Genomic DNA, 144179 nt, shown 5'->3' with positions numbered 1-144179 from the left:
ATCTGGACTGATCGGTACACCCGCCTAACGAAAAAGGGCGGTGATGGTGTGAGAAAAGTAAAGGCCCACCGTCGGAGTCCGCATCGGGTAGACAATGGAATCATGGATGAGGCTGCCCAAATCAATCGGCCATCTCTTTGTGATTGCATACACAAGAATAGCCCGATCCGCCTGCACATCAACTGTGTGTAGCACGAGCAAAAGCCATCGGGCAATGAAAGCATACCATAAAGCCGGCTCAAGCTTCAGAAATCGCTCCGAAAATGAGTGAACCGGAGATGATCATGCCACTGTACACCCACATAACACATCTCTCGCAAAATCAAATTATAGTCCGGGTTCGCCTTAAAATTCCTTAAACTGACTATCATCAGCAGCAGGTGTATCTAACAACCTATTCAACGTCTCAGCATCAAACGAAACAAGTATCCCACGGACAAAGGCTTTAGAATCATCTCGGGCTGGGGCATTAGCATAAAATTTCCTAACCACCAGAATAATGGCGGGTTCGGGCACTTTGCAAAATATATTCCATTTATGCTTATTAATCCCCAAAGCAATAAAGTCATTACAATCCAGAGATAAACCACGCTCATCAATTGGATTACGATTGAGTCTAGCGTGTTCATACCTCTCTTGGGCCTCCCGAGAGACGAATCGATTGGAGTGTGCGGCGGATGAATATGAGCTAGCGACGGCAGAGCCGGACGAATGGATTCTTTTGACTGGCATGGTGGTGGTCGGCCAAAATCAGAGGTGGTGAGTGGTGGCGTGGCGGTGAGGAGGGCGAAACAGGAGGATTCTCGATGGCGTGACAGAAATTGGCGGACACCCACTTGGATATTGGCTAGAAACTCCAAATATCTGCAAAATATGGGCAAATTAGACAGGAATTTAGTGAGAATTTGGAGAGTAGGGAATTGGGGATTTAGGGTTTATGGGAGAGAAGAGAGAAAAGGAAGAGTGGAATGGGGAAAAAGAGAGGAATCCCATTTATTTTTCAGTCAGACTCTCTCGCGCGCGCGAGACTGGATCTCGTTGCCTCTGGAATTCTGCGCTGCGCGTGCGCGAGGAGGAGTCTCGCGCGTGCGCGGTCAACTCTGTGCTCCTCTGGATTGATAAGCTGCACGCGCGCAAAGAGGAGACCTTGCGCATGCGCTGTGTAATAAAACAGCAGCTTCCGGCTTGGGTTGCCTCTGGAATTCTGTGTTGCGCGCACGCGAGGAGGAGGATTCTCGCGCGCACACGGTCAACTCTATGCTCCTCTGGATTGATAAGCTGCGCGCGTGCGAAGAGGAGACCTCGCGCATGCGCAGTGTAATAAAACAGCAGCTTCCGACTCTGCCACAGAAAAAACAAAAAAACAATTAAACAAAGAAAAAAGAAAAAAGAAAAAAGAAAAACGAAAAACGAAACCAAAATAAAATAAAACAAAGTAAACTATAAAAATAAATACTGGGTTGCCTCCCAGCCAGCGCTAAATTTATAGTCTATAGCCCGACTGTTCCTCTCTTTCATTAATTTGTCGGGTTATGCAATTCGACAGTGGTCTGTGTTGGATCCACGACATCACCTCGATAGACTTTTATCCTCTACCCATTGACTTTGAATGCTCCTGTTGCAGGACTATAAATTTCTACAGTACCATATGGCATCACTTGCTTGATAGTAAACGGTCCTGACTATCTCGAACGTAGCTTTCCTGGCATGAGCTTCAAACGTGAGTTATATAATAAAACAGTTTGGCCTACCTCGAACTCACGTGAGACGATGTGTTGATCATGCCATTTCTTGGTTTTTTCTTTGTAAATCCTAGCATTCTCATAGGCATCCAACCTAAGCTCCTCAAGCTCATTCAATTGCAATAAATGCTCTTCACATGTATCCTGCACATTAAAATTCAAAAATTTAGTAGCCCATAGTGCTTTGTGCACAAGTTCAACAAGAAGATGACACGCTTTACCATATAACAACCTAAAGGGAGAAGTTCCTATAGGTGTTTTAAAAGCAGTACGATATGCCCATAACATATCATCCAATTTATTCAACCACTCTTTCTTGTTTGAATTCACAGTTTTTTCTAAAATTCTATTTAACTCTCTATTTGAAATATCAACTTGCCCACCTCCTCACAACCTGTCAAAGAAGATGAACAGATTACTGGCAGTTTGCCATTCTTTAATAAATATAAACATTTCAAGTGAGTAGGGAGTGGTTTAAGTTCAAGAGTAAGGGGCTCTTCGATGGATGGCTTCAGTGGTTTTGGAGTATGGTCAAGCTCCCCTATCTTAGTATTGATGAGTCTGTCAAAGGGCAGACTCCAATCCAGATAGCGTGCCACTTCATGAACTTCCTTGCTGACATGCTCCTCATTAGTTGTTCCTGTCAAACATATTTCTAAAGGCTCCACAGACAACTGTTCCTGCAAAGAGCACTTAACCAAATCATCAGTAATATCAATTCTGAAACAATCAAAATTGTCTGCAGGATATCGAAGTCCATGAAAAACATTAAATATCACTTTCTCATCATTCATACCCAAAATTAACTCTCCCTTACGCACATCAATCAAAGCCTTTCCAGTGGCTAAAAACGATCTACCCAAAATAAGAGGTATCTCATGATTCTCTTCCATATCAAGCACAACAAAGTCCACTGGAAATATAAACTTATCTACTTTAATCAACGCATCTTCCACAATCCCCCTTGGATATTTTATGGATATATCAGCTAATTGCAGAGAGATAGTGGTTGGCTTAACCTCACCAATTCCTAGTTTTTCAAAACATGAATAAGGCATAAGGTTAATGCTTGCACCTAAGTCACATAAGGCTTTGTTAAAAAATGACTTCCCAATAGTGCATGGAATTGAAAAGCTACCGGGATCCTTAAGTTTCGGAGGAGTTTATTTGGTAAAATAGCAGAACATTCCTCCGACAACTTCACAGTTTCAAAATCCACAAGTTTTCTTTTGTTAGACAAAATTTCTTTTAAAAATTTTGCATAACTGGGCATTTGAGCCAAAGCATCTGCACACGGAATATTGATATGAAGTTTTTTGAAAATCTCTAGAAATTTTGCAAATTGATTATCCAATTACAGCTGCTTTGCTCTTTGGGGGAAGGGGAGTTTACTCAAATCAATATGATCATTAATAATGGAGTTAGAAGACTTACCTTTATTGCCCGTAGGCGTCGAGTCTGCCTTTTTAGTTGCTTCATCTAGCCCTTGTTCCTTGGTGACTCACTTGCTTCCTCATCCTTAGTATCCTTTTCTGCAGTCTCTACTTGTGATCTAGTCACCGCTAGAATAGAATTGACATCCTTGGTATTCTTCTCAGTATTACTAGGCAACGAAACTGCTGGCCTAGTTGATAGCTGTGTCGCTATCTGACTCATCTGTGTTTCTAACTTCTGCAACATTGCCTCCTGATTCTGTAGACGGGTCTCAGTACCAGCTACATATTTCATCATGATTTCTTCAAAGGAGGGCTTCTTCTCGACTGGATTTGATGTGTTTGCTGTAGGATCTGCAGCTTTCCATGAGAAGTAATCGCTTGCATGTCGGTCTCTCTTACGTAGCAAGGTTGGTACACAGAACTATCATGCCAGACTAAAGGTGCCGCGAACCTCCCAGATTCTTCATCTCCTGAGCAATGACCCAATGCTAGCAAAATGAAAATCGTCAAAAATATTGTTAAGAGCCCTTCGGTGTGAAAACAAAAAAGTTTGTGACGCTGAATTGGACTTCCGATAGATAAGATCAAATCGGAAATCCCTTTTATCTCATACTACTCTCTCGATACATAATCGATTCTTTTGGAAAAAAAAACAATACAAAAATTTTTCATATCGAATTCGAAGTGCCATGCTATTATTACTTAATATTCATATGGCGAAGGCATAGTTATAGTTTCTATTATGATATGAAATTACCGCTTTCACCCCTTTCTCTAAGCCTGGTAGCTAGAAGGCTCTACGCAAAGAAAAAACAATACACATATTGCCAACCCTGTTCCGGCGCTAACCTTAATCCTAGTTACCCTCTAGCATATACTAGAGAACGACATCAGTAATTAACTCTATAAGGGGTCAATAAATGGTAGAGTACTTTTTTTTTTATACGGAATTTCCCTTCTTTGCTTTCTTTCAGTTCCTTGTTCCTTCCCTTGTTGGTTCACTTCACGATCTACAAGCTCTTTCTTTCGGGGATAGGGAATCAGATGTTTGAAGGCCAAATGCCACAAAGATAAGAGGCTGTTCTCTCTTTCCTGAAGCAAGGAACTTCTTGACCAACTGCAATTTGATTGAGTGAGTTGCCTCTCCTCGGGAGAATTTGCTTGCCTTTAGGCATAGCATTAGCAGTCGATTAGTGAGCACTCGGTTAATCATTTTGTGGTAAAGTAAAGAGAAAAACTCCTTCTTTCTATAGCTAACGGAGGCGTGAACAAGAGCTTCTTTCAAAGCTTCTTCGAATGCCTCTACCCGCAATGGCTAATTACTCTTACGAAAGAGGGCATTCGTGAACAATAGGTGCCAGGTTGCGCCTGTGTGATATGACATTGATCCGGGCTTTCCTTTCAGTCGACGTGAGGCACTCTTTCTCTTATATAGGCTATATTGCATACGATTGGGGGCATCCAGCTCTAAAGCGGTAGAACAAAGAAAATATTCTTCTTCACTTCTTCGAGCTTAAAAGCAGCTCCTTTAAAGACATCCATGCCACCCTAAAGTAAGAAGTCCCACTGCTACTATGAATAGTTGCGTTTATTCCGCTAGTCTGCCCTTTACTGAAAGCAGAACCAGCGCTTAAGAAAGAGTAGGAGAAGTTGGCACGTCTTTCACTTGGCTACGAAACTATGCCCCTCTCGAAAGAAAAAGAGATGCTTTCCTCCAATAGCTGAAATAGCTGCGCTTTTTCCTAGTCCGACAACAAGGCATTCTTCAACACTTCAACATAAGTCTAGGAAGATTGTGTCCAGGATCTGGTAATCTAATCTAAGCCTTGCTCTGGTCGGCTCGTATTAGCCTGTGCTTTATTACAGGTAGTCATTCCCCCGTTCCTTTAGTCTTTTCAAGGGTACTTGAATCTTAATTCTTATTATAGATTATATTATGTCTTTCTTTCTGAAGGGCTTGCGGTTCATTACACCAAATTCAGTGAACTATTGACGCTATCGAAAGAGTACCAAATGCTGTTAGGTCCGCTTCGCTTCCCGGCGAAGATTTTGAAAGGATTTCTTAGAGTGCACTATTGATCTCTCGAAGCGTGAATCCCGACAGCGCCATTGCGAACAGCCCCGGGGTGCGCAGCGTGGGGTGGGCATCAGTTGAGCTATTTGACGGAGTAGCTAAAGGGGATCTGAGGACAACTCTTTCCCCTCAGTTACAGGACAGTGGACCGTATTCCTATCTACTTTTTCTCGACCCGCCCTTTCTCTTGCTTGGTTGAATGACATAAGAGAGCAACCTGCCCGAACTAGCCTTTACTCCACACAATGACAGAGAGAACTAGTATCTGACGAAAGTAAATTACTAGAATTCCAAATCTCGTTGGAACAATGTAGGTGCACAGCCCCAATATTTCGTTTTTGTACTGCCCGCGATCGGAAGGAGAATGCTCGGAATGTTAGAATCTTTTCGCGAGATGCTGGCGAATCAACAAGAGCGCCGGCAATCGTTCATTCATTCTCCCTCGAAACTTCGTGCAAGACTCCTATGTACAAAATGAGAGCACAAATAAAAGGAGGAAGTCCTTTAAGAAAGAGAACCATCCCAGGAAATTCCTTTCCCCATCTTCTTCATGCTACGGCTACTAACTTCTCGGCCGAAAAGTTTATGTCTAAATACAGATAGGATTCCATCCATGGGTGCTTTATTTAACTCTATAGTAGCGAAAAGACTGGTGGAATGGATACTGCATAGGGCCCCTGCATGAGTTTACGGTGGGCTCAGTCCATGTATGGGGATGCTCTATACATGTAGAAGTAAGGGATGTGACGATCAGAAACAATGGCTCCATACGGATAGATTTAGGGTTCGGGAGATGTTTTATTCTTGTTTTATAGGCCAGGGAGAGGATAGAATAGGCACGGATAATATTTGTTAATTTCGCTGAAGTTAGATCGGGTAGCGCTCCTCACCCGAGGAGCACCCCCCTTGTTCCTTTAGCTTCAGTTTTTAGCACAGTTGTTTAGTCGCCTTGACTTGAACCCAAGCCCGAACAAGAAAAAACAAAAGCTCCCAAAACCCTACGGGGCGGGCTTGCGCGCGAGTCGAATGACGTAGGTCACAGGAGTGGCTGGGATGGTGGGTTTAGCAAGATACCCTTGTATCAAAGTGGATACGGTTTCCTCTTGTTGGCTCTTGATCTAGTTTCAGATTAGAGTTGAAGCTGTTTGGATGGTTCTTCCATCCAGGATTGTAAGTATTGCTGTAGGGATTGTATTGCTGTCTCCCTTGGTTTCCCATAAAATTCGCCGTATCAACCTCAAATACTTGTTGTTCCTCGGGTTGTTGATCTTGCACTTGATTGGCTGAAGTTGTCTGCATAACTGCCATCTGATGAGTAAGAGCATCGATTTTTGCATTCAGTGCTGTCAGTGCATCGACTTCTAGTACTCCAGTCTTTTTCTCCTACTTAACATCTGGCCATCCAATGTTGCTTTCAACCATATTTCCAATGATTTCTCATGCTTCTGTCGGTGTCTTCCTGAATAAGCTTCCGTTAGCAGCAGCATCCAACATGGATCAAACAGATTGATCTGTCCCATTGTAGAAGGTCTGAGTCTGCTGGCTCTGAGTAAGATTATGTTGAGGACACATCCTCAACATCTTTTTGAATCGAGTCCAAGCCGCATGTAGAGATTCAGCTTCCTTTTGCCTGAATGAGATGATGTCAGAAAATAGTTTTTCCATCTTTGTGGGAGGAAAATACTTGTTCAGAAAAGTCTGAACAAGTTGGTCCCATGTAGTAATTGAACCAGTAGGCAAATCATCTAGCCACTCAACAGCTTCGCCTTGAAGACAGAATGAGAATAACCGCAGTCGCACTACATCAGATGTTACCCCATTAACTTTGAATGTGTCGCAGATCGACAGAAAACGCTCCAGATGAGCGTAGGGGTCTTCCACAGATGTACCCCCAAATCTTGCTTGAAGTTGGATCAGCTGAATAGTAGAGAGTTTCAGCTCAAAATTGTTCGCCTCAACAGCTGAGCGAACTATGCTAGATCCATAACCTTCAACTGGCAGCCTAATCAGATCCCAAACAGTACGGTTGTCCACCATCTCTACCTCGGATTCAGATTCTGACTCTAATTCAAGATTGATTGATTTCTTGGCTTTTCGGATCCTGCTAAGCGTGCGTTCGATCTCTAAATCAAGTGGTAGTAATTCCCGAGATCGAATGCTATGCATGCACAATAAAATGTACCTGAAAATCACCAAGAAATTATAGTCAGAATTTAAGAAAATAAATAATGTCTAATCTCAAGCGAAATAAAAATTCTGATATCAAACAGTCCCCAACAACGGCGCCAAAAACTTGATCGGCTAAATCGGTATGATAAAAATCAACTGGCAAGCGTACCAGGTGAAGTTATAATATAGTGGACAAATGTCCAGATGTCGAACCCACAGGGACTGTATAAATATCAATACCAAAATATAGTTATTCCTACTCAATCTAGACTAATGAATAAAAGTGATTCGGATCTTAAACTAATAATTAAAATTACAAATAAAAATAAATTAACTAAAACGCAACAGGAAAATTTGGATTTAATTTAAATTTGGGAAAACCTCGATCAAGGACTCACGTAGGTACGAGACAATTCATGTAACAAGCAGTCGATCTAAGACATCAAACTTAATCTTAATTCACGGGAATTTTTCTAATTTGTTCAAAGGACTATTTCTAGAACAATCAAACCTATTCAAATTTTGACGGATTAATCTTTCATAATTCTAATCAAATTTGAATGCATGAATAACTGGGAAAATTCAGTTTACACCCAAACCGCATAATGAAAACAAATTCGATTTCTAGTCAGTTTTACACTATGTTGAATATCGAAGTGATCAAAAAATCGAAACCTCCTCTGTCGAATTGGAATCAATTAACATGCTAGCAAATAACTGGCCAGAAATTCACAAGACAAATATATATTCGATAACCAATAAAATAAAATCAAGTCTAAAAATCTCAAATAAACAAATCAAGTTTTCTACATAAATTTTCTGACCCAATCACGTGGCCTTGATCGAAGAAAAACTACTACTCACTAATAAACATAATTAATCAAATAAAGTCTAAAATAATAAAATAGAAAATACGAGAGTAGAAAACTGAAGAATTGTTCAAGCAGCCGCCGTCAGCCTTCGCATGCAAAAATTAAAAGACGAAAGTCTTCAAAAAGATCATCAAACATCTATTTATAGGGTCCGCGCCAATTAGAATCCTCCTTGACCTAGAAATTCTCGAACATCACACACTCCCGACATGCACGCGCGACCTCCCTTCGGGCTTCTCTGGAAATTTCTTTTGCGTGCGCGCGAGGCTGAAGCTCGCCCGCGCGCACCTTGTCTTTGACGTCTCTGGAAATTAACATTGCGAACGCGCGAGAAGGGCTCTCGCGCATGCGCGCCTTGTCCGCACAGTTGGTTCCTAAAAACTCAATTATCCTACAAAATTCAACCAGGAGAGTATAATACATGCACATAAAATAAAACACTAATAAAACACAAGAAAATAAAATAAATGCGTGCGAAATAAATATAAAATGACACAAAATAATGCATACACAACCCACTTATTAACGGGGCTCTTTCAAGTGTTCTTGAATAAGTACTTCACACCCACTAAGATGGCGCAACTATTTTCAGACATTATCTCATTCCGATAGAAAGATGGTGAGTCGCTGCATTCCGCTTGGACACGATTCAAAAAGATGTTGAGGATGTGTCTTCAGCACAACCTAACACAGAGCCAGCAGACTCAAACTTTCTATAATGGAGCCGATCCATCAGTGCGTTCTACGTTGGATGCTGCTGCTAATGGAAGTTTGTTCAGGAAAACTCCTGCAGACGCATGGGAGATCATTGGCAATATGACAAAGAGTAATGTGGGATGACCGGATTTGAAGAAGGAGAGAAAAGATGGAGTTCTTGAAGTCGATGCTTTAATGGCCCTAAATGTGAAGATTGAAACTTTGACACACAAGATGACACTTATGAAAGCAGTGCCAGTTAATCAAGTACAGGGTAATATGCCAGAGGAACAATAGATATTTGAAGTTGATGTAGCAAATTTTGTAGAAAACCAAGGAAGGCAGCCCTACAATTCATACAACAATAATTTCAACCAAGGCTGGCAACCCAAGCAAGAGGAGAAGAAGACGAGTTTTGAGGAGATTATGATGAAATATGTTGCTGGGACCGAAGCAAGGCTGCATAATCAAGAAGCTATGTTGCAAAAGTTGGAGACTCAGATGGCTCATATAGCAACCCAACTTTCGACCAGAGCACCCGGATCACTGCCAAGCAACACTAAACCAAACCCAAGGGATGTTAATGCAATCATGGTCATGACGAGGTCACAAAAGGAGAAGCCGAACATGAAAGAATCCAAGGAGGATACGCGTAGTGCTGAAAACTTCTCGACGACAGGTAAGAAAGGTAAGATTTCAAAATTTGAGGTTAATAAGGATGTTGATATTTATAACCTCCCTTTCCCCCAACGAGCTAAGAAATTATTGTTTGATCGTCATTTTAAAAAGTTTCTTGAAATTTTCAAGGAACTGCATATTAACATACCTTTTGCAGATGTTTTAGCTCAGATGCCGGATTATGCCAGATTTCTAAAAGACTTACTGAAGAATGAAAAGAAGCTAAATGATATGGCGCAAGTCACAATGAAAGAGGAGTGTACTGCGATGCTCTAAAATAAGCTCCCACAAAAATTTAAAGATCTAAGGAGTTTCTCTATACTGTGCAATATTGGTCAATTTTCTTTTGATAATGCATTGTGTGACTTAGGGGCAAGTATCAATTTGATGTCTTATTCACTTGCTAAGAAATTAGGTGTAGGGGTAATTGAACCCACTACCATCTCTCTTAAGCTTGCAGATCGCTCTGTCAAATATCCTAGAGGGGGTAGTGGAGAATGTCTTAGTTAAAGTGGATAAACTAATTTTTCCCGTGGATTTTGTCGTTCTTGATATGGATGAGGATTATGAGGTTCCTATGATTTTAGGGCGTCTGTTTCTTGCTACTAATAGTGTAAGGCCCGAGATTATTTAATTTTAATCCGAGAATATTTAATTTGAGAATTTTTGGAGTTTAGATTTAAATTCTAATATTCTTAAATTTATTTATGATTGTAATTGAATTAAAAATAAGTTTTAAGGGCTAGTTTGCAAATAAGGTGGATTTGAGGGGTTAAAGTGCAAAATCCTTAATTGAGTGGGACACATGGCTTGGATATATGAATCGACGTGTGTGTAGGTGTCTTTGCATTAGATTTACTCACATTTCATCAGCTAAGGAACCGAGACTTCTTCTTCTTCTTCATTGACAATTTGATTTTCAATTTTAGATATCTCAAGATCTGCCCAACCAATTGTCGAACCGGACATAGCGTCGCGATCCTTGCAAGAAGAGCTTCGATTTGATGTAAGTATCTCTTTGATACAACTGGTTTCAAAATTGAGATGATGAAGGACTCAGAATTTGATGCTAGATATGTGTTCTAGAGGTGGTATGTGTTTGATATTCGAAACCGGATCGAAGAACGAATGCCATATGCATTTCTTATGATTTTTCCAGCAGTCATCAATTTCAAAAGCTTTATTTTCCTCTAGTTGTTTGCCAAGCATGATCTATGGAGTTTATTAAGTTGAGGCCGATATCTATGACTATTGATGAATATCAGCAGCGATTCATTGATCTGCTACCTTACATTCCCCATATCAATGAAAGTGATGCGTTCAAGTATGATCTGTTTATGCAAGGACTGAATCAAGATATTTATTCTCAGGTGGTTGTTTTTTATGACCCGACATCATATGAGACTTTGGTTAATCATTGCCGTCAAGTGGAGAACAGCAACAGACAGGCACAACTGATGATGACGGTTCAGCCTAGTGGATTAATTGGGCCTATGGCTCAACCTGTTGTGCAATCAGGTTCTACGTCTTCTTCTACTACCACTTATTTTGGTTCTCGAGGCATGTTCCGATTTAGGAAGAAAAAGAAGAAGAATGACCGTTGTAATCACTGTGGTGGGAAGAATCATATTGCATCATGTCGGAAGGCATCTGGTGCTTGTTTTATTTGCGGCGAGCAAGGGCATCTGCGGAGGGATTGTCCTACTCGTATGGGAGCTGCTAGTGGATTGGGATCACAGGTTGGATCTCAGGCTTCTACTTATCCACGTCAGTCGCCAGCACCACCTAATTCTTCTAGTTTTTGTCCACGTACTCAGGGGTAGGTATTTGCTCTTTATCGGGAGTAGGCTACAAAGAGAAGCGATCGCATGTTGGCAGGTACCTTTTTGTTATGTGGTATTCCTGCACTTGTTTTAATTGATACTAGAGCATCGCATTCCTTTATTTCTAGTCGTTTTGTTAAAAGACATATATTTCCTTATGTATCATTAGACTTGGATTTATTTGTATCTACTCTGCTGGAGAAGAAGGTAGTAACTAAGCATCTAGTGATGGATTACCTTCTAGAGTTTGGGGGTCATGTGTTGTCTGCTAATCTGATGATTCTAGTGATGGCAGATTTTGATTGTATTTTGGGAATAGATATGCTGAATTTGTAGTAGCCCGTATCCGGAACTAATGATTAATGAAATTATTAATCATGGGATCATGTTTAGATTAAGTAAAACAAGATTAAGGAAATTTCAAATGGATTAAGGAATTTCGGAAATGGATCCAGAATACTCAAAAATGGTCCGAGGGGTTCCGGGTCTCAGGAGAGATCGGAGCTTCCGTTGGGAGAACGGAGCTTCCGTTCTGTGTGCAATCGAAAGCACACCGGAAGCAGGACGATCGGAGCTTTTGATAAGCGATCGGAGCTTACGGTCTGCCGTCGGTGACAGGTGTGTGTTTGCATGTAATTGGATTGGCACGTGTCCATCGGAGCTTCCGTTGCACCATCGGAGCTTCCATTGTAGCGAGGGATCGGAGCTTCTGGTATAGGAACAGAGCTTTCGATCGTGCTCTATAAATATGGGATTGCGGGTCTCATTTAGTTGCCAATTTCAAATTCTCTCCTTCGCCCGTGTGGCTCTATTTTAGGGCTTTGGGTACTCTTATTTTAGAGTTGGAGTAGAATATATGTTTTAGTATAGTCAGACAGTGTCTGACATAGTAGCGGGACAGTGCCCGAGTAGCGGAGCTGTGGTCGTAGCTGTGGAGGTGCAGCAGCAGTATTGCCCAAGTGGTTGGGTAGTCGCCATCAGTGGGCTGATGACAGACGCAGGTATAGCTATGGTCTTCTTAAATTATTTAGGAGTATACAATAGATTAGTTTAGACTTTTAGAGCCTAATAAATGATGCATGAGTATTTGCATTGTAGAGTTGACGATATGCTTGGAACCTAGAGTGGGACTGCTAGGACTGCTTGTAGTAAGGTACGTAAGTACTGACTGAGATTGCCAGCGGATATGCATGCTTATATGTTGCATTTATGTGTTTGCATGTTATTGTTATTGTTATGTGGCATGTGCATATCATCTTGCGCCTATACATCTTTTGAGATTATCCAGTTAGGGTTGCTCAGCCCTGTTTGGACGTTTGGATGTCGAGTACCTTTGCGGCCGACGGGCTTAGCCATGTACTGGCATCTAGAGGACTCCGTGGTCCACGTCCGAGTTTCGGAAGTGAGTGGTCATGTGAGCAGTTGGTATACAGCTATCCCAGATATGGATACCCTGTTATTTGCATGCATCATATTCGTATGTTTATCCGTATTTGCGTATTGAGCTTAGAGCTCACGTCCAATCTTTTCTGTGTATCTCGACACCCCATTCGATGGGGCATGTGTAGATGCAGGATTGAGCACCAGGAGCTTGGAGAGGCCAGTGACCCTTGAAGACAGCAAGACTAGTTGTAGGTTTTAATTAAGTTTATTCGATTGGGTTGTATAAATCGAATTTGTTTAACCGTTTGTATTCTGCCGGTCTGTTTTTAGTTAAGTCTTTCGCAGCAATTTATTCAATGCATGCTTAATTATACTCTTAACTCTAATTAGGTAGTGGATCCGGGTAGGGTCGCTACATTTATGGTATCAGAGCTGCATGCAAGATACTTGGGATATAGTATTGAGACTTTGGGTTATCCTTGTAGGATTAATGAGATCATGGAAGAGGTGATGATGCGGCGATTAGATTGCCTGAAGACTATCATCATTGGCAGGAATCTTAAAGATTTGGCTTATGGGATTCCAGCAATACGGACAGGACCGATGGATCATGTCCGAGTTTTCAAGACTTCTACTCATATGGATCCTAGCTTTGGATCGAGTAACGGATGCCAGAGGCAGTGGAAGAGGATTGGTGGGGACTTACTTGATGTTTGCATCTGTACAGTCATTACCATGATGACACTACTCTGAAGATTCTTTGATACAACTGGTTTTGAGCATAAGGTCTTTAAACTCATGCAAAACATGGTTTTGCCGGTATGCATGTATCGATGCGTTTGGTAGACATACGGAAAACTTCATGTTCAAAAGCATGATATGGATACAAGAAGAAAGCTGACGATAGATCGTGAGCAGAATAGGTTGACTGACAGGCACTGATGCAGAGCATAGCTGGTTAGCGAGCACGGATCATTTCTCCGAATGTCTTTGGTCAGGGATACGCTAGCATTGATGCGTGTGTCTATTAGAAGCTTCATGCTCAAAGAACGAAGACAAATGTGATGATTTTAAATACTGTATTTTGTAATTATAAACAGTATTTAAGTTGTAATGAATCATCAGGATTTGGTCGTATCATTTCAAGTTAATGGTTGCAAATTTTCATTGTATTTCGAATACTGTAATTGTATTACATCATATTGTAATAAAGGGAATTGTACATAACTTGAAGTAATAATACGTTTATCCAGAAATTCGTGAATGATTGCAAGTGATGTTGCTAATATTGACATAATTTTAGTTGAGTGGTATTCAACTGTGTTACTCGTAGGGGTTTTGAGTAAGCCGGCTATAACTGTTTGACTTGTGGTTAGTGTAGGCATTTTCCTAGGATTGACATAGTTATTCAGTGAACTAAGTTAGTGCCAGTGATGAAGTGATTCATCTGGAGGCATGGGGAATATTGTTCGGTTTGGACATATGGGTTTTGTTCTAAGATGTTCCCTTAGAACAGTAGTCTGATGACCTTCGTAGGTTGAGAATTGCGATGATGGGATTTCATCAGGAACCAGGTCGATTATATGCCGAGAGTTGTGGACTATGACCATGACTAGATGTGATGGGGCACGATCCTATGTCAGTGTTACTCTGGGAGTCTTTGTACTTTGGAGGTTGTCTGGAAGCCTTCGTGCTTCAGGATCGGCGGTGGAAAGGCTACTCAATCTAGAGTTTTGGTAACAGTCATGATGGGGTATGACCTTGGATTAGATGCCTGGTTAGATATAAGTAGTTTAGATATCGTCTGGCTGTCGTCAGAGATATTGGTTTGGATTTATGCCGTGAGGACCAGTCTTGGAGGAATTTCTTTGACGAGCGTGTACTCTGAGCAGATAGTTTTAGTCTATGGGATACTGTGAGGCCTCGATTCTAATCATCTAATCAGTAATAATCCATACTAAAATCAATGTAAGAATCAAGATGGAAAACAAATAAAAAAATAAAAAAAAATTTATTCAGATGAATAGTGCCCGCTCGATCGTTAGGATTCAACCGATCGAGCGGCCAAAAATTCCAAAGCCACTGTACAAAATTAAAAGGTCCTCCGCTCGATCGGTTAAAACTTACCAATCGAGCAGACATAAAATGTCCAAACTTCTGCCTCGGTACAGGGGTGCTCACTCTATCGGTAATATTCAACCGATCGAGCGAGATGCTATGTACCAAAAAAATTCTGGTTTTTCTTTCTTTCAAATCCAATATCAACTCAATAAATTCGACAATAAGATAAATCTCATTCAACATGATATATAAGTATTCAAATATAAGTTCATACAATCTTCAAAATATATCAAGCATGCATTCCATCTAGTTCGAACTTATACAAAATACAAAAAGGAGTTCGAATACATAAACGAGTCCTAAACATCAAAGCCTCACTTCTATCATCTAAACCACCTAGCCATGCTGCCTCTGACTCGGTCCTGCCCCACCTGTTGCCAAGTAAACATACAAACAAAGACAACAGTCAGATAATCCGGTGAGAATAATATTCCCAGTAAAAGAGACTAGCATACAATATCACATTATCGGTCCTGCCCCACCTGTTGCCAAGTAAACATACAAACAAAGACAACAGTCAGATAATCCGGTGAGAATAATATTCCAAGTAAAAGAGACTAGCATACAATATCACATTATATATCAAAACATGATATATAATCAAATTCCACATATTTCTCAAGTAATTCATTCGACTGCGGAATTAAAATGATATGCATGACTTTAAAACTTCTGAATTATCAGACTCAGATAATCAAAATGCAATTCATCTCTTCTTTTCTTTGGTTGGGATCCCGAGGTTAACATATCCAACAATCACACCGAACTCGTCTTTCAAGGTGGACGAGGTATATTTTAATCCTCTTGACTCCAGAGCATTATAAAGATTTAAACGACACTTGTAGTAATTCGCCTATCAAGGCCACTCAGCTATAATCTCCAGATCGTCTAATTCAAAATGAATAATCAATCGGCTCAATATGAATGCATATGTAATCTCATACATTCAAATATCATTTCAATCCTATATTCAAGTAAGCATTTAAACATGCAATATGTGATTTCTTCTAGGACACTCGAATCGATCCGGATTCGAGTTAATCGTCCTATTCCATTCCAAAGTCGTCTTATACCTTTCTCGATTCGAAGTAGCTTCCAATCTCGATCAAGCTACAATATCAAGAATTTCAATCAAAATCCAATCGAATATCATTCAAACAAAACTATCTTCGAATAAAGAACCATACTATACCGTCTTCAATCCTCCAAAAATCTAAACTCCAAAATCTTCTGAGCCTATCGGCCTTCAATCTGTCTGTAAAGAAGTAGTCAAAGCTCGAGATTAACATACAAATCAATCGAAGACTCGGCTCAACAATTCAAACCGATTGACAATTCAAAACTCAAACCGACGGCATAACGGCTGTATTCTGATCAAACCGGATACACAGACAACAATATATCGAACTAAACAACTCCAAACAACCATAATTCATCAATTTCCATCCAATTCCATCAAATCCCAAAACACCATTTTCGAAATATACTTTCAAAAATCATAACAAATTCAAACGACGCTCTTTTTCAATTCCGTCTGAGAATAAACGATCTATCATAGCTCAAGAGCAACATATCCAAATTTCATTCGATTCTAAAAACATTCAAAAATTGAAGTATACTGGATCGAAAAAAAATTACGGCATAACGGAGCTCTCGTAGCCGTGATCGCGAATATGTCTTCAGAATGAAATTCTATCGGACGGATCAAGCTCGGGGTGAAATCTGAAAGCTTGAGAAATCTTGGAGTCGGCTTCAATGGAGGGAGGAGAGTTGGGGGATGAGGTGGAGTGAAAAGAATTGTCAACCCTTATATAAATATCTAATTAAATCCAAATTACATTTTAGTCCCTGAAAAATCCAAAATTTGCAAAATAGACCTTGATCAAAAACAAATCGTCTCTTGAACTCTGTAATCTCCGATTATCTCAAATAAAGTTAATTAATATAAATTTGGGGCGTTACAGATACTGTTAGACTAGTGGATCTATTCGGTGATTGGATTCTCTTGTGATAGGGGTTATCCAGGAGATGGGTTTGTGAACTGTCTGGGACATTGACTCGGAGAAGAGTGTTTTCCAGCGATGAAAGTTTTTCTCAATAGTGGATTATATCAGATGCTAAGGATTGCACATGACTATTTGAGGCATGAGAGAATCATGACTTATGTCAGTGTACACTTGGTGGTGATTCCAGGTGGGACATCGTGGTAGATTACCTCAGTTTTGATTTGTTGCAGTCTTAGCAAGAGATATAATTATCAGGAGGATGTTCATTGATAAGTAATTGTCTGATTAGGGTCAATACCTTCAGGCAGAGCGAGAGCCACAGTAGATCGACTTGATCGATCAGATTATTCCAACCGGTGCTGAGTTGGGATATAGCGAATCAGGAAGTACTGGGGATAGTACAATAAGTATGGTATGCTTTGATACAGCGATTCAAGTGCATTTAGGGAATTCTTCAGTCGTGAAGGATCTCCAGGAATGCAAAAATTGGGACTTAGGGTTCTGCGGATCATGAAAGTGGTCATAGGTTGACTCTTGTGATCATAGTTCGTTGGTGGCGTCGCTGAGGTTACCAGTGACGGATTTTGGTGTGAGCATTGCTTCATGTTAGCAATGATTGACCAAATTTGCGAAAATGGGATTTAGTGATTGTTCCAAGATGGTCAGTGGACAATTTTTGGGGAACTGTTAGTCGGATTGTTTTGCTTGGGTGCTTCCAGCATAATTCTCAAGAGTTATTCTTGAGAGGCGATTCGACAAGTGCTTATGGATTTCAATGAGCATTAGAACGTTAGCATCAGTTGTTTCATGGGTAAGACAACATCTAAGACTTGTGTTTCTGAGTCTGGCGGGATTTTAGTCGCTGATGTCCCAGTGTGTTCTGATGTGATGTGTCATTAAGAGGTTGAGATAGCGGGATTACCGCTAGTATTTATAGATTTTGTGTGGGATCGAAGTGAACCAGTTTGGTTATCCCAGTTAATGAGCCAAGGATTTTTGTTATCTAGGACAGGATAACCGGAATCGTTTTCTTCGATACTATCTCTAGTGACGAGATAGAGGTAAGTGTTCGACAGACTACTAATGCTGAGGATGGTGTTAGTCCATCTGAGAGTTTCAGCAGGATGGTAGTGTATTTCGAGGCGACAACCTCGAAGAGTGCATTAAGACAAAAAATTGTGTACAATGATGTTGCCACAACTGTGGTTAGTAGACAGAGAGTTGGTCAACTGTTTACTTAGTTGGTGTTCTTTTGAGAACATTCGTCAGCATCGGGCAGAGTAAGTACTGAAGGTACGTACTATGATGCCAGGAATTGTCAGGATTTGGCTGTTATCAGTGGCAGGATGACAAGTGTGATCGAGTAGATGCTATCTATGATAGCGAGATTCGGATCAAGGTTGATTGCAATCAGTATGAGGATTTCAGATGGTTAGAGTGGTGTGCAGCGATGCGATTTCTTTGCGAGATGGTGGCCGGTAGTTGCCATTTCTCTTCGCATAAGGAACTATTTTGGGAATAAATATTTCATCCTTAGTGATAAGGAGTAACTCGGACGAATTATTGGAAAGAGATCTCTAGGATTTGACCGGAAGTTGAATCTGGATCGATTTTTTAGCGCTTTGCGATAACATCGAGGGATGCGATGTTAGCGTTACCAGTGAGATACAATGTGTTGTATCTTGTTTTTTTCTTCTCTCGTTGGGCAGTGATGGAGTTCGTGCGTGTCTAGAGATAGCTGATGACTAGTTACGATCTTAACAAGAGTGTCGTCGCTAATTTTTGTAGTCAAGTGTAAGGTATACACTTGAGGGCCCTATCGGATAATAGAGAGGTTTTGGAATAATAAAGGTGTTGTTATAGTCCTCCAGAACGAGCGATATCAAAGGGCTTACTACGGACGAAGGTATGGTCCGGGAATCTTATTAAGTTTTGGGAGTATCTATTAGCTTAGTTAAGTCTTATAGAACTTATGCAGTGATACGGTGAACTTTTGATTATAGGCTTGGGACCTAGGTCCTACTAGACTCGAACTAGCTTAGAGGTACGTAAATATTGACTGAGATTGCCAGTGAGTATGCATGTTTATATGTTTCATTTACTTGGCATTATTATGTGGCATGATGTATGTTTTACTGTTTTTTATATTCATATATCATGAGCACATACACGTTGAGCCTATACCTTGTTATACCTTAATTATAGAGCCGCTCAGCTCTATACTTGTATATAGTCTATCATTAGGAGTACCGCGATGGCGGGGACATGTATGTCTGATTACTCTGGTGTACTAGACGAGTGTGGATGTACCTAGAGGTTGATCCGTGAGGTTACAACACTCATGTGGCACCTGTATTGAGCATGACTTATCAGATGACCCATTACCAGTCATCACGATTGCATGCATCATATGCATATGCTTACTCATGTTTATGTGATGGGCATTAGTCGCTCACGTCCTAGTTGTTATCTTGGACACCCCATTCCATGGGTCAGGTCGCAGGATGGACAGAGATGAGAGTTCGAGGCAGGACTAGGTGACATGAGCTATCAGTGGATATTTTATACAGTAGGATTCGATATAGCTGTATAATGTTTTGAGACAGTTTGTTTTAAGTTATTTCGATATGGTTGTATCACTTCTGAAGTTAAGCTTTGAACTTTTTGTACTAAGTTGATATGTAAATTATGGGTTATGTTTCCGCACGTTTTACTCTGTTAAGTGTTTATGTATTAATTAAGATTAAAGCATGCTATAGTTGCCAGTTAGTAGGTGATTCAATGAAGGGTCACTACATTGGTAGAGATATAACCTTAGTCAAACAAAATCGAGACATGCTAAAAAGGCAGCCGAAGGAAGATGAAATCCGGAATTGGTACAGCTGATCCTAAGCTCAAAATAAAACAAAACTTTATATGGTGAGAAAACACCAAGAATCAAAGGTAAAATATAAGAAGAAATGGAATAGAAAATTTGTGCAGAAACATCTTACAAGACGGCTTCTATCTAGGTTAAATGACCATAAAAAATAGTGATTCATGATTCAAATCGAAGCTACGGACGTAAGAAAGATAACCCTTCAAACGGATTGAAGTTTTGACATTGGATGAAGGAGATATGAGCCATCTACGACAGTTGCACAAAGAGAGGCGAGATGGAGAGATGAAGATTGAGAAGTGGGAGGAAGAAGAGGTAGGAAATCGTGTGATTGGAGGGGGAAGAAGACAATTGCAGTAGCCCGGCTCCATTTTATAAGATTAATTAAGTAAAAATGGTTAAGCATGGATTAGGAGCTTAATTTGGATTTAATTATACAATTTTTGGAAATTTGACCAAGGTGAGTTCGGGGCGTCTAAACTAGGATCGGAGGGTCCGAACCCTTCGGAGGCATGAACCAAGGATCGGAGGCTACGGACAGATCGGACCGTCCGAACTTAGTTAGTCCATGCAGGTGTGAGGTGTCAAGGTTGATCAGACACATAGAAAGTTCCGAGCTTCCGAAGTCAGGATCGGACCGTCCGAAGTGTGCATGCAGTGACGTGTGATGCATGCAAGGTTCGGACCGTCTGAAGTCCCAGATCGGACCGTCCGAACTCCGCCTATAAATAGGCCATCCGAATTTCAGAATTCTCACACCCTTCACTTTTTTCTCTCGGTCTTAGGGTATTCTAGGTATTTTGGGGTGATTCCAGCCTTCCTATTCTTGGTCCGGAGGTTGGCGAGGCTCTCCAGGGTTGCTGCGGAGAGGTGCCCAAGTTCTGGGGAAGTCGTCATCTGCGGGCTGACGACGGACGCAGGTATAGCTCTGGCTCCTTATAGTAAATAGGGAGTATGCTATAACATAGTTAAGAATTTTATAATAAGATTATAATGCATGAGTACTTTGCATTGTAGTACGGGCAATAGGCTTGGACATAGAGCTGGTCTAGCTTGCCTAGTGTATGAGGTACGGAAGTATTATTGGAGATATCCAAATTGAGTATGCATGTATTATGTGTTTGCATAGATTATGTGATTGAATGTTTTATATGCCTTTATATACAACATGTCATGACTTTATGTTGCATACATGAGTATATTGAACCTTTACCTTAGAGGTATCCTGTAGTAGGGCGCTCACCCTACGAGTTTGTGGATGGTTGGATACATAAGTCTTGTGTCAGGTCACCGCGATGGTTGGACACTTGTACTAGTATCAGGTCACCATTATCCACTGGGTACATGATCCACCTCCTGAGGCGACGGCACAGTTGTATCTGGACACCCTATTCCATGGGGCAGGACTGCGGCTGGATGAGACGAGTGGTTCCAGGAGGGCTTAGGCGATGGATGGCCAACAGGGTTTTTTCTAGGCATTTGTTTATGATGTATTTGGGTTAATACACTGGATTATTCGATATGGTTCTATAACAATATTTAATTATTGTTTAAGATTTTCGCTGTTATTTCTCTGTTTTGTTTTATTAAGTTAAATGCATGTTTAAGCTTCTGTTTAGTAGGTGATCACGGTGCGGGTCACTACAACAATGATGGAGGAGACAAGGAGACAATACAATAAATTGGGGTGGGGTGAGGAGAAATAAATAATTGTACGTTAGGTGGAATGACTACATCAAAACCTAGTCATTCCAAAACGACTCAAACTGGGTTAATACAATTTTCTCCTCTTGATACTAGAAATAAAACCATAGCGATATTATACTCAAAATACTCGTAAAATCGTTCTATACGATATCGTTCATAGGCTAGTCTCGTTTTCTCAGTCCAGAATCAATTCCACCGAGAAAACATTAAACTATCTTTCAAGACATAAAAATATATTAGGCATATATCTAACATCAAATAATTTAAATCATAACTTTATACTTCATAAATAAATTTCATAAAACCATTAAAATTATTTAACACAATAAGTAAAAGTATATTTAAACACATGAAATATCAAATTTTAAATCATTTACACAACACAATAAAATATTTAATTGAGAATAAACTTTAAATCTGTAGTAACCCAGATACCATTTTAAGATAATAATATGTTAAACATGATTAAAGGTTAGTACTTAACCAATTCCGGGGCTTAATCAAGCTTCAGAATTACCAGATGGATCGCTACATCTAAAGGTAGTAGCCAAGTTCCACTTTCCATGCTACGATTTGGCATATAATTTTAAAAGTGGCAAAACATGATTAAGGAGTCCTTATTTGGTAAAAATAAGTGGAAAATCAGCTCTGGAACGTCCGAAAATGGTAGGAAGGGTACCGGGGGTTTCGGACAGTTCGGAGGCACCGAAATGAGTTCGGACCATCCGAACTCAAATACCAAGTTCGGACCATCCGAACCTGGGTTCGGAGGATCCGAACCCAGCACTTAGGAGGCTCCGAACTCCCCCAGACAGCAATGCTAGATGACTAATCCGCGATTTTCGACAAGTGTCGGGCATGCAGGTTCGGAGGGTCCGAACCCCAGTTCGGAGGCTCCGAACTCCGGCATATTTTGCCTATAAATAGGGCCATTCGGACGAGAAATTAGATATAAATCAAGTATTCCGAGTGTTCAGTTTATAGTAAGCGTTATACAGAGGGACCTATCGGTTATAATAGAGGTTCTGGAATAACCAAGGAGTGGTTATAGTCATCCGGGACTAACGACTTCAAAGGGCTATCGATGGACAAAGGTATGGTTCGGGAATCTATTTAAGTTTTGGGAGTACTTATTAGCTTAGTTAAGGCTTATAGAACTTGTGTAGTGATACGGTGAACTTTTGAATATAGGCTTGGAACCTAGGATTCTACTTTACTTGAACTAGCTTAGAGGTACGTACACATTGACTGAGATTGCCAGCGAGTATAAATGTTTATATGTTGCATTTATTTGGCATTATTATATGGAATGATGTATGATTTATCGCTTTCTATACTCATATGTCATGTGCATATACACGTTGAGCCTATACCTTGTTATACCTGATTATAGAGCCGCTCAGCTCTATACTCGATAGTCTGTCACTGAGAGTACCGCGACGGCGGGGGCTGAAAGAGTGGGTGCCCGATGAGCCAACTTGTAGCTAAGGGCTTTGATGACTCTTTGTATAAACAATCTTTTGTTTAATATTATTTACACTTTTATTAATGGCAATTACTTTGTCTTTCTTCATATTGTGATATTGTGATATACTATTGTTGTTTTGATAAAGACCTTGAATATACTATAGTGTATGTAAGATGTGGTAGAACATGGAGATGTCTATCATGAAACACATCTTATAGTCACTGTATATTCTAAACTGTTCCTAGTCGATTGAGCCGTCCGATAATAAGGATAAGGATCGCTCGAGCTTGAGACTAGCATTTGCGATGCAGAGTACCACGTTTCATTGGTAAGGAACATAGAGATGTTCGAAGCATGCAAATGGATATTCATACGATGAATGATCAAACTACCCTATCCGGACTTTCCAAGTGGTTATCACTTATCGAGTGGATATAGTCCGCGGTTTTGGTTGTACACCATTAGTCCTTACTACTTGAGACATCATTGAGACTCTATATGCTAGTACTGTGCTTTGACTCATTTACCGACTCTATTGGGGTCATCAGGTGTCGGGATTGGGTACAGTTACAACACATATAGGAGTCGATGCTTTGTTGTCAAGGATTCACCATATACTTGCGAGTGTGGATATCCTATGCGATCTGAGGAGATATTAGTGTGAAGAATCTCTGGCCAGAGTACATGATGTGATTTAAGAAATGGTTTCTTAGTAGCACATGCGATGTCACTATTTGATCTTCAAGATGCATTGCATAGTTATCGAATCTCGAACGACTCTCGATATACCAATGGTTGTTGATTCGATCGGGATATATGGATGAAGGGACCGTACTGTACGCTAACCAAAATCTACTGGTTCTTGTAGGCACTATCAGTGATACCTAGGGAATCATGGGGCGATGTTGCTAGGCGCTCATACCATGATTCGATGGGCAAGTCGGAAATTGTTGTTTCGAGTCACAAGGAGTTGTGAGCCCACGGCTAGCTGTATCCCTGAACCATTGAGGGTCACACAGTGTAATGGATTTTTAATCCCCGTTGAGATAGTTAAATTTAAAGAGTTAAATTTAATGAACGAAGAAGTTGGACTTCTTATTTAAGAGTAGAGGAGTAAGATTTCCTAAAATGACATAGGGATGGCCATTTTTGGAAATCACTGAATTCGGATTCAGAAAAATTTATCTTGACTTTAAAAGGTGCAGAAATGGTTTCTATGCACATTGGTGAAATCGGTTTATCAATCGGAGTCACGATGAATTTTATATTAATTTCTAAACATGCGGGCTTTGCTTGTCGGGCTTGAACTTATGACTAATGGGTCCTAAGCTGTTAGTGGCCTACTTTATAAATAAGTTATTGCAGTACAGAAATTACACACAACAGGTCACAATTTTCGAAAACCCTAAGTATTTTTCTAAAAGGTGGCCGCCCCCCTCCCTCTCTCTGTTAGAAAAATCCAGCCTGTGATTTTGAATTACAGTCTGGTTTAACGGATCAAATTCGTTAATTCTCTTCGTAGAAACTTCTGATAGATTTTCTAGTGCAATCTATCAGAGGGATTAATTATCCGTTCGTGGACCTGATTGAAGAACAGTTCGTCCATCAGTTCCAGGGATATACAACAAGAGCAGAGCAATCTGTTGGTGTCCATAATCTCGCTTCGAGATTGAAAGTAAAAAATTATAATTGTTATTTAATTTTTACACGCACAATTTAATCGTAAGGTTGATACCTATTATGGAATCGTTCCATATAAAATTTTAAACTTCCGCTGCACCGAGTATCAATCCTAATTGATCTGATCGCCGCGTTCTCCAACAGTGGTATCAGAGCCAGGTTGCTCAGATCAAGCGATTAAATTAATCGATTGTACAAAAAAATTTTTAGGCCTCGGTTTTTGAAACAAAATAAATATTTTAAAATAAAAATATTTTTTTGGGCAAAAACCCGGGCAGCGATTGGATCGCTGCCCGGGGCAGGGGCAGCGATCGTCGCTGCCCCGGGCATCGCACGGCGCTGCCCTGTGCAGCGCTGGGCGCTGCACAGGGCGGCGCGATGTGATCGCTGCCCAGGGCAGCGATCGTCGTTGCCCGGCCCGGGAACGTCCCGGGCGGCCCGCGGGAAAATTATTTTAATTTTTTAAATTAAATTTTAATATGTTAAAATTCTATTTTTGGTCCGATCGAAAATTGTTTTGATTGGTCCACGAGGCGTCGGATCGAATTGTTCGAGTCCGAAAATTTTAAAATTGATTTTTGGATAAATTTGAATTTTTGGAAAATTTTTAATATTTTATCCTTTAATTGAATTTTGAAATTAATTATTTTTGGTACAATTGATGATAAGATATGATCTTATGGATATATTGAGTAAAATATGATTTTATGTATAAAATTGGATTTTATAGATAAAATATGATTTTATTTGATAAAAAGATAAAATATGATTTTGTATGTAAAATAAGATTTTATGTATGAAATATGATTTTATCCTTTTAAATTTAAATTGCCATTGCATGTTATCCAATAAATTAATTTTGAATAAAATGTTATTGGATAAGGATGATCGATTGCCATGACCAATTTTGTAGGTGTATGTTAGGAATTTACATTTGTTTTTATTGTTGTTGGTTTTATTAATGGGCCTGGTTTATGGCCCAATATGAATGTCATATGTAATAAAAGTGGGCTTGGTTTATGGCCCGTTCCCACCCCTTAAAAATGTATCCCCTACTTGTCATTGTTATTTATTGTAAATACATTAGATTTAGTGGGAGATCAAGATTTGAAGATGGAGGTGGGCCCAACAGACAATAAAGACAGAAGAAATGTAAATTGGAAGCAAATGTAATAGGATTGCATTGCATACTGCATATTACCTAGGATTGGACTAAGACTCGTGATTGGCAACCACGGGTCGATTAGAAATGGAATCGATCATCCTATATAATATGTGATATTATAGTTGTATGCAAGTTTTAGACATAATTGTGTGAATCCGACAAGCATACAAAATTTTAAAAATGATGAGACAAATTTTTATAATTAAAAATCCCTCATTTTAAATATGATTTAAAATTGATATCAAGATAAATAAAGGAAATTTAAATTTGTTTAAATGTTCCTACCTTCCATCAACGATCAATGTATGAGATGCTACCCGCGGATACGGTCCGGCTCATATTATTGGGGGGGCCCGTTCGTCGGAAAGTTGTACATTAGATCGACACATGTTGTAAGTTGGGTGGAACTCCCATGGGATCGGCTCATATTATTGGGGGATCCACATGGCGACCGTCCATCACAACTTAATATTGATGGGTCATCTTGACATGTCACAATAATCGGCGTCATATTATTGGGCCCTTATTGGACATGAGGTAAAAACGTGGAGGTTGCTTTGGAAGCAATTGGGCTCTACCTTTTGAAAATTATGGTTGGCTGATATTATTCGGGACTATAAGTTTGTCAATTGGACTCCATGTTCTCACTAAGGAAAACAGTTTCCCGTTTTCACTAGAGGGTAGTGAAATCGTTAAAATAGTGGGAGTGAGATTCATAAAATAAATTTCGCCTATTTTATGTCTTAGTAAATTGCTTAAACAATCACTGATATTTGTCTGTTTCTTTTCAGTATTTCATACGATGAATTCGGTAATCCACTTTTCTCGATCCTCGAACAAAATAAGTTGACTGGCGCAAACTATACGGAATGGTTCCGTAAGTTGAAGATTGTCTTGACTTCGGAGAAGATGCTCTACGTGTTAGAAAAATCTCCTCCGAAGGAAGCACCAGCTGACGTAAGTCCGGAGGAGTTAGCCAAGCTTGATACATGGTGGGACCATGATATCAAGACCAAATGCTATATGCAAGCCTCGATGTCTGATGAACTCCAGAGGCGATTTGAGGACACCGTGAATGCTGCTGACATTCACGTTCAACTCAAGGAACTTTTTGGGGCTCAATCGAGGGAAAGGTTCGCTACTGTAAAGGAGCTAATGACGTGTCGCATGCGTGAAGGGACTTCGGTCCGTGATCATGGGGTACGAGTGATTTGGCTCATATAAAAGTTGGTAACTCTTGATTTGGTGTTGGAGCATGAACTCAACGTGGACTTACTACTTCTGTCTCTTCCTTCTTCATTTGACGGATTTGTGGTAAATTTCAATATGAACAAGATAGAGGCCTCCCTTGAAGAGATGGTCAATATGCTTGTGACATATGAATCCACATTAAAGAAGGATAAACCGGCTTTCTTGGTGGGCTCCTCTTCTTCTACTAAGAAGGGGCCAAGTACAAAGGGTAAGAAACGTTCTGCCCCACCCAAGAAAATCAAACCCGAGAAGAAGTACAAGACAAAGGCTTCAAACATGGAAAAATCCAAGGATGTTTGCCATTATTGCAAGAAGCCCGGTCATTGGAAGCGTAAGTGCAAGGAATATCTAGAGCAGTTGCGAACTGCAAAGGGTATGTTCTATATTGAAATAAATGTTTCACTTAATACTACTTCTTATTGGATACCGGATGTGGATCTCACATTTGCAATGATTTGCAGGTGATGACAAGAAGTCGCAGGCTTAGGATGGGTGAGACCCAGCTGAGGCTCGGAAATGGTTTCAGAGTTGAAGCAAAAGCCGTGGGAGATGTTTATTTAATTTTGCAGAATGGTTTTAAGTTACTTTTAAGAGATGTTTTATTTGTTCCGGATTTGATTAAAAACATTATTTTTGTTTCTATGCTTGATAGAGATGGTTATTCTTGCAATTTTGTTAATGGGATTTGCAATATTTACAAGAATGAATGTTTAATTGGAAATAGACAACTTGAAAACGATCTATACAACTTAAAACTAAAAGACGTTCCAATAAATTATGTTGATAAACCGGCAACAACAAACAAAAGGAAAATCGATAGCCAAAACCCGGCAAACCTTTGGCACGCTAGGCTAGGTCATATTTCCTCAAGGAGGATGAACAAGCTAGTGGGAGAGGGCATGTTTGATATGTCTGATATTAACTCTCTACCTACTTGTGAATCCTGCCTAAAAGGAAAAATGACTAAATCTCCTTTTAAGGGGAAACCTGAACGTAGTCAAAATCTGTTGGATTTGATCCATACAGATGTTTGTGGTCCATTTAGAGTTGGGACTCAATATGGCCACACCTACTTCATTACCTTTACTGATGATTATTCAAGGTATGGGTATTTATATTTAATGAAATATAAGTCTGAAGCATTTGAAAAGTTCAAAGAATTCAAGGCTGAAGTAGAAAACAAGCTAGGTAAAAGTATTAAAGCACTTCGATCGGATCGAGGTGGAGAATACTTGAGTACCGAGTTTTTAGACTATCTAAAAGAGAATGGGATTCTCTCTCAGTGGACTCCTCCTATGACACCACAGCTTAATGGTGTATCGGAGCGTCGTAATCGAACTTTGTTGGACATGGTTCGGTCCATGATGAGCTTCACTGAGCTTCCACCTTCGTTTTGGGGCTATGCGCTTGAAACGGCGGTATTGTTGTTGAACAACGTCCACACTAAAGCAGTGGACAAAACACCATACGAGTTATGGAATGGCAAAGCTCCTAAGTATTCGTACTTGAGGATTTGGGGATGTCCTGCTTACGTGAAGCGGACAGTGGGAGATAAGTTGGATAGTCGATCCAGCTTATGTTATTTTGTAGGGTATCCGAAGAATTCAATCGGATATTATTTCTATTATCCTGCTGAAACAAAGGTGTTTGTTTCAAGGAATGCCACCTTCTTGGAGAAGGAGTTCTTATTGGATAAGAAAGGCGAGATGATGGAACTCGAAGAAATTCGAGAAGAACCCGAAATACAAAATAACGATCCTACACCTAAGGAACCATTGCTGGACACCTGTACCTAGAAGATCCGAGAGGACTTCTAGACCTCCTATTCGATATGGTCTTCTTCTTGAAGGGGATCAAGATGAACCCGATGTTGGATGTGATCCAAGAAACTTCAAGGAAGCAATTTCTGATGCGGATTCAAATTTATGGCTTGAAGCTATGCAGTCGGAAATAGATTCGATGCATACAAACCAAGTTTGGTCTTTAGTAGATCCTCCCGATGGAATTGTTCCAATAGGGTGTAAATGGATCTACAAGAGAAAGCTTGGGCCTGATGGTAAGGTATTGACCTACAAGGCGCGATTGGTGGCGAAAGGTTATACTCAAAGACAAGGAGTTGACTATGATGAAACCTTTTCACCAGTTGCAATGTTCAAGTCCATAAGAATCCTTATTGCCATAGCTGCATGGTATGACTATGAGATATGGCAAATGGATGTGAAGACTGCTTTTCTTAATGGAGACATTAAGGAAGAGATCTATATGAAGCAGCCTGAGGGGTTCACATCCATGGGAAGCGAGCATAAGGTATGCAAGCTTCAGAGATCAATTTATGGTCTAAAACAAGCATCAAGAAGTTGGAACCAAAAATTTGATGAAACAATAAAAGATTTTGGTTTCATCAAGAATCCGGAGGAACCATGCGTGTACAAGAAAGTAGTTAAGGATGCTGTGACATTCTTAGTACTTTATGTTGATGACATCCTACTCATTGGAAATGATGTAGGGATGTTGCAGTCAACAAAGATATGGTTATCAGGTAGATTCTCGATGAAGGATTTGGGTGAGGCATCCTATATTCTTGGGATACAGATCTATAGAGATAGATCTAAGAGAATGATAGGACTCACTCAATCAACCTACATCGACACCATATTGAAACGGTTTTCAATGGATGGGTCCAAGAGAGGACATCTACCCATGTGTCATGGAGTTTCTCTATCCAAGTCTATGTGTCCCAAGACTGATGTAGAGATAGAGAAAATGACACATGTACCATATGCGTCAGCCATAGGTAGTATCATGTATGGGATGATATCTACCAGACCGGATGTAGCATTTGCTCTGAGTGTCACGAGCAGATATCAAGCTAATCCCGGTCAAATGCATTGGAAAGCCGTGAAGGACATTCTTAAGTACTTACGAAGGACTAAGAATATGTTCATGGTATATGGAGGAAGAGAACTAAAATTGGAAGGCTATACCGACTCTAGCTTCCAAAGTGACGTGGATGACTCGAAGTCAACCTCTGGATTTGTGTTCATGCTCAATGGCGGTGCTGTCTCTTGGAAGAGTTCCAAGCAGGACACCACAGCGGATTCCACCACTGAAGCAGAATACATTGCAGCATCAGCTGCTGCTAAAGAGGCCGTTTAGATGAGGAATTTCGTCCAAGAGTTGGGCGTCATTCCTGAAGTTGTTGGTCCAGTCCCGGTGTACTGTGACAACACGGGTGCCGTTGCTCAGGCAAAGGAACCAAGGTCTCATCAAAGATCCAAACACGTACTGAGGAAATACCACATCATCCGGGAGATTGTGGAAAGAGAAGACATCACTGTCGAAAGAGTGGCCTCTGCAGACAATATCGCTGATCCACTTACTAAGCCCTTGCCAGGACCATTATTTGACAAACATCGCGAAGCAATGGGTCTACGTAGTATGACTAGTTGGCTATAGGGCAAGTGGGAGATTGAAAGAGTGGGTGCCCGGTGAGCCAACTTGTGGCTAAGGGCTTTGATGACTCTTTGTATAAACAATCTTTTGTTTAATATTATTTACACTTTTATTAATGGCAATGACTTTGTCTTTCTTCATATTGTGATATTGTGATATACTATTGTTGTTTTGATAAAGACCTTGAATATACTATAGTGTATGTAAGATGTGGTAGAACATGGAGATGTCTATCATGAAACACATCTTATAGTCACTGTATATTCTAAACTGTTCCTAGTCGATTGAGCCGTCCGATAATAAGGATAAGGATCGCTCGAGCTTGAGACTTGTAAGAGTGGGTGCCCAGTGAGCCAACTGTGTGGCTATGGGCTTTGATGACTCTTTGTATAAACAATCTTTTGTTTAATATTATTTACACTTTTATGGCAATGACTTTATATTACTTCATATTGTTATATTGTGATATACTATTGTTGTTTTGATAAAGACCTTGAATATACTATAGTGTATGTAAGATGTGGTAGAACATGGAGATGTCTATCATGAAATACATCTTATAGTCACTGTATGTTCTAAAACCGTTCCTAGTCGATTGAGCCGTCCGATAATAAGGATAAGGATCGCTCGAGTTTGAGACTAGCATTTGCGATGCGGAGTACCACGTTTCATTGGTAGGGAACATGGAGATGTTCGAAGCATGCAAATGGATATTCATAGGATGAATAGTCGAACTACCCTATCCGGACTTTCCAAGTGGTTATCACTTATCGAGTGGATAAAGTCCGCGGTTTTGGTTGTACACCATTAGTCCTTACGACTTGAAACATCATGGAGACTCTATATGCTAGTACTGTGCTTTGACTCGTTTACCGACTCTGAGGGGGTCATCAGGTGTCGAGATTGGGTACAGTTACGACACATATAGGAGTCAATGCATTGTTGTCAAGGATTCACCACATACTTGCGAGTGTGGATATCCTATGCGATCTGAGGAGATATTAGTGTGACAAATCTCTGGCCAGAGTACTTGATGTGATTTAAGAAATGGTTTCTTAGTAGCACATGCGATGTCACTAATTTGATCTTCAAGATGCATTGCATAGTTATCGAATCTTGAGCGACTCTCGATATACCAATGGTTGTTGATTCGATCGGGATATATGGATGAAGGGACCGTACTGTACGCTAACCAAAATCTACTGGTTCTTGTAGGCACTATCAGTGATACCTAGGGAATCATGGGGCGATGTTGCTAGGCGCTTTACCATGATTCGTTGGGCAAGTCGGAAAGTGTTGTTCCGAGTCACAAGGAGTTGTGAGCCCACGGCTAGCTGTATCCCTGAACCATTGAGGGTCACACAGTGTAATGGAGTTTTAATCCCCGTTGAGATAGTTAAATTTAAAGAGTTAAATTTAATGAACTAAGGAGTTGGACTTCTTAAATAAGAGTAAGGGAGTAGGATTTCCTAAAATGACATAGGGATGGACATTTTTGGAAACCACTGAATTCGGATTCAGGAAAATTTATTTTGACTTTAAAACGTGCAGAAATGGTTTCTGTGCACATTGGTGAAATCGTTTCATCAATCGGAGTCACGATGAATTTTATATTAATTTCTGAACGAGCGGGCTTTGCTTGTCGGGCCCCAGCTTATGACTAATGGGCCCTAAGGTGTTAGTGGCCTGCATTATAAATAAGTTATTTCAGTACAGAAATTAACACACAACAGGTCATAATTTTTGAGACAGGATTTTCGAAACCCTACCCCTCTCAAAAACGTTTTCGGCCGACCCCTCCCCTCTGCCCGAGAAAATTCCGGTCTGTGATTTTGAATCGCAGTAAGGAATAACGAATCAAATTCGTGTATTCTCTTCGCAGAAAACTTCTGATAGATTTTCTAGTGCAATCTATCAGAGGGATTAAACCTCTGTTCGTGGACCTGATTGAAGGCATTCATCGGTTCCAGGGAGAGACAACAAGAGCAGAATTGTTCTGTTGGTGTCCATTAATCTCGTTGCGAGATTTGAGGTAAAATTTATTTAATTGCTATTTAAATTTTACACACACACGTAATTCAATCGATGAACGGTTGATACCCATACCATGGAAACGTTCCATGAAAAAATTTTAAACTTCCGCTGCACCGGGTATCAATCGTAATTGGTCTGGGAACTCGCCAGTTTTCTAACAGGACTAGCATTTGCGATGCAGAGTACCACGTTTCATTGGTAAGAAACATTGAGATGTTCGAAGCATGCAAATGGATATTCATACGATGAATGATCGAACTACCCTATCCGGACTTTCCAAGTGGTTATCACTTATCGAGTGGATATAGTCCGCGGTTTTGGTTGTACACCATTAGTTCTTACTACTTGAGACATCATTGAGACTCTATATGCTAGTACTGTGCTTTGACTCGTTTACCGACTCTATTGGGGTCATCAGGTGTCGGGATTGGGTACAGTTACAACACATATAGGAGTCGATGCTTTGTTGTCAAGGATTCACCACATACTTGCGAGTGTGGATATCCTATGCGATCTGAGGAGATATTAGTGTGACGAATCTCTGGCCAGAGTACATGATGTGATTTAAGAAATGGTTTTTTAGTAGCACATGCGATGTCACTATTTGATCTTCAAGATGCATTGCATAGTTATCGAATCTCGAACGACTCTCGATATACCAATGGTTGTTGATTCGATCGGGATATATGGATGAAGGGACCGTACTGTACGCTAACCAAAATCTACTGGTTCTTGTAGGCACTATCAGTGATACCTAGGGAATCATGGGCGATGTTGCTAGGCGCTCATACCATGATTCGATGGGCAAGTCGGAAATTGTTGTTTCGAGTCACAAGGAGTTGTGAGCCCACGGCTAGCTGTATCCCTGAACCATTGAGGGTCACATAGTGTAATGAATTTTTAATCCCCGTTGAGATAGTTAAATTTAAAGAGTTAAATTTAATGAACGAAGAAGTTGGACTTCTTATTTAAGAGTAGAGGAGTAAGATTTCCTAAAATGACATAGGGATGGCCATTTTTGGAAATCACTGAATTCGGATTCAGAAAAATTTATCTTGACTTTAAAAGGTGCAGAAATGGTTTCTATGCACAATGGTGAAATCGGTTTATCAATCGGAGTCACGATGAATTTTATATTAATTTCTGAACATGCGGGCTTTGCTTGTCGGGCTTGAACTTATGACTAATGGGCCCTAAGCTGTTAGTGGCCTACTTTATAAATAAGTTATTGCAGTACAGAAATTACACACAACAGGTCACAATTTTCGAAAACCCTAAGTATTTTTCTAAAAGGTGGCCGCCCCCCCTCCCTCTCTCTGTCAGAAAAATCCAGCCTGTGATTTTGAATTACAGTCTGGTTTAACGGATCAAATTCGTTAATTCTCTTCGTAGAAAATTCTGATAGATTTTCTAGTGCAATCTATCAGAGGGATTAATTATCCGTTCGTGGACCTGATTGAAGAACAGTTCGTCCATCAGTTCCAGGGATATACAACAAGAGCAGAGCAATCTGTTGGTGTCCATAATCTCGCTTCGAGATTGAAGGTAAAAATTTATAATTGTTATTTAATTTTTACACGCACAATTTAATCGTAAGGTTGATACCTATTATGGAATCGTTCCATATAAAAATTTTAAACTTCCGCTGCACCGGGTATCAATCCTAATTGATCTGATCGCCGCGTTCTCCAACAGGGGCATTTATGTCTGTCTACTCTGGTGTACTAGACGAGTGTGGTTGCACCCAGAGGTTGATCCGTGCGGTGGCAGCACTCATGTGGCGCCGGTTCTGAGCATGACTTTTCAGATGACCCTTCGTTTGTCATCATGTTGCATGCATTATATACATATGTTTACTCATGTCTATGTACTGGGCGTTAGCGCTCACGTCCTAGTTGTTATCTTGGACACCCTATTCCACGGGGCAGGTCGCAGGATGGACGGAGCTGGTAGTTCAAGGCATGATTAGGGAGCAGGAGCCTTGAGGAGTTTATTATACAGCAGGATCCGTTATAGCTGTATAATGTTTACTTTTAAGAATTTCGATTTGGTTGTATCACTACAGTATTAAGCCTGGATTTTTTTACTAAGCTGATATGTAAATTATGGATTATGTTTCCGCACGTTTTTACTCTGTTAAGTATTTTGCTTAATGCATGCTATTAGTTTCCAGTTAGTAGGTGATTCCATGCAGGGTCACTACATTTTTGGTATTAGAGCATGCATAGATTTTGGGATTAGTACTTGGGATTTAGTCTAGTCTTGAGTAATTCTTGCGTATTTGGGATTTTAATGTGCAATTCTTTTCAGGATATGGCTGACGAGAGTCACGGTAGTATTGGCCAGGGATGTGGTCATCATCGTCATCATCGTCATCGTGATGATCATTATCTTCCTCATGATGGTAGACGTCGCTATTCTATCAATAAGTTCATGAAGGTAGGACCGAAACCCTTGGTGGGAGGCGAGAATCCTGAACAAGCTAAAAGCTGGATGTCTAAACTTGAGAGTACTTTCCGAGCTTTCGATTGCACTAAGGAGCAGAAACTGGAAGTTCTAGAATTCGTTTTAGAGGATCGAGCACGTTTTTGGTGGGATGCCAAGGCTGATCAGGCACGTACTGAGAGAGGACAGGTGACTTGGGGGGATTTCTGTCGGGAGTTTCAGAAACTGTATTTTCCTCCGGCTGTTTGCCAAGCACGATCTATGGAGTTGCTTACTTTGAGGCAAGGATCAATGACTATTGATCAATATCAGCAACGATTTCTTGATCTGCTACCTTTCAGTCCTCATATCAATGAGAGTGATGCGTCGAAGTATGATATCTTTCTACAAGGTTTGAACCAAGATATCTACTCACAGGTTGTCGTCTGTGATGACCCGGTATCTTTTGAAACTTTAGTGAACCGTTGCCGTCTTGTGGAGACTAGAAACAGGCGGGCACAGTTGATGATGCCAGGACAGCCTAGTGGATCTATTGAGCCTAGAGCTCAATCTGTTGTGCAATCTGTACCTACGTCTTCTTCTTCTCCTAGTGCTTCGTCTGGTTCTCGTGGTTCACGAGGTACATTCTGTTTCGGAAAGAAGAAGAAGAAAGAGGAATTCTGTAGCCATTGTGGAGGGAAGCATCCTGCAGCTTCATGTCGGAGAGCTACTGGTGCTTGTTATATTTGTGGTTAGCAGGGACATCAGCGGAGAGATTGTCCTCAGCGTATGGGTTCTGCTAGTGGATCGGGATCACAGGTTGGATCTCAGGCTTCTACTTTTCCACGTCAGCAGCCAGCACCACAGAGTTCTTCTGGTTATCGTCCATAGACTCAAGGGCAGGTGTTTGCTCTGTCTCAGGAGCAGGCTACTGAGGGAAGCGATCATATGTTGGCAGGTACCTTTCTGTTATGTGGTATTCCTGCACTTGTATTAATTGATACTGGAGCATCGCATTCCTTTATTTCTAGTCGCTTTGTTAAGAGACATAGATTACCTTATGTATCATTAGATATGGATTTAGTTGTATCTACTCCGCTGGAGCAGGAGGTAGTAACTAAGCGTCTAGTGATGGGTTGTCTTCTGGAGTTTGAGGGTAATATATTATCGGCTAATTTGATGATATTAGCGATGGCAGATTTTGATTGTATTTTGGGAATAGATATGCTGACATTGTATCACGCTACTGTGGATTGTTATCAACATCTGGTACAGTTTCATCCTGCTGAGGGTGATAGCTGATATTTTTATGGTGAGGGTGCGCGACCTTCGATGCCACTTGTTTCGGCTCTGAAGGCATGTCATGTCTTGGAGTCAGCTGGGGAGGGCTACCTCATCTATGCAGTTGATATGTTCGCGAGTAGTCTGGGTCTTAATCAGTTACCGATTGTCAGCGAGTTTCCTGACGTATTCCCTGATGAGATTCCTGGTTTTCCTCCGGTTCGAGAGGTTGAATTCGGTATTGATCTAGTACTAGGAACTACGCCTATATCCCGAGCACCTTATCGACTGGCACCGTCAGAGATGAGGGAATTGAAACAGCAGTTGCAGGATCTGCTTGATAAGGGATATATTCGTCCGAGTGTTTCTCCGTGGGGAGCACCTGTGTTATTTGTCAAGAAGAAGGATGGATTGATGCGACTATGTATTGACTACAGGCAGTTGAATCGTGTAACCATCAAGAATAAGTATCCTTTGCCGCAGATTGATGATCTGTTCAATCAATTACAGGGTACTTCTGTCTACTCGAAGATAGATATGAGATCGGGATACCACCAGATGAGGGTACGAGACTCAGATATTTCTACGACTGCTTTTAGGATCAGATACGGGCATTATGAATTTCTGGTAATGCCATTCGGTTTGACAAATGCACCGGCAGTCTTTATGAATCTGATTAATCAAGTATTTCGAGAATATCTGGATAGATTTGTCATCGTCTTCATTGATGATATTCTTGTCTATTCTCATGACAAGAATGAGCATACACAGCATCTGAGGATTGTTTTGCAGACGTTACGAGATAAGCAGTTGTATGCGAAATTGAGCAAGTGTGAATTTTGGCTTGATCGAGTAGTGTTTCTCGGTCATGTAATTTCTAGTGAAGGAATATCTGTTGATCCAAGTAAGATAGAGGCAGTGCTGAACTGGTCTCGACCGACGACGATTGCTGAGATTCGTAGTTTCTTGGGTCTAGCGAGATATTACCGTCGGTTCATCGAGAATTTTTCACAGTTGGCCAGGCCTTTGACTCAGCTTACTCGGAAAGATGTTACCTTCATATGGTCCTCGGATTGTGAGGAGTCATTTCACGAGCTGCGGAAACGTCTTACTACTGCACCTATGCTAGCTCTACCTTCTGGATCGGGAGGTTTTGTTGTTTATACTGATGCCTCTGGTCAGGGGTTAGGTTGTGTTATAACACAGCATGGACATGTTATTGCCTATGCTTCTCGACAGTTGAAGATGCATGAGAATAATTATCCAGTGCATGATCTCGAGTTAGCCGCCATTGTAATTGCACTCAAGATCTGGAGGCATTATCTTTATGGCGAGAAATTTGAGATATTTACGGATCACAAGAGTTTGAAGTATTTATTCACTCAGGCGGATTTGAATATGCGACGGAGACGTTGGATGGATCTTCTGAAGGATTATGATTGTGAAATCAAATATCATCCAGGTTCTGCTAATCTTACTGCTGATGCCTTGAGTCGGCAGGTGAGACTGTCTGCACTTCAGACTAATAAAATATCTCATATGATTCAAGAGTGCTGTTCTTTGAGTTTTACGCTCAAGCACAAGAAAGGGAGAAATTGGATTCGATTGTATACTATTTTATCTGAGCCAGCATTGTATTCTCGGATCAGAGATGCTCAGATATCTGATGTTAAGACTCAGTGTTTGGCACGTCTAGCCAATGGAGTTGGTACATCTGGATTCCATTTTTAGGCAGATGGATTATTGTGCTTATCTAATCGAGTGGTTGTACCTAATATTGCGGAGCTCAGGAACGATATTCTATCTCAAGCTCACAGGAGTCAATTATCTGTTCATCCTGGAAGCATGAAAATGTATAAGGATTTGTGAACTAGATTCTGGTGGAAAGGGATGAAGCGAAGTGTGTATCAATTTGTTTCGAGATGTTTGGTTTGTCAACAGGTCAAGGCTGAACACCGACGACCAGGTGGATTACTGCAGAATCTTGAGATTCCAGAATGGAAGTGGGAGCACATGACTATGGACTTTTTTACCCACTTGCCTATGACTTCGCGTCAGTGTAATGCTATCTGGGTCGTTGTTGACCGTTTGACGAAATCTGCACACTTTATTCCTTATAACCGGGAGAATTCTTATGATCGCATGGCACACTTATATGTCCAGGAGATAGTGCGATTGTATGGGATTCCAGTGAGCATAGTTAGTGATAGAGACCCGCGATTTACCTCACGTTTCTGGGGTAGTTTTCAGCAGGCGATGGGTACCACTCTGAGTTTGAGCACTGCATATCATCCGGAAACTGACGGGCAGTCAGAGCGGACGATTCAAAAATTGGAAGATATGCTACGTTCTTCTGTCATGGACTTTGGCTTATCTTGGCAGGATCAATTACCTTTGATCGAATTTGCCTACAATAACAGTTATCATCGTAGTATTGATATGGCACCTTTCGAGGCATTGTACGGTCGACGGTGTCGTACTCCGTTATTTTGGGATGAAGTCGGGGAACGTCAAGTTGAGGGTCCTGAGTTGGTGCAACATATTGTAGACAAGGTAGATTTGATCAAACATAGGATAAAAGTTGCTCAATATCGACAAGCCAGTTATGCTAATATTCACCGCAGGCCACTACAGTTCGAGCCTGGTGAATATGTGTTTCTACGGGTATCACCTTTCAGGAAGGTGATGAGATTCGATGTGAAAGGCAAGTTGTCTCCTCGTTACATTGGGCCTTTCGAGGTACTGAAGAAGATTGGAGATGTTGCTTATCGTTTGGCTTTACCACCATCTCTTTCCAGTATACATAATGTTTTTCATGTGTCGTTGCTTCGACAGTACATAGCTGATGAATCTCATGTGATTCAGTCTTCTGATATTCAGCTAGAGTCAGATCTGTGTTTTGTTGAACGACCAATCCGTATCCTAGACAGGAAGGAGAAAGTTTTTCGGAACAAGACTATACCACTTGTGATGGTACAGTGGCAGCGCCGAGGCGTTGAAGAAGCAACTTGGAAAACTGAGAGTCGTATGCGAGCAGAATATCCTGAGTTGTTTGCTTTGTATTTTTGATTACCATGTAAGATGTAATTACAGTTGTTGTAATAAAACATGGTTTGATGTTTCATATTGTTATCTTGATTTTTCTTTAGATTTTATTTCGCGGACGAAATATCTAAAGGTGGGGAGAATGTAGTAACCCAGATACCATTTTAAGATAATAATATGTTAAACATGATTAAAGGTTAGTAATTAACCAATTCCGGGGCTTAATCAAGCTTCAGAATTACCAGATGGATCGCTACATCTAAAGGTAGTAGCCAAGTTCCACTTTCCATGCTACGATTTGGCATATAATTTTAAAAGTGGCAAAACATGATTAAGGAGTCCTTATTTGGTAAAAATAAGTGGAAAATCAGCTCCGGAACGTCCGAAAATGGTAGGAAGGATTCCCGGGGGTCTCGGACAGTTCGGAGGCACCGAAATGAGTTCGGACCATCCGAACTCAAATACCAAGTTCGGACCATCCGAACCTGGGTTCGGAGGATCCGAACCCAGCACTTAGGAGGCTCCGAACTCAGCCAGTTCGGAGGCTCCGAACTCCCCCAGACAGCAATGCTAGATGACTAATCCGCGATTTTCGACAAGTGTCGGGCATGCAGGTTCGGAGGGTCCGAACCCCAGTTCGGAGGCTCCGAACTCCGGCATATTTTGCCTATAAATAGGGCCATTCGGACGAGAAATTAGATATAAATCAAGTATTCCGAGTGTTCAGTTTATAGTAAGCGTTATACAGAGGGCCCTATCGGTTATAATAAAAGTTCTGGAATAACCAAGGAGTGGTTATAGTCATCCGGGACTAACGACTTCAAAGGGCTATCGACGGACGAAGGTATGGTCCGGGAATCTATTTAAGTTTTGGGAGTACTTATTAGCTTAGTTAAGGCTTATAGAACTTGTGTAGTGATACGGTGAACTTTTGAATATAGGCTTGTAACCTAGGATTCTACTTTACTTGAACTAGCCTAGAGGTACGTACACATTGACTGAGATTGCCAGCGAGTATACATGTTTATATATTGCATTTATTTGGCATTATCATATGGCATGATGTATGATTTATCGCTTTTTATACTCATATGTCATGTGCATATACACGTTGAGCCTATACCTTGTTATACCTGATTATAGAGCCGCTCAGCTCTATACTCGATAGTCTGTCACTGAGAGTATCGCGACGGCGGGGGCATTTATGTCCGTCTACTCTGGTGTACTAGACGAGTGTGGTTGCACCCAGAGGTTGATCCGTGCGGTGGCAGCACTCATGTGGCGCCGGTTCTGAGCATGACTTTTCAGATGACCCTTCGTCTGTCATCATGTTGCATGCATTATATACATATGTTTACTCATGTCTATGTACTGGGCGTTAGCGCTCACGTCCTAGTTGTTATCTTGGACACCCTATTCCACGGGGCAGGTTGCAGGATGGACGGAGCTGGTAGTTCAAGGCAGGATTAGGGAGCAGGAGCCTTGAGGAGTTTATTATACAGCAGGATCCGCTATAGCTGTATAATGTTTACTTTTAAGAATTTCGATTTGGTTGTATCACTACAGTATTAAGCCTGGATTTTTTTACTAAGCTGATATGTAAATTATGGATTATATTTCCGCACGTTTTTACTCTGTTAAGTATTTTTCTTAATGCATGCTATTAGTTGCCAGTTAGTAGGTGATTCCATGCAGGGTCACTACAAAATCATAAATAATAAAAAACAATAACTTACAATTCATTTAATAAATCATTAATAGATTTATGGACTTTTCGGATATTACAGTAACGCCCCAGATTCGACGACTATTTCTACTGTATCAAGACGGGTCTTTTCAGTATGCTTATGTCCTCACTCACACGCACCCTGAGAAACTTTCTAGGGGGTCACCCATCCTATAATTGCCCCAAGTCAAACACGCTTAACTTTGAAGTTCTTATGTGATGAGCTCCCGAAAAGAAGATACACCTTCGTGATATGAGTAGTACCTATCAAATCTTTTAAGTCTTTCTCAACTGTGCAGTCTCATACCTACACAGTCTCAGAATCCCTTTCATTCCGACATGATATCGGTTCATTCATGTCTCCCTTCGCCTAAAATCCTGTCAGGAGCTGCTCATTGTCCGTGCAACCTCTTGGCACCGACGATCACTCCCCGTCCTCTTATCAGCCTCGAACGTCACACTTCTAGTGAAAACCTTCGTGCCAAGGAAGAAGGGTGATACAAGAGTATTTAATTCTTCGATTATCCAGAAACATTTGCTCGTGTTCTTCATTTCAGTTTACCATATGTTTCAGTCTTGCATTTCATTTGTTACTTAGTATTCAGATCTGTTAGTTGACATTTTTCCGCACAATTTATTTGTTTGTCTATTAGCATCGACAATCAAGAAGGAAAGAATTCAATTGTCACCCCGATTGATTTCAAGTTTCCATCGTATAAATTTTTGTGGTGTATTCACCCCCCTCTACCTACATCTGAAAACATCAAAAACTAAATTTTGGCGTAAAAATGCATGCTTTAAATATTTAAACTCAAAGATTTTCATAATAACCTATTAAAATCTCTCGTGAGTGAATTTATGGATTCCGAACATTAAAAGACGAGCCTATTATAATAACTACCTCTGAAAAAATCAAAATCTTATTTCATAATTAATCATTTCCTATCCACTATCCTACTAAAAATTTCCCACTTACTCATATTTTGCTTAAAAAAAAAACTACATATAAAACACTTATCTTTTACACACTTAAAGCGTGTGCATTTTCACTAGTTAATATTAAGTTGGAAAATAACTTCAATGATTTATAAATTTAAATTTTTTATTATGTATTGAGTAAAATTTAAAAAATTTATAATTTTTAATCGGTATAATTTGGATTAGACTCGTGGGGTACGAGACATGACATGTCTAAAGTGACATGACAGGGGTCTCGGGTTCGACCAAATATATTTCAGACTCGTTCTGTTACCATCCCTATTATTTTTTTTTCTCAAAAATTATCGTGAAATGGTCTAACGAGTCAATTTTGTGAGACATATTTTTTATTTGACTCATACACAAAATTAGAATTGATCTTTTGTGAGACGATCTTCACGGATCCTTATCAATGAGACAGATCAAACCCATCCTTATCTATTACTATATATTATGTAAGAGAAAGTGGTCTCTTGGTATGGATATCCTCTTGATTTTTGCCCTTCAATGGTTATGTAATTACGAATATGCCATTTTTATTATATTTTTTGTCATTTCATGAATATTTATTTACAAAAAATGTCATTTTATCTATTACTATATATTATGTAAGAGCAAGTGGTCTCTTAGTATGGACATCCTCTTGATTTTTGTCCTTCAATGATTATGTAATTACGAATATGCCATTTTTATTATATTTTTTGTCATTTCATGAATATTTATTTACAAAAAATGTCATTTTATAATTTCACTATTTATTATTTTATTTTATTTTATTGTCAGTTAAAAAATAGAGAATATAAGGCACGCAACGCGTGCGTTCGGATACTAGTTTATAATAAAGATTTATACTTTTGGCACTAAAAATTTCAAGAATATTTATCAGTGGGACGAGTCAAACCCACCCATATTTATAATAAAGAGTTATACTTTTTGTAACACCCGAAAATTTTAAAACGTAAATCCGCATACATAATTAAGAGAAATTAATTTTTTAATTAAGGGTTAAATATATTTATGTGATATTATGTGATTTATATGCATGATTTAATTTATTTTAGCATTTAACCCATAATTATGGAAATTCTAGATTTTTAAGGAATTTAATATTTTGATCGCGTAGACGGGACCGCGGACAGACGAGATACCAAAATTCTAAGCCAAAAATATTTTATGAGTTTTATGAGCCTTAAAATAATATTTTAAGGTATTTTGTCAAGAAAATTTTAGTATTTACTTATATATTTATTTAAAAATTGATTTTTGGCCACAATAAGTCATTTTAATGACTTTTATTGATCTTTAAAAATCCTTTAATATTATATTTCGGGATTTATTATTATATATCAGATTAGTAGGTATTTTTAAAAGTTTAAAATCTTATATTTATGTTATATTATCTACCTCATTAATTTATATTAGTTATTAACCTAAATTAATCCTAATTATCAAAATTTAAAAAACTAAAGCCTACCCTACCCTAAACTCAATCAGCCGACTCCATCCTTCTCTCCATTCTCTTCTTCATGTTTTCTTCAGATTTCACAATCGCCATAGCCGACCAAGCTTGATCTTCGTAGATTTTTGGTCCGTTCGTCGTCCCGAAGTCTTGTAAGCGCATCAATCTCCATTCAAAAATTAAAAGGCATGTCTAAAACTTTTATTTGGCCACCATATAAGCTATTACTCTTGCATGATGTGTTTTATTATCAGATTTTTCATGGAAATTTCGAGTTTATGCATGTATGCCTTGTATTGATGCATGTTCTTACTTGATTGGTCATGACTCACGTTTTTTCCAAGCATGGTATGGTCCAGAGGCTGGGGCTCGGTCAAGGGGTGTCCTAGGGTGCCTTAGGGTCGAGTGGTTTGAGTGGTTTGAGCCAAGGTTGGTCTGAACCGAAACAATATCTTCTGGTTGCATAGAAGGTCGCAGTTTGAGCGGTTTTGGGAGAATGGTTCGTGTGCACTGTATAGGATGGGTTTGAGGGTGATTCCAATTGGGTTAGAACCCCAAGACATAGAGGAAGTTATCTCAGGTAGTTCTCTAGCCAGTGATGGTCGGAGTTGGGCGGCCAAACGGCCGGAAGTCCGGCGTCGCGCGTAGCGCGCGAGCAGAAATTAGGCAGATTTTGTTTTGGTTCGTTCTCCTTCGTTATGACTCCGTTTGGGCTGGTTTTTAGCTTTCTGGAAACTTCTTGAAGTCTTCTAGGAGTAGGTGGTGGTTCTCCGGCCATTTTGTGACCAGAGTAGGGCGGCCAATGCCTCTGAACAGAAGCTGGTCGCAGCCGAGAGTAAGGAACAAGAGGAAAACGGGTTTTGGGTTTTGGGCAGGTTCGGGTCGGGTCTTGGGGCCTGGATCGGGTCTGGTAATTTTTGGGTCGGTTCAAGTCGGTCCGGGTCCGGGTTAGGTGGGCCGGGCTCGAGTATTTTTAATTTTTAAGTGTTTAAGGTTTTAATTGGTTTTTGGGCCAATTAATTAGAAATAAAATTATTTGGGCTTCTAAATAATTTTATTTTGGGCTTTAAATAATTTATTTAAGTTAGCCCAATGATTTTTATGGGCTTGGGAGCCCATGGAAATTTTTGGGTCAGTCAGAGGATTTTTGGGCCAGTCTAGTGTCTTATTGGGTTTATTTAAGTTAATGGGCTTAAATATTTATTTAGGCCCAGTTAAGTTTAGTTAAGTTATTTGGGCTAAAATATGATAATTGAGCTCTTATTTAAGTTTAATGGGTTTAGAGTGAGTGACCAGCAGTCTGGACCAATCCATGAAAAATAACTAAGTCCGGAATATATATTTAATTTTTTTTATGCATGAAGTTTATATTTTAATTTTAAGTATATTTAATATGAAAAAAATAAATTAAATATATATTACGGATAAATTTTCAGTGCATGCATTCATGAAATTTTATATGATATGATTATGATTATGTATGAGTTGAGCAAAAATATTTTTTTGATGAAAATTGAAGTAATGTGACATAAGGGTGGTTATCCACCATATGATATATGATTTATGAGGTAGTTTACTACCATAGGAGGTGATTTATCACCGCCACGTACGTTGGTTCATGAGACTGATCAGTCGGCACAGATAAGCGTCACACTTACGGATAGGACCATAGACTGTTTCAAAAATACCCTGCTCAACTATGTTATGTATGATGAAGAAAGATGATGTTTATGCTTAAGATTTATGTTTCAGCATTTATGTTATGAAATAAAATGTTTCCATGCATGCTCATGTATCATGTATATGTATTAGTATGATTATGTGATGCATTATTTTAAACCTTGATATTCAAGTTTAGACATGTTGAGCCCCAAGGCTCACTACGCTTATATGGTGCAGGTGAGTCAGATGATACTTATGTAGCTCCTACCGGTGGTGAGGATGTATGAGCTCACGGAACAGTGGCCCCGTGACCGTTGCAGTTTTTAGATGATGTTTTAAGATACATTTATTTTTATGACGTTGAGTTTTTAAAACAAGTTTCATATTTCTATTTTATTATTTTCCCATATGAGAGTTTTAAACATGTATTATTTACTATTTTTGTTTCATGCATGAAACCCTTTTTAATTATTTATTTGTTTATTTTTATTTAAGTTATTACTAAGAAGTAGTATTTTAATTGCTACGTGTAGCAGTAATTGGTTTTAAATATGATACATATATGTATGGGCATATATATATTGTTATTATAAAAAAAAAATTCCGCATTTAAGTTTTAAGAAGGTCTAGATGTTTCAATTGGTATCAAAGCACGGCCCTTGGAGGGTGTCCATCTGCCACGTGAAGCTCAGAAATCTCACTATCGGTCTGTAAGTTTTAAATTATTTTTCTTATGATCTATAAGGAGCATATGTAATGATTTAAGATTTCATGTTAGCAAAGTTTTAAAATACTTAGTTATGCATTGCGATTTACGTGAAGAATATGTGGTGATGCAGTATGCCCCAAGACATGTTATACGACAGGTTGACCTCAAGAAATTTTGAATTTGGGAATTTGGTTTTATTTTGTTGAAACTAAGTTTGATATTTAGGTTGTCACTTGAATTTTTTTTGTAGTAACTTATTGATTTTAAGTTAGAATGATTTCATTGGTAAATTATTGGGTTGGTGATGGTAAGAGGTAGCGGGCCTATCAAGAATTTTTTTTTATGAAGGTGTAGCGATAAATAGAACAATAAAGGTAAATTCCGATAAGAGGCATTAAGTTTTTGTGATAGCAATAGAATTATTTCTTGAGGCAAGAGTAGGATTCCTCGCAAGAATGATTAATCGTGGGTTGTATCATTTTCTTTTTTGGTGAATTTAAAATGTTACTTTATAGAGTCTAGTATATATTTTTGGGAATTAAGTTCGCATGTGTCAAATTATGCTAGTTGGGTTCACAGATATCGTATTGTCATTCATTTAACTATTAAGGTTTTTCCTTTGACGAAGAAGTCATGATTTTCTTGGAGATGACACTTGTACCATAATGTTATAGTTTGATGGTTTGTGGTTTTAAGTTTGTACTCTTAATTATATGAGGTATAAATTGATGATAAGTATGTTTTGTATTAGATTCTTGAATCTTTGAGAAAAAAAAAATAATCGTGGAGTTAGTTTGATAAAGAATTGGGTAATCTTTGATAAGAATTAAGGGTTTTCATGGTTGGTGTTACCAAGTAAGCTGTATTGGGTTTGACGTTCAAGTCACTACGTTTAAATAAATAGATTTGGGAACTTGTCAGCCTGACTTATAGATATTGTGATGACTGAATGATGAAGGTGTAAATTTTTATAGGCTTGTGTAATTGGTCAGGTGTGGCATAACACTTGTTATAAAATTTTGGTTTCGATGTCAAGTGTAATATAAGCTTTAGATATGACCTAAGAGTTGACGATATATATATATATATATATATATTTTATGGAGTGAGTTCTTTTGTTAAGACTTGAGTCATTTGAGAATTTGGGTTGTTGGTTCTACGCTTGTATGGGTAGTTGAAGCACTTGGAATAATCACGAGTCAGCGTAATGACTTGATATTATAACTGTTATCTCGATACTTTCGTTTTACCTTGTGGTTAATTGTATATAAGTATTTGTATGGATGTTCTTTCAATATCCTTGAGTTGTATAAACTTGAATTATTGGGTCATGTTATAGGAGTGTCTCCACCAAGATTTTTGGGATGCATGAGCAAAAAGGTACTGGTTGTGTTTTGACTGTACATGGAACCAACATGTATTACTTGTGAGCGAATTATTCAGTTTATTAGGTAATTGACTTAGTATTTTGATTTTGAGGAGTTCTGATTCTATGGACTATAAATAGAGGCAACTAGAAAATGATATGGAATTAACTACTGAATGTTATATTATTATGTTATTTAGAGACGATGACATGTAAATACTATTCGGGGAATTTCACTCCTCCAATAGGAGAATCTAAGTGCCTTAAGCCTAAACTAACCACAGAATTAGAATTCATATATTTTAAGCATATTCCTGACGTTAGGAGAATTTATGTTGTGCATGACGTTTGACACTAAATTCACTTTTTGGGTTTCATGGATTTATAGCACTCGAGATTTAAGATTTTCAAGCGTTCGATAGTTGAAAGTGTAGTGGTAAATGGATAAGTTGAAAAAAATTGCGATGAATGGCAGATGTTCGACTCAAAGATGTTTAACTTGTTATAGAAGACTAGAGTATGGATAAGCTTTACAAGTTGAATTTATTGGGGTTGATATTGTAATCATATGCTTTAATAAGTAAACTTGGGAACAAAAGTTCGGCTCACGAATGTTGGAGGATTGACAAGTAGAGTGTATAAGCATATAAAATCAGTCAAGTTTTGGCATAGTGTGATTGTTGTGTTTAGGAAAAAATGATTAGTAAAGTTAATATTTTGTTTATCAGAGTGCGCAGCAGAAGCATGACTTTTGGGATACTGAAACTTGGGAACTAGATGGGTGATCGTGGATAGACTCACCAAGTCAGCTCATTTCTTGTCGGTGAGGACTACTTACTCGTTGACACAGTATGCAGAGCTTTATATCAAGGAGATTGTTAGACTGCATGGCATACCAGTGTCGATAGTATCAGACAGGGATCCGAGATTTACATCTGCTTTTTGGAATAGTTTGCACACAGCATTGGGGACTAGATTATTATTCAGTACAACGTTCCATCCCCAGACAGATGGTCAGTCTGAGAGAGTGATCCAGGTTCTTGAGGATCTACTGAGAGCTGGTGTCATCGACTTTCAGGGCTCTTGGGAGACTAGATTGCCATCGGTGGAGTTTACCTATAACAACGGATTTCAGACATCTATAGGTATGGCTTCTTATGCAGCTCTCTACGGGAGGAGATGCAGATCTCCCGTGCATTGGGATGAGGTTGGCGAGAGGATTCTACTTGGTCCCGAGATTGTACAGCAGACTGCAGACATTGTGATTCAGATTCAGAATCGTATGAGGACTGCTCAGAGTCGTCAGAAGAGTTATGCTGATACTCGACGACGGGATCTCGAATTTGCTGTTGGCGATCATGTGTTTCTGAAGATATCACCTATGAAAGGGGTGATGAGATTTGGTCGAAGAGGTAAGCTGAATCCGAGGTATATTGGGCCTTTTGAGATCTTGGAGAGAGTTGGCACGTTGGCCTGCCGTTTGGCTTTGCCACCAGGACTTGCAGCAGTGCACAACGTCTTCCATGTATCCATGCTTCAGAGATACGTCTCGAATCCGGCGCATATACTAGATTACGAGCCTTTGCGGTTAGCACCGGATCTAGTATTTGAGGAGAGGCCTGTTCAGATCCTAGCCAGAGAGGAGCGGAGATTGAGAACGCGGGTCATACCGATGGTCAAAGTCCAATGGCAGAATCATTCCGAGGAGGAAGCCACTTGAGAGACCGAGGCAGACACGAGTACTCGCTACCTGGAGTTATTCGAGTAAGTACTTTAATTTCGAGGACGAAATTCAATTTAAGGGGGGGGAGAATTGTAACACCCGAAAATTTTAAAACGTAAATCCGCATGCATAATTAAGAGAAATTAATTTTTTAATTAAGGGTTAAATATATTTATGTGATATTATGTGATTTATATGCATGATTTAATTTATTTTAGCATTTAACCCATAATTATGGAAATTCTAGATTTTTAAGGAATTTAATATTTTGATCGCGTAGACGGGACCGCGTACGGACGAGATACCAAAATTCTTAGCCAAAAATATTTTATGAGTTTTATGAGCCTTAAAATAATATTTTAAGGTATTTTGTCAAGAAAATTTTAGTATTTACTTATATATTTATTTAAGAATTGATTTTTGGCCAAAATAAGTCATTTTAATGACTTTTATTGATCTTTAAAAATCCTTTAATATTATATTTCGGGATTTATTATTATATATTAGATTAGTAGGTATTTTTAAAAGTTTAAAATCTTATATTTATGTTATATTATCTACCTCATTAATTTATATTAGTTATTATCCTAAATTAATCCTAATTATCAAAATTTAAAAAACTAAAGCCTACCCTACCCTAAAGTCAATCAGCCGACTCCATCCTTCTCTCCATTCTCTTCTTCACGTTTTCTTCTTCACAATCGCCATAGCCGACCAAGCTTGATCTTCGTAGATTTTTGGTCCGTTCGTCGTCCCGGAGTCTCGTAAACGCATCAATCTCCATTCAAAAATTAAAAGGCATGTCTAAAACTTTTATTTGGCCACCATATAAGCTATTACTCTTGCATGATGTGTTTTATTTCAGATTTTTTGTGGAAATTTTGAGTTTATGCATGTATGCCTTGTATTGATGCATGTTCTTGCTTGATTGGTCATGACTCACGTTTTTGCCAAGCATGGTATGGTCCAGAGGCTGGGGCTCGGTCAAGGGGTGTCCTAGGGTGCCTTAGGGTCGAGTGGTTCAAGTGGTTTGAGCCAAGGTTGGTCTGAACCAAAACAATATCTTCTGGTTGCATAGAAGGCCGCAGTTTGAGCGGTTTTGGAAGAATGGTTTGTGTGCACTGTATAGGATGGGTTTGAGGGTGATTCCAATTGGGTTAGAACCCCAAGGCATAGAGGAAGTTATCTCTGGTAGTTCTCTATCCAGTGATGGTCGGAGTTGGGCGGCCGAATGGCCGGAAGTTCGGTGTCGCGCGCTGCGCGCGAGCAGAAATTAGGTAGATTTTGTTTTGGTTGGTTCTCCTTCGTTAGGACTCCGTTTGGGCTGGTTTTTAGCTTTCTGGAAATGTCTTGAAGTCTTCTAGGTGTAGGTGATGGTTCTCCGGCCATTTGGTGGCCGGAGTAGGGCGGCTGATGCCTCTGAACAGAAGCTGGTCGCAGCCGAGAGTAAGGAACAAGAGGGAAACGGGTTTAGGGTTTTGGGCAGGTCCGGGTCGGGTCTTGGGGCCTGGATCGGATCTGGTAATTTTTGGGTCTGTTCAAGTCGGTTCGGGTCTGGGTTAGGTGGGCCGGGCTCGAGTATTTTTAATTTTTAAGTGTTTAAGGTTTTAATTGGTTTTTGGGCCAATTAATTAGAAATAAAATTATTTGGGCTTCCAAATAATTTTATTTTGGACTTTAAATAATTTATTTAAGTTATCCCAATTATGTTTATGGGCTTGGGAGCCCATGGGAATTTTTGGATCAGTCAGAGGATTTTTGGGCCAGTCTAGTGTCTTATTGGGTTTATTTAAGTTAATGGGCTTAAATATTTATTTAGGCCCAGTTAAGTTTAGTTAAGTTATTTGGGCTAAAATATGATAATTGAGCTCTTATTTAAGTTTAATGGGCTTAGAGTGAGTGACCAGCAGTCTGGACCAACCCATGAAAAATAACTAAGTCCGGAATATATATTTAATTATTTTTATGCATGAAGTTTATATTTTAAGTATAAGTATATTTAATATGAAAAAAATCAATTAAATATATATTACGGATAAATTTTCAGTGCATGCATTCATGAAATTTTATATGATATGATTATGATTATGTATGAGTTGAGCAAAAATATTTTTTTGATGAAAATTGAAGTAGTGTGACATAAGGGTGGTTATCCACCATATGATATATGATTTATGAGGTAGTTTACTACCATAGAAGGTGATTTATCACCGCCACGTACGTTGGTTTATGAGACTGATCAGTCGGCACAGATAAGCGTCACACTTACGGATAGGACCATAGACTGTTTCAAAAATACCCTGCTCAACTATGTTATGTATGATGAAGAAAGATGATGTTTATGCTTAAGATTTATGTTTTAGCATTTATGTTATGAAATAAAATGTTTTCATGCATGCTCATGTATCATGTATATGTATTAGTATGATTATGTGATGCGTTATTTTAAACCTTGATATTCAAGTTTAGACATGTTGAGCCCTAGGCTCACTACGCTTATATGGTGCAGGTGAGTCAGATGATACTTATGTATCTCCTACCGGTGATGAGGATGTATGAGCTCACGGAACAGTGGCCCCGTGACCGTTGCAGTTTTTAGATGATGTTTTGAGATACATTTATTTTTATGACGTTGAGTTTTTAAAACAAGTTGCATATTTCTATTTTATTATTTCCCCATATGAGAGTTTCAAACATGTATTATTTACTATTTTTGTTTCATCCATGAAACCCTTTTTAATTATTTATTTGTTTATTTTTATTTAAGTTATTACTAAGAAGTAGTATTTTAATTGCTACGTGTAGCAGTAATTGGTTTTAAATATGATACATATATGTATGGGCATATATATATTGTTATTATATAAAAAAAAAATCCCGCATTTAAGTTTTAAGAAGGTCTAGATGTTTCACTTTTTGCATAAAAAATAATACATTATAATGAGTCACCCAATTAAGACATCCGTCTCACAAAATTTACCTGCGAGACCGTCTCACAAAAGTTTGTGTAAAAAGTAATACTTTTTATTACAAGTATGAACATGATTAACCCGTTTCACAAATAAAATTCGTGAAACCGTCTCACAATAAACTTATTTTTTTAATTTTTTATTTTAGGAACATTCCAACATACTAGTATATACTAAAATATACTAGTAAAAGGACGAGAACAAGATAAAGCATGCTTACGTATACACTGAGCAGCAACATTAGCCTCCCTACGCGAATGTTTGAGACCCAAAAAAAAAATCATCCAAAAAAAGATTTCGAATGATATTGATGACGCTCTCATCAGAACCCAAACACACCGAATCATCAAGAATAGCATGAGTCGCCTCCAACGAATCTGAATAGATCCAAATGCTCATTGCGTGTGCAATATTGTATCAAATATTATGTTTTGTGTGATAATATTTATTTTTAAAGTATTTAATTTTAATATTATTTGTTTTTTCTTTTCGTAAAATTGATAATTTCGTGGGATTATTCAATTTCATCACTCCAACGCCAACAGCAGCTCTACAGACTTGTTCAGCGGAAAGGCCCTTTCGCAAGGAATCCCAAGAGGCAACCTTTGAAAACCCTGGCAGCCAGCCTCGTTCTCCGATCAATCTCAACACCCTATCGCCGCCGTACCGCCTCCTAACGCTCTCACCTTCCGACATTGGCATTGGAATTGCTAGTATCGGCATTTCAAATTTCCGGACGGGCTACTGAAAATTTGGCTCAAGGTCTACTAACAATATAGGAAAAAGTAAAAAAAAAAAGATTGCGGCCATAAGTGTTTGTGATTAGTTCATCGGAAAACTGCAGCCACCTAAACCCCGGCGACCATTGCTATTCGTGGGGAGCACGAAAGCAACTTCAAATTAGCTATTTCTATGATAGAACCCCACTTCAGAAACGTAAGCGCCTCTATGTCTCTGTCCAGGTTTCTCGTGTTTTATCTCTTCTCGTGCTTGTTAAGTGGCATGGAATAGAATTGGAAAACAAAGAGTGGACGAGGAAAAACAGAACTCATGTTTGAAGGGTTGGTGAGGCAGTTGATATTGGGATATCTGGGACAATACATCAAAGATATCCAAAAGGAGCAGCTCAAGATCACCCTCTGGAATGGTAATCTTCTTTCATTCGGTCTCTCGGTTGGTTTTTTTATTGATGTATTGACTTCTGGTTTACTGGCCTATTTATTAACAAAGACCATGTAATTTTTAATCCATGGTTTGTGGGAATGGCCGCCACCATCGCATAGGCTTCCATTCTAGCCACAATGGTTAAATGATTCTTCTCTTTAATCTTAAAACTTGTGAGTATTGCTAAAATTTGTCGGGTAGCTTAATCAACAATATTTTAAACTTCAAGACAGTGTATTCAATTAGAGGTCAGAAAGGCTGTTATGGTTACAAAAAATGTCAGTAATATCAACTAACAGGTTGAAAACCTGAATATATTTGACAGCCGAGTCTCCCGTAAGTCAAGCTAACATAAATGTAATCGAAGCCACACGTCTATTGTATAAAAACCACACCGTGGCTAATATCATTTTTAAATGAATAGAGAATCATAATTATGAAAATGTAACTCATCGTCTCATCCCCAGTTAATCCAATATGAGTGCCATTCCAGTGCCACTCCGGTGTAGCAGCCATTACACTGTTTTACTGCTCTCGCATTATCGATTTGCGCAAAATTTTATCATGAGTGGAGTTACATAATGTCGCGTTTTTAGTCTGCTACCTTTCTCACAGTCCAGCTACGGTGCTGTCAATTTGGCAAGCCAAGCTTGAGATCCCATAGAAATGTGTGGTTTCACTTTTCTACGTATGAATCCGTTACATCCAGGACAATTTTGAATAACTTGCTACCCTTTAGTGATATTTGGATAGAAGTTTTTGACACACAGTCGGTATATGTATGCAGAGGAAGTGTTACTTGAAAACGTGGAGTTGATTCTTGAAGCTTTTGACTACCTCAGGTTGCCGCTTGTTCTCAAACAAGGTAGATATTCAAGTCAATTCACTGATAGATTACAAATGTATGGATCTGGGTTTTATTCAATAGAAATCATATAGTATTGTACATAATTTCTGATGCATTTGGGTATGTAGTTCTTCTGTTTGTCAAGCTTCTCTTGATTCCTCAGCATGGTTGTATGATAAACCTGTTGCATTTATTGCATTACTGAATAGTACATATTTCTAGTGGAACATAAATGAATCTGCTGTTTTATTCTGCAAAGAAGTGAAATATCTTGCCTGCTTTGCTTGAGGAGAATATTTGTTAAAGAAGAAGCAACATATCCTGAGTCGCAGCTAAAAGAAGTTTCTTTGAAAATCAAAATCTCTTACTGCCTTATTTCGAGGGGGGAATAGTTTTTAAAAGAAGAAGAAAAAATCTGAAGTAGTAGATTTCCTGGGCCTTAATAGTTGCATATACTCATATAGTAGAAATGAAAATCACTTTAAAGATGTTGATTTTAAGAATGCTTCCACAAGTCCGCCTTCTATTTACCTTTATTTTTCCGACAAACTTTGGCCTGTAAAGGGATGAGTTCTTATTTATTTATTCCTCATGTCTGTTGATGGATTAAAAAATGATGTGATTCCAGCTACACTTTTATGTAGATTAAATTAACTATTGACTGTATTCTTCTAGCGAGAGGCTTTGGGGTTTATGGTTAACTATGTTGCTCCCTCTTTCTTTTTCGTATGCTAGTCATTGACTAAAATTACAGTGTTTACTTAGTTTTGACTTTTGACTCTTTTCATCAGTGGCACACTCTTAAATTTCTAAAGCCTAGGGCTGCAGTTTTGGTTTTCCTCTACTCTGATTGATTAATTTGAAATCGTTGATTAGAGCATTTTGAGTTTATTTCGTTTGCTGATTCATGAGGTGTTAGATGTGAATTTGGTTTTTGTAATTATTACCATTTATATGAATATATTTCGTTTCCTATTAAAATAAATTTCCAAGTGAGAGGTATTCTAGATGCCTTTGGTTTCTCAGTAATGGCTTCGGGTGTTTTATGCATTTCGATTGATTTAGTACATATGCTAAAACACGCTAGGGAATACATATTCCAAATACCACACTTTGGATTACAACTTCAGCAAGTAACTCATTCAACCTTGCTGGCAGTTATAAACCATATTATTTCATGCCAAACTTACCTGAGTTTTATTCGTAAGGGATAGTGCTAAAGACTTCTGATTGACTGCCATTGTGAGGTTTTTGCTACAATTTGTGTATGGGAAGATAATTGCATACATAAAGCGGTGATTCATTGTATTTGCTGGCACGTTTGGCGGGAGAGGAACAAGAGAATTTTTTAAGATAAAGCGGAATCGGGAGTTATGTGTTGGAAAAAGATCAAACTGAAGGCCTCTACGTGGATTAGAAATCATAAAGAGTTTACTATGTTCTCGATTCTAGATTTAGTCAGAGATTGGAGTGTTATATTTTGTTGATATATTTAGTGGGTACTAAGGGTTCCATCTGCGGATTTCTTATCCACTTTTTGTAATTATCACATGATCCTTTTATATATATATATATATATATAATATGATATCGTTTCTTATATAAAAAAAAGAGAAGATAATTGCATACTGTGCAGACCAAATATGATCACAATCGCCTCAATATGCATTGTAAGGGTGAAATTGGGGATAAATTATCAAGAGAGAGAGGTCAAATTTAGGTAAGATGAGAGGCCGTGAGGTCTAGATATGGATAAAGCAATAGGGAAAAATTTTGCAACTGAAGGGTTCTAATTTTCAATCTTTGGCTATATTAGACTTGTATAGGGATTGGAAATTGGCTTTGATTTAGTTTGATAACTGTAGTTGTTTGCATTGGATAATAGTTAGCTTCTGTGGACCACTGGTCCACTTTTTGTAAATCTTCTAATCTAATTTTATCTATAATATTATAGTTTCCTATAAAAAAAAAAAATTTGCAACTCAATGTTATAGAAAACTGAATTACCCTTGCAAGGGTTAGAAAGCATGACAAGCAGTCAGTTGTGAAATTGTTTTTTTTTTTTTTTTTTGGATCAGAAACAGAAATATTATTAAAGTAAAAATAGTTAAATTACAAATGTGGACCAGTGATCCACTAAACCTCAAAAGAGGTTCAAGTAAATCTAACTCAAAGATAAACTCCAATCCCTATACAAATCTGAAATAGCAAAAGGTTGAAATTCTTTGATATTGTGTAACCAAGTTGATCCGCTCAGCTTTATCTTGTCCCAACTAACTTCAATCGAATTTTCTTCATCTTGAAAGATCCTCTTGTTTCTTTCTAGCCACACAGTCCAACAAACACAATGCACTAACACACCCCACAAAATTTTCCCCCTAGTTCCCAGTGACCAACCCCAATCTGCTCCGAATAACTCTCTCGTGGTGCCTGGAGTCACCCAAGTCAACCCCACTTCCTTCAGCAGCATCCACCATAAGGAACTGGTGTAAATACAATGAACCAACAAATGATCTTGACTCTCTGCCCCTTGTTTGCACAAAACACTCCAATTAGGACTCAAGGAACAATTCGGAAACCTCCTCTGAATCACGTCACAAGTCGGCAGTCTTCCCAACGCCGCTGACCACGCAAAAACCTTTACCTTAGAGGGAATCTTAGCCTTCCAAATTATGTGGAAAAGATCAAATTTTGGATACAATACGTCCGAGAAGAAGGAATCAAAGAAGGATTTAACTGAAAACTCTCCTGACTCACCCCACTTCCACCTCCGTGCGCCCTCCCCTCCCTCCACTAAGCTAACCCTATCCAAAACTACCAACAAACTGGACAACTCACCCAACTCCCCATCCCTGATATTACGACGAAGATGCAAATCCCACGAAAGAGAATTTACCGAATAAACGGAATCGCTGGAAAGAAAATATGAAATGGGTTTATTATGGGCGATAGAGATCTTAAAGAGTGAAGGAAACAGGATCTGAAAAGAGGCTTGCCCTACCCAACAATCCTCCCAAAACCTAATTCTATTTCCCCCTTTGACATCTAAACTCACTGATTGAATAAACACCGGATAAATCCTAGAGATGAACTTCCAGGGGCTCCGAAAAGTGTTATGTTTAGCCAGTCCCGCATCCCATCCGTTAACTTGCATGCCATATTTGCTTGCCACAATCCTCTTCCACAAAGAATTCCCATCCTCCGAGAAACGCCACCACCATTTACCCAGCAATGCTCTATTCCTTGAACGGATATTGCCGATCCCCAGCCCTCCCCCACTCTTAGGCAGACTAACCTTTTCCCAAGAAACCAGATGACAATGTCTGTCCCCGTCCGGCCCGTCCCACAAAAAATTCCGCATTAATTTTTCCATGGTCACCGCCACCCCCCTAGGGATTTTGAATAGCGATAGCTGATACAACGGAATGACATTCATTACTGCCTCAATCAAGGTTAATCTACCTCCTCTCGATAGAAAGGATTTTTTCCAACTCGCCAGCTTTTTTGACATTTTGAACAACACTGGCTCCCAAAAGGATGTCTTTAGAGGATTCCCTCCTAGAGGTACCCCCAGGTAGGTAATGGGCCAAGACTCCAGCCCGCAACCAAATTCTCTAGCCATCTTTACTTCCACTTCGGCCTCACAATTAATACTCAACAAAGCACTCTTCTCCATATTGATCTTCAAACCCGACATTTCGCAAAAAGAAGCCAAAATTTCCTTCAAAAATCTTAGGTGTCCGGCTTCCTTCACAAAAAATAGAGAGTCATCTGCGAATTGTATGTGAGAAACCTCGACTCCTCCCCTCCCTATTTCCCAGCTTTGGATAAAGTTCATGGCCTTAGCCTTATCCATCAGCCTAGCCAGAACATCAGCTACCAAGTTAAAAAGAAAGGGAGATAAAGAATCTCCCTGCCTCAACCCTTTTTCTCCTCTTATTTTGCCACAGGGTCTGCCATTGATAAAAATGGTATAAATCTTAAATAGAAGAACTATCAGTACTTGAGACAAGCGATTTTGTCAATCTACATCGCTCTAGATTTTAAAGACTTATGAAAAACCGCAAAAATCAAAATTCAAGGAAAGCATATCTTTTGAGTGTCTGTGTTACCTAACTGGTAATGGCATGGTCGCTTGGAGCTTGGAACTTCTTTAATTCAATAAGAAAATGCTTATGAAGTCAATAAGAATTTGGCAACTACTACAGTTATTGACATTCCTCTTTGGAGGAATTGTTCTAATTTCTATATTGATTCATTGAACTAGTGTCATCAGCCGGTACTGGGGAATGTGAAATATAAAAACATAGTATATGTTACCCTGTTTAAGAGAACTGAGACTGTAGCAGCCCCTTTGCTCCTTACAGCTCATGGCGATTTGTAATATGACTAGGTGAACAGTCGATCCTTGTACAAGGAAGTTTTTGCAAGGGTGATCTTTGTAGGAAGGATTACAAGGTCAATATGTGTAATCTCTGTCATGTATGATTTTGTGCCATGAATTGCTGTACTGGTGAATGGACTATTTAATTGATTGTTTTGGCATTTTTGTGATAGAACATACAACTTTTGGTGTAAACCATTGGTGAATGGACTAATTAATTGATTGTTGTGGCATTTTTGTGATAGAACATACAAACTTTTGGTGTAAATTTAAGTTTTGCTACATTATCCCATACACTTTGGTGTAAACTTATAATTTTAACTAGTTTAGACTTGCCTTGCAAATTGAGTTTGTTATAGATTTTTTTTTTGCTTGCTAGCTGTGCTCTTCTCAAGATTGGGGCATCTTTCTGCTACTTTCTTTCATGTTTTGAGTCGACTTTTCTTTCTATATCTGCTTTGCTAACAATATCTCAACGAATTCGTCTTATAGGTCGAATTGGGAAGTTGAGCATCAAAATTCCATGGAAGAAACTTGGTTGGGATCCCGTAATTATCATATTAGAGGATATATATATTTGTGTCAGCCAGCGTGAAGACAAAGATGTAATTCTATCTTAGCATCATGTATTTAATTAGTATTATTGTCATGCCAATTAATGGTCAGTGATGGTATCCTAAGGTCACTAATGGCTATTTTCTGCCAATCATTAGGCAGTTTCTTTCGGACGAAATTCCTGGTCCACTTGATGCTCCAAACCATGCTACACTTTACTCGAACAAGATCCGTTTGCACGAATTATTAAAATTTAAATGCACTAAGCTCTATGTACAAAGGAAATATTTGATTCATCTCTTTTTTAAAACAAAAAAATCAACAATAAATTGTTTTAATAATTTATTGTGCTTGAGATATAATTTATGGTTGATTTTTTTTTTAAAAAAGGGATGAATTGAATGTTTCTTGTGTGATTTATTGTATTTTATTTATACATAGTGTTTAATGTGTTTAATTTGTAATTATTCGTGCCAATGGGGCTTGGGCTTGTTCGAGTAAAGTGTAGCATGGTTTGGAGCACCAAGTGGATCAAAGGATTTCGTCCCGTTTCTTTCACTACCCTTTGGATGACCACATCTATTTTTTTTTACTTCGAGCAGTGGTGCATGGATGCTGTTGAAAGAAGAGAATTTGCTAGCAAAAAGGCGCAACTTGCTGCTGCAGAACTTGCCAAGTTATCACGACGTGTATGTGGTGAGCATTTTCATGTTTGATTTTATGTTCTGTATCCGATATTTATTGAACATAATACTATCGTTGTTGTCATTTTTGCTTTGAAAGTCCAATTGACAAAGAAATATAGTATGCAGAGCATGAACAGCTTCGTGAGTCATTTTGTAATTTGGGTTTTCCGTTTCTCTACAATTTTTTCATCATTGAAAGACAGCCACCGTCACCCCATCATCATTTTTGATTTACAAATACACCCTTTTACTAGACATCTAGAAGATTCCAAATACACTTCTATGATAGAGTAGATTATTTTCAGCTATTGCCTTAAAATTGTGTTCTTGATTATTAATGGGATTGTCATATATTGGATAATGGCCGATGTTTGATATAATTATTAGAATTACCATTGAGGTCTGGTTTTTTTCTTTTTTTTTTCCCCCCTTTTTTGGGCGATTTTTCATAGGTAGAATTGAAAAACTGTATGGAAACAATAAATTTACAAATTAACTGCAAAAAAACTTCACTGATGTGTGTGGTGAACAGTGGAAATTTACGAGCAGAAATATATGATTTTGATGAATCTCTCTCTTTTCTTCTTAAACTTTGTTGTGTGCTTTTTGGATCCTTACCCTTAATCAAACATTGAGGATAGAACAGTTGCTGGAGTATTTTTCTATCATATTTGTTCTTTGTTATTTTACTTCAAAAGTAGTATTTATTTTGTTTGATGGATGATTGTTTTTCCATCGGGTCACGAGAGGTTTCTTTCTTGCAGATAATCAAACCGGAAAATCATTTAGCTCGTACATCACAGCCAAGGTAATGCACGGGCACAAGCTGCTCATCGTGATTCTTATGTTGATGAAAGTATTTTGCATCTGTTTGTTTTTTTTAAGCTGAAGTTTAGTATCTTAATAATTGTATCATTTTTGAACGAGACAAATGGGAGTGTATTTACTCATTCTGCACCTTCAAGGGAGATAATAATTGGAACTAAACTTCTTAACATATTCCATAAAACCTTTAATGTTATATTGTTATATTTTTTATGTGTTTTTTTTCATACGACAGCTCATCGTATGGACGAGTAATATTTCTTATCTTTGAAGCTGGTTATTGTCTGGCATCTTAGCTACAGCACATCGCTTTTTAGTATCTCCTCATTAGCTTATCTTATGCAGATCATTCAAGCCTTGGCAGTATCTGTTTTAACAAAACCGCCTTGTGCTTTCCTTACTCAGTGTCATTAACTCATGACTGCTGTATGTGTTCAGTTCACGCATGGCGCCTATCCTCACAAACACACACAATTTCTGCCCTTAACCTTCTTTCTGTCTCATCTTTTCCTGTACACCCTCCCTCACAAAACACTACATCTAACTCTTGCGCTTGCTGTTTGTGCTGCAACTACCTCCGTTTCTTAATCCGTGCACGTCATATCTCCTTCTCATGGCAAATCGGTGTCTTTATTCAAGCAGTCACCTATTCTACTCTCTCATGCTGATCGAATTTGATCGCCACCTCCACTTCTTCAATCGGCTATCTGTATCATGATATTTATCGGAGATAACTCTGTAGAGGACTGACATTATCATTTATTTGATCATGAAGGAAAATATTGAAGAAAATGCTTGTATTACTAATTTTTAGCATTTCTTTTGCTAATTATACTTTTAATTTCTTGTTTCTTTGGTTTTTGATATATCTGTATTTAAAATTATCTTAATCTAAGATTGATTGCCCCATGTAGAAAACTATGAGTGAAATCTGTTTCATTGATTTCCTTCTTCTTTCACTTTATTTTTCAAAATCCTGAATCCGAACATGTGGCAGAGGAATTTGATTGTTTTGTTAGATAAAAAACCAACTTGTTTTATTATAGTTTATTATATAATATAATATCGTTTCCTATAAAAAAAAAGATATTTTTAAAATGGTCACTAATGTTGTGTACAACCACGTACCTGTTCCCAACTAGTGTGGTATTGAGGTTTGAAGGATGATGATGATGGATGATTCTTCTCTCAAAAAAAAAAAAGGTGATGCCGCATTTTCATGTGCCGACTACATCTAGATTTATTGGTAGGAGCTGTAGATTGTAATTATTTTAAGTTGATCTCTTTTGATCTTGGCTGCAAAAGTTTGTTGTAACAAGAAAGTACAAGGATTATCATGTCTTTTGCCAAATTTAATTAGGTACTTTGTAGTCACATTTTTGTCTTTGCATGGTTTAACTTTTTTTAATGAGTGCTTGGGTATGCGTTTTGTCGTGTAATATGATTATATGAATATACTATAAGTTTTGTAATCAAATAGACAACACTTTCTTTAGGCGTTGATGAAATCTGATTTTTATCCCACATGATTGAAATTCCTATAAATAATGGCATCAGCCATGTCCTGCACCACTGGAAGCAGATATAGTACCTTTTAGTTTTTCAATCTCTGACAACACTAGATTTGTATAGGGATTGGAGTTTAGCTCTGATTTAGAATGATAGCTTACCTTGTTGGCGTTGGGCACTAGCACGCTTTTGTGGACCACTGGTTCACTGTTTGTATTCTAAATCAATTTACATTATTAATAATATTCTAGTTTCTTATAAAAAAAAAGTATAATGCAGTAGATTTTACCTAACTGGGGCTCTTTTCTCTGCTGCCTCATGCTTCCTGACCAGATTCTTGATAGCATTCAATTGTCGATCAGAAATGTTCATGTTCTCTACCGTGATTCACTATCTGCAAGGGTACGTTTGCTTCCACTCCCAAAATTTTGCTCTTGTGCACTTAACGTTGATGAAATTTTGTGTTATTTTAAATACATGGAGGTTGTAACCTATACCTTTGTTGCTGGATATCTTTTGAACAAAAATATTTGCTTTGAAGATTACCCTATCAAGCATATCTTCCTTGCATATTAAAAGTATACGAGGCTATTGAAGTTGTTTTCCTATTGATGTGTGTTTCTTGGCTCTCTTGTTCTGGGAGTTATTATGATCTCTTGACTGTGCTGTTGAAATTTTTTTACAAGTTATTAGTGTTATGCTGTTGAAATTTTCGCAAGATATCGGTTTTTACTTTGTTGAAAAATTAGTGCAAGTATATTTATTCAACATCCTGGATGTTTTTCAGGAAGAAGTTCTATTTGGTTTGAAGTTTTCCAGTTTGACGATTATGAAGCAAATTGCTAATGGGTATTGTTTCTTATGTTCTTGATTGACTATATTCCTTATGAGGTAGGAGTTTCTTAGGTGTCTAGAGCTTAAGAGAGGACTCAAACCATCTCAATTCAAGCAGAAGAGCTGCAAAAACTTTTTTTCACGAGGAGAAATATTCAATTTTATGGCAATAAGAGCTTAGAGCTTGGCACGTTCACTCTTGTTATCGATCTTTCAAGAAGGTTGGGAATTGGGATCTCGCAAAATGATATCTATTGAACATAATCAGTGAATTTCATTCAGATGTACACATCAACAAAATCATAAATTGAGACTTACTGGAACACTACTGAAAATTTTGAGATTTTGCAAACAAGCGTGATGTTAACTAAGATAGCTATTGAATTAAGGATTCTCAATTAGATGGGCTTTGTAGATAACTTTTAAATAACTTTAATAATGTTAATAATGTGTAGAAACTAGAAAGAATCTCAGTGAAAGGCTGAGCCGATGGCTAAGTAATCAAGTAACAATAAAAATGTTGTAATGTCCAGATTTGTTTAAGAAAGTTCGAAGGACATCCTTTTTGGCCCCCCTTTGTATTCATATTTTGATACTTGTTCAACCATTCAGATCTGCGGCTGCTGTGAAAGTTAAAAGTGGTCAAGTCAACAAATGGATTGAAATTCGAGGTTTAGAACTCTATTGCAGTACATTTCAAGGAAATAATGATTTAAGTAGGCAGATTGTGGTGGATTCCAAGAGTAATGAAGGCGAAAAGCTTGATGCTCACAAGTGTTCCTCTATGTTGGCTCCCCTAAATGTATCATTGTCCCTATCGGTAAGCATATTTCCCCTTGTTTTACTCTCAAAGATAAACCTTGCTATGCATATGAGCATCATTGTGGAATAATGTTGATATTGGATATTACATGAATTATTTTGTGGTGCTGCAATTTATAAATATATGGTTCTTGATAAATATAAGGTTAAACTTCCCACAATCTTAGTTTGAAATAGTTGCCATGTGAACCTGAACTTGTGAGTATTAGTTTGACAGTTGGAGTAAGTTGATGCTATGGTTTGAATAGTTGGGGTATGCTATATTGTTTCATCATCATGGAGATTTAGCTTACATCCTGAATGTTCTCTTATGTACGCATTGATCCATAGAATATGTTCTCGCTGCTCACCACCTACTGTTAGATAATTTTGAATTTTGAAGCTCCACCCAAGCCTTCACTCCCACCTCTGCTCAAACTTTGTATAGCTTTTGAACTCCATACCTAAGAGAAAAAGGAGACCCACCAAAAATTGCACGGATTCTTGGGGGTCTTCTGCGTCCCATCATCTATCAAGCTGCAAGAAACATGCTTTTAATAATAGTTTTTTTTAAAATTCTAGTCCTCTCATTTTATCTATCTCAAGTTCTTATTGAACATATTTAACTTTTTGGTTCACTCTAAATCTAGCTGTGGCGCCTTGCCTTTACCGGCATCCCGAAACTGTGCGTACCTAATCTGAACAAGATTGAAAATAGAGTTTGTGAGATGAAACTGACCTTTACTTATATAAACTCAACCAAATCTCTCTCAACCTAACGAGTAGCGGATACAATATGCAATGTATTGAACGGAATGGCTGAGGCGCTTTTGAACATTGTTTAAATACAAATGGTGATAAGAATTGAAATATTAGTACATAAAAAGGTAGCTTTCTTATAACACAAACTCTACGAATTGATATAGCTATCATCTATATGTCAGTTACTTCAGTTTGCAGCTATCCTCATGTAGGTAAAAAGATCTGGAAAGCTATTAAAGGATGCTCCACAGTATGCTATCAATATCGAGCTTTCCAGCATGGTGAAATAAGTCTTCTACAGCCATTTTTGAGTTGATAAGTTCTCACTCGCCTTTGAGATAAACATGTCGATTGATATTTTAGCTGTCTTTGACAGGCAATGTCAATGAATGAGGTTCAGATGCAGCAGATCTTGTCTATCTGCGATTATCTGTCTTTATGTCGATTGAGAGAGAAGTAAGTTCTGTATAGTCTATTATATTAGGTTTTGGTGCTTGATTTATTCAAGGCTTATGATAATTCTTTGTGAACCCATCATGGTGTTGAAATTGCTTACCTTTTTTATTTTTATATTTTGATAGGAAACAAAATATATTCGTTATGATATAGAAGGTAATAATTACAAAAAGCGGACCAGAGGTTTACACAAAAAGAGATAAAACCCGTAGTCAACTTAGCGAAATATAAGACTCCAATCTCTATACAAATCTGACAGCGAAAAGTCTATGAGTGTCGTGAGAAAGAGATAAAAAGCGTAATCAACTTAGCATACTTTTTTATTTTATTTTATTGGTTAACATCAAAATGTTTTTATGTTTTATTAGTATAATATAGTTTCCTATATAAAAAAATGTTTTTATGTGAAAATTTCTTAATGACGCGGATATTGGTAGGTGGCTGTGATGGAAATTCTGGTTTCCACTATCTCAACCAAATGACTTGTTAACGGAGTGGGTGTGTTATTTTTTTTTTGCTTTTTTTTTTTCCATTTGATACTGGATCCTGTTTGTTTTTTGTTCTAGTATATGCTATGTGCAAGATAAGCTATGACAACATCTATACAATGTAGATGTCTCTGAAAGGCTTTGTTCAATTGATTAATGTAGATATGGGCGCTATCGTCCTTGGTGGTTCCCTTTGGAGAAAAGGCTCGAAGGATGGCAAAGAGCGTGGTGGTGGTACTCTCAAGAATCTGTTCTTTCTGATATTCGAAAGAAGTTGAGGAAAACATCTTGGAAGTACTTTGGCGAGAGGCTGTAAGTTGATTTTCAAAAAAATCGTTTCATCTGCCAGAATGCTGAAAACTAGATAGAAACACATCATCTGTATCTTTATTTAGTGCTGTGTTGTTTACTTGTTCAATCTGCGTGCTTACTTGTATCTTACAGATTTGTTCGCTTTCCCTGTAGTTCTCTCATGTTAATTTCCAGTATGAAAGCCTTGAAATTTCAAGCTACTTATTTCGATCTTCTCCATTTAGAATGAACCTTCTATTCATGACAATTTTGCCAATTAATTATTGAATTAGGCCTGTTGACTTTCTAGTTTTTTATTGACTTGTGGGGGTGATATGGCAGCTGATGCAAAAAGAAAGGGCCGAACTAATTCTTTCATATGTGGACTTTGGTGATTCCACTACTAAGACTTAGAAAAATCAGTAATTTCTATAATGATGCAAACTTCACAGTACAGAATTCATCTCACACGCAGTGTTCTTTTGCTCAAAACAATTAAAAGTTGGAAACATGTCCTCCGTCTATTCGTTAAGGGAATTCGTGGTCATTCTTTGATAAAGATAGTAAACATATCTCTTTCATTACATTTTGAAAAGCTTAACTGAATGGTATTGAATGTAGTTTGATCTTTGTCAAAATGGTCAGTGGGTCCCAACAACTATAGCAGCGAAAATTCATATGCTAACTTTTGATCAATACTTAGAATAGTGACTCGAATAATTGAGTTATTTGTGTTAATTTTACACAGGCCATATCAAAAGTACTTAAATCATGGCCTACCTGGACATAATATGCAGTTGTATCAATAAATTTACCGACGTTGTATACAAAACAAGTATATTTGGACAAACATGATATTGCAAGCTAAGACTATATTGTTTGAGCTGGGCCTAGGACGTGTTTTGGGAAGGAAAGGGAGGATGTTTTGGAATATGGTGGCTCATTGCATCTGTTGGTCCGTGTGGTCGGAGAGAAACAAGAGGATTTTTGAAGATATAGAAGACTCGGCTGTAGACTGTGGGAATAAATTTGAGTTTCGGGTTCCTTGGTGGCTTCAATCGTCTGCAGAATTTAAATTTTTTTAGGTGCCAGACATGTATAGGGATTGGAACATTATTTTGAGTTAGCTTTTTGAGCTGTTAGCTTTTCGACTAAGTATTCTGTTTGTTACAATAATTTTTTCTCACGCAAGGATTAGCTATTAGCTAGGGAGACTAGGGAATATTTGTACAGAAGGAACTCTGGGTCTTTCTTTTTCATTCAATGCATTTCCGTTTCATTATATAAATTCAATACAAATTACATTTCCTTTCTGGTTATTCATTTATCATTAGTGGAATCATAACAGTGAACAGTTGGCTATGAAGTTGATTTAGGTGAATCTTGCTTGGTTGAGGCTTCCCTTTTTGTTAAAAGAGGTTGGCCCTTCCAGGGCAAGATTCACCTATGACCTACCTACCTACGTACCTACCTACCCATTAACATAGAAACACAAACTCGTTAACATATCCCCACAATGTGAATTAAATCATGCATTTGTATGTATCAATCTGCCTATATAATATGTATGTTTACGTCTGCTACCTAGTTGTTTTGATCAGTACCTCTTTTTATGCTGGGGATGAGCTAGAACATTGTCCGTGAAAAATAATGTTTTATGAGTAAAAAGTGAGAAACATCAACTGGGTATAATTTCAGTAAATATATTAATTTTACTTTATTCCATTTCTTTATGTGAAGCTAAATGTGTTCATTGTATTTAAAATCCTGCCTTTCCATGATAGACATTAGATGAACACACAATCATAATTTCAATGTTTCTGATTGTCTTTCCTTCCTCAAGTTGAAATATTGATACTCATGTTTGAATTTGTAATGACAGAAACTCTCGTCGAAAGTATGTGAACCTGTACAAGACGAAGTTGAAAAACCTTCGTCATGATGAGGTGAGACAGTTTCTTGTATTGGAATCAGAGTGAATCTATGTGTGAAGATGATTCATCGTATAATAATATTACAGGCCCTCACTTTTTATTTCTTAATTTTTTTGGAGTGACCCTCTTTTCTAATATTTACTGGTCAATAAATTAATTTCGTGTAATGCTATCAATTTAAATTTTACTTGTGTCATATTGTTTATTGGGAATGGAAGGATGCAAGTAAACTCTGTGATTTTAAAGTTTCACGATACAGAAAAGATAATCAGATTTGGTTAATATGTTTCTCTTAACCACTGTCTTTGGCCTTTTAATATTGATAATAATAATAATAATAGTTCTTTCTTAAAAGCAACATTTAGACAGAGGGATGAACTTTTGTACTCAAAATTTTATGATGCATTGAATGTCATGGGTATCCGACACTCATTTCTTTGGATTGTTAGAAGATGGCCATTGAAGTACGTTAGAGCTTCTCCTACCATTTGCACTGTAGGATAGTTCCTCCTCGAGGGGTAGTGCAGAAGAGTATAGATAAATGAGACATTCTTATTTGCCTGTGTTTGTTCCTTGTTTACTATCTTAACTCTCTTTTGTTGTTAAATGTAATCATAATAATCAGGTTATAGAAGTAGACGTTCTGCATGAGTTGGAGGATTTGGAGAAACAAACCGATATAGATGACATTTTAAATTACAGATCTGTTGCTGAACGTGAGCTGGAGGTAAAACTTGTGTAATATATTGAATCTTGTACTTAATGGATCTCTTTTTGAATTATCTTGACCATCAAATTTTAATCCGGCCATATCTACCTGCTATTCCTTTTTGTTCTAGACTGCAACGGCTTTTAGTTAATTTCCGCACTTTTTTTTTTATAATAAGAAACAATATTAAATTAATTACGGGAAAACTATTAATTACAATAGACGGACAAGTGATCCGCTAACAACAAAAGTATAAGCATGACCCTACTCATATCAACAATAGACAAGCCCAATCTCTAATAAATATGAGATTGAGACATTCTCAAACTCTACATGAGACCCAATCCAAGTAGATATTCGAATTTTTATCTTTTCCCAGCACTCGTCATCGACTCTTCAATGTTGTCAAAAATTCTTCTATTCCTGTCCAACCACACGGACCAATATATGCCATGAACCACCACTATCCAAAAAATTCTGCCCTTATTGCCAAGAAGATGTCCAAGATCTATATTGAATAATTATCGTGTTGATCTTGGAACCACCCAGACCAACCTCATCTCTGCCAAAGCTCTAGCCCACAACCCACTCGTAAAAGTACAATGAATCAAAATATGGTCCTGCTGCTCCCTCTCTTTCCAACTGTTGAAATATTGTCCCACATTGGTAGGAGGACGACCCATATATGGCCTCACCCGTCCCATAGTTGGCCACCCGTTAATATCTCCATGCTCCAGTCGTTTCATTCCTGGGCGTGAGAGGGGTGTGTTGGTGTATTAATTTGTGTCTCACATCGGTTGACTAAATAACCTGTGTCTATATAAAGGGCAACCCTCACCTCTTGAGCTAGCTTTTGAGGTGAGTTAGGTCCTAGTCTCAATTTCTAACACCAACATATCACACACCAACTTGGGCACATAGCACATGTGGGCCATCTCTTTTGCATTATCTCCGAAGTCGGCAACTTGCCCAACACCACGGCCAACGAAAATACTTGGACCTTTGTTGGGACCAGAACCTTCCAGATAACATTAAAAAGCTACTACTCGGAAAGAATGACTCAAAGAAGGACTTGACTGAAAAGAGACCTGAAGGATCCCCATCCCACACTGTGATATCATTTACTCCTTCAATCAACCTTACCCTGTCTAATCCACCTAACAAAGTGCTCAACTCATCCAATTCCTCATCCATCAGAACCCTTCGAAAATGCAAGTCCCATGAGAAGGAAGAAGAAGGGTTCTCGAACATAGCAAAATAAGAAATAGGCATATTGTGGACCGATGAAGTCTGAAATAAAGACGGATAAAGATCTCGAAAGGAAGAATCCACCACCACCTATTCTCCCAAAAACTGACCTTGGTACCCCCTTTAACCACCGTCCTCACTAATTGGTGAAAAATCGAGTAAGATCTAGAAATAAATTTTCATGGACACCTGAAAGTAACATTCCTTGCTAAACTAGCATCTCATCCATTATCTTGTAACTCGTATTTACTCTCTATGATCCTTTTCCACAACGGTTCGTCCTCCACATAAAACCTCCATCACCATTTCCCCAACAATGCCTGGTGTTCCCAATTCCAACCCCCCTCTATCTTTGGGTTCCCAGGCGACCAAATGACAATGTTTGTCGCCATCAGCCCATCCCAAAGGAAATCCCTTATAACCTTCTCCATCGCCCCCGCTATGCCCTTTGGTACCCGAAAAAGAGACGAAATACATCGACAAAGCGTTCAAAACTGTAGCAATCAGTGTTAACCTCCCTCCTTTTGATAAAAATGCTCTCTTCCAACTTGCCAACTTCTTTGACAGCTTGATCAAAATCGGTTCCCAAAATGAGATTTTTAATGGATTCCCTCCTAATGGTACCACAAATACTTAATGGAAAAATTCTCTCTACTGCAACCAATTTGCCGGGCTAACTCTTCCACCTCTTTCTCTATCCATATATATATATGTTTGTGTGTGTCTCTCTATCCATATATATATATATGTGTGTGTGTGTGTGCAATACGTATGTGACTGATTGGTTGAGAGAGGAAAACGCCGATTCCATCAAAGGTTCAAGTGTTCTCGTGGATTGGAGTGTAGGGAAGATTGTCAACCTGCGAGATGATGCAAAAGAGGTGGCCCACATACTCTCTTTTCCCGAATTGGTGTGTGTTTTGCCTGCAGGACATTGCGACTCAGGATCACAGTTTAATTCATTGCCTTTTTATGAGTTATTCAAAGTTTTGATGGAGTTAGGTTCATTTAGGTAGCGCTGAGATCAACGAAGGATTTATTTGCATTAGACATTGGACTTGACCTTGGCAAGAGGGATAGAATTCTCTGGACAGTGGTAGTTCATTGTATTTGTCGGTCAGCATGATTGTGTTGCAAACATTGTAGAATCACCAACTGTATGCTAAGTCGAGCAAGTGCGAGTTTTGGCTCGACAGAGTTGTCTTTTTGGGACATGTCATGTCCAAGGATGGGATATATGTGGATCCTAGCAAGATCGAAGCAGTGTGGACTTGGGCTAGACCAGAGTCAGCTCAGGAGGTAAAAAGTTTTCTAGGTTCGGCAGGTTACTACCGAAAATTCATCTCGGGATTCTCTCAGATTGCCAAGCCATTGACACAGCTGACGTGCAAGAATGTGTAGTTCGAGTGGACATAAGATTGTGAAAATAGTTTCAATGAACTGCGCAAGCGTATGATTATTGCACGAATTTTAGCTTTGCCATCTGGATCAGGAGGGTACATTGTGTATGCATCACTTCAAAGACTTGTGTGTGTTTTAACCCAGAATGGTCATATGATTGCATATGCATCCAGACAGTTGAAGAAACACGAAGAAAATTAGCCAGTTCATGATTTGGAATTTGCGAGATTGTGATTGCTTTGAAGATTTGACGACATTATCTCTACGGAGAGATATTTGATATTTTTACAAATCGCAAGAGCTTGAAGTATATCTTCATTCAAACAGAGTTAAATATGCGCCAAAGACGATGGATGGATTTGTTAAAGGATTATGATTGCGAAATCAAGTACAATCCAAGATCAGCGAATCTCACAGCTGACACACTTAGTCGCAAGGTGAGATAATCTGCACTTTAGACAAGTGTCATCTCAAGTGTAATCCAAAATTGTTGTTCTTTGGGATATCACTTCCGTCATAAGAAAGGAATGGAAAGCATTCGATTATCTAGTATTTTATCGGAACCAACTTTGTATGCCAAAATCAGAGAAGCTTAGTTTTTTGACCTGAAGGTGCAAAAGTTAGCAAGGCTAGCTAACAGGGACAACACATCTGGCTTTGTGTTTCAGACAGATGGAACTCTATCTATCAGGTAAGATTGTAGTCCCAGAGGATTTTGATTTGAGAAATGAGATTTTATCTCAGGCTCATCGGAGCAAGTTAAGTATCCACTCTGGGAGCGTGAAAATGTATAAGGATTTAAAGACTAGGTTTTGGTGGAAAGGTATGAAGCTATGTAGCACGGATACTGCAAAAAAAAAAATTTCCGAAGTATCGGACACGGATACGGATACGACACGCCGATACGCGTGTCGGATACGGCAAAATCCGTGCCGTTGACTTTTTTATGTTTGACCAGTCGGATACGTTTTGGACACGGCTAGGATACGGCATGGACACGGTAAGGATACGTTTCCGGAGACGTTTTTGGAAAATTGCAAATTATTAAAAGTTTTAGGGGTTAAATTGAAAAAAATTAAATTCTGAGGACTAATTAATAAATAAATTAAAATGTATTGGGCTTAAAAGCCCTAAATTGAATAATTAATAGTCAGTTCTGTTCTTTCCTACTCGGCTTCTCGCATCGTCGATCATCACAATTCACTACACCACTCTTTGAAGTTCGCCGCCCAGCGGCCGCCGCCTGCCGGTTTCTGGAAAGATTATTAAAATATGGTTTTCTATCTCTACAATTTTATTTTTAATACTAAATTTATATATAATATTTATATATATTTTAATAATTGTCGTATCCTAGTCGTATCGTGTCTTATATTTTCAAAATTTGTCGTATCGTCGTATTTGTGCAACACAGGTATGAAGAGAAGTGTTTACCATTTTGTATCCAAGTGTTTGGTTTGTTAGCAAGTAAAAGCTGAATGGAGGTGGGAGCATGCTATGTTGCATGGATACGGATACGATTATCGTATTGGACACGACACGGATACGGCGATACGACAAATTTTGAAAATATAAGACACGATACGGCTAGGATACGGCGAATATTAAATAATATAAAAATATTTAATATATATAAATTTAGTATTAGAAATTAAAAATCCTAAAGTAGAAAACCATATTTCATCAATCATAATATCCATTACAAACATAAGACATAACAAAATATAATAAAACACCAAATCCATCTTAAACAAGTAAACAAATCAAACATCCATACTGCTTAGTGCCTATTGTACAACCTAGTGCCCACTGTGCTGTAAAATATACTTTTTTGCTAGAAACAACAATTAAGAAGATACATCCCAAAAACAAAAAATAATCTGGGCAGTGGGCACTGATTTTAGAAGGAAAATAAGAAGAAAACGTAACAGAAACTGGAGTGCAGCTTTCTGCGACTGCGAGCCGAGGGGAGCGGCGGGCCGCGGCGAGGGACAGTGACTGCCGACTGGTGTTGGGAATTTGAGATGACTGATGATAGATGGACGATGATGATAGAAAGACGCACTGGGCAGAGAAATAATCGGAGAAGAAAGACTATTGATTAGGGCTTTTTAGGCCCAATTAATTTTAGTATATTTATTAAATAGTCCTCAGAAGTCTTATTGCTTTTCAATTTAACCCTAGAAATTTTAAATTTTTTGCAATTGAGCACAAACGTATCCGGAAACGTGTCCTCGCCGTATCCTAGCCGTGTCCTCGCCGTATCCTAGCCATATCCGACTGGTCAAACGTCAAAAAAGTCAATGAAACGTTTTTTGCCGTGTCCGACACGCGTATTGGCGTATCGTATCCGTATCCGATACTTCAAAAAAAAAAATCTGCAGTATCCATGCTACATAAGGAGCATGTGACGATGGATTTTGTCACTCACTTGTCATTATCTTCCAAGAATTGTGATGCCATTTGGGTAGTCGTAGTAAGTCAGTTCATTTTATTCCGTATAGTCTGAATTTCAGTTTCGATCGCATGACAAGATTATACATCCAAGAGATTTTGAAGTATCATGGAGTACTAGTAACTATAGTCAGTGACAGAGACCCACACTTTACCTCAAGGTTCTGGGGAAGCTTTCAGAAAGTGTTGGGAACGACATTGAGTCTGAGTACATCCTACCATCCAGAGACAGATGGTCAGTCTTTGATGACTATTCAGACGCCCGAGGACATGCTACGTTCGTGTGATATAGATTTTGGACCAGCATGACATGATCATTTGCCGCTTGTGGAGTTTGCATATAGCAATAGCTATCATAAAAACATTGGTATGGCTCCGTTCGAAGCATTGTATGGTAGATGTTGTCGTACTCCCTTGTTTTGGGACGAAGTAGGAGAACGATAAGTGAGGGGACCTGAGTTAGTGCAACAAGCGATCAACAAGGTAGGATTGATCAAGAAGAGAATTAAGACTGTGCAAGATCGTCAAGTGTTTCTTGAAAGTTTCATCATTCCGTCGAGTGATGAGATTTGGACTGAAAAGGGAAGTTAGCCCCAAATTCATCGGACCTTTCAAGGTCTTGGAAAATGTTGGAAGTTTCGTGTATCGATTGGCTTTATCGCCATATCTATCCAGCATTCAAAATGTATTCATGTTTCATTGCTACGGAGGTATGTAACACATGAATCGCACATTTTGGATCCTACAGATGTTCAACTTGCAGAAGACTTGACTTATGTTGAGCAGCCACTTTTTAGTCTGGGTAGAAAAGAGAAGAAGCTTAGACACAAGACCATTCCACTGGACCTCGTGCAATGACAATGTCGAGGTACCAAAGAGGCGAATTTGGAGTTAGAAAGCCGTATGCGCTCAGAGTATCCACATTTGTTTTGAGTTGTAACATTATAATCATGTATTGTACTTTATTCAGTTGTATTCTACTTCATTTCTGATTTTGAGGACGAAATCTTTTTTTTTTTTTTTTATCAGAAACACAAATATTATTAATAATTAAAAGGATTAAAATACAAATTGTGGACCAGTGATCCACTAATCCTCAAAAGAGGTTCAGAGTTAATCTAGCTCAATGCTAAGCTCCAATCCCTATACAAATCAGAAATTGCGAAAGGTTGAAATTCTTTTATATTATGTAACCAAGTTGATCCGCTCAACTTAATCTTGTCCCAACTTTCTTCAATCGAATCTTCTTCATCTTCAAAGATCCTTCTGTTTCTTTTTAGCCACACAATCCAACAAACGCAGTGCACTAAAACACCCACAAAATTTTCCCCCTTGTTCCCAGTGACCATCCCAAATCTGCTGCGAACAGCTCTCTCGTGGTACTTGGTGTCACCCATGACAGACCCACTTCCTGCAGCAGCAACCACCATAAGGAACTTGTGTATGGACAATGAACCAACAAATGATCTGGATTCTCCGCCCCTTGTTTGCACAGTACACACCAATTAGGGCTCAAAGAGCAGTTCGGAAACCTCCTTTGAATCACATCACAAGTCGGCAATCTTCCCAACGCAGCTGTCCATGCGAATACCTTTACCTTAAAGGGAATCTAAGCCTTCCAGATTGTGTGGAAAAGATCGAATTTTGGAAACAAATCATCCGAGAAGAAAGAATCAAAGAAGGATTTAACTGAAAACACTCCTGAATCAACCCACTTCCACCTCCGAACGTCCTCCCCTCCCTCCACTATGCTAGCCCTGCCCAAAACTTCCAGCAAACTAGATAACTCACCCAGCTCCTCGTCCCTAAGATTACGACGGAGATGCAAAATCCCAAGAAAGAGAATTTAACAAATAGAAGGACTCGCTAGAAAGAAAATGCGAAATGGATTTATTATGAGCTCTTGAGAGCTGAAAAAGTGAAGGAAACAGAATCTGAAAAGAGGATTGCCCTTCCCAACAATCCTCCCAGAACCTAATTCTATCTCCCCCCTTAACCTCTAACCTCACTGATTAAATAAAATCCGGATAAATCCTAGAGATGAACTTCCAGGGACTCCGAAAAGTGTTATGTTTTGCCAGTCCCGCGTCCCATCCATTTTCTTGCATGCCGTATTTGCTGGCCACAATCCTCTTCCACAACGAATTACCCTCCTCCGAGAAACGCCACCACCATTTACCCAACAAAGCCTTATTCCTTGAACGAATATTGCCGATCCCCAGCCCTCCCCTACTCTTCGGCAAGCTAACCTTATCCCAAGATACCAAATGGCAGTGTTTGTCCCCGTCCGGCCCATCCCACAAAAAATTCCTCATTAACTTTTCCATGGACTCCGCCACCCCCCTAGGGATTCTGAAAAGCGATAACTGATACAACGGAATGGCGTTCATCACCGCCTCAATCAAGGTTAGTCTACCTCCTCTCGATAGAAAAGATTTTTTCCAACTCGCCAACTTTTTTGACATTTTGAACAACACCGGCTCCCAAAAGGATACCTTGAGAGGATTTCCTCCTAAAGGTACCCCCAGGTATGTAATGGGCCAAGACTCCAGCCCGCAACCAAACTCTCTAGCCATCTCTACTTCCACTGCGGCCTCACAATTAATGCTCAACAAAACACTCTTTTCTAGATTGATCTTCAAACCCGACATTTCGCAAAAATAAACCAGAATGTCCTTCAAAAATCTTAGATGTCCTTCGTCCTTCACAAAAAATAATGAGTCGTCTGCCAATTGTATGTGAGAAACCTCGACTCCTCCCCTCCCTATGTCCCAGCCTTGAATAAGTTCATGGCCTTAGCCTTGTCCATCAGCCTAGCCAGAACATCAGCTACCAAGTTAAAAAGAAAGGGAGATAGAGAATCTCCCTGCCTTAAACCTTTTTCTCCTCTTATTTTGCCACAAGGCCTGCCATTGATAAGAATCGAATAGTTGACGTTGTTTAGGCAGCCTTTGATCCATCTTCTCCTTTGAGGACGGAATCTTTTAAGGATGGGAGAATGTAATAACCCAAATACTTATTTGAATAAAGTACTAATTAAGACATGATTAAGAGTTGTTAATTATGCATTATTAAAGGATTGATTAATTGAGGATCAGCATGTGGGGATCCATCGAATTTAAGATCGGACCACCCAATCTAATTCAGATTACCTCACCCCAAGTAATTCAATACAAATGAGATTGTGACACGTGGCAGATAGGATAAAGTTCGTATCTTCTGAACTAGTTCAGATGCAGCGTATAAATAGAGGCCGATTCATTTGTTTCCTTCAACTTCCCTCTCTCTCTCTCGTTCTAGCCATATAACTTAGGTTTTCTAGCCAGTTCTAGAGCATTTGGGTTCTCGGTGGTGATCCAGTTGAAGTTTATTTGGTTTCTCGTTTTCTAGTGCAGGATTGTGATTTACCGTTATGATTGTATTAATGTTTAAGACGAAGATTATCGTTTGGGTTGTAAAAGTACTTAAGTTGTTTCCGCTGTGTAATTGATGTTCTTAAGTTTAATTATGCATGCTTATTAGTTTGTTCAGTAGTGGCTCGGTAAGGGTGCTGCATATTGCTTCGCTTTGTGCGGAGCTCTTGTCTGCTTTTTGTAATTGATTTTATTATAATATTGATATTGATTCCTAAAACAAAAGAGAAATTTGATATTTATCATCGAAGAGGATTTAGAGTATATTGCATTTTTACTACAAGATTTGTTTTGTAGGATTTCTTGGTAAACTCTTCTTCTAGCCATGGAGTTAATGGTGGAAATATTGACAAGTCTATCGGGGATGATCGATCCTCTAACAAGTCACGTGGATGGTTGAACTGGCTCTCCTATGGAATGCTTGGAGCTGGAGGAACAGATGATTCTAGCCAGTTTTCTGGTGTCATTTCAGATGATGTGATCAAGGTATCCAATTTCACTAGTCCATCAAAATCTATCAAAGATGTTATATTCAGTAAAGTCTGTAGAGAACTGTATTTGAAATTTGTTGTTTGTCCTGCTCGAATTATCTTTGTGCAGGATATATATGAGGCAACAAAATTCTATCCTGCTTCCATGCTACTTGGGGATGTCTCTCTGATGGATGAAGTTTTCTTTTCTTCAGTGAAGATATACATTTCTGAAATTTGTACCACTCTTCAAAGCATGTATGAGATTTATTTGTATTTTAATCAATCAAAGTAGTGACAACAACTTACAAAGCTCGGAGGGTTTTGTTTTTCATTATTGCCCAATAGAGGTTGCCAATGCATAATTTGAAGTTGTGTATTATTGGGAATCATGTAATAAGAAAATATGCTTACAGTGGAAAATTTTCTGAATCTTCTTCACCTTAGTGCACTACGAACTCTAAAGCGGTTATTCCCTCTTCTTAAAAGAAGCTGTCTTTGGTTTACCTTTAACTTACTGAACCTTAGTGTTAGCCCAATGTTTCTCTCTCCCTTTTCCTTCTCCTAGATGCGAATTCAAGTGTCTTTGTAAAGACATGGTTGGGATCTCCTTGAACCTGGTTTCTGAAGGGAAAGATATCTCTAGTATTCCCTTTCACAGATCTTTATTTTTTTGATAGGTAAAAAAAAAAAGATCTGTGAAGGGGAGCTTAAGCTAGAAATCAATGAAAAATTCCCACTGAATATGGAATTTGAAGGGTTTGAGAACATTTTCTTTACTTGTGGAGCTAAATGGCCAACATTCATGCTCATAATTATGAATGGCTGACGGATACTGCTTAGTGCTTTTATACCTAATCTGGATCAATATTAAATTCATGTTCATAAGGCTTTCTCAAGATATATATTCGATATTTTGATTGAAGTACCTTTATCATATGTTGTGACTTATTCTTAATCAATGCCCATTGCTCTACTATACAATACTTAATTTCTGATAATTATAGGTTACGGTAAATTTATTGACATTCTGGCCATAAATTTAGGGAGTTGGGTAGGTCTATTGCCAATTTGATTCTCGAAGATATTTCGATCACGGCTAAGGTCTGGGAAAAATCTGCAACCATCACTGCCTCAATCAACTCTGCCAAAATGCTTAATCCATTGAACAGTCGAGTAATTTTATCAACAAAAAAGGTTTGTACATTTTACTTCAGGCAAATAAAGGACTTGTTTTAGAACTTCTTTGGTGTATGGGAAATGCTCCTGAATACTGTTTATGTAATTGTTTCCAAAATCAGGAATCTTAGTGTCTCAGATTTGTATCAAAATAGATTAGACTCAGATGGACTTGATTGCTTTCAGGTCAATTATGGGGATAATGTTCTTGAAAAACAGCAGCCTACTCTAAATATCAAAGTTGATCGCTCCCCTCCAACCAGTGATATTGATTTATTAGTGAAGGTCTTTGTGATACTTTTCATCTCTTATGTTTATTTATGTTGTCCAAACTCTTACTTCATTGTTGTTAAGCTACAATATGGTTATATTTTACCTGGAGATTGGTGATATGCTGGTGATGTTGACTCGTAGTGTTTGCATCCAGATCATACTTAATCCGACAGAACTGTATTGTGATTCAGAATTTATGAAGAACATCATGGAGTTTTTCCACGTTTTGCAACACTTAAGCTTTCAGCAACAAAGGGTAATGATACAATTCATTTGTACATTTTGTATCTCACTCGTTTCCACCCTTTTGATGTCTCTATGTCGGTTTATCTTCTCATGATATTTTTTTTAATAAATGCTTAGCATAATAAAGAATTGAATTTTATGCAGCTTCTATCAGTTTCTCGCCATTGTAGTTTTTCACCTCTTATGATGTGATGTTGTAGCTCGATGATATTCTATGTTCTGTGTGTGGGCTTTTTCCAACACAATAGATACTAATAGTTTTTTTTTTGGTTTGGTTTGGTTTGGTTTGGTTTTGTTTTTTGTTTTTTAAATATTGATTGTATAAATCATTGTTTTAAAGCGCATGAATTAAGACTTTTTATCTTTGACTGACTTTAATTGTAATACTGGCATCTCATTATTGAATATTGTGTGATTTGGTCGATATGATAATGGAATATAAGCAGTGATCAAGTTATATTCTGATACTTTAATAGTAGAATCATTGTTTAATGATACATAAGTGGTTACATCAATTTTCAGAACTGTTGGCTGAAGTAATTAAACACAATGAATGACATGCCATAGGTAAATTGGCTTCTTGTTCCCTTGCAAATAAGTTTTTCTCTCATTATTTCTATAATTTTAATTTAAAACTCTTCTGAGTGTTCTCTCTGTTTCTCTCTAGCTCTCAGTTCTTTGTTTCTCTATAGTTCTTGAGGCAGCCAACAAGCAGGTTGGCCCCAAGCTCATAATAAGTTAATCTTGATGACTTGGAAGCTGGTGTGACAGGAAATTATCCGATGCCAAATTTTTCGTCTCAAATATTTTTAGCCGAGCATGAGCTGTAGTTAAATTTCAAGCAGTAATTCATATGTACCAGATTCACTAGGACTGTGATATTTTAACCGAACTTTCAAATCACCGTGTTACTATCGAGCAATTAAAATGTTCTTATCTCTTATAAAAAAAATTAAAATGTTCTTATCTTAGAAAATCTGTTAGTCTCTTAAAATAACTTTACTTTTAATGATTATATATATTGTGGCATTGCTTTAAATCCCCCTAATTGGCATGGGAACCTTGGTCCGTTTGGTGTTTTAATTGACAATATCTTGATCTATAAATTAATAAGGCAACAAGGTGAGGGGATTCCTCTTTTAAGGAACTTTATCCTTCTTATTCCAGATATCTTCGGTTCATAATAAACCCATTCTCATTTTGTCCAATCTGACAGTTCTTCCAGCTCTTCGGTTATTTCTTGGGACTTGCATTTCCGGCGGGGTTTGAGAGATGAGGAAGTGAATGAGTTGAGCTGTTTTTCAGGGTCTCTAGATGGGGTAAGGCTGGTCGGAGGGGCGACAAATTTTAGAATTTGGGTTGGGGATCCTTCGGGGATTTTCTCAGTCAAATCTTTTTATGAATCTTTTTCCCCAGAAAATGATGTTCTTTCCTATCCTGTCCTTCATGTCATCTGGAAAATGCCTATCTCCCGTCGAAGGTAGAGGTTTTTTCGTGGATTGCAGTTGCGGTGCAAGGAAAGCTGTCAACTTGTGAGACGATGCAAAAGTGTTGTGTTATGGACTAGAGTTTCATGGGCTTTCTTATTAATTTTGATAGATTGGATTGAGGCCCAAGAGTATCAAGCCCATAAAAGAATCCAGATGCGTGAAAGAAGAGGAATAAAACGTGGGAGTTGAAGTTTGTTAGGGATATTCGATTATCATTCTGGATTTTTTAACTAGATGTGGCTAGGGAATTACTAGCAATTTTGGCTAGGGTTTACAGAGCTTGCTCTGGGATTTATATATTTTATATTGAATTTCTTCGTATAATTTGGGTTCAAAACATTGGTCCGACCTGTCGGATTTCGAGGATCGCCGAATCACGATGGCCAGCACAGGAGTAGATGCGAAGTTTGAAGCTATTGAGCATTCGGTGAGGGGGTTGCAGAAGAGTATGTTGCAGGTGCAGGATAGGCTAGATAGGATTGATCAAGCTCTCGGAGACCTTAGTGATCTGAGGGTGTTGATGGTACAGTGGATCAAGGATCAGGGAAAATTCAGGGTTGCAGCAATCCAACAAGATAATATCAAGGGTCTGTTGGAGAAATCGGTAAATAAAATTTGGGGGATGAGACGAGCCAACAAGGTGTAATCAAACCAGAGAGGAAGGTGAATCATGAGTTGCTCTATCAAGAACAAAACTCGGAAGGAAGAGAGACTTAAGAAGAAGTGCATTCTGACACAATTGATGAGATTAAGCAAGAGGAAGAGGGGAAAGATGCCCTAGGCGAGCTCTCACAAGGCAGAAATCAAAGCCCGATTAAAGTTATCAAGGTTGAGAAATTGTGTTTTGATTCTTTTGAGGGTGAGGTAACCCTAAAACTAAGAGGGTTGTGTTATTCTGTCCATATTGAGATTGGGCTAGATAAGAATATGCTTGTATACTACTGGCCCAAGAACTGTAGTATGGGTTGGGCCCAATCCTTGTCCGCTTTAAATTTGAGCGAGACAAGTCCATTCCCTAGACGCCACGCTAAGGGGGAAGGAAGAAACATTCTAGGGAGTCCTCGTTTTACCAGAGGATGGAAGCGTAGCAGCGGCTTGGCCACTCTGGAAAATAACCGAAGCCTAGGAACAAGGAATCGGGACAGCCTAACCGTTTTGCAAAAGGGAATTGAAGAAAAGGAAGACAAGTGTTCAGGGCTTCAAGAACTTGAAAAGAACCTCGTTGATCAAAGACAGAAAGAGATTAAGGAAGAAGAATGGGCCTTTAGCCCACCTCCAAGCTTCCGTGCTCAGAAAACTCTTGTGGAGGGTTTGTCCAGAAGATATAGGATGATTTTGTGGCTGTTTTATCGAGTGGCTTATGTGCATACGTGGTCAATTACTCCAGATAAAAGAGAAAATCTTGTTTCTGGTATTGGAACTGTTATGGATTGTGGGAAACGAAACTATGGTGTTGCTCCCCAGGAAGTAGCTGTAGTAAAGGGATTTTACAACAGAGTCAGCAAATCCAGGATAACTGACGAGTGGGTTGAAGAGTATCCTCTTAATTTCTTCTATTTTGGTAATGAGTTTTTTGAACTTGGTTTTGCGATAGTTGTCTTCGATGTTGGGTGGAAGATTGATGAATTCAGAGGAAGGTTACTGAATTGAGAAAAGAGGTTGCTGACTGAATTGAGAGAAGAGGTTGCTGATCTCAGCCTTGAGGCCAAGGCTGATTTTCGAGAGGGTTGTATTGTTATGGACTAGAGTTTCATGGGCTTTCTTATTAATTTTGATAGATTGGATTGAGGCCCAAGAGTCTCAAGCCCATAAAAGAATCCAGATGCGTGAAAGAAGAGGAATAAAACGTGGGAGTTGAAGTTTGTTAGGGATATTCGATTATCATTCTGGATTTTGTAACTAGCTGTGGCTAGGGTTTACAGAGCTTGCTCTGGGATTTATATATTTTATATTGAATTTCTTCGTATAATTTGGGTTCATAACATGTTGAATATTCGTTTCCTTAATTCCTAGGATTCTCTATATTTGTAATATGGGTAAATTATATTGGTAAAGTAGGAATAGATTATTTTCTTAATTTAGCTTTCATTCATATTTATAAATTAGGTTGTATCCTTGATTCATCATCAATGAGAATAATATTTTTCTCTACAATACATTGTTTCTATACTTTCTACATGGTATCAGAAGATCCGAGAAGTTTCTTGCCATGATCTCGTTCGGCAGTATGGCTTTTTCCGAAGACGATCCACAGCCCAAACTGCCGCCCACCACCCCTACTGCCTCCCCTATTCCCGAAGCCACTCCTTTCTCCTCTATCACATGCCATAAATTAACAGGCCACAACTACCTCCAATAGTCTCAGTCCGTCAAGATGTTCATCTGAGGCAATGGAAAGGAGGATCATCTCTCCGGTGCCTCGACGTGTCCCGCCGCTGGTGATGCTAAATTCAAACTGTGGACTGCCGAGAATAATATGGTTATGTCGTGGCTCATTAATTCTATGACCCAAGATATAGGTGAGAATTTCCTACTCTACCGCACAGCCGCGGAAATTTGGGATGCGGTTCGAACCACGTATTCATCTCAAGAGAATACGTCGGAGTTATTTCGCATTGAGGGTCTGCTATATGGTCTACGCCAAGGGGAGGATAGCGTCACCACCTACTTCAACGCTCTCACTCGCTTGTGGCAACAACTGGATTTGTTCGCGTCTCATGCCTGGACCTGTACATTTTTCTTCCTTTTGTCTTGGATCGAGAAAGAGTGAAACCAAGCGTGTCTTCCAATTTTTGTTGGGCCTTCATCCATCTTTCGATGCTGTCCGAGGCCGAATTTTGGCCACTTCTGCTGAGAGACTGAAATCCCAATTGAAGATCTGGCCCCTTCCATCACTAGAAAATTCTGTCATACAATGGATGTTAACTTCTTCGAAAATGTGCCTTTCTACCCCAATTTCTCCATTCAGGGGGAGCGTAGTAGTGAATCTCCAAATTGGGATCCTTTACTACTTGAACCTATCATCCAGAATCGAATCCTTCATTTGACCTCCAGTCAACTCTGCCTGAGTCTCCGCCTGACCCCGCTCCTCGTCAAACACCTCTCAAGGTTTATTCTAGGAGACATAAGCTTCAAACGGAGACGCCACATGAACCAGTACCAAATCATCCAGACCATGACACTTCTTCAAAGTCAGAATCTACAAAAGATGACCAAGGTACTGTTGACCTCAATTATGATTCGAATAATGATGACATACCTATTGCATTGAGAAAAGGGAAAAGGGCATGCACTCAACATCCAATAAGTAACTTTGTCTCATTTAAATAGTTATCACCTGCATATCGTGTTTTTGTTTCTGGTATAGATAAAGTTCAGACTCCATCTTCTATCGAGGAAACCTTCAAAGATCCAAAATGGAAAGCAGCAGCCATTGAAGAAATCAAAGCCCTCGAAAGGAACCAAACCTGACAGATTACTGAACTTCCACCAGGGAAGCGAACTGTGGGATGCAAATGGATCTTTACAGTCAAACATAAGCCGGACGGAAGCATTGAACGGTACAAAGCACGTCTAGTTGCAAAGGGGTACACACAGTCATGTGGAATTGATTATCAGGAGACATTTGCACCAGTTGCCAGACTGAACACTATCAGAGTACTTTTCTCCATTGCGGCAAATCTCGATTGACCCTTATTCCAATTGGATGTCAAAAATGCTTTCCTGAATGGTAATCTTGAAGAAGAAGTCTACATGGACATACCTCCAGGATTTATGCCAAAAACAATGAAGAACAAAGTGTGCAGGCTGAAAAAATCTTTGTATGGGCTGAAACAGTCACCTAGAGCATGGTTTCATCGGTTTACAAATGTGCTGACTAGTGATTGATATTTACAGTGTCAGTCTAATCATACTTTGTTTGTTAAAAATTCTGATGGTAAGGTTACAATTCTTATTGTCTATATGGATGACATTGTTCTTATTGGAAACCATGAGAGGGAAATGAATCGGATAAAAGGTGTCCTTTCAAAAGAATTTGAAATGAAGGACCTTGGTCCTCTTAAGTATTTTCTAGGCATGGAAGTGGCCAGATCTTCACTTGGGATTTCAGTCTCTCAGCGGAAGTATGTTCTTGATTTATTGAAAGAAACAGGAATGCTAGGGTGCAAACCAACTGACACCCCAATGGATCCAAATGTCAAGATAGGAACTGAAGAAAATCATGCACCTACTGACAAAGGCAGATATCAACGATTGGTGGGTAGATTTATATATCTCTCTCATACCCGACCAGATATTGGATTTGCTGTTAGTGTGATCAGTCAACATATGAATAACCCAACTGTAGAACACATGGAAGCAATATATCGCATACTAAGATATCTAAAGGGAACACCTGGAAAGGATTACTCTTTAAGAAAACTACAGTCAGAAATGTGAAAATATTCTGTGATGCAGATTGGGCTGGTTGTCCAGTTGACAGAAGATCTACTCTGGGTACTGCTTTTTTGTGTGGGGGGAATCTTGTGACTTGGAGGAGTAAGAAACAACCAGTTGTAGCTCGCAGCAGTGCAGAAGTTAAATATCGTGCATTGTCCAATGGGATATCTGAAGGAATGTGGATAAAAAGGCTGCTCACAGAGTTGAGATTGGAAGATAATCATCCTATAGATATGATGTGCGACAATCAGGCTGCCATAAGAATTGCCAGAAACCTAGTGCACCAGGATCAAACCAAACATGTTGAAGTAGACAGACACTTCATCAGTGAAAAGATTGAGCAGAAAGTAATCAATCTCCAGTATATTCCTAGTCACTTACAAATTGCAGATATCCTGACAAAAGCTCTTGCTCGACATATGTTTGATGAGTTGATGTCCAAGCTGGGCATGATAAACATTTACTACCCAGCTTGAGGGGGAGTGTTGAATATTCGTTTCCTTAATTCCTAGGATTCTCTATCTTTGTAATATGGGTAAATTATATTGGTAAAGTAGGAATAGATTATTTCCTTAATTTAGCTTTCATTCATATTTATAAATTAGGTTGTATCCTTGATTCATCATCAATGAGAATAATATTTTTCTCTACAATACATTGTTTCTATACTTTCTACAAAAAGCGTTGGCCTACTCGCTGCCTGTGTCCGAGTTGGTGCGTATTGTGTCGGCAACCACATCTTTATTCACTGCCCCCTTACGACATGTCTATGGTACAGAGCTTTAGGAGAGCTGGGTCTGGTTGGGGTAGCTCGGAGATCTACGAAGGAATTGATCGCTGTTGATCTGGGTCGTGACATTGGTAGAAGGGGTATAAATTTTTGGACAGTGGTGGTAAATTGTGTTTGTTGGTCGGTTTGGTTGGAAATGAATAAAAGAATTATTTATGATATAAAAGAGTTGGGTGAAGTGTGTTGGGAAAAGATCAAGATTCGGGCATCTACATGGATAAGGAAGCATAAGGAGTTTATTACATTCTCTCTCTTAGATTTAGTTAGGGACATATATTATTAATATGATTTGAGCTTTAGGTGCTTCGTGCGCTGATAGCTAGTTTGCTTTTTGTAATTAATAGCTGGTTATTATATCGTATAATCTCGTTTCCTATAAAATAAAAAGAATAAAATAAGGCAACAACTTGAGTTAGTTTCAACTTGATTTCCCAGCTCAACCCTGGTCTAGTCATTGTAAGATAATTTGGTTATGCAACCTGTGAATTTTAAAATTATTAGGCAACAACTTAATATAGATTTAGGAAGAATAATTTCTTATTTTTCTGTCTAGAATAGTCTATATTTTTCATATGCTATGAAAATTCTGTATCAGTGAAACATTTACTTATTTTCAGCATTATTTGGCAGTCAAGTCAAGTTGTACAGAATTTTTTGTGTGCCATAAATCCTTGCTAGTAATATTTTCTGCACAAGGGTAGGAGATAAAGGCACACTGAGTTGATCAATGATTGAATTAATGCTGTTTTAAAGCATATGGTATTAAACCGTAACTTGAAACTGTAAGCCGTCTGTTATTTCTGATTTAACATGTGATCCATTGGTTGTATGAATTTAGTGAGAATAGAGGTGAAGGGATTGTGCAGTGAGTGATTTCCTTTGAAGCCAAATTGTTTCTTGGAGTCAGAGGACCTGAATTGGAAGTAAGTTAATTTGAGGGTAAATGATTTTAGGAGTTTTTAATTTTATCTATTTTGGTTGGTGGACCCGAACTAGGAGTAAAACTAGCACACCTTGAAGTCAAACTAGGACTATTACAGAATTCTGGGAGAAGAAACTGAGAGTAGCTCGTGGAGGGTCTCAAACGAGTCAACTTTTTCTTTTTCAAGGATGACAGAGCAGGAGATTGTTAGGAATCAAAGCTTACATATGTTTGTGTACCAATAAATTAATAATTCGGCACTGTTTTTATTGTTGTGATGATGCTTTAATTATTTGAATGACGATTTGATTATTGGTTGTTGCAGATCCTGCAGTCTCTAAATGGCATTGGCGACCTTAAAACACGGCTTCTGTCAAAAATTGAGTATGTTCTATGTGTCAGGGTGTTTTGCGGATCTTCTTGTCATTGTTAATATTTGTACCAGTAACGCCCCTTAATTACCGCCGCTTTTTATTCCCATATTTGGGCTGTATAGTAAAGTAAATCTAATTTTTTTGGCAGTTATATCTTATCTAGCCGCAAGAAGACGGTGTGGGATGCCAACATTTTCAATCCTGTCATCTTTATGCCGTGGGAAAATGCAAATATCGAAGAACATAAGATAGTATGTACTTTTCATGCAATCACTCGCACATTGTAAATTTTACTTTCTTCTTTTCCTTTTTCTTTGTGTGTGTATACTTCCGGTTTGATGTTTTTCATTGGTTCTGCAATCAGGTGAAGATGTTAATTTTCTTTGTTTTTTGTGCTGCATATTTCTTCATATCCCGCGTTGCAATTTCTAGCTATTCACACCACCTTGTTCCCCTCCCATGTGACGCTTTCCTTATTCTAAGGAGAACAAGAGTGATGTTTCCTTTTTCTCGCAGCTCCCTTTTCTACTTTTACCTTTGCAGTTCAGAGTTTGAGCTATCAAACAAAAATGCGAGCTCCATGAAAAAGTTGTAGCTTTTTGATAAACAAGAAGTAGAAAAAAGAAAAGCAATATAAAAGAAATGAAGAACAAGAGGCCTTGTTCAATGACATGTTTGGACAAAGATTTTTTAAAATTGATCTTTTTATTTATTATTTCTTTTTTTCAAATTTTCAATGACTACATGATTGTGAGGTTCAAATCAACTATTCCAAACTCAGTCATACTTTTTTCCTAGTTTATTAGAAAACAAGTATTCCATTTCATCTTCCCATTCAAGTGCTACTCAACTTCACTGTATATATATTCCTTCAACTTTCTGAATGTATTTCCAAATACTATTTCAAATTTAAAAAAAATTGTAAAATTATTCTTACAATTTTCATGTTGGAAAGAAGTGATTACTCAACCAAATAAGACCTAAAATTTGGTAGTTCTGAGTTGAGGAGCCTTTTGCTAATTTTGCAGGTGGTAGAAGCAGGATCTGTTTCCTTTGTATCTGGTGCTGAGGCAGAATTTTCTGTTTTTCACAAGGGAAATCGGTTTCATCTTCTGAGTGGGATAATGAATTCTGGTGTCGGTCCCGCGAAAGATATTTTAAGAGGGTTTCAGCTTCAGGATTTGTATGATTTTTTTGAAATTCAGATAAATGATATGCAGGTTAGTGGGCATCTATTATAAATTAATTAATTTGTCAAGGGTTACGTTCAAAATGTCATGTCCTGCAGATGAAATTATTGACTCCTTCAGCCACAGTTCCTCTTTTTGAGAAATTCAATGCTTCAACGAGCTTGGCATCCTGTATTTTACGTGATGAACCAGTACTCAAAACATTGGAGGTAGGTGTAAACCCTCCAGTATCTTGATTTAAAGCATATTTTCATGAAGCATACAATTAAGAAATTGTGCACCACCAGAACCACTAGAAACAAATTATCTCAATCACAGTAATCCAATCCTATAAATTTGTTTTTACAAAACTGATAAGATAACAAATCGTTATCATTTTCTGACACATTTTATCACCCCCCTCAAGCTGGTGAATATAGGTTGTTTATTCCAGCTTGGCAATGATCCTTCCAAACGTAAGACTTTGGAGTCCCCTTGGTCATGACATCAGCTAGGTGTCCTTTGGTTGAGATGTAAGGTTACAAATGAGGCCACTTTCTAGCTTCTCTTTGATGAAATGCCAATCCACCTCAACATGTTTGGTTCGAGTATGTTGTATGGGATTGCGAGCAATGTTGATGGCAGATTTGTTGTAACAATAGAGCTTCATGGATCCGTTCCACTTTATCTAAGATCTCCTAAAGTAATCTCGATCCACAAAAGTTCACTCATCTCTTGAGCCAAAGCAAGGATTCAGACTAGGGATACGATCTAGCCACTACATCCTGCTTTTTACTCCTCCAAGAGACTAAGTTCCCAAATAAGTTTTCTAGTTATAAAAAAATCTCTCTCTAGAAAAAACCCTCCCGTCGCGATGACTTCGCCTCGCCCATCCCTTTCCTTCTTCCCTTCAGACTTCCGGCCATAGGACCGACCGATCTAAGACTTTATCTCATCTTTCCGTCTTGACTTCTTCTTCTCTATCTCTCCTTCCTTCCCTACCCCTTCTGAATCCCGAATCCCTCTTTCTCTCGATTACCTTCCTAGAATCTTTCTTCTATCCTTTTTCCTAGCTTTACTCTGACTTCGAGCCGACGAGACTTTTCGAGTAGGATGCCGAGGCGGGCTGGGAGTGGGCAGTCCAGATCGGGGCCGTATGAGAGAAGGTCAACATGAGCGACGAAGGACGCCAAAATTGAGCAGAAGGTGTTCATAATCAGAATGGGCCAGAGAGGGGCTTCGATCTGCTTGACAGAAAGAACGAGGAAAGCTAGTTTCGTCCTGGAGTTAGATTTGATCTGTGCGAGGTGGCTATGGACGAAACTTTGGGAGTTTATCAAAAACCCTAAATCAAGTCCCGTCTTCAATAAATTCCGAGGACAGGAAGCTGTTGTATCTACGCACAACTATTTCAACAGTAAAGGCAGGTTTCTGGAAGTGTTCAAAATAGCACAGGGGGGATTCAAGCAGCGTATAATCGTTCCCAGTGGTCGTGCAGAGGGTGGCTGGATTAAGCTGGCTAATCATCTACGATTCTTTTTACAAAGGGAGAATGTCAATGCTTCGGCTCATGTCAGAGGTAGAAAGTGGTTGAGACATCTAAGCAACGAGACACCAAGAATCTGGAGATCATGGAATCGCGAGATCTATTGGCTAATGAGAATATCCGCCCCTGCTCAGTCAAGGATTGGCAGAAAGCTATCATTATTACTAAGGCACGGGTCAACATATCTTGGGAGGCTGTGGTTTCTGTTTTAAGTAAGGCCGTTAAGAGGAGGATAGAGATATTCCCGTTTCAAGCCAATAAGGCAGCATGGTGGCCCAGCAATGCAGAAGAGGCGTCATATTTTGTGGGGTTGAAGAAAGGCTATTTCGACAAAGGGGTGACGTTGTTCTTTGAAGGATGGAGAACGGAGGTCAATAGGGAAGTAGAGATGTTTGCTTGTTGCAATAGCTGGGTGAGGATCTTCGGACTGCCTTGGGACTTATGGTCGAGTGAACTGTTCAGGAGCGTGGGGGAGCAGTGCGGGGGCTTACTGGATATTAGCCAAGACACTATCTTGCTTCGAGATTTGTCGGCCGCTAAAATTAAGGTGGTCGGGCCACAAGGAGGTTTCATCAACGGTTTTGTGCAAATATCGACACCTCGAGGCCTTATGATGGTGCGACTTGAAGTGGTATCGGTCAACCCAGCAGCTTATGATTACTATGAAAAGCGCTCTTACGCTCAAGTAGTGACGAACGGATCTAAAGGGACACTAGGACGAGGAGCAGGGAAGGAAGCAGTGGAAAAAGGAAAGGACTTCTTTTTGGGATTTGGTGGTGAGAGAGGATCGAAAAAGATTGAACTAGTGCATCCAGTAGATAAGTTAAAGGGGCAGGCTATTGTTAACAATCAAAATAGTGAAGAGGAGGAGATAGCTGAAAATACTACAGACAAGGGGATTCTTCATCGAATCTCAACAGAAGCAGAAGGCAGCGGCGATAGATCGTGGGGCTCAGTACCTATTCTAGGAGGTTGCCAAGTTAAAATACTCAAAAGGTTATGTCCAAAAATGGTGGGCGAGTTTCAGAAAAGAATAATACAGCCCTTGAGGGAGTTTGAAGAGGTTAGGACAGAGATAACTCCTAAAGAGGCTGGCAAAGTGTTGGAGAGACCTTCACCTCCACGTTTCGAGATTGTGTATTCAAGAAGACGAGCCCGAGCTGCAGTGATTAGAAACACGGGGAATAGCGAAGGCAACTGGTACATAGACCTGTTGGGAAATGGTTTACAAGGCAATACCAGTAATTGCATTGGGATAATAGAGGATGAATTTCTTCAAGAAACAGGGGGTGATTTGTCATCGGAGGATTCTGACTCGTTCCAAACTGATAGCTCAGTGGTAGGTGATTCTCTTGTCAATTCCCCGACAAACTCATGTCTCGAGGACATCAGGGGCATCTTCGCATCATATCCAGGTTCGTATTCTAATCCTTCACAGGGACACGTGAGCGATTCTGAGCCCAAGTCGGAATCGATGGCTATTCCAGTCAATTCCAGCCCTTTTAACCTTTCAAATCATTTGTCCCTTTCAGATGGGAGGGGGGTAGGTGCAGGGGGTAGAACCATGCCCGAGGGTGATTGATAAGCCAGTACTGTCGGAGGAGCGGGCGGGAATGGAGGAGGCTGTGGTGTTAGTGGCTATTAAGGAAGGCTTAATTAACGATTGTCTTGCTAGATTGGAGGTGAGAAGAGTTAGCTTTGGAAATCCAGAGGCTGTGGTATTACCTTAAGAAAGTTCAAGGAGTTGTTTACATAGGGTGTTACAGTTGATCAATGCGGATTTTTTCATGGAACATTAGAAGGGGAGGATCGAGTAGTAGGAGAGGGTTGATCAGAACAATCCTTCTTAGAGAGAAACCGGATATAGTGGTCCTTTTGGAAACTAAAAGGCAGCGGGTGGATAGGAGATACATAGCGAGCCTCTGGAAATCCAGATTTATAGAATGGGTGGAGTTACCAGCGTGGGGCAGATCTGGAGGCATTTTGGTGGTTTGGGACCCTCGGACTGTGGTGGTAAAGGATAATCTGATTGGGGAGTTCTCGGTCTCTATTAAAATAGAAAAGGATTCTAACGCAACGTGGTGGTTTTCGGCAGTCTACGGTTCGTGTGGACCAAGAGCTCGACAGAATTTCTGGGATGAATTAGCAGGTTTGAAGGTGATTTGCGGGCCATTATGGTGTGTAGGCGGAGATTTCAATGTGGTCAGAACTTAGTGAGAAATTGAATAGTAGCACTTTAACCAGCAGCATGAGATGCTTTGATACTTTGATTAATGAGCTAGAGCTGTACGACCCTCCGTTGTTGAATGCAAAATTCACATGGTCAAATATGCGGGCTTCACCAATCTGGTGCAGGTTGGACAGATTCCTGTTCTCGGGAGGATGGAAGGAGGCGTTCGGGTGCGGCAGACAATCAGTGCTACCGAGAATTACTTCTGATCACTTTCCTTTGATTTTGAATACATCGAAGGAAGAGTGGGGGCCTACACCTTTTAGATTTGAAAATGTTTGGCTTAAGCATAAGAACTTCAAGGAGGAATTCTTCAAATGGTGGTCAAGTGAAAATCCTCAAGGCTGGGAAGGATATAAATTTATGAGCAAATTGAAGGGAACGAAAGTGGAGGTTAAGAGATGGAATGTATAGAGTTTTGGGAACTTGGATAGGAGGAGATATGAGCTGGAGAATAAGATTCAAGCGCTGGACGTTCAAGAGTGGGAAGGAACGGGATCAGATACCTTGGTGGAGGACATAAGAGTTTTCAGAACTGAGCTAGAAGAGTTAGTATGTAGGAAGCTGCAAATGGAAGCTCAGAAGGCAAAGGTGAAAAATTAAAGGAAGGGGACTGCAACTCAAAATTCTTCCATTCGTTACTAAGTCAAAGGAGAAGCAGTACATGTATAGAGAGTCTGGAACTGGAAGACGGAACTGTAAGCACAAATAAAGAGATTATTAGTTCGGCAATTATAGACTTCATCACAAAACATTATAGCAAATCAAAGAGAGGGGGATGGGGTGTTGAGGGGGTGGAATGGAGCGCAATTGACAGAGACTCTATGGAGCAGCTCGAGCTACCTTTTTCCGAGGATGAAATTAAAATAGCAGTGTTTGAGTGTGAAGGATCGAAAGCCCCGGGACCGGATGGTTTCTCAATGGAAATGTATAAGGAGTGTTGGCATACGATCAAGGAAGATTTGATGAGGGTGTTTAAGGAATTCTATGAGGGAGGGTATTGTGAACGGAGTAACGAATGAGACTTATATTTGTTTGGTACCAAAAAAGAAAGAATCACTGCACATTAAGGATTTTAGACCGATTAGCCTAGTCACCAGTCTTTACAAGATAATCGCTAAGGTACTAGCGTCGCGTCTCAAGAAGGTGCTAGAGATCATCATTGCACAATCACAGAGCGCTTTCATTGAAGGTCGTCAAATCTTGGATTGTTGCTAAGAAGAGAGGTTAGGTATTCAAGGCGGACTTTGAGAAAGCCTATGATAACGTTAATTGGCGATTCTTGGATTTTGTTCTCCATAAGAAAGGGTTTGGGAATAGATGGAGAAAATGGATTAAAGGATGTCTCAGCAATGTATGTTATTCAGTTTTTGTTAACGGTAGACCAACCGGTAAATTTAAGGGGGAGAAAGGGTTACGACAGGGAGACCTTTTATCTCCGTTCCTGTTTAACTTGGTGGCGGATATTTTGGGAAGATTGATTGACAAGGCAAAGTCTTTAGATATCTTTAGAGGCTGGGAGATAGGGAGGGATAGAATTGAGGTCTCTCACATTCAATTTGCCGATGATGCTCTGTTTTTTGCACATAATGAGAATCATGTGAGAATGCTGATGGATATCTTGTTCATTTTCTGTGATATGTCCGGATTAAAGATTAACAAGGAGAAAAGTGCACTGTTGAGCTGTAATTGTGAGAAAGAAGTGGAGGAAGGGTTGGCTAGGGAGATTGGTTGTGGGGTGGAATCTTGGCCCATTCAATACCTTGGAGTACCATTGGGAGGGAACCATTAAGGGTTTCATTCTGGGAACCAGTGAAATTCAAGATGTCTAAAAGGCTAGCTAGTTGGAAGAAAGCTTTTCTCTCGAGAGGCGGCAGACTCACGCCGATTTCGGCGGTCATGAATGCCCTTCCCTTGTATTTTATGTCGCTGTTTTGGATTCCACGAGGCGTTGCAGAGGAGATGGAGAAAATTATGCGGAACTTTTTGTGGGATGGATCGGATGGGGAGACCCATTGTCATCTGGTAGGATGGGATAAAGTTTGTAAACCAAAAGATAGAGGAGGCTTGGGAATAGGTAATCTTTGCCTTCGAAACAAGGCTTTGCTAGGTAAATGGTGGTGGCGATTTTCGACGGAGGGGGACACTTTTTGGAAGAAAATTATAGCGAGCAAATACAGAGTTCAGATAACGGTTGGGATGCGGGATTGGCTAGACACAACACTTTTAGAAGTCCGTGGAAATTCATATCGAGGACGTATCTGGCTTTCAGTCACTCTGTGAGGGCTGTGGTAGGGGGGGATAGATTTAGATTTTGGGAAGATTGCTGGGTGGGGAATTCTAGTTTTAAAGATCTTTTTCCTAACCTCTTTCAGATTTCTAGGGAGCACAATAGACAGATTTCTTTTTTCCTTTGTCGAGATCCATCTTTTTCTTCTAACTCTATATCCTGGAATTTGCATTTTCGACGCGATTTGAGGGATGATGAGTTTGGCCAGCTAGGTAATCTGCTGGAAGTTTTGAGGGGGGTTAACTTAATAGAGGGAGCGGAGGATGTGAGGAAATGGGTATGGAACAGCTCAGGCGTATTTTCAGTAAAGTTTTTCTACGAGTCCTTCTTTCCAGAGGAGCGATTCCCTAGCTTCTCTCTTTTTCACCCTATCTGGAAAGCCCTTATTCCGACAAAGGTTCAGGTTTTCTCATGGACAGCTGCGTTGGGAAGATTACCTACCTGTGATTTGATTCAAAAGAGGCTCCCGAATATCTCCCTTAGCCCGAACTGGTGTGTGCTATGCAAACAGGGGGGAGAGACTCAGGATCACATGGTTATTCATTGCCCGTTCTCTGGCTCCTTGTGGAACCTTGTTCTCAAGGAATTGGGATTTTCTTGGGTAATCCCGAACTCAACAAAAGACCTTTATGCAACTGATTTAGGAGCTCGACTTGGAGAGAAAGGGAAAGTTTTTTGGTTAATAGTGGTTCATTGCGTGTGTTGGTCGTTATGGCTGGAGAGGAACAGAAGAATTTTTGAAGATAGTGAAGAATCAGTGAAGGAAATTTGGTACAAGATCAAATTGAGAGTATCCATGTGGGCCCACAAGGGTTCTAAATTTCAATCTTTGGCTATTTTAGACTTGTACAGGGATTGGAAACTGGCTTTGATTTAGTTTGATAACTGTGGTCGTTTGCATTGGATAATAGTTAGCTTCTGTGGACCACTAGTCCACTTTTTGTAAATCTTCTAATCTAATTTTATATATAACATTATAGTTTCCTATCAAAAAAAAAGGTTCCCACCTAAAAATACGCAAAAACCAGTTGATCTCCGACCTAATACTGATCAATCCCACATAATCTGCATCTGTGCTAGCTTCCAAGGTTATGTTTTCTCCTCTTTTGAATAACAACCCTCTACCTGGACAAGCCTCCAAGTACTTCAGAACCCTATATACTGCCAGAAAGTGAGTGGTCCTTGGATTGTGCATTGATCGACTTATGATACTTGCTGCACGAGTGATGTCGGGTGAGAATGCGATATATATATCAATCTCCTCGCTAGTCTTTGATATTGTTGTTTGTCTACGGGTTCATCGCAGTTGCTTCGCCTAATTTTTGATTGACCCCTATTGGGGTGTCTACTGGTTTGCTTCCTATCTGCCTGTCGGTTCCAGTAAATATACAACATATTTCTCTTGAGACACAAACATGCCTTCTCGCACAATGCATCAGTATGCATAGAAACATCTATATCGAAGTATAGAATGATAACACTGAACCATACCTGAACAGGCTGCTATTTATTCGAAACTAATTAGTGTAATAAAGAATAAAAACAGATGTTGGCATACACATTTTTTCTGTTTCGATCTCTTTTTACCTCTTATTTGTTATTTGTTGGTTTTTTCAGATAGGTGTTCAAGTCCCATCTGTTTCTGCCCACTTCTCGGCTCTCACTTATGGGACACTTCTGGGATTAGTTGAACAGTTTAAGCTGCCTCATCCTTCATCAGACTCTGCTGTTTCACTTGATCTCAGGTCAAATGGCCAGGATAGCTCAATGTATTTTGGGTGGTTGTCTATCAATGCTAGTTTGGGTTTCATTAATCTGCTAGTTAATCTCGAAGATGATGTACCTGATGGCTGCACCATGAAGCTCCTTTGTCAGATGCTTGATGTTCGGTATATCGCTTTCTTGCCCTATTCTCCACGACCAAGGAAACCGAGTCATTGTTATTTGTGCAGTTTTTTCTAGCATGTGATCCATGTTTATGGTGAAGCCAATAGTGATTCTTGGTTTTTTTTCTGATGTTTGGTTGTTTTTTCATTCTTTTTTGGGATTGTACCTACGTTTGGCCATTCATAAGCATGTGTTAGTTCTCAAAAGCTTCTACTCCTGTGAAATCTTTACTTCTCCTCAGTAAATCAACCTCTGTTAAAATGTATTTATCTTTGATCTTACTCAGAATTATTACATTTGGTCAAAAGGTTGTTACATTGTGGTATTAGGTGTCATATCTGCATGAAAAGTTGGAAGTATTGAAGTACAAACAAATAACAAATGATAGCAATGAGATTAAGATAGAAGGATTTGCTTGATAATTTCATTCGCTAGAACCAACTTAAATATCTATTTACTGCTTCATCATTTGCCTGCAATGCTTAATACATAATCGATATATATGAGTTTATGAAATAAAGAACATCGTATAGTATTTGTTTTGAGAGAGATTTTTCAATCAAGAATACTGAATATTTAGGATATACATACTCGGAATTAGCAAATATGTAAGATTGACTAATAGCACAGTAAGGAAAAACATAAAAAGTCTACCAGTGACTATTACCCTCTGGTCGTTTCAACTTTAGAGAAGCTAGACTGCACTTATATGAACTCATGTATCTACTCTTTGGAATAAAATTAATCTAAATTTAATTAGAATGATTGTCAAAAGTGAAATAATTGATAAAGATTACAACATAATTTAAGAATAGTAATAGAAAACTCTATGATTAAGATCATCCATTTCTTTATGTGGCGTTAGACTGTCATACTATGGCTTGTAGACAGAATTGTTGAAAGTGAAAGCGTAGTGGGTCATCCTCGTAGGGTTTGTTTGTAGTTTCATTGCAATTTCCAGCACCCTTTTGCTGCTAGCATCAGACGCCGAAACTTTTTAAATTTTTATCTTTGGACTCTGACAAACCATTTGGTGCAAAGACAGCTTAGCAATTCAATGCCTCCATATATGAAACTTCTTTTCCTTCTTAGCAATTCAATGCCTCCATATATGAAACTTCATTTCCTTCTGTTGCAGAAAAGTGTTAGAACAAGTTTCTTGCAGCAGTAGAGACTCTGATTGTGTATTGAAATGCATTTTTCTTTGAGTTTTGCAATTTCACTTCTGCCAGCTTAAAACTACCACAATCAGTAAAATTAAATGTTGTAAAATTGCTACGGAGTTGTACTTGAAATCTCATTTAACGTCTATTTTGATATGCCTGCTTTATGTGATAATTTTGTAATAGCAAACCAGTATGAAGAAGATTTTTACTTGAATTTCAATCATTAAGGTAAAGTTCGGATGTTTATTTAGTTCATGCTTCTGAGCTTGTGGGTTTCGAAACAGCATTGTGTGGCAATAAATGTGAACTTAAATGGTCGTCGATGAGTTTAAATTTAATGATGCTATTTAAATGGGTATTTTTATTCACCTCCCATATACTTTTTGTTTTTGGCATTCACCTCCCTTGCATGCTATAATTTTTACACTTGATAAGGGAGATGAGTGTCAAATGCATATAGTGTAGGGGAGGTTAATGCAAATGACCCCTGTTTAAAATACATTGCATGGAATGTTTGTAGTTCCTGAATTCACATACGGCCACACAGATAACTAGAAATTGGAGCAATCATTAATTTCCATCGTGTTTGACATTATTTCAAACTGGGTTTTCTAGGTAAGAGATTTTCACCTTAATGTCATGCTTCATAACTTGAGGTCTAGAGGGGTTCAAATTCAAACCAAAATTATGGAAGAGAATAGATTTTTAGAATTCCTTGGAAAGGTGTGCTTGAAGCACATCACATTTTAAATAAATCTATTTTTACCATCCAAACACCCGCTGAATTTCAGGTATGATCAACGAGATTTTCCTGAGTGTTGGGCTTGTGTGAAAACTTGTAGAATAACTGCTAGATTGACAACAGATGATTGTGAAACTAACATCCTTTGCTCAGCTGGATGTATGGAAGGTTGTGACTCTGTGAGTTCAAACAACTTGGGTGCCAGTCTTAATGGTCAATTTGGACATTTGGGTGATCAAAGTTCAGTTGTTGATGGTTGCATTGTTCTGCATTATGAGGCTCACAGAAATGAGCATAGGTATTCAATAAGCGCAAGTGATCTTGAGATTCATTGCTATCCCTTCTTTGTTGGGCGGTTGATTGGATTTATGGAGAAAATTGCAATCAGCGGAACTTCTATTGAGGACAGGATGCCAGATGCAGAAGGTGCAAATGTCTCATCAAGCCAAACTTTGAATCTTCGGTACTACGGTCTTTCGAACACCTATGACAGTTCTTTTGAGCAAGCACATGTCTCACTTAATCATTCTCCTTCGTACACAATTGATAATCTTAGATCTCTCTCTAATCTGGAGAATAGAGCGGATGGTGTGTGGCCTAAAATGAGTGCAGCTCTATGTTTAGAAGACCCGAAGAACGGGGACCCAAAATTAAGCGTTACAGGGGAAGCAAAACTTCTTTCAGCTCCACCGATGAACTGTGGGCTTGATGCTGATTGTTCTCTACTAACTTCAGCGGTTGATTTACTTCTTGTCATTTTGAATCTTGGCAGTGTCACATTGCATTTTCATGATTCCTCATGCATTGTCGGAACTATTATGGTGCCCTTAGCAAAATCCGTAATTCACATTTCTGCAGACTTTTTGGACATAGTTTGTTCTACTGAGGGAATGGCTCTTTCTTCGTTATGGTGCTCTCAATTAATCAATGAATTTCTTTGGGGGCCCTTGTCACCAGATCTTTCTCCAATTCTAAACTTGCATCTGAAGAAAGGAAACACCAATGTGCAAAGTTCGCAACTTGAATTAAACTTTAACATCCAGAAAGTATCCTGCATGTTGCCACCTGAGTTTCTGGCGATAGTTATTGGCTATTTTTCACTTCCTGATTGGAGTTCTTATGCAAACAAACAGCCTTCTGTTGACATGAGTTGTGAAAACCCCAGTACAATTACGTATAAGTTTGAGATAGTAAATTGCAATGTGCTTGCACCTTCTAACGATGATTATTCGGAGTTCCTAAAGGTTAATATTTCACAACTTTGTATTATGTTTTCAGAAAACTGTGCTGGGAGTTCTGTAACAAGGGATATTCCGTCTGCAAGCTGTATTAGTGCTAGCAAGTTTGCTGATCGAAATAATTGTTTAGACTTCTATGGATGTGATCTATGTTTAACACTTTTAATATTGGAAAGTGATACAAGCAGTTCTTTAAGTAGATATCGAACTGTGACTTTGATAGCACCACTCAGCGCAGATGTATGGATAAGAATACCTCAAAATAATGAACTTTCCAATATCACATCTTATCCAATATGTATCATGGCTATGGTCAATGACTGCCAGCTTGATATTGAAGGTATGGAAATTTAATATTTTTGTGGTAGTTCATTTTGATGCCACTTTTGTTAGCTTCTCTCTTAATTTTCGTGCCTTCTCCTTTACAGAAGTATGTGCAATCTCCAGAATCAAGGCATTGGGCTATGTTGTTGATCAATTTTCATTGGTTGGCGAAGAATCCCAGATTTTTTCATCTGATGTTCCTCATTTTTTAAGGATGAAGAAACAACTCCATGAAACTGCTACATCTTTTTCTGAAGCATCGAGTCCGATCTTAAATGAGATGCGGTTCTGTGTAAGGTCATTATCAATGAGATTGCATCAATCGAAAAAGGTCCTACCCTATTCTGAACTGATGGCAGAGGCTGAAATGGAGTTTGTGTGTTCTATATCATTAGAGAATGGCAGACTATATTTTTTGGATATCTCATTCTCTTCTCTAGCACTATTTTCATTGGTGAACTGTGTAAAGCTTGCCGAATGCAGTTGCCCTGGCTTTGGTTCATCAGTTCTTGATTTAATTATATCAATGTCAGATGGTAGTGAAAATCATCTTGTTGTGTCCCTTCCTTGTTTGAATGTGTGGCTATACTGGTTTGACTGGAATGAGGTCATTGATCTACTTCATCTATACAACGAACAACTGGCAAAAGTGTTTGAGTCAAGCGCGTTGACAGAAATTGTGACCGACATTCCTAGTGATGCTAACAAGTATGTATTAGGTGATGGCTCAAATCATGAAGCATCACCAAATACAAATAGAATTTCTGGTTTTCCTTCTGTAACATTGGATAATGTCGGCCTGGAATTTCATTTGCCTGCTCGCGTTAACACGGCAGCCTATAACTCCTTTATTCATTCCCATATTCATAGTAAGCAACCTTTGGACAATCACCTTCGATTGCTATCTGAAATTCAAAATTGTTTTCTTTCCATTAGCCTGCAAAGCAGAAGCATAGAAGTGGCTGTTAATGGTAAAACTGTGACACTGACAATGAGTTCTGGAAATTTGAGTGGGATGCTAAGACTATTCGTGGAAGACAGTGCACAAACTTGGCCCCTTTTTCAACTGTCTAAAATTCAGTTTGAGGCAGAAATGTCTGAATATGAGATGGAGAATGTGATCATCAAAATGGTGGTTTTATGTGACAATGTGGACTTTTCACTCTCAAATAAAATATTGTACCTTTCATACTTTGGATGGTTCCAAAGATCTGAAGAAATGTCGACACAATTTATTTTCAAGAAGATGAACATTCAAGTGCAATCAAGAAAAATTTCTGTTCTTTTAACTGATTGGAAGGTAATCTAGTTCCTTTGAAGCCTCGTTTCTTCCGTATTAGGAAGGGGAAGTAGCCTAACCAGACATTTCTTTTATTTTTGTTTTGGCTTTGCTTTGCTATGCATGACTACTACACATTGATGAACGTCACAGAAGTGATAGCATAATTTAAACAATAATCAGACGACGTCTTATTATTGTTTAAATTGAGAATGTCGCAATCTCATATTTATTGAGAGATTGGGATTTTGCCTATTGTTGATATGATCAGGGTCTTGTTTAGACTTTTGTCGTCAGCGGGCCACTAGTCCACTTATTGTAAGTAATAGCCTTTACGTATATAGTAAAGTTTCGTTTCTTATAAAAAAAATTAATAATCAGATGGCCTCATCGAGGATCAAGATTAAGTGGAATAAAATAGCCTAAGCAAGTATGTGGCAGACTATAATTTTTTGTGCTTGCATCAGCATATAATAGTTTATTTTTTCCTATTATTTTACATGTGCCCTTTGTGTTTTGTAAAATATTTTAGTTCATTAATACATTATAGGACGCAGCACCACCCCCACTTAACCCCCCCCCCCCCCCCCCCCCATGCATCGTAATGGTGTTTTTTCAAAAAATGGAACAAAAGAACGTCTGAGTTTTGCTTCTTGATCCACTCGGATCATTGCAAAAGCCAATGTTGTGTTTATTTTCTTTCCTTTTTTTAGACCATAAAACTTCATATCTTGTACTTAGGTTGGTTAGATCATTTGTTGTATTGAAGTTTGGGCTTGTGCTTTGTAAAAATATTTCAGTCCATTAATACACTGGCATAACCCATGTATCCTAACTGCGTTTTCTCAACAGATTGAGAAATAAGCTTTTAGGTTTTTCTTCTTGATCCGCTGTGATCAATTTTAATTGATGTTACTTTGTTGGTGTTGGGCACTAGCATGCTTTTGTGGACCACTGGTTCACTGTTTGTATTCAAATCATTTCACATTATTAATAATATTCTAGTTTCTTATCAAAAAAAAAAAAATAGTTTCTTTTCTGGAACAGCATATGTAAAATTTATTATAATGTTTTCCTATTCTGAAAGGGTTCAGACTAGAAAAGTGTACTGTTTTTTAATCCTTTTCCACAGATTGTTGTAGTAGGATATTTCATAACAAGTAATTTATGACTGATACAGAATTAAACTCCATATGAAGGTGAAATTTCTCTTTCATTCAAAAAGAAAGTTTTATGTGACATATCTGTGAATAGTTGATAAATTTAGTTAGTGCTTCTAATGACTTGACATATCTGAATTTTATTATTTGTCTCTTTGTATCATCTCAGCAGACTTCTAGTGGACCATTGCTGGAATTTCTCATGAGAAACTTTACTTTTTTGTCTAATGTTACTGAGGATGAAACTGAAGGATCTGTTATGTGTGAACTCCAAGTGAACTACTATAATATTGACAAGGTAATGCTGAAGGAAAGATCATAATATCTTAGCTCTTGATATGTTGTTAAACTGTGGTGCTATTTGTTTTTGAAATTCTATTAGGTGTTGTGGGAGCCTTTTGTGGAACCTTGGAGTTTTCGGTTAAGCATGATCAGAAAGCATGAAGAAAGTGCTCTCTTCAATAATGCTATCATGACAGACATCAATCTTGAATCTAAAGCTCATCTCAATTTGAATATTAATGAAACACTCATTGAGGTATTCATCTTTTGGTTTTGTTCTTGTGGGAAAGGTTTTAATTGTCCCTTTAAAGTTCTGGATACATGGAGTTGTTTATACTTTATAGTAGTGATTGTTCATGACAATGTGTCATTTTAACTAGGCTCGCAAACACAAGTTATTCGTTGATTTACTGTGTGGGTTTCCTGTGCTGTTGTTTTCCTTTTAAAGTTTTTGTTCTTCTGAATGTTTAGATGTAGTTGCGTTCAAGTGTTAGACTGATGCGCTCAATATTGTTACTTAAAGGTTATCTCAAGGGCACTTGAAATGATCAAGGATGCATGGGGCCTCATTGAAATGACGGAAAGCCGAGAGCTCCCAACTTCTCAGATAATAAAAAATCCAGAAACTGCAAGATATGCTCCATACATGCTGCAAAACTTAACCAGTCTGCCCCTAGTATTTTATGTCTGCCAATGGCAATTTGGGGCTAATGAGTTGGATGTGTCCCCATCAGAAGGTGTCCTGCAGCCTGGTTCTTCTATTCTTGTTTACATCAATGAATCACCTGAGAAACTACTTTTGCGTTGTAGACCAAGACAGTCTTCTGACAGACTTAACGACAATCAATCACTTGAAGCAGCACAACGATATGTTATTTTCCAATTAGAGGGTACATCTATGCCATCTGTGCCTATTTCAATGGACCTTGTTGGTCGCAGATACTTTGATTTAGACTTTTCAAAATCATCACATTCTGAAGTTAATGGTGATACAAATACCATGAAAAGAAAAGTTCCAACAGACATGGGCGCAGATGCAGTTAGAGGATTTGTTATTCCTGTTGTAGTTGATGTTTCTGTACAGCACTATACAAAGTTGATGCGATTATATTCGACAGTACGTATCAAGTCCTACCTCGATTTGGATGTTTTTGGTTCATGCTAGCCTCTTAGAAACTATTTATTTTTTCAGGTTGTAATTTTGAATGCAACTTCTGTATCGCTTGAACTTCGATTCGACATTCCACTTGGTGTGTCTCCAAAGGTAATCTGATGAATTTATTCTCTCTCTCAAACACACACGCACGCACGCAGGTATTCAGTTGTTGGAGGGCAGTCGGGGGAATCCTTGTGCATTTGTTGTCGGTTTAAGTTCCTAATACCCATTTTTAATTCAGATTTTGGGTCCTATATATCCCGGTCAAGAGTTTCCTCTTCCCCTTCATTTGGCTGAAGCAGGCTGCATTCGATGGCGTCCTCTTGGTGACATGTACCTGTGGAGTGAATCTTATAATATCTCAAGTATTATCTCTCAAGATGTTAGGATTGGGTTTTCGCGGTCCTTTGTTTGTTATCCTTCTCACCCTAGCTGTGAGGCATTTCGCTGTTGCATTTCTGTGCTTGATCAGAGCTTGCCTCCAATTGGCAAATTAAAGAGAGTTTGTAGCCCAGTTGATCATGATCATGGTCACCAACCTTTGAATTATCAGAGTCAACCCATGAGTAATTTGGAGAGACCAAAAAATCGGTTGCTATATCAGGTGATGCTGACTAGTCCATTAGTGTTGAAGAACTATCTCATGAAGTCAATGTCTTTGACATTAGAAAATGCTGGTGTCAAGCGTAATGCCATCCTTTCAGAGGTCTGGTGCATATGGCTGCTTGAAATTATGTATTGATATAATGGATTTTGTGGTTCCTTGTGCCTTTCTAAAGTTTCTACTTGGAACTTCTGTTTGACTTTAAATGTACTTGTTATTTTCAGGTCGAAACTTCTTTCTTCCATATTGATTCATCGCATGACTTATCGATAACATTCAAAATGCATGGATTTAGGCCTTCAGTTCTAAAGCTTCCCCGTGCTGAAACATTTAGCACAATGGCTAGGTTCGGTGGAACTAAGTTATCTATATCTGAAGTAATTAGATTTGATCCTGAGATTTCAGATGGTAATGTTATTTTTATCGTTTATCAGTCAATAATTTTTGTATCAATAGATCTGTTGTTCAGATACATGGTTGCTTATTTGAATTGGTTAGGTCCATTATATGTTACCATGGAGAAGATGATGGACACGTTCTCTGGAGCTCGTGAAATATTAATATCCGTTCCCTTTTTACTCTATAACTGCACTGGATTTTCTCTAGCTCTTTCAAATTCCTTCAGTGAAACAAATGGATATAGCTGCATTCCTTCGTGCTATAATTTGGATGAGCAGAGCATGCTTGTCAAAAAGAAAGATGGTCTAGGTCTTATCTGCCCTAGCCAGGAATTGCCTGCAACAGGTGATAGCTGGTTGTAACGAAAAATAAATAAATTGCTGTTGACATCACACAACATATTTTTGACATTGTAAACTTCACTTGGTTCCTCTTCTATTTTTCCCAGGATCTACCTGTGAATCAAATTCAAGTATACCTGATTTTGCTGGGAATGATTGTATGAAGGTCAATGCCTACTTGTTTTCTCCTGATCCCAATTCATATTCTGGAGATATTCTGGTCAAGTTAGGAAGGTGGTTTCCTCCTGTTCAGGAAAGCTACCCCAAGTGCTCATGGTCTGCCCCATTTTCACTAGTCCCTCCCACTGGTTCAACTGATGTTCTTGTTCCTCAACCCTTCTCAACATCGGGGTATGTGATATCTGTTTGTGCTGTGGCTGCACCATTTTCCGGGAGCACAAAAATTATCACTTTCCAACCTAGGTATTTTCTTGAAATCGTTATTCTTTAGTTGATTATGAGCTTAAGCCCTTGCCCAGATAATTTTCTGGCTATTTATCATTCCAAATGGCATACTTGTTTGCTAATTTGACAGATATGTGATTGCTAATGTATGCACCAAGAATTTATGTTATAAGCAGAAGGGAACGAATTTTCCTTTCATTTTGGAAGCTGGACAACATTCCCATATTCAGTGGATAGATACAACAAGGTTTGTTGCTTTATGCTACTCATGAAGAAAAGTTTGGCCTATCCATTTGGATGCCATTCGTTCGGACTATGCGCATCCTTTTTGGCTGCATTTCAATTTTGATAATAGTTACAGTTTTGGTTTTGATGGATGAATATTGAATAAATGTGCATCCTTACGAATTTATCAAGGATACATTTTTAGAATCTTTCAACTCATTTTCAACATCACAACTTCATTTTTTCATAATTTCATAGGTTTGATCATATGACATGAGGAGCAAATTCATGTATGGTGTACCTCACATGCTCCTCGTTGGTAATCCACTTTCTGCCTTGCCTTTTAGGGAATTACTGCTGTCTGTTCGCTTTGACGAACCAGGTTGGGAATGGTCAGGATGCTTCACACCTGAACAGTTGGGCGAGACTCAAGTTAAAGTACGCAACTATATGACAACTGCTGCAAGCATGATACGTGTAGTAGTTCGGCGTGCTGACGTTTCTGATGGGGAGGAAACCATTGTGGGGAGCTTGAGTGGAAACTCTGACACAAACTTAATTCTTTTGTCGGATGATGATTCAGGCTTTATGCCATATAGAATTGATAACATCTCGAGGGAGGTTAGTGAATTTTTTTGGGTTTTGCGTTTGTTGGTGTATGTATAATTTTATTTTTGACGGTAATTGCTGAAAATAAGCTTACCATCCTAAAGGCTTGGAAAAATCTATTTATTTTACCTACCTGGTGTTTAATGTACTGAATAATAATGCTCTTGACATTTGTATATTAAGCGTGGTTGTTTTATAAGTGGAAGTTGATACCTCTTTGATACCTTCAGAGGTTGCGGGTATACCAGCCCAAGTGTGAATCGTTTGAGACAGTGATTCACCCTTACACATCTTCCCCTTTTGCTTGGGATGAACCTTGCTATCCACATATTCTCATTGTTGAGGTATGATTATTTTGGCTGTATTAGCTAATCTCTTTTAGGGATAAATTTCTTATTGATGTTTTGTCAGGTGCCTGGTGAACGTATTTTAGGATCATTTGCTATTGACGAACCATCTCCAGATTCACATGTGTACCTACCTACGACTTCAGAGGTACTATTTTATGTGCTCTAATATTTATCCGGTGTTAAAATTGCCTTTTTGTCTCTACACAAGATAATGTAAATTGTTAGAAATGTTCTCATCTAGGAAATCATGCAATTTTTTTTATCACTGCTATCGTTCACACTAAATTGGCATTTATGTAAATTCTACACCGTAAACAAATAACTATTATGTTTACTTTTCTATTAGCTTAATTAAATCTTATCAGCAAAATGATGACTGGTTGACGTTAAGAATGCACTCAAAAGCTACTTGATCTGAATGCTTTTGGACTCAATTTTAATTTGTGAAGAAAGATCTCCTTTTGAAAGTGAAAAATGCTCTAGGAGATTCCATGCTGTCCAAGTTGTGTTCTGCCCATATGGATTAGCATCCATTCAACTGAGGATAAGATATTAACACAGGCAAATCTTCAACATGGATTTACAGTAATTTTTGCTCGAGTGTGATATTAATATTTTTTTTATGTCGGTCGATTTGCTGTTGAAATAAAGGAATGGATTCTAAGGTCATTGACCAAAGATTTGGGTGGGGATTAAACTAACAAGCAAGCTAGATCAAGTACTAATAAATTGGAGTAATCCAACAGCTAGATCTCCTTACTTGATTCTTCCCTTGCTCTTTGTGTGATTCTTGTACTTACACACTCGTTCTTCTCCATCTCAGAGTCCAATTTTACTGTCGTACCACGAAAATAATGTACATAGCATTCAATATGTTGACTTTTCTTCATTTTTCATTCTTCCTCCAATATTTAGTCAATTCTACAGCCCGATAAGATGAACAAAACAAGTGAAATCAGAAGAATTAATGACAGATAAACAACGATACAAATTGCCCTTATGAATCATTATATTTTCATCCATTATTTTCGATGCCTTCAAAATGCAGAGTTATTGTCCACTCAACTACTTTCCTTCTTCCACAATTTCCATGCCCCTAGAGATCTTTATTATTTGGTTCAAGCATTTCTGAAACTTTTGTTGCACAGGGAGCCGTTTTCTTAGTTATATATATTCCTTCTGTGTTATGATCCTCAATCTTCATATTTCATATAAGAAAGCAAAACAACCGAATGCATACAAATGTGAATCGAAAACCCAGAGCTAAGCCTCTGTTGCCCTCTAGCTATGCTAGTAATTTCTCAAATGCAAAATATGCTGAATGAATCCTAAACTATCACGCCCCTTAGAATATATTTGCATCCCTAAGTAACTATCCGGCCCAACTATCTTAAGCCCATAATAATATAGGCCCATATTTGACTACTAAGCCTAATTCCCAGGTCGTAACAATACTCCCCTCCTTCAAATTAGCCTTGTCCTCAAGGCTAAGAGTTATAGGTTGACTCTTGTTCTCTTCCATTGCTTCAGCAAGTTGTTGACACAGAAGCCCAATTCCCATTGTTGATATATTCATTCCGGCTTGTAAAAACTCGTCATTTTCAATGGCATAGAGAGTAACTTCTTTCCCTCTGTCCCATTTCTTGTTAGCATCAATCAACCCATCAACTAGGATAATAAAGGAACATCCATTTCCCCCTTTTCCAGCCAAATACAATTGTTGAAACCCAGCATTTATGGCTAAAATCAGCCCTTGAATAGCATGACTATCCGCATCTAATTTGTCGCCGACATCATCCCAGAATTTTGCGACAGGAACAAGTGTCGTGGTCCCAGGAATCACTACACATCCATGAAGCTTCCCTCTCATCCCACTCATCCCACTTGCAGCATCACCACTCATCCTCAAGATTCCAATTTTTTCCCTGCAACAAAAATAGAGATGGACAGCATCACAAAGGCCAAACCCAGCCTCCATTTTCCCTAGCTGCACTCCATGAAGTCGGTCCTTTGAAATTGATAGAATTTCTTGGGGGACATCGTTAACGAGGTACATATTCTCCCGACCACGGTTTCCATAAACAATAGACTCATTACCCAGGTCACAACTCCAAAAATTTAGAATAACTGTGAAATATTTTTCAGCCCACTCTTGTACAAATCTCCACCAAGTACACCGTTCCTTCTTCTTCTGCCTCTTTTTGCATCCATTGGAAACCATAGCTTTGTGTTGTGCTTCTGCCTGCAACTCTAGAGTTGTAGCTAATATGGGGCCAAGTTAATCCATTAAGACCCAGCCCATGTTCGCCAAGTCTGAACCCATTATCTCCAGTTTCTTTCTCCCACAATTCTATCGCAGCAGCGAGTGGAATGAGGCAATGGACCCTCTTTTCAGTCCACTTTTCAACCCTAGATTTAAAAAAATAAATTGCTCGTGGATCGATTCCTGCATCCCACAAAATTTCCCAACGCATAACGCACCGCTCTACCACCTTCCTATCGGAAATGTTCCTTTCAATCTGTTGGGTGATGTTAGAGAAAATATAGCTGAAATACTGAAAGCAACCAAGTTTGGGTGATGCGGACAGAAAAAAGACTATTTCCAACTCGTTTGCTTTCGAAGACTCCCTCATCAGACACGGCTTCACTACTGGGAAAAACCCATCACCCGTGTTTGACCATATTTGCACTTCCAGTTTCAGTACGGCCCCTTCGTGCTGCTGGAAACACCCACGCCCAGCAATTACCTCACCGACATCACGACAAAAGTCTCCAGGTCCAGTATGCGTAATTGGGCTGGAAATTATTTCTGGCCTTGCAATTTTTATATTTGAGCCCACTATGAAAATAGCCATAAAACAGCCAATGTATTATTATCCAGTAAGATCTCCATCTGCACTGCCCAAATCTCAAACCCATCCAGGCTCTGGCCTTTCGCTGTATTCTTCTCCGAAGAAACAACGAGCTTACCCAGATTAACTGCTTTACGCCCACTGTATCGATTGATCAAATCCTTGGCTAATCCTCCCAAGTTAATATCTCGAACCTTCGTTTTAATCTGCTGGAACCCAAATCGTGTCGGGCACCTCCTACAATGGGTCACGATTTTCATGGGATCGATTGGGTAACTGATGATTGTCTCAAGGTATGATTCAGCCGTGAATGCCCGTTCCAATGTCATCCCGTTGATCTCAACCAGACTTTCTTCTTTGGTAGCATGCTTTTTCTCTTCAAGCCCATGGCAAGGGACCCATCGGTTTTTCTCTCCTTCAGTATCGCCTTTGAGATCTTTTCCGATGATCATTTGATTAGGGCCCATGATGTCACGAATTTTAAACTGCTCCTTCGTCTCTTCCATTTCGATTGCCAGATCTGTGGGCTTCTCTACCAAATTTTTCTTTCCATCGTCACCTTCATTTTGTGTTTTTTGAGAGTCTCGTCCTTGACTTGTAGATAGAGCTCCAACTACCGCAGGGATGAGTTGCTCCACATATGGCTTCAATCCCAGCAGAGATCTGAGAGATTGGTTAAGTGTTTCCATCTTTTCTGCTATGTCTTTCGTAGTTTCTGCCATAACTTTCATTTTCTCGTTCATATCTATCAAGGCCTTCTCAATGACTTCCAATCGTTCCTCTTCTCCGGTCGTTAGATCTTCATCTTCCTCCCTCCGATCCGGCAGGTCGGACCAATTGTTATGATCCTCAATCCTCATATTTCAAATAAGAAAGCAAAAGAACGAAATGCATACAAATGTGAATAAGAAAACCCAGAGCTAAGCCTCTGTTGCCCTCTAGCTATGCTAGTAACTTCTCCAATGGAAAATATGCTGAATGAATCCTAAACTATCACGCCCCTTAGAATATATTTGCATCCCTAAGTAACTATCCGGACCAACTATCTTAAGCCCATAATAATATAGGCCCATATTTGACTACTAAGCCTAATTCCCAGGTCGTAACATTCTGCTTATTTGTTTTGATCTTTTTCAGAAGCCTGAAAGAAATTTGCTTATTTCTGTCCACTCAGAAGGAGCAATAAAGGTGCGCAAATTGAATTTTGTAAGAGAATTTGAATAATGCCATAGGATCTGGTTTAACTGTTTATGCTCAATCAGGTTCTCAGCATAATTGATTCAAGCTACCATGTTTTGAATGATCTGAAGAATCTACATGTTCCTCTGTTGAAAGATAATAGAAAACAAACACAGGACGGTTCTTCTATTGTATACAAGGAAAAATTATCTGTGGACATCCCTTTCATTGGAATCTCTTTGATGAATTCTCATCCTGAGGTATCCTAATCATAGAAAATAGGGTATCGAATTTTCCTTCTTTTATAAGCATTTTCATTTGTGGTGATTTTTTTTGTTTTGTAGGAAATATTGTTTGCATGTGCTAAGAACACGACAGTTAGCTTTGTACAGAGTTTGGATCAACAACAGTGTTCCTTGCAAATTGCGTCATTGCAAATTGATAACCAGTTACATTCCACACCATACCCTGTCATCCTGTCTTTTAACCAAGGCAACAGGAGTAATATTGTTAACCATTTGAAGTCTAAAGACAATATCACAAATCTCATTGGTGGAAAAATAGCCCAAACTGTGTCTACAAATGAACCAGTGCTCTTGTTAACTGTTGCCAAGTGGAGAAACAGTGATGCAACGTTGATTTCATTTGAATCTATAAATCTCAGGTAACATAGAGAAAGCCTAAAATTCATTTTGCCAGGGCATTTCTTGATGAATTACCCCATTCTTGCAGGATATCCAATTTTTATCTTCAGATTGAACTAGAAATCGGATTGAGATTGTTTGAATTTTTCAAGACTGTCTCTTCAAGGTTGCAAAGCAGAGTTTTCCAACCCGTGGATTCCTTTCTACATCCACTTATTCCTGACTCGGGCTTAACTGGGGATGCATCTGGAAGTACTCAGTTTTCTTTAAGATTGCATGAGAAACAGCCCACTTTAACTAGCTCTAGTCTGCTTAACAAAAAACACACAAGCTGTTTGCTACCTCACATGGTCCCGATTGGAGCTCCTTGGCAGAAAATTCACCTTTCTGACCAAAAGCAGAAGAAAATATATGTAGAACACTTTGATATGGCACCAATTAAATTGACGTTGAGGTTAGCAACTAGCCGGGTCTTGAAATTTCTTGTGAATCTCATAATAATTTTCCTCACATGAACCATTTGCTTCTTGTTGCAGTTTTTCCAGCAGTCCACAGATGCTTAGGAATGGTGTTCTTATCTCTGGAGACTCTTTTATTCATGTACGTATGGAGTCTCCAGGAAAACTAAGTATAGTCTTTCCATGATGTGGATTATTGAACTTGTTGCCCTAAGTTTTATCTCAACGGGGTGGGCGAAGGGGAAAGAAGATATTGTTGGTTCAGGAACAATGGGAGAGGGCTCATAGCTCCCCACTATCTTTCCCCAGTCTCAGAAATGCAGAATTCCATTTTTTCGTAAAAAAAAAAAAAAAAAAAAAAAAAAAAAATCGATAGTCCATGATACATTCCAGTGCAATGAGAAATCGGACATAAGAATACTCGTATTTGTATGAAACTTCTTCGAGTAGCCAAAAATGTGAAATCCTTTATTTTCTTCCTTTTGTCGGTTCTTCGAGGATTTGCTTACTCTTGTATCCTTAATTGATGTAGAGAGGACTCATGGCTCTTGCTGATGTGGAGGGCGCCAAAATTAATTTCAAACAGTTGATCCTTTCCCACCAGATAGCTAGCTGGGAATCCATTCAAGAAATCCTTGTTAGCCACTACACCCGGCAATTTCTACATGAGATGTATAAGGTAACCTTACCGTAGATTTTTCTCACTTTATTATGTAGTTCAAATCCAAGATTGAGGCAAGATTGTGAAATTCTCATGGATCATGAACTGGTGATATGCAAGATTATGAAATTCATGAAAAGACTGAATGTTTAATCTATTTATCTTTCTTTATTCTTCTCAGCAGCACAGCTACCTAACTCTCTAAATTTCTTTTTATGTATCATCCAGAATTTAAGATGTAGGTTTGATGGTTCTAGTATTACCAGCTGTTACAGCTGCTCCATATCGCATCTTTGCTTGCAATGTTTATTTTACTTTTAGTCTTTGAAAAAATTGTGCTTTCTATGTTACAAACTCTCAAGTTCTCTTTATTTTTGTTTATGGTGATTTTCATGTTGAAATATGCAATTTCCAGAAAAAATTTGTCTTTGCGATCGTTTCTATCAGAACGACCAAATTATGAACCATTTGTAGGTATGATGGCAACCTAACTGATTGGTATATTACTATATTGTCACATTCTAATTTTTTTTTTCCGTGTTGTTGCCATGCTTTACTCCTAATTGTGATAAAAGTTTATGTTATTTCATCTTACAAAGTGCACGTGTCTTTACAAATGTTTACTGCGCTTATCTCAACTAACCTGCAACTTGTGGTAAGGTGGAGTTTCAATATTCAGAACTTGGCATATATTTAATATTATGGTGTCACTGTTGCATTGTACAAATCTTGCGCACCATGGCTTTTCTCACGTGTGGATTATTATGCTTGTTTAGCTTAAACATAATGTTCAGTCTTGGGCTCCTGTCATGGCTTGTATACTGCTCTTTGATGCATGAGCCACAGCTCAATGACCACCAACTAACCCTCTTTTTTTCGTTGTGCGATTCAGGGTTTATAGGCCCTCAATGCAGTTCTAGAAAGTTAAATTTATAATTTCATTTGGAAAATAACTACGCAGGTGTTTGGTTCTGCTGGTGTTATAGGAAATCCTATAGGATTTGCACGGAGTTTAGGTCTTGGCATAAGAGATTTCTTCTCGTTTCCTATCTGGAGTGTTTTCCAGGTATACTGCCCTTACTTAATTCCCTTTGATTTTTCAGAAAAAAATTATTTAAATATTTTTATTTTCCAGAGCCCTGCTGGGCTTATTACCGGTATGGCCCAAGGTACTACAAGTCTTGTCAGCAACACTGTCTATGCCATAAGTGATGCTACCACTCAGTTCAGCAAAGCTGCTCATAAGGTAATTGGTTTTCTATCAACATTATTACAAACCTCGGCCATCTTAGCTTGAACTCATAACTTCCAGGGCATTGTTGCATTTACTTTTGACGACCAACCTGTGACAATGATGGAAAAGCAGCTGAAGGGAGTGTCTTCACAAAATCAAGGAGTGATAAATGAATTCCTTCAGGTATTTGTTATTTTCGGATGACCTTCCTATATGATATATCAATGTCTATATGAGTACCTATACTTCTGTGGGTGGCCGCCTGTTTGATTTCTATTTTTATGGTTTAGTGGAAATCTCGTCTTTTACTTTTTTCGGTTTGCAGGGACTCACGGGTGTTCTTCAGTCTCCTATAGAAGGTGCTGAAAAACATGGTCTACCAGGAGTGCTTTCAGGTATAGCTGTGGGTGTTACAGGACTTGTGGCAAGGCCAGCGGCGAGTATCCTTGAGGTCACTGGAAAAGCTGCTCAGAGCATCAGAAATCGTAGTAGAATCCACCAGATGGGATATCAAGGTGTCAGACTCCGTTTACCAAGGCCTTTAAGTCGAGAACTTCCCTTAAAACCATACTCTTGGGAAGATGCTGTTGGAACACATGTACTACTCTCGCAAAGGGAAGACAAGACATTAGTCATGTGCAAAGCACTCAAACAATGTGGCAAGTATGTATTGATCACTGGAAAGCGTATCTTAGTATTCAGCTGCTCCAGTTTAGTAGACTTGGGTAAACCCGAATTTGAAGGGGTTCCCGCCGATCCAGATTGGGTCATGCAGTCAGAAATCAGATTGGATAGCGTAATTCTGGCTGATAATGACAGAGAGGTGGTACACATTGTTGGAAGTGATTCGGATGCTTCATTCAGACAGAACCAAAACCAGCAGCAGAAAAGGGGAAATGGAAGAGCAAAGGGAAAATTGTGGAACAATTTTAATACACCGCTCCCTCTTTTCCAAACAAACTTGGAGTTTATAAGCCCAGAAGACGCCGATGAGTTCTTGAAAGTGCTCATGTCTATAATCGAACGAGGAAAAGAACGGGGATGGAGTTCTGTACATATTTTGCATCAGAGCAACATTAAGTAGGTTTAGGAAATTGGAAACCTAAGGAAGAGAAAAACCAAAATATTCGGCATTATGCTTTATAGTCTGATTTGGTGACACTGCTTCGTTTCCTCTAGCACTTCATACATACTTGTAAATAAGGTTTTTGCCTTGTAATAAATACATACTTTTATCACTTTAGCGATGACAAATATAGGGTACATGCTTCAATTTATATTGCACATTAATTATTTCATGTAGTAAAATTATAATAATATGATTTTTTTTTTGACAGGAGAAATCTTGTAATATTATTAAGTACAAGAGTCTAAGTTCATTACAAGAGTTATCAACCAATAAGGAAGATTTCCGAACTCTCAAACAAAAGGAGATGGGAAAGAAATAACAAATTTTGTCAGAGAATGAGCAACCACATTCTTCGAACAACTAACATGAAATAATGAAATATTGTTACTATTGTTGAGCAAATATTTGATTTCAGCAGCAATTCCTCCAGTATAACTGAAATGCTCATCTGGGTTGGTGATTGCTTGCACCGTCAAAAGAGAATCAGTCTTGATTTGTTGAAAAATCAATCCTCGCTCCTGCACTGTCCGAACACCTTCTCTAATTGCCACCAATTCTGCAAACACTACAGACGGAGGCTTTGCAAAGAAAAATTTGTCCCAATGAGTTGCGTAAAGCCCCTCCCACGGTAAAATGATTCGAATTATCATTTTATGCCGCATCTACTTCCAAAAACAAACTATTCTCAGCTGGTGCCGATGTGGTTTGAGGCACACTTTTTGGAGCTGGTTCAACTTGTAGAGATCTTCTGGCATCCTGAAAATCACGCAGCATCTTTGCACTCCAATCAACATTAATTACCGTAAATTGCTTTTCTGAATTATGAATTAATCTTTGCCTCTCATTCCAAGTGGCCATTTTGAGAATGGGGTAAAAGCTTGTTCCTTTCCAACATGATTTCACAACAGGACACCAAATCAACGCATGACTCGTTGAGTCTAAAGAGTACGAACATAAAAAACAGTGTCCACCAACCGGAACATGGTGTGCCAATAAATTCGCTTGTGTTGGTATTATGTTGTCTAATGCTCGCCACCAAAAGATCCTTACTTTAAGGGGAATCGAAAGAGATCAAATAAACTTCCACCATTGTTTTGAGTTGAGATTAGAGCATTGAGTTGGTGGATCATACAACCCGATTTCCAATTTATACCCATCTCGGACCGAGTATTTTCCTTTAGGATCCAAGAACCAAAATCTAGAATCCCCTGCTTGTGAATGAATTATAGGAGTTGCCAAAATATCTTGCACTATATAGTAAGGGAAGAGGGAGCGTACCACTGTTTCATTCCATGCACCATCAGTTAGGCATGCTTAACGGCTGGTTCGGCCCGGAACCGAACCGGACCCGACCCAATAAACCCGGAACCGGACCCGGTACGGAAGAACCGGGCCCGGAACCGAGCCCAATCCATTTACTAATGGATTGAACTGGTAGAGGGTTTTCAGAACCGGTTCATCCGGTTCCGGTTCCGGTTCCTGAACCGAATCCGGATAAATTCGGATCCGGAACCGGTAATAAAAAAATAAAAAAATAAAGAAAATTTGGCCAATGGATACAATGTATCCGTTGGCAATTGTGTACCATGCAGTAGCCGTTCAACAGCTACTTCATGGTTTAATTGCAAATTGGCCCCCAAATTAGGGGGCCAATTTTTAAAAAATAAATTATAATTTATACCCAAAAAATTTCTATAAATACTAGATAGTTTTCATTATTTTGACACAACAATTTTCTCACAATTATCTACTTTACTTTCTCTATAATTATATCTCAAATATATATTTATTTAAATTCTACTTTCTCTACATTCAATGGCATCATCTTCAAACTGTGGTGGTGGTCGTGGTGGTGAACGTGTCTTCGATCTTGCTCAAGATTTTCCCTATATACCCGACTTTGATGAAGTCGAACCTGGGATCGAGGAGGAAGAAGCAATGCAAATCCCCAATTTAGATGCCGGGATACCATCTTCCGCTCGGGAAAGCAACACGATTTCAACGAGTACAACGGCAAGCCGAGCAAAACGAAGTAAAGTTTGGGATCACTTTGATATCGAACAACAAGGTACGAACAACTCTTTTTCCGTATGTAAAATTTGTAAAACCAAATATTCTTACAAAACTGGTGGTGGTTCCGGTGGTACTGGTACTTTGAAAAAACATTTAGTCAAGGTACATAAACTTGACCCGGATACTCTACAACCATTCGGTAGAGAACCAACTCAACAACAAATTAATCCTTCAAGTGGTAGAGCTTTTACGATTACTAAAGATATTTCTCGAAAAGCCATTGTTAAATTTGTTACGAAATGTTGTCAACCTTTCCTACTAGTCGAACAAGAAGGTTTTGTTGAATTTACTAGTACTATTCAACCGGGTTTTCATAATATTTCTAGGCATACACTTAAAAAATATTGTTTCGATATGTATAAGGAATATAAGGAAACACTAAAATCGCATCTTTCAAATATTTCGTGTAAAGTTAGTTTGACGACTGATATTTGGACTAATATTAAATTTGAATCTTATATTGTTGTTACATGTCATTGGATTGATGAAACTTGGTGTATGCAAAAAAGAATTTTATCACTCGATTATTTAGAATCGTCACACAATGCATACACTATAGCTAGATATGTTTGTAATGTTGCTAAGACTTATGGAATACAAAATAAAATAATGTCTATTACATTAGATAATGCGAGTGTCAATACTCTTGCAATTAGATACATAAAGGATTCATTAAAACCGATTTTAGATGAAAAGTTGCTTCATGTTAGATGTGCTTGTCATGTTATCAACTTATGTGTTAAATGTGCATTGGATGATCGCTTGTGTACTGTAATAGAAAAATTCAAAACATGTGGAAAATTATTACGTGAAAGAAGATATGAACGTGATTGGAAAAAACTAGTAGAATCAAATGGGATTAGATTTAAAAAATTTCCTGCCACAGTTGACACTCGATGGAATTCTTTATATCATTTGCTTCAAACTTTATTACGTTTTAAAGATTTAGTTACTCCATACTATAATAATATTGCTGCAAATACTTTAGTCTTGACTGACGATGATTGGAATATTTTGAGTCATGTTGTTTCTTTGTTAAAAATTTTTAAAGAAGCAACCGAAAAATTTTCTGACATTCACTGCCCCACTTCTCCCATGTTTTTGCCTTTGATTTTCAATATGATATTTAAATTTATGGAACATCGTGGTGATTCATTTATTCATGATTTTATTTCTAACATGGAAGATAATTTTTTGAAATATTGGGAGAATATCCCAATTTCGCATGGTTTAGCAACACTACTTGATCCTAGTCAAAGCCAAGGTGGGTTAGACATATTTTTTGAATATTACGCTAAATTTCTTGGGAAGAATGTTGACGATCAAAAGAAGCCAATAACACATTTTGTCCAAGAATTTTTTGATTTGTGTGCAAGGGAACAGGTTGAACCGAGTGCACAGTCAGATGAGAGACCGATGGAGATAGGCAAAACTGGAGTAATAAACTTCTTTCAAAGTTTGAAAAGACAAAAGTTGAAGGAAAAAGCTACAACAACTAATTACAATGAGATCCAAATTTATCTGAGCCAATATATTGAGACAACTGAGAGTTTTGATGTTCTAAATTGGTGAAAAGTAAATTCTCAGCTTTATCCAGTGTTAGCGGCAATTGCACGAGACGTCCTAGCCGTTCAAAGTTCTAGTGTTGCTTCCGAATCGGCATTTTCAATATGTGGAAGAATCATTGGTGATCAAAGAACTAATTTAAAGCCAGAAACACTTAGTATGTTGACATGCCTCCAAGACTGGTTTGGAGCCGAAAAAAAGAATAGGACCGCTGGAGCATTCGACGAATTTCAAAGTTCAAGCTCCGACGAAGAACCGGAGTATTCGAAGTATATTTTAGTTAATCGTGATGAATTTTAGATTTCAGTTGTAAAATTAAACGTTTCAAGTTATGTAAGGACCTCGGTTATAATCATCTAATCAAGAATAAATCATTCAAACATCGATACAACCAAGAATCAAAAATGTAATCAACAAAATTGTTTTTATATATAATGGGCACGGACCCCATGCACCCTCCGTGCATTGGGTCCGTGCCCTTCAAATTTTTTTTAAAAAAATCTGCTCAAACCCGAGGGCACACGGACCTAGCACGGAGGTCAGTCCAGGGTCCGTGCGCTGCTTTACTCGAACTTCAGAACCGGTTGGAACCGGACTGGAACCGGTCCGGTTGACGTCGAACCGGACATAGGTTCGAATTGGTTCCAAGGTAAGTAACCTTGGAACCGGAATCGGTCCAGAACCGGTTCTTACCATTATGGACCCGGAACCGGTCCGGTAGAACCCTTAAGCATGCCTACCATCAGTTATGAGAGAATTTACTTTATGAAAGCTATCTCCAAACTCCAGTGTTGTTGCTCGGATAAGGCAGTTTGTTAAGGCCTGGAACCCACTAGTCTTGAAATATAAATATCTCATCCCCATTACTAACTTGCCATCTGAGTTCCTTGTTGAGTAGATCTCTGCTCCACAGAAACGATCTCCAGATATAGGAATGATTGCTTCCCAATAATGCCTTCATAATATCTTAATGTTTAAAATATCTAGCTTTGAGAACTCGAGCGACAAGAGACTCCGATTTTATGATTAGTCTCCAAAGTTGTTTTGCTAGTAAGGCCTTATTAAAAGCTGTCATACACCGAAATCCCATACCCCCCCCCTTCCCCCCCCCCCCCCCCCCGAAACATTTTGGTTTACATAGTGACCTCCATTTTTTCCAATGCATCTTTTGTCTACCTTTTTCCACCCCCCACCAGAAGTTAGAACATTCTCTTTCAATTGTCTCATTGATAGCATTCGGAATGTGAAAGCACGACATGGCATAAGTAGGTATCGATTGTAGCATAACTTGATTAAAGTCTCTTTACCCCCAGCAGAATATGTTTTGTTACTCCAGCTCTGCATTCTCTTTGACACTCGCTCCACTAAATAGCGAAATTGTAATCTTTTGCTTCGCATTGATAAGGTCGGAAGTCCCAAGTAAATATCATGTCCCTGTACAATGGGGATAGTCAGTATAGACTTGATTCTGTAAGCGACGTCCACTGATGTATTAGGACTGAAAGATAAGGCATAATTCTCAAAGTTAATAAGTTGGCCCGACGCTTTTTCATACAAAGACAAGCAGCGATGAACCCCATGAATCATTCTCCGTAGCACGAAAGAATATCAAACTATCATCTGCAAAAAAGAGGTGTGAGATCGCCGGGCTAGAAGAGACGCAATTCTGATCCCTGTAATCATTTTTCTTGCTTCAAATGAAAGAATAAGGTCAGATAATCCTTGAGCACATATAACAAAAAGATAAGGGGAGAGAGGATCTCCCTGTCTCAGACCTCTCTCTGGGATCACCGATCCTACCATCTCACCATTAAGATTAAAAGAGTACTTAACTGAGCGCGCACATCTCATCACCTTCTCAACCCAGATCCGAGAAAATCCCATTTTCAACATAGCGCTCTCAAGAAATCTTCATTCCACCCTATCATAAGCCTTGCTCATATCAAGCTTTAACGCCACATAAACTTTTTTGCCTCTTTTTTTGCTTCTAATCCAGTGTAAGGTTTCAAAACCCAGAATAACATTATCTGTGATCAGCCTCTTTGGAACAAATGCACTTTGAAAATCATTCACTGCCAGTTTCAAAATAGGACGAAGCCTATTAGTCATAGCTCGAGCTACTATCTTGTAACATACATTGCAGAGACCGAGTAGGCAACGCTATGGCTCTGAGCGGCCTAAGAACAAGAATCAGTCAAATCATGACTAGAGAGTGGAGAGTGCCATCAATCGTTACAGGTCAAAAATTATTTGAATTAACTTTATAAATAGCTGAAAAATAGGTAAACTGACCAAATTAAAATTTTGATATCATGCACAAAGGTTTAGAGGGTATTCTTGGAAGCCTACAGAAATCTGATGGTGTTTTAGAAACTCCATGGTCAAGTGTTTTTTTCCCCCTAAAACACATTACCAGATTTCCGAAGACGTCCATGAATACCATACACATCTTTGCTGGACCAAACTATACACGTAGTTTATCATATACATGCATGTCACTCGTGGATTTCACTTTTCAGATTACTTTTAGCCCCACATAAAGAACGATTCGCATCGGATTAAATTTGAGTTGGGTTTTATTTTTCATTTTTTTTGTTCATCGTTTTTCTAATTTAGATTTTTTTTAAAAAAAAATGGAACTGTAAGATATCAATGATTCATGGGACAAGATGTTTGAATTATGGTCCGCGCGAAGAACTCGCACTCCAGGAGGGAAACAACAAATTCACCCGAGCAAATGAGATTTGAATACATGAAAAAAGAGGCAGATAATGATGGGGTACATGAGCGGAAGTTAATCACCTCTACTTCTGATCTCAAAGTCAAAACCAATAGAGCATAATATGCCAGTTCAACACAAAGATAAAAACCTATAATGATCAGTTAAGCAGCAGTAAAAGCCATAAAAGATCTTTTACTTTCTAAGAATACATGACTCCCATCTTCTTTGCGAAGTCGTCGTCGTCATCGTCCAGGTATTCCCCATCAGCATCTCCATTCTCACCATCGTACAAGTCAAAGCTATCCCCACCCACTTGCTCATAATCAGATTCCCCATCTTGATCCACAGCATTGATATCATCTTCAGCTTCTATCCTGCTCGAAACAGGTGGCTGGGTGGAAGAGTTGCCTTCTGTTTTGTCAACTAATGCAGGCTTGTAAGCATCCGTGTTACTCTCAATGGGAGATTTTGTCTTATTGTCGGACGAAATAAAATCTGAAGGAGTCGATTGGATCTCGGCCATGCCATTTCCTTCTTTTTCATTATTTTCTTCAGCGATACCATCAGAGTTGAATGACTTCTTTATACTCGATGTTCCAATTGTTTCACACCTCTTCCGCTTTAAAATCTCTTCTAGGGGCATAGGCCCGTCAAATGAAAGATCGTTGCCAATTTGTTGAATGCTAGCTTGTTGATTTCCATCTAGCATCAGATGTTTTCTTTTACCAAGTGATTGCTGACTGACCACATGCTGTCCACTAGGTTGAGCATTTTTCTGGTTCTTCAACTCTGCGAGACTTTTTGGACCAGTAAAATCAGCAGCATCATCAGCAATCATGTCTCTTCTGAAGTGCGGACCACGGTGGTTCCTCCCACCATTATGGAAATCTTCGTCCACCCTCCCCTTTATTCTGTCTTGGACCCTTCCCTGGTGAGAAGAGAAATTTGTCCTTGCCGGAGATGACCTGCCGCGATCAGGACCCAATAGAATTGCATCCCTGTCGCTTGGAGGAGATGATCTACCAGGAAGCCTAATTCTTCCTCTAAGGTGACTGCTGAGAACGGAATTCTCATGCGAGGGAACATACTGCTCGTCTCTATTGGAACCTGGATATCTTCGCTCTCCCACATGCCTCTCACGGGCATGTTCATGGCTAATGACAGACCTCAAACCATTTGCCTTCTTACGCTTATTTAAACGATGCCTTAAATCTAAATCTTCAACCTGGTTAATGCTATCAGCTCTAGCATGTGGCTTCCTATCGAAATAAGAGCCCCCTAACACCCTCTCAGATGAAGCTCTCCGCTGCTCCAATGCATGTCGACCCTTACGGAGCTCATTTAAGTCATACCCGTGAGGATCCTTAAATCTTTCACCATCAATATCAACAATCATATTGAAATCAGTGGCACGATCAATGTCATATTCATCCCCCGCTTCATGTTCCCCTGGCATTCCATAATGATCTTCACCAGGATAATACTCGGAATCTCTTCGCTCATCATCTACAAGGACATCAAATCCAGGAGAGGGCTCCCTTGAAACCTCTTCTACATCCTTATTGTTCATGGCCCCAAGTTCACCTGATAAGTGAGGACGCTCTGACCAACTGAATGGGTTTCCATTGGTGACAGAATACCCCGGTAAATTGTTGACTCCTGACGTGTGGGATATTCTCCTATTCATTGAAAACTCGTTCCTAGGAGGAGCAGTTTCTGTTTCAACAGCTGGTTTTTCCTTTTCGGAAAGTTTGACGGGATTAACTTTATCCGTGTATGGGGCCTTTTTCTCGTGCTCAAACTTTTCATGACCACCTAAAGCCTTCTTAAAAGTTGTGGGCTCAGCAGCAGTGGCTATTCCTGGCACCACTGAGGCTTTGTTATTCGCTGAATTTGGTGTGTGGAGAAAGGGACACCAATCACCTTTTAAACAATGCCCTTTCTGGAAAAACACGCAGGGAACTGTTGGTTTGTTTGAGGCATTAGGAATGTGTGACGTTGATGCTGTCACATTCTGTGATTGAGTTGCGGATTGGCCAGCAGGCGTTGGTGTTTGTGTTGACAGCAATCCATCAAGAGGCTGAAGAAACAAACAAAAGATTATTGACTAAAATATGATGCATGGGCGGGATGCCAATATTTTATACTATTAAATAATAAAATAGCGCATTGTGACCAGCATCATTAAAACTAAAATTTGACCAAGCTAATTAAACATGCAGGTCAACATGCTATCTGCATAAAGACAAATATGGACTGACCGGATGCCGGAATCCACACTTTGGATTTAAGCAATTACTATGCAACCAGAACCAACAGTCCCTTGGATTTACTCGTGCAATGTCACTATGTCGATATTCACATTCACTTCCCTGAAGACAGACAAAAAAAATTAGAAAATAAATATCATTGGCGATAGAAATGATGAAACAAGCATATAGCAACTGAAATTACTGCAATTGTTAACTAGCCATAATTGATTAATAGAGCATATGTTTGGACACAATGAATTGGAACCTTCAAATGTAATCTCTAAAAAACCAATTCAAATTCGAAAAGACACACACACCAGTCTCAAAAAGCTTGAGTTCCTTGATACCAATAGCAACACGAATAAATTCAAACATTTGGAAAGGAAACACACAAGTAATCACTAAATTCTCAGAACTTAAATAAAAAGATTCAAACATGGTAACAAAAACACATCGCACACATTCTATATGCACACTATCTCAATTGTTTGTCGTCTCAGCAGAAATAATTCTCATCAATGGCAGTAAAATTGAACAGATATCCCAGTTATACACCAATGTATAGAAAACATTGATTATGCATAAATTGCCCCACGAAATCAAAACACTAGCTTACATCACCATGTGTAGTAGCATCTAATACAAAGCACTCACAACAAATTTGAACATATGAACAAGGATTTTCGTTAGAAGAACTTGTGTGAGAGGTTCCAGCTCAAACAACATAATTAGAATACAAAACTAGAAAGGCCGCCAATGTAGGAAAAGAACCCAAAAGGGGAAGCAATATCTAGTGAAAATCAAACCTTGAGATACCCTACAAATCAAGACAAATAGCAGGAAAGAAATCCAAACCCTAAAGTTCAAAAATTAAAAAGGCAGGAAAAAATACCAAGACGTCTCTATGAGCACATCAAATTTCGCCACACCCTACCAGCAAAACTAATTGTAAAGGTAAATAATCAAACCCCAATTGTTAAATCTTCTAGCTTCAGGCATAATATTAATAATCCCCAAGGCTCAAATTATTTCCAATCCCACATAAAGATCCGATCCCCGCAGCTGCAAGATGCAAGCTAATCAAAAAACGAAAAAACGGACCTTCTTGCAAGTTAAAGGAGAAGCCAGAAAGTAAACGCAATCCGTGTTCCTCTTGACGACTTCTTCCTCAGCAAGTGAAGGGCCCGCCATCTTCCGAAGCTTCAAAAAATCGAAAAATAAACAGATATTGGTGCGGATCTAGGGTTTAAGAAGAATCTGAGAAGGGATGGGAGAAGAATACATACAGAGATTCAGAAGAGCTCGCCCACTCCCACTGTGTGTTTTTGTGTGTGTGTTATTGAATGATATAATAGGGATAGATGATAGAGCTTGCTATAGCCTATAACTCACTCTTCTTCCTTCTTTTTCATTTTCATTTTTTTTTAAATATTAATTTATCAATTGCATTTCAGACCCTGTACTACCAATAATGTTCAATTCACACCCCCCAAAACCCATATATGTATACACCTTTTTCCTGAATTGGGAGTGTGTATTTGTTATAATTCAATACTCGAAACTTTATCTTAACGAGTTATTATAAATTATCGGTTTTTAGAATTCATAATGTGATCGTTTTTACTATTTTATATATATAATTTTGATCCCGTATCTTAGGGTGTATCCCGTATCTTAGGGTGTAGGATTTTTGTAGATGACCATAGAAACCTAATAGTGTATTTTAGGTCAAGAGGTAAGTGTTTATGTGGTCATCCCCAGAAAATCCAGTACCTTATATACGATTATATATCACACGCAATCTAATGTGCAAGATTTTCGAGAAGTATCACTAAAACTCTTTTTAGTGATTTGATTTTTATTTTTTAGAATTTAGTGATCGCTCACGAAAACCTTACACATAACACATTAAGGTGTGTGAAATCAAAATATATATATATATATATATATATGAGAAGTTTTCAGTTTTTCAACAATTCCTGCCCAACTCGTCCTCGGCCACTAAAATCCGATATCGGGTTTTAGTTTTTTTTTTTAGATTTTTTGCATCACTAAAATACGTTACCGGATTTTAGTGGTCGGAGACGAGTTGTGCATCATTGGTTAGGCAGTTGAAAATTCATATATATATATATATATATATATATATATATACTCAAATTTATGGATGTTCGAAGTGGGCCTCTAACAATAAAAGACCACGGCCCCAACATTGTCACATGGGAAAAATGAAAATAGAAATAAGGCAGTGTCAAGTTGTTAATTATCATTTCAATAGCTATATTTTTGAATTACTAATAAGTATGTATATAAAATAGTTTTTCAATAATATTTTCTATGTGAAATGATTTTAGTGTAAAAAATTTTAATTAATAATTTTAAAGGTAATTTTTTATAAGATTTTTTTATAATCAACTAATTGTGTGAGTAAGATATTTTTGTAATTTTAAAAAAATATACGGTATTTCGTGACACGTGTTGAATTCTTTAGAAGAGTGTAACTTAGTAAATAAATAATATTACTCGATTTGAGAAGATCTTGATAATCGGTCAATCCGAACAGACAATTATCTTGATGATCAATCAATTTGGATAGTCAAATAACACTCGACTCAATCCAAAAAATTAATCGTGAATCGTTATCGACATTAAGAAATAATATTAAAGCTAGCAGGGAGATCGATAGAAAAGCCTCCAACTCTCAAATTAACTATCACCCGGACAATATTCCTAAAAAAAAACAAAGAGTATTTGAGTTTAGCACGAAAATTAGGAAAGTTTGATTGCGCATAAATTTTTGTGGGACGGGGGCAAATTTAGCAACACCATAATTCATGCCCAATTTTAACTTCTTTTGTTGGCTAAATAATTAAATTAGGTTATTTGTACGGAACAAAGAGTTATTTTGTGAATATACCTTAATAACTCAATAATCATTCTACATCACTATCCATTATGATACATTACTAATAGATTGACATACAATGGTAAATTTGGATTGTTTGAAAATCGGTTTTTGAAACTTATACAGTGATTTTGCAAATAGATTGGTGGGAGAAGTTCTTCCTTTTTTTTATGATCGTCAATTCTTTCATATTTCAGTTTACCGAAAGTAGAATTACTATATATGTAAATTTAGTTTGATATTATATTGACAGACCAAATCGATTGCAATATATGACCTAGGTATAAATAGTAGACTAGTAGTATAGGTTTAATATATGTATTTTTTTATCAAACATGTACATACATATATAATGTATGTATGTATGGATATGTAATATCGTAGATATAACAAGAGTGAATTGTGAATAAATATCTAAATCCAAACCTAATTTTTTTATAAATCCCTACAATAAAAATTCTTTCTTAAAACTCCATAGGACCACCAAACATGGTCAAATCAAATGTTTAATTCTTGTACCAATTTATGCATTTATGTACTTCATTTATGCAATGTTGTACTCAATTATGGTACTTTGAATTATCCGTGAAAATGGTATCAGAGCCTTAGGTTAATTATTCAGACATAATATTATTCGTTAAATCATATTTTTTTTGTTTTGGAGAAGATTTTTAACAAAACATGAAGTCAAAAGAATGTTTGAACAAGAGGAATTTCATTTATATGAAATTCAATAAACAAGTGAATCTAGTTAAAATAGATTCTTTACAACAGGATCTGGGTTTTGAAAAATCTGAAGGGATTAAGAAATATAATTTCTAACTCCCAATTTCTAGAAATTACCCCAAACTCTTCTAAGCTCTCCGGAGATCTTAGAGAAATTCAAAATATGGTGCAATATTACAGCAAGCAGCTGTATGAAATACCTCGGCAGATTGAAGAAATCCTTAAAAAACAAGAAGAAATTCTTGGAACTCTAAAAGATCTTCAAACTAAAATCATAAATCTAGAACACACTTCTGGTTCTAGAAAAAAAAATACAAGAGGAAGGTTACCACTCTCGTTTGGTATCGAACCTTTGTTACATCAGAAAGATAAAACCAAAATGGTTCAAAAACTTTTAACTGATGATGAAATGATGATTAATCTTATAAAAGCAGTATCAGAGAAAAATACTATCTGATGACTACTTTAGAAAGATTAAATCTTGAGGATCTACAAGATCTTGCGGATTATTTTGCGAATCTCAAAGTAGTAGATCTAAAAATGAATTCACCCATAGGAAATCCCCCAAGATATGTGGTTAAAATAGAAGAACCACATAGTGAGTTCCATGTTGGAGAAAATTTACATCCAGCAGGAACCAGATCAAGAAGGAGTAAGATACCACTACATCAAACTCCTTATGGAAAAACTGTTTTAGACCCGATACATTCTTATGAGGTTATGTTAAACCTTGATGTTCTGGACTTCAAAAACAGAGAAGATCTTATATATGATTGGACGTCAGCTATGAGAATTGCAGCATGGATATTAGATCTCAATAAAGAAGGATTCATTAAACTTCAAGAAATGAGTCTAATGGGATCTGTTAAGATCGCTTGGGAGCTGACTATGCCAGAAACTAAGGAATCAATCTTAGCCAGAGAATCCCTTAGCGATATTGTAGGAAGAATGGTCACCCTATTTAAAGCACAATTCATAGGGGTAGACTATTTCAAAAATCAAGATACAGAGAAAAAGAGAAGATATACTCAAGCTCTGTATAGCCTCGAGTTACATGATATATGTTTAGTTGATGAATATATTATGTTATTCACTAAATACAAATGGAATTCGGGAGTCGAGAAAAATGTAGCTATTCAGCTATTTTTTGCAAAAATGCCAAGCCCCTGGAGAGAAATGCTGATAAAAGAATACGTTCCAGATAATCTTGATACTTTGGCAAGACGCGCCTCTTTTTGAAAGGAAAATTGGCAGAATGGTGTCACATGGCAACATTACAAAAGAACTACAAGAAAATAAGAGGTATAGATAAATGTACACATTTATGTTGTAGAGAAAATGATCTTCCAACAATCATTGGAAATAGATCACAGGGATTTAAAAGGAAGAAATTCAGAAATAATCTCTATAATAAAAGAATAAGAAGTTCTTGGAAACCAAGAACATTTTGGTCCAAACAAAAGGCTCGATCTTATAGATCGGGAAAAAAAAGTGGACCTACAAGAACATCCCCAGCAACAAACTCATCAAAAAGTAGGGGAAGAACACCATCTAGAAGAACTTTCAAAAGAACTCATACAAGAGCAAGTGAAAGTTTCAAGGATTGCAACTGCTGGACATGTGGAGCTAGAGGCCATAAATCTACAAACTGTCCAGAAAACGAGAAAAAGGGAGTTAAACTCTTTGAAGCAACGCCGGATATGGATGATGCGGTCTTCTTTCAAGATCTAGTCCAAATATATCAATTTGAGGATATCCCCTCAGATGAAAGCATATACGAAGAAGAGATATTGTTTAGCCAAGAAGAATATGATGATGAATCAGAATCAGAATAAAGAAGAAGTGTTTCGACATGAAACAAATGAGAGTTTGGTTGAGTTTTTTAGTCAAACCACGATATCTCATAATATGGTCCAAAGGATTATGAGAGAAAATCCAACGTTACAGAAGTACCAAGGATTTTCGGCAGGACAAGTTGAAAATGTCTTAGGCAACCTAGGGCTTAGACAAAGAAGACAACATTTGATTTACAAAGATCCAGAAGAGAAATGGCAATCCCTAGGAGTTAACAAGTAATCAAATAGAGATGCAGTTAATTCCTTTTGAAGGAATAAGAGAGGAATTGCAAAAGCTAAAAAGTGAGGTAGCAAGGACGATGTCTTGGATTCATATTGAAGCAATCCAAATAATGATTAAGGCAAATTTTAAAGAAGTAATAGATTCACCCATAGATATCGTAGTATGTGATAAAAGAATGGGGAATATTCAAGATGTTGTCCTAGGTACTATCTCAGAAAATCTTTGTGCAGGAAAAATTGTAGGAGTTATTTATCCAAGAATAGCCTACAATTTAGCTGACAGAGACTTTAGTCGAGCCTTGACGTTGCATCAAAAATTCAAGGAAAAAATACTAATGAAGGAAGGTAATAGGTGAAAGAGTTGATGCCCCGCTAGCCAAGTTTTGGCTAAGGGCTTTGAGAGTCTCTTATTGTAAACAATCTTTGTTTAATATAATTTACATTCATTAATGGCATTTTCTTTATCTTTCTTCATAATGTTATATTGTGATATACTATTGTTGTTTTGATAAAGACCTTGAATATACTATAGTGTAAGTAAGATGAGATAGTGAATAAAGAGAGATCACTATCATGAAACACATCTTATAGTCACTGTATATTCTAAACAGTTCCTAGTCAATTGAGCCGTCCGCAAATAAGGATAAGGATCGCTCGAGATTGAGACTAGCATTTGCGATGCCAAGTACCACGTTTCATTGGTATGAAACATAGAGATGTTCAAAGCATGCAAATGGATATTCATATGATGAATGATCGAACTACCCTATTCAGACTTTCCAAGTGGTTATTAATAATTGAGTGGATAAGTCCGCGGTTTTGGTTGTACACCATTAGTCCTTACTACTTGAAACATCATTGAGACTCTATATTCTAGTACTGTACTTTGACTCGTTTACCGATTCTATGAGGGTCATCAGGTGTCAGGATTGGGTACAGTTACGACACATATAGGAGTCGATGCTTTGTTGTCAAGGATTCACCACACGCTTGCGAGCGTGGATATCCTATGCGATCTGAGGAGATATTAGTGTGACAAATCTCTGGCCAGAGTACTCGATGTGATTTAGGTTACTTGGTTTCCTAGTAGCACATGCGATGTCACTATTTGATCTTCAAGATGCATTGCATAGTTATCGAATCTCGAACGACTCTCGATGTACCAATGGTTGTTGATTAGATCGGGATATTTGGATGAAGGGACCGTACTGTATGCTAACCAAAACCTACTGGTTCTTGCAGGCACTATCAGTGATACCTAGGGAATCATGGGGCGATGTTGCTAGGCGCTCTTACCATGATTCGATGGGTAAGTCAAAAATTGTTGTTCCGAGTCACAAGGAATTGTGAGCCCACAGCTAGCTGTATCCCTGAACCATTGAGGATCACACAAGTAATGGATTACTAATCCCCGTTGAGATAGTTAAATTTAAAGATTTAAATTTAGCGAAAGAGAAGTTGGACTTCTTAACTAAAGGGAGTGGAATTTCCTAAAATGACATAGGGATGGGCATTTTTGGAAATCACTGAATTCGGATTCAGAAAAATTATCTTGACTTTAAAAGCTGCAGAAATGGTTTCTATGCACAATGGTGAAATTGGTTTATCATTCTGAGTCACGATGAATTTTATATTAATTTCTGAACATGCGGGCTTTGCTTGTCAGACTTGAACTTATGACTATGGGCCCTAAGGTGTTAGCAGCCCACATTATAAATAAGTTATTGCAGTACAGAAATTAGACACACAACCTCATAATTGACAGAGCAATTTTCGAAAATCCTAGAAGAGTTCTAAGGAGAATTCAAAAATCCTGTCTCCATTTTGAGAGAGAATTCAGTCTGTGATTTTTGAAAAATTACATTCTGAATTGACAGATCAAATTCTGTAAATCTCTTCGATAAACATCTGATTGATTTCTAGTGCAATCAATCAGAGGGTTTTAGTTTTCTGTTCGTGGACCTAATTCAAGAGATTGATCGAGCGAGTCATCAGTTCCTGTGATTTACAACAAGAGCAGATTAATCTGTTGGTGTCCATAATCAAGCCATAGCTTGAAGAGGTAAAATATTAATTGTTATTATTATTTTACATGTTGATTTTAATCGTTAGGATTTGATACACATGATATGGAATTGTTCCATATAAGAAAATAAAAAATTTTTAAACTTCCGCTGCTCCGGGTATCATATCACACTGATCTGAAAATGTGTTCCAACAGTGGCGTCAGAGACAGGTTGCTCTCAGATCAAACGATTAAAATTTATCGATTGTACAAAATTTTTAAGCCTCGGGTTTTTAGAAACAAAAACAACCGCTGCCCTGGGCAGCAACTTGATCGCTGCCCATGCCCGGGTCCCACGTGGGGGCGGGGCTGCCCGGGAACGTCTCGGGCAGCCCAAAAAATTAAAAATTATTTTTAAGAATTTTAAATTTTTGAAATTTTAGTTTTTGGTCCGATCGAAAATTTTTTTTGATTGGTCCACGAGGCATCGAGTCAAATTGTTTGAGTTCAAAATTTTTAAAATTGATTTTTGGATAAATTTGAATTTTTGGAAAATTTATAAATTTTATCCGTTAAATTAGATTTTATAAAATTAATTATTTTGATACAATTGATGATAAAATATGATCTTATGAATTTATTGGATAAAATTTGATTTTATCTTTTTGATTATGTTGTCATTGCATGTTATCCAATTATTTAATTATTGAATTAATTATTGTATAAAAGGATGATCAATTACCATGACCAATATTATAGGTGTATGTTAGGTTGTTTACATTTGGTTTTTATTATTGTTGTTGGGTTTTATTAATGGGCTTGGCTTATAGCCCAATTTGATTTGTCATTTGTAATAAAAAGTGGACCTGGTTTATGGCTCGTTCCCACCCTTAAATATGTATCCCCTACTTGTCATCGAAATTTATTGTAAATTTATTAGACTTAGTGGGAGATAAAGATTTGAAGACATTGGTGGGCCCAGGAGACAATAAAGACCAAAGAAATGTAAATTGGAAGCTCAATGTAATAGGATTGCATTGCATACTTGCATATCACCTAGGATTGGACTTAGACTCGTGATTGGCAACCACGGGTCAATTAGTTATTGGGGTCGATCATCATTTATATAATATATGATATTATTGTTGTATTCATGTTTAAGACTAAATTGCATGAATCCCGCAAGCATACAAATTATTGAATGATGAGACAAATTTTCAAAATTAAAATCCCTCATTTTAAATATGATTTAAAATTGATATCAAGATAAAAAAAAAAGGGAATTTAAATATTGTTTAAATGTTCGTACCTTCCATCAACGATCAATGTATGAGATGCTACCCGCGGGCACGGTCCGGCTCATATTATTGGGGGGGGCCCGTTCATCGGAAAGCTGTGCATTGGATCAACACATGTTGTAAGTTGGATGGAACTCCCATGGGATTGGCTCATATTATTGGGGATCCACCTGGCGACCGTCCATCACAACTTAATATTGATGGGTCATCTTGACATGTCATAATAAACGGCGTCATATTATTGGGCCCTTATTGGACATGAGGTAAAAGCATGGGGTTGATTTGGAAGCAATTGAGCTCTACCTTTTGAAAATTATGGTTGGTTGATATTATTCAGGACTATGATTTGTCAATTGGACTCCATGTTTCCACTAAGGAAACCAGTTTCTCGTTTTCACTAGAGGGTAGTGAAATCGTTAAAATAGTGGGAGTGAAATTCATAAAATAAAACTCTCCATATTTTATGTCTTAGTAAATTAATTAAACAATCACTGATAATTGTCTGTTTCAACTCAGTATTTCATTATGATGAATTCGCGCAATCCACTATTCTCTATTCTCGAACAAAACAAAATGACTGGCGCAAACTTTACGGATTGGTTTCGTAAGTTAAGATTGTCCTGAGTTCGAAGAAGATTTTCTAAGTGCTAGAAAAGGCTCCTCCGAAAACAGCCCCGACTAATGTAACTTCGAAAAGGTTGGCCGAACTAGAGAAATGGTTGGACCATGATCTCAAGGCCAAATTTTACATGCAAAACTGGACAAGTCTAAAGAAGTTTGCCATCACTGCAAGAAACCCGGTTACTGGAAGCGCAACAGCATAGAATATATCGAGCAGTTACGAACTGCAAATGATATATTTTATACTGAAATAAATGTTTCCCTTAATACTACTTCTTGGGTATAGGATACCAGATGTAGATCTCACATTTTCAATGAGTTGCAGATGATGACAAGAAGTCGTAGGCTAAGGATGGGTAAGACCCAGTTATGGCTCGGGAATGGTTTCATAGTTGAAGCCAAAGCTTTGGGAGACGTTTATTTAATTTTAAGCTATTTTTGAGAGATGTTTCATTTGTGCCAGATTTCATTAAAACATTATTTCTATTTTTATGCTTGATAGAGATGGTTTTTCTTGCAATTTTGCGAATAAGATTTGCAATATGTACAAGAATGAATGTTTGATTGGATGTGGACAACTTGAAAATGATCTATATAACTTAAAATTAAAAGATGTACCAATTAATTATGTTGATAAACCGGCAACAACAAATAAAAGTAAAAACGATAGTCAAAACCCGGCAAACCTTTGGCATGCTAGGCTAGGTCATATTTCCTCAAGGAGGATGAACAAGCTAGTGGGAGAGGGCATGTTTGATATGTCTGATATTAACTCTCTATCAACTTGTGAGTCCTGCCTAAAAGGAAAAATGAATAAAACTCCTTTCAAAAGAAAACCTGAGCGTAGTCAAAATCTGTTGGATTTGATCCATACAGATGTTTGCGGCCCATTTAGTATTGGTACTAAATTTGGTCACACCTACTTCATTACCTTTACTGATGATTATTCTAGGTACGGGTATTTATATTTGATGAAATATAAGTCTGAATCATTTAAAAAGTTCAAAGAATTCAAGGCTGAAGTAGAAAACAAACTAGGTAAAAGTATTAAAGCACTTCGATCGAATCGAGGTGGAGAATACTTAAGTACCGAGTTTTTGGGCTATCTAAAAGAGAATGGGATTCTCTCACAGTGGACTCCTCCTATGACACCTCAGCTAAATGGTATTTCGGAGCGTCGCAATCAAACATTGTTGGACATGGTTCGATCTATGATGAGCTTCACTGAGCTTCCACCTTCTTTTTGGGGCTATGCACTTGAAACGGAGGTATTGTTGTTGAACAATGTCCACACTAAAACAGTGAACAAAGCTCCATACGAATTATGGACTGGCAAAACTTCTAAGTATTCGTACTTGAGGATTTGGGGATGTCCTGCTTATGTGAAGCAGACAGTGGGAGATAAGTTGGATAGTCGATCCACCTTATGTTATTTTGTAGGGTATCCAAAGAATTCAATCGGATATTATTTTTATCATCCTACTGAAACAAAAGTGTTTGTTTCGAGGAATGCCACCTTCATGGAGAAGAAGTTCTTACTTGATAAGAAAGGCAAGATGATGGAACTTGAAGAAATTCGAGAAGAACCTGAGATACAAAATAACGATCCCACACCTCAGGAACCATTAAATGACACGCCTCTTTCTAGAAGATCCGAGAGGACTTCTAGACCTCCTATTCGATATGATTTACTTCTTGAAGGTGATCAAAGTGAACCCGACATTGGATGTGATCCAAGAAACTTCAAGGAAGCAATTTCTGATGCGGATTCGAATTTATGGCTTGAAGCTATGCAGTCGGAAATAGACTCGATGCATACAAACCAAGTTTGGTCTTTAGTAGATCCTCCCGATGGAATTGTTCCAATAGGGTGTAAATGGATATACAAGAGAAAACTTGGGTCAGATGGTAAGGTATTGACCTACAAGGAACGATTTGTGACAAAAGGTTATACTCAAAGACAAGGTGTTGACTGTGATGAAATCTTTTCACCAGTCGCAATGTTCAAATCCATAAGAATCCTTATTGACATAGCAGCTTGGTATGACTATGAGATATGGCAAATAGATGTGAAGACTGCATTTCTTAATGGAAACATTAAGAAAGATATTTATATGATGCAGCCTGAGGGATTCACATCCATGGGAAGCGAGCATAAGGTATGAAAGCTTCAGAGATCAATTTATGGTCTCAAACAAGCATCAAGAAGTTGGAACCAGAAATTTGATGAAACAATAAAGGACTTAGGTTTCATCAAGAACCCGGAGGAACCATGCGTGTACAAGAAAGTAGTTAAGGATGTTGTGACGTTCTTAGTGCTTTATGTTGATGACATCCTACTCATTTGGAATGATGTAGGGATGTTGCAGTCAACAAAGATATGGTTATCAGGTAGATTCTCGATGAAGGACTTAGGTGAGGCGTCCTATATTCTAGGAATACAGATCTATAGAGATAGATCTAAGAGAATGATAGGACTCACTCAAGCTACCTACATCGACATTATATTGAAGAGGTTCTCTATGGATGAGTCCAAGAGAGGACATTTACCTATGTGTCATGGAGTTTCTCTATCCAAGTCTATGTCTCCCAAGACTGACGAAGAGATAGAGAAAATGACACACATACCATATGTGTCAGCCATAGGTAGTATCATGTATGGGATGATATCTACCAGACCGGATGTAGCCTATGATCTGAGTGTCATGAGCAGATATCAGGCCAATCCCGGTCAAATGCATTGGAAAGCTGTGAAGAATATCCTAAAGTACTTGAGAAGGACTAAGAATATATTCATGGTTTATGGGGGAAGATAATTAAAATTGGAAGGCTATACCGACTCTAGCTTCCAAAGTGATGTGGATGACTCAAAATCAACATCTGGATTTGTATTCATGTTCAATGGCAGTGCTGTCTCTTGGAAGAGTTCCAAGCAGGACACCACAGCGGATTCCACCACTGAGGCAGAATACATTGCAGCATCAGCTGCTGCTAAAGAGGCCGTTTGGATGAGGAATTTCGTCCAAGAGTTAGGTGTAATTCCTGAAGCTGTTGGTCCAGTCCCGGTGTACTGTGACAACACTGGTGCAGTTGCTCAAGCAAAGGAACCAAGGTCTCATCAAAGATCCAAACACATACTGAGGAAATACCACATCATCCGGGAGATCGTGGAAAGAGGAGACATCACTGTCGAGAGAGTGGCCTCTGCAGACAATATCGCTGATCCACTTACTAAACCCTTGCCAGGACCATTGTTTGACAAACATCGCGAAGCAATGGGACTACGTAGTATGACTAGTTGGCTATAGGGCAAATGGGAGATTGAATGAGTTGATGCCCCGCTAGCCAAGTTGTGGCTAAGGGCTTTGAGAGTCTCTTATTGTAAACAATCTTTGTTTAATATAATTTACATTCATTAATGACATTTTCTTTATCTTTCTTCATAATATTATATTGTGATATACTATTGTTGTTTTGATAAAGACCTTGAATATACTATAGTGTAAGTAAGATGAGATAGTAAATAAAGAGAGATCACTATCATGAAACACATCTTATAGTCACTGTATATTCTAAACAGTTCCTAGTCAATTGAGCCGTCCGCAAATAAGGATAAGGATCGCTCGAGATTGAGACTAGCATTTGCGATGCCAAGTACCACGTTTCATTGGTATGGAACATAGAGATGTTCAAAGCATGCAAATGGATATTCATATGATGAATGATCGAACTACCCTATTCGGACTTTCCAATTGGTTATTATTAATTGAGTGGATAAGTCCGCGGTTTTGGTTGTACACCATTAGTCCTTACTACTTGAAACATAATTGAGACTCTATATGCTAGTACTGTACTTTGACTCGTTTACCGACTCTATGAGGGTCATCAGGTGTCGGGATTGGGTACAGTTACGACACATATAGGAGTCGATGCTTTGTTATCAAGGATTCACCACACGCTTGCGAGCGTGGATATCCTATGCGATCTGAGGAGATATTAGTGTGACAAATCTCTGGCCAGAGTACTCGATGTGATTTAGGTTACTTGGTTTCCTAGTAGCACATGCGATGTCCCTATTTGATCTTCAAGATGCATTGCATAGTTATCGAATCTCGAATGACTCTCGATGTATCAATAGTTGTTGATTCGATCGGGATATTTGGATGAAGGGACCGTACTGTACGCTAACCAAAACCTACTGGTTCTTGCAGGCACTATCAGTGATACCTAGGGAATCATGGGGCGATATTTCTAGGCGCTCTTACCATGATTCGATGGGTAAGTCGGAAATTGTTGTTCCGAGTCACAAGGAGTTGTGAGCCCACAGCTAGCTGTATCCCTGAACCATTGAGGGTCACACAAGTAATGGATTATTAATCCCCGTTGAGATAGTTAAATTTAAAGAGTTAAATTTAGCGAAAGAGAAGTTGGACTTCTTAACTAAAGGGAGTGGAATTTCCTAAAATGACATAGGGATGGGCATTTTCGGAAATCACTGAATTCGGACTTGGAAAAATTATCTTGATTTTAAAAGCTGCAGAAATGGTTTCTATGCACAATGGTGAAATTGGTTTATCATTCTGAGTCACGATGAATTTTATATTAATTTTTGAACATGCGGGCTTTGCTTGTCAGACTTGAACTTATGACTAATGGGCCCTAAGGTATTAGCAGCTCACATTATAAATAAGTTATTGCAGTACAGAAATTAGACACACAACCTCATAATTGACAGAGCAATTTTCGAAAATCCTAGAAGAGTTCTAAGGAGAATTCGAAAATCCTGTCTCCCTTTTGAGAGAGAATTCAGTCTGTGATTTTTGGAAAATTACATTCTGAATTGACAGATCAAATCTGTAAATCTCTTCGATAAACATCTGATTGATTTCTAGTGCAATCAATCAGAGGGTTTTAGTTTTCTATTCGTGGACCTAATTCAGGAGATTGATCGAGCGAGTCATCAGTTCCTGGGATTTACAACAAGAGCAGATTAATCTGTTGATGTCCATAATCAAGCCATAGCTTGAAGAGGTAAAATATTAATTGTTATTATTATTATACATGTTGATTTTAATCGCTAGGATTTGATACCCATGATATGGAATTGTTTCATATAAGAAAATAAAAATTTTTAAACTTCCGCTGCTACGGGTATCATATCACACTGATCTGAAAACGTGTTCCAACAATAGGTCATATTCTATTACATATCAAATTTCATATGCTCTTTCTAATACTCACCATTCTGAATTATTTATTATAAATGAGTTTATTTAAATTCCAGAGATCTTTGAGAAAGTTACTCAAGTAATATACCCGAAAAGAATCGAGTTTCCTTTAATTCAGGAAACAGACATTCAATATCAAGACAGACCGGTTATATACAGAGACCTTAAAATAGAACCCCGAAGGTTATCTTTCCAAGGATATCGAATGACAAGTCGTAGGTGGGAAAAATCCCCTATTCAGGAAATTCCACCCGAAGAAAATGAGTTTTCTATAATAGGAAAACTTAGATCTCAAAAGGATGGAAAGAAGTCAAAATTGTAGTAGCTCGGTTTCATTTTACAAGATTAATTGATTTTAAACATGTTAGAAAATGACATATAATTTTAAAAGTGCCAAAACATGTTTAAGGATCCTTATTTGGTAAAAATAAGTAGAAAATCAGATCCGGAACGTCCGGAAATGGTGGGATAGGTCCCGGGGGTCCAAAAATGACTTCGGAAGGACCAAAACAGTTCAGAGCACACGGACCAGTTCGGGCCCTCCAAACCAGTTCGGACCGTCCGAACTCCGCACAGTCCATGTGTCAAAAGTGGTTCGGACAAGTGGTAGTTCGGACCCTCCGAACTCCCGCCAGATTGAGGTGTCAAAAATGCACCCTACACATAGAAATCATGCCCGGTTTGGAGCCTCTGAACCCAGTTCGGACCGTCCGAACCCAAGCCTATAAAAAGGGGTCCTAGGCTCTCATTTGGAATATCAAATTCCTCTCCTCTCCCGGTAATCGCTCTATTTAAGGGCTTCAGTACTCTTTCTTTAAGAGTTGGAGTAGGAAATAGTATATTTTTATAGCGGACAGTATCCGCAGTAGCAGCCAGGCGGCGGAGCTCTGGCGAGGCGTCTAGGGGTCGTAGCTAGGCTATTCCCAGGCTCTGGGGCATGCGACATCAGCGGGCTGACGACGGACGAAGGTATGGCTTTGGTTCCCTATAGTAAATAGGGAGCAGACTATAGTTTATTTAAGGCTTTTAGAGCCTAGTAGGTGATGTTTTGCATGCTAGGTAATACATAGTTATTTATGTTGTGGTGTTGCATGGTAGGCTTGGACCTATATGAGAGCTTCTAGGATCTGCCTTAGAAAGGTACAGAAGTATTATTCGAGATATCCAGATTGAATATGCATGTATTATGTGTTTGCATGGATTATGTGATTGCATGTTTTATATGCCTTTATATACAGCATGTCATTACTGACACGAGGAATTATAGGAAGACTCACCTCAGCCTCATTTTATGTAAAGTCATAGCAATGGGTATAACTATCACGAGAATATTCAAAATTTATTTAAGTCTTCTGGAATTTTACTTGGTACTGGATTAGTTTCAAGGAATTTGAGTTATCGTCTGACTTCATCAGAGATACAGACTTTGGTTTTCGTGGACAGAATAGTTTTGGAAAGGATTCCTTGACAAGTGAATATTCTGGACAGGTAGTTCTCGCATGTGATATTGGGGAAGAACCAGGAGGTTTTACCAGTATTGTCTGATTCCATTAGAGGTATAATTAGTGATCAGGATCTTGATTACAAGATGAACAGGAAATTCTAAGTGATGAGTTTACTTAGGTAAGTTTCCCTGTAAGAATTGGAATTTTAGTGAAGGGTTATCAAGCAAAGATGAGTTTTATCAGGACACTGGGATAACTTATACTGAGAGACGTAAACTATGATCATTGTGACAGTTACGTTAAAGTATAATTTGGTGTCAGTTTGATGACCTTGACAAGATACTCGATTCCATGACAGATGTCATGAGCCTGTTAAGTTACAACATGTATACGATAATATAAGAATTCATTTGGATAGTGGAAAGGTGAGCACTTAAGTGTTCATGCATGTTTTGAAATGGTCAGTTAAACTGATGCAAGTTTGGTGCCCAGTGACTATTTGCAACTATTTGTCTGAGGTAAATACAGATGTTATAACCCCGTGATGGGGGAACTAAATATTCTTTTGCATAAAGAACAATTGGAATTGTTCAATTTTTGGTAGAATGATAAGATGAGTACAGTACTCAGATATTCAGTTCTCAGGAATTTGCAGTAATTCTGGGACTTCAGTGTCAGAAATTGATCTAGCAAGCATTTGAATTTTAATGGATACTAACAGGATAACATCAAGTGTTTAGACATGGAAAAAGGACAGCAGCTGAGATCTAAGGTTATTAGATCCAGCGGGATTGTTGTCACCAATTTTTTGGGATGTCTATTGGATGCGTTAAGTCATTGATATGTTAGATTTGATGAGATCGATTCAGGGGTTTTTTTTTTGCTAGGTTGTATTTGTTTTAGGACTTTGCCTAAGAGGGATGAAACAGTTTTGTTCATCCAGTAGTGCAAGTCAGGATTCAACAAGAAATCATTATCCGTGGCAGGATAAGCAGTATTCTCATTTTCAGGTGTTATCTGAATTTATGAGATAGATTTCAATATATATATATATATATTGGCACTAGATATTGTACTAATCGATTTGTGAATCAAAATAATAATTGTATTGATATTTCCAAGAAGAGAATCTGAGGGGTTTAGGAAAATCAAGAATTGTGGACAACGACGTTGTCACAGGTGTTATGACAAGTGTTAGTCATAAAGTATGAGAATCCTTTCGGTGTACAAAGATTTGCATACGAGATTCTTTCTGGTGGAAAGGAATGAAGAAAAATGTGTATCAGTATGTTTCTAGATGTTTGGTGTATCAGTAGTTCAAGGCAGAACACCGACAACCTGGAGGATTGATTCACAGTTTATCCATTCCTGGGTGGAAATGGGAGTTGATCGCGATGGACTTTGTGACCCATTTACCGGTGAGCTCGAGGAATTGTGATGCTATCTGGGTTGTGGTGGACCGACTCACCAAGTCAGCACATTTCATTCCTTATAACCGAGACTTCAGTTTTGACAGGATGGCACGATTGTACATCCAGTATATTGTTCGATTGCATAGAGTGCCTATGAGCATAGTCAGCGATCGAGATCCCAGGTTTACTTCCAGGTTTTTGGGGGAGTCTTCAGCACGCTATGGGTACTATTCTTAGCTTGAGTACAGCATATCACCCAGAGACTGACGGACAGTCAGAGCGCACGATTCGTACTCTTGAAGACATGTGCGAGCATGTTCCTTGGACTTTGGTCTAGCATGGCAAGATCAGTTGCCATTGATTGAGTTTGCGTACAACAACAGTTACCATCGTAGTATTGGAATGGCTCCGTTTAAGGCATTATACGGGTGATGATGTCGTACTCCACTGTTCTGGAAAGAATTGGGGGAGCGACATATAGAGGGACCAGAGTTAGTCCAACAGACTGTTGATATTCAACAAGAAATGATTATCCGTGACAGGATAAGCAGTATTCTCATTTTCAGGTGTTATCTGAATTTATGAGATAGATTTCAATATATATATATATATATATATATATATATATATATATATATATTGGCACTAGATATTGTACTAATCGATTTGTGAATCAACAGAATAATTGTATTGATATTTCCAAGAAGAGAATCTGAGGGGTTCAGGAAAATCAAGAATTGTGGACAACGACGTTGTCACAGGTGTTATGACAAGTGTTAGTCATAAAGTATGAGAATCCTTTCGGTGTACAAAGATTTGCGTACAAGATTCTTTCTGGTGGAAAGGAATGAAGAAAAATGTGTATCAGTATGTTTCTAGATGTTTGGTGTATCAGTAGGTCAAGGCAAAACACCGACGACCTGGAGGATTGATTCACAGTTTATCCATTCCTGGGTGGAAATGGGAGTTGATCGTGATGGACTTTGTGACCCATTTACCAATGAGCTTGAGAAATTGTGATGCTATCTGGGTTATGGTGGACCGACTCACCAAGTCAGCACATTTCATTCCTTATAACCGAGACTTCAGTTTTAACAGGATGGCACGATTGTACATACAGTATATTGTTCGATTGCATGGAGTGCCTGTGAGCATAGTCAGCGATCGAGATCCCAGGTTTACTTCCAGGTTTTTGGGGGAGTCTTCAGCGCGCTATGTGTACTATTCTTAGCTTCAGTACAGCATATCACCCAGAGACTGACGGACAGTCAGAGCGCACGATTCGTACTCTTGAAGACATGTGCGAGCATGTTCCTTGGACTTTGGTCTAGCATGGCAAGATCAGTTGCCATTGATTGAGTTTGCGTACAACAACAGTTACCATCGCAGTATTGGAATGGCTCCGTTTGAGGCATTATACGGGCGATGATGTTGTACTCCACTGTTCTGGAAAGAATTGGGGGAGCGACAGATAGAGGGACCAGAGTTAGTCCAACAGACTGTTGATATTGTTGGGCAGATCAAGAAGAGAATTAAGGTTGCGCAGGATCGACAGGCTAGCTATGCGAATGTCAAGCGCAGACCTTTGTAGTTTGAGGTGGATGAGAAAGTATTCCTGAAAGTTTTCCCAATTCACATAATTTTGAGATTTGGTCTCATAAGATTTCATTCCTTATAACCGAGACTTCAGTTTTAACAGGATGGCACGATTGTACATACAGTATATTGTTCGATTGCATGGAGTGCCTGTGAGCATAGTCAGCGATCGAGATCCCAGGTTTACTTCCAGGTTTTTGGGGGAGTCTTCAGCGCGCTATGTGTACTATTCTTAGCTTCAGTACAACATATCACCCAGAGACTGACGGACAGTCAGAGCGCACGATTCGTACTCTTGAAGACATGTGCGAGCATGTTCCTTGGACTTTGGTCTAGCATGGCAAGATCAGTTGCCATTGATTGAGTTTGCGTACAACAACAGTTACCATCGCAGTATTGGAATGGCTCCGTTTGAGGCATTATACGGGCGATGATGTTGTACTCCACTGTTCTGGAAAGAATTGGGGGAGCGACAGATAGAGGGACCAGAGTTAGTCCAACAGACTGTTGATATTGTTGGGCAGATCAAGAAGAGAATTAAGGTTGCGCAGGATCGACAGGCTAGCTATGCGAATGTCAAGCGCAGACCTTTGTAGTTTGAGGTGGATGAGAAAGTATTCCTGAAAGTTTTCCCAATTCACATAATTTTGAGATTTGGTCTCATGAGTGAGCTATCTCCTAGGTACATGGGTCCATTCGAGTTACTGGAAAGTGTTGGAGATCTGGCTTATATGTAACGATCCACTGTATCAAGACGGGTCTTTTCAGCGTGCTTATGTCCTCACTCACACGCACCCTGAGAAACTTCCCAGGGGGTCACCCATCCTATAATTTCCCCAAGTTAAGCACGCTTAACTTTGGAGTTTTTATATGATGAGCTCCCGAAAAGAAGATGCACCTTCTTGATATGAATAGTACATATGAAATCTTTTTTAAGCCCTCCTCAACCATGTAGTCCCATACCTACACAGTCTCAGAATCCCTCTCATTCCGGCACGGGATCGGTTCATTCATGTCTCCCTCCGCCTAGAAGCCTACCAGGAGCAGCTCATTTTCCGTGCAACCTCTTGGCACCGGCGATCACTCCCTGCCTCTTCAGCCCCGGGCGTCACATGCCCACCAGCTTCCGCTTGGTTCGCCCCCGAACCATACCGTACTAAGAGAGGTCGGCTTTGATACCATTTGTGATTTGTAACGACCCACTGTATCAAGACGGGTCTTTTCAGCGTGCTTATTTCCTCACTCACACGCACTCTGAGAAACTTCCCAGGGGGTCACCCATCCTATAATTTCCCCAAGTCAAGCACGCTTAACTTTGGAGTTCTTATATGATGAGCTCCCGAAAAGAAGATGCACCTTCTTGATATGAATAGTACATATGAAATTTTTTTTAAGCCCTCCTCAACCATGTAGTCCCATACCTACACAGTCTCAGAATCCCTCTCATCTTCAGCCCCGGGCGTCACATGATACCAAATGAAACATCCTAGAACTCCTACTGAATTTTTTTTTTTAACTCTCTAATAATAAAATAATAAATATAAATATATATATGTCCATACATATATATATCATACTTAAAAATAATTTTCCTTAAGTTAATATACATAAACACAATAAGTACAATAATAGAACACACATGCAATTAAATACTTCAAATTAATTACTAAATAATAATTTATAAGAATGCCATAATAAAATTCCTAAATAATATTTCTTTCACAAAAATTCATGAAAACTTAGAAAATAAATACTTAAACGTAAAATCCA

The 144179-nt window shown here is 38.5% G+C and overlaps 2 protein-coding genes across 7 annotated transcripts; one reads left to right on the top strand and one right to left on the bottom strand.

The window, feature by feature from the left end:
- The first annotated feature begins 52522 nt into the window (after positions 1 to 52522).
- On the top strand, positions 52523 to 114593 carry LOC140871362 (intermembrane lipid transfer protein VPS13). 6 transcript variants are annotated; one of them, XM_073273838.1, is made up of 47 exons: positions 52523 to 53125; positions 53930 to 54007; positions 58866 to 58978; positions 59531 to 59624; positions 60379 to 60422; positions 62282 to 62350; positions 62736 to 62797; positions 63395 to 63602; positions 64558 to 64626; positions 64722 to 64801; positions 65452 to 65601; positions 67463 to 67526; positions 68140 to 68241; positions 77037 to 77225; positions 77340 to 77467; positions 78256 to 78406; positions 78575 to 78673; positions 78816 to 78917; positions 86875 to 86933; positions 87072 to 87174; positions 87952 to 88143; positions 88212 to 88322; positions 95776 to 96047; positions 98003 to 99531; positions 99620 to 100815; positions 102127 to 102252; positions 102337 to 102492; positions 102760 to 103353; positions 103429 to 103500; positions 103634 to 104098; positions 104221 to 104404; positions 104495 to 104740; positions 104844 to 105159; positions 105272 to 105388; positions 105714 to 105987; positions 106206 to 106319; positions 106387 to 106470; positions 110315 to 110365; positions 110440 to 110616; positions 110701 to 111020; positions 111089 to 111454; positions 111537 to 111600; positions 111991 to 112137; positions 113081 to 113185; positions 113255 to 113365; positions 113432 to 113536; positions 113679 to 114593. In XM_073273838.1, exons 1-47 carry the CDS (start codon positions 53029 to 53031, stop codon positions 114435 to 114437), a joined length of 10314 nt encoding a protein of 3437 aa, XP_073129939.1. In that variant the 5' UTR covers positions 52523 to 53028; the 3' UTR covers positions 114438 to 114593. The 6 variants fall into 6 exon arrangements, 5 of the variants coding, with proteins under 5 accessions (XP_073129939.1, XP_073129938.1, XP_073129940.1 ...); XM_073273837.1 differs by having other exon boundaries at positions 102124 to 102252; XM_073273839.1 differs by lacking the exon at positions 62736 to 62797 and having other exon boundaries at positions 59531 to 59617; positions 102124 to 102252.
- Positions 114594 to 120789: 6196 nt separating this feature from the next.
- On the bottom strand, positions 120790 to 124480 carry LOC140871520 (zinc finger CCCH domain-containing protein 17). Its single transcript, XM_073274055.1, has 4 exons — positions 124382 to 124480; positions 124197 to 124295; positions 123105 to 123215; positions 120790 to 122923 (listed from the first exon to the last, which is right to left on the bottom strand). Exons 2-4 carry the CDS (start codon positions 124284 to 124286, stop codon positions 121043 to 121045), a joined length of 2082 nt encoding a protein of 693 aa, XP_073130156.1. The 5' UTR covers positions 124287 to 124295; positions 124382 to 124480; the 3' UTR covers positions 120790 to 121042.
- Positions 124481 to 144179: the final 19699 nt, after the last annotated feature.

The sequence above is a fragment of the Henckelia pumila genome, unplaced genomic scaffold (genome assembly GCF_033568475.1).
Source record: "Henckelia pumila isolate YLH828 unplaced genomic scaffold, ASM3356847v2 CTG_461:::fragment_3, whole genome shotgun sequence".
NCBI classification, from domain to species: domain Eukaryota; kingdom Viridiplantae; phylum Streptophyta; class Magnoliopsida; order Lamiales; family Gesneriaceae; genus Henckelia; species Henckelia pumila.
The sequence above is the reverse complement of the archived record's forward strand: the minus strand, read 5'-3'. Positions and strand labels throughout refer to the sequence as shown.

Bases quoted from the DNA above. Each gene is read 5' to 3' on its own strand.
- LOC140871362 (XM_073273837.1), top strand. From the start codon at position 53,029: ATGTTTGAAGGGTTGGTGAGGCAGTTGATATTGGGATATCTGGGACAA. The intron at 88,323-95,775 runs GTAGGTGTAAAC...TGGTTTTTTCAG, and splicing joins CAGTACTCAAAACATTGGAG to ATAGGTGTTCAAGTCCCATC. The intron at 113,537-113,678 runs GTATTTGTTATT...TTCGGTTTGCAG, and splicing joins TGATAAATGAATTCCTTCAG to GGACTCACGGGTGTTCTTCA.
- LOC140871520 (XM_073274055.1), bottom strand. From the start codon at position 124,286: ATGGCGGGCCCTTCACTTGCTGAGGAAGAAGTCGTCAAGAGGAACACG. The intron at 123,216-124,196 runs GTCCGTTTTTTC...GTCTGTCTTCAG, and splicing joins CTCCTTTAACTTGCAAGAAG to GGAAGTGAATGTGAATATCG. The intron at 122,924-123,104 runs GTCAGTCCATAT...TTGTTTCTTCAG, and splicing joins AGTGTGGATTCCGGCATCCG to CCTCTTGATGGATTGCTGTC.